At 42.1% G+C, this 143,038-nt stretch overlaps 1 protein-coding gene across 4 annotated transcripts; it reads left to right on the forward strand.

Annotated features, from left to right (window-relative positions):
- The first annotated feature begins 39,922 nt into the window (after positions 1-39,922).
- LOC147604970 (uncharacterized) lies at positions 39,923-100,687 on the forward strand. Of its 4 annotated transcripts, none has more exons than XM_086794038.1 (5): positions 39,923-42,542; positions 42,820-42,874; positions 43,054-43,145; positions 99,722-99,787; positions 99,877-100,687. In XM_086794038.1, the coding sequence occupies exon 1, from the start codon at positions 40,022-40,024 to the stop codon at positions 42,464-42,466; it is 2,445 nt and encodes an 814-aa protein (XP_086650164.1). In that variant the 5' UTR covers positions 39,923-40,021; the 3' UTR covers positions 42,467-42,542; positions 42,820-42,874; positions 43,054-43,145; positions 99,722-99,787; positions 99,877-100,687. The 4 variants fall into 4 exon arrangements, with proteins under 4 accessions (XP_086650164.1, XP_086650162.1, XP_086650163.1 ...); XM_086794037.1 differs by having other exon boundaries at positions 39,932-42,542; positions 43,021-43,145; XM_086794039.1 differs by lacking the exon at positions 43,054-43,145 and having other exon boundaries at positions 39,932-42,542.
- Positions 100,688-143,038: the final 42,351 nt, after the last annotated feature.

Consider the following 143,038-nt stretch of genomic DNA (forward strand, 5'->3'; position numbering starts at 1 on the left):
TCCAGCTTTTGAGGTGTACAGGTGTAAGAACCTCCCCATCTGATCTTGTAATTATTTCCTTCTTTGAAATAAAAGAAAGATTTTGTTTTACCCTACTTTGACCTAGAGAGAGAAAATGTCGAGAGAGAGGTAATCCAAAATTGAGATATTTTTAGATATAAAAAATCCTCCTAGTGTCTAAAATGGTTTTCCCTGAAACAGAAATTAAAAAAGAACTTTCCAATGTGCAATTGGAATTAATAGAAAATAGGTAAAAAGGACCTTAGCCTAAGGGTCGGGATTTTCAAAAAATTTTGAATTATGCTCCAATTAAGGTTCTTATGCGCCAATAAGATTAGTCCAAATGTAGGGAGGAGATAAATTAAAGAATAAAAGAAAAACCCCAAAAATGAGTAAATGCTCACATAAGATGAAGAGTTGACTAAGGACAAGGTTTATTAGTAAAAAACTATGAGTATAACTAAAAAAAATGAGATATTTTAGATATAATGATTCAATTTTGACACCTTGGTAAGGAGAAGGGGGCTCTTCAAGGAGGCACCTATTTCACATGTGTGGTGGAGTTTTAAACTCAAAAATATTGTGATATTTTTATCTCTCCTCTCTCCTAGATCAAACCAAATCAAAAGGGAGCCAAACTAGGTCCAAATCTTATCCAAATTAAGCCAAACTGAACCTGGAAAATTCTAGAAACTAGTTGGATTTGGTTAGAGGCCTCCCTCACCTATAAATAGATCCTTAGTCCTTTGCAAAAAAAATATGAGAACTATACCATGCCAGTATTATACTGAAATAATGATATTTTCTATTATCCTCTAAAAATTGAAGAGATTGGAGCTTCTCTCTCTCTCTTCAATCTTCCTTGGTTACTCCAACAACATACCAAACCAATTGATTGGTTGGGGGCCTCTACTGTGATCAAAGAATCAAGTAATTTAGGAGGTAACGTGTGGATTATTATCTTCTTTTTCTTAAATATCCAAATGTTTCTCTTCTTAACCCTTCTCAAGCTTGAGAAGCATTAATTTGAATGGCTTTTGAATACTATTGAAGTTCTTTATTGTATTTTAATGAAGAAATACATAAATTTCCATTTATACTTAATTTATAATGGTTTTTAAACATTTCTCTCTCTCCCCCAAAGAATGGTCATTCCTATGACCTATTCTCAATTCAAATGAAGCTTCTCATAAAGCATTTCTCTAATCTAAAAGTAATTTCTATGCTTGTCTAATTAGAGGCCAAAATAATGGCTTTTAATAATTTTATGCTATTTAATTTATGGTAAAATTAAGAATCAATCCATAATTGGATAATGATCCAATTAGTGGTTATTCTAGTCACATGAATAATACTAAACTTTATTCTTTCAAATTCATTGAGAATTATCAGTAATAGCAGCGGAGCTCTGGCAAAATTTCTGAAAAAATTAACACATAAATCATTTTCATTTATATTATGAAAAGAGGACTTCCTACCATATTCTAGGATTAATCATCTTAGATTAATTGAATGATTCTCATTATAATCATGGAAAATTTGATTTTCATGTTTATGCATAAATAGTAATTAGCAAAAGAGAAATTTCTAGTAATTCATTTTTAATGTTAAAAGAGGAATTCCTATGACATTTGGAAATTCCATCATTGAGATGGGAAAAGAGAAATTCCTAGCATATTGGAATTAATGAGTATTTTAATTAAATTCAAAGATAAAATTTAGAGAAATTCCTAGCATATTGGAATTAATGAGTATTATAATTAAATTCAAAGATAAAATTTAGATAAATTTATTTTATCTATGAGAAATATTTAAATGTTAAAAGAGGAATTCATATGACATTTGAAATTCCATCGTTTAGATGGGAAAAGAGAAATTCCTAGCATATTGAATTTATGGGTATTTTATTTTAGATGAAATTACTTTATGAATAAAAGAGGAATACCCATGACATTGGAATGCAATTAATTAAATGCAAAAAGAGGAACTCCCATGGTATTTGAGATCCAAGAAATTAAATAGGAAGAAGAGAAAATTTTAGTATAATTCAAATTTTTTTTATTACTTATCAAAAGTGGAAATATGGGTAGAATTGATTTCTATAAATCCCATGAATTCTTCTATTCCAAAATATGAATATTGAATATAATTCATTGTGAAATTGAGAATGAATATGGAACTAATCGTCGAGAAAAAGAACCTTTAATTAGGCCAAGAAATTGGCAGAAATTTAGAAAAAGTCCCATTATCGGGATCAATCTAGAAAAAGCTATTAAATGGGAATAGCATGTGATAGGATATGATAAGATGTGATGTAATGAGAATGGATGTGGATGTGTATGTATAGATGTGGATGTGTATTTGGAAGAATGAATGTGGATGTGTATGTGGAAGTATGAATGGGGATGTGTATGTGGAAGAATGAATGTGGATGTGTATGTGGAAGTATGAATGTGGATGTGTATGTATGGATGTGAATGTGTATGTGGAAGATTGAATGTGGATGTGTATGTGGAAGAATGAATGTGGATGTGTATGTGGAAGGTGTGGATGTGTATGTATGGATGTGGATGTGTACGTGGAAGAGTGAATGTGGATGTGTATGTGGAAGTATGAATGTGGATGTGTATGTATGGATGTGGATGTGTATGTGGAAGAATGAATGTGGATGTGTATGTGGAAGTATGAATGGGGATGTGTATATGGAAGAATGAATGTGGATTTGTATGTGGAAGTATGAATGTAGATGTGTATGTGGAAGAATGGATGTGGATGTGTATGTATGGATGTGGATGTGTATGTGGAGAAGAATGAATGTGGATGTGTATGTGGAAGTATGAATGTGGAAGATTGGATGTGGATGTGTATGTGGAAGAATGGATATGGATTTGTATGTGGAAGAATGGATGTGGATGTGTATGTGTATGTGAAAGAATGGATGTGGATGTGTATGTGAAAGGATGTGATATTGATGTGAGTGAATGAATGAGATGTGATGTGAATCGGGATATGAATGAATGAGATGTGATGTCATGCGAATCGGATGTAAATGTATGATATGGGATGTGAATGGATGAGATGTGATGTGATGTGAATCAAGATAAGAATGAATGAGATGAGATGTGAAATGAATGAGATGAGATGTGATGTAAATTGAGACAGATGTGAAATGAATGAGGTGTGATGGGATGTGAATATGGGTTGATGCAAGTGGATGAGATGGGTTGATGCAAGTGGATGAGATGTGATGGGATGTGAATATGGGTTGATGCAAGTGGATGAGATGTGATGAGAATAAATGAGGAAAGATGTGATGGGATGTGAATATGGGTTGATGCAAGTGGATGAGATGTGAATATGGGTTGATGCAAGTGATGAGAATAAATGAGGAAAGATGTGATGAGATGGAAAATGATGTTATTGGATGAGAATGGGTATACATATGAATTGGATATGGATTAAGTAAAATGTGGACGGGTATGAAACAATGTAGTTCATTATAGGAACTGTATTTATGACGTGTTTTTAAATGACTGTTTTATGTCAAAAATGCTGGGGAAGCATTTTGACCGTCTTGTGAATGAGGTCGTGGGACCTACCTGATAAAGTTACAATAGCTGACGGAGAGTCAACGGAGGACGTCTCGCGTGAGCTTCCGGTACGGTGGATGAGGGACCAAGGAAGCGGCCTATAAGTGAAGCGCTAGATCACCTACGAAGGATCCTACAGGGTGTTGACCATATGGTGCTTGGGCTTCGGGTCGTCGAAGATACCCACACGTGGGTCGTGGAAGATATTGGAACAAGGAGTAAGAGTTGTTTTCTGAAACCGAGGATGGATCTGGTTGATTGACCTTGCTGGTCCTCAACGGATGAGTCCATGGATCTTTTATATATGGAGCTGTTGGTTGATCTTGCTGATCTTCAACGGAGATTCCATCTTGATTTTTATAAGTGATTATATTGTCGGGTACTATGAGCTAGGAACTATCGAAAAGCCCCCTGAGGGACAGGTGGTGAGCGTTCTGGTTGCCAATGATGCCATAGGTACACCGATGAAGGAATGTTTAGAAATTAGGATTCAACCGGATATTTTGGAGGATTACGATCAGTGACACTATGGTTTCATTAAATGATTGTTTTAAAGATAACTGAATCTGTGAAAAAGGCAATTTCATATTGGGTGTGTAAGTGGTGTGACTAGCGTTAAATTTGCATGAATATTTGGCTAGGGAACCTGGGAACTCTTTTCCCTGGTACCCGAGACAAAATCTAACCAAATTCCTAATTGGATCCCATCACTACAGTGGTTGGACGGTTGGCTACTAACCCATGGGACTGTAGGCTGGACTGATGGATCCGTAAAATAAGACTCAATTCTGTTATAGTACGATAGATGAAGTAAATCCCGAATAGTAATTGTTCTATGGAAAAAGAATCAACGGCTATGCCTCTCGATGGGGAAAAAAGCGTTGGTTTCTATGATCCAAGTGAAAGTTTCTTCCTTGATCTCACCAAGTGACTCATAGGTTCGGTCGGATCAGTTTGGTCAGTAATGACCCTGGCTACGTTAGAGTACAAATATCTTGGAGGAATCGCCCATGCTTTCTGGGCGGGGGAAGTTTTTTCGGGTTCGGTTTTTGAAGAACCAAGGGATTGGTCTCTTGTCTGGATATGAGCGAGGCCCCGAGTGAAGGATCCTGCCCCGCACAGGAAGTGCTACTTCCGCTGCTAGCACCCCCCGAATCTGTTGCGATGAGGGGGCAAGGATCTTTCAGCTGGTATCAGAGTGAATTGACTAAAGTGGATCAACTGAAAAGCCGAAAATGACAAAAAATTGTGAAGTAACAGTAAAAGGTTATAATTGTGTGATAAAATTCATACAAATTGATATTCAAAATTAAGATTCATAAAATTGAAAGTGGGTCTTCAGATAAAGTACCGCAATTGTATGAAAATCCCTGACTTGCTTGAGACCTAGTCATGATGGTATTTACCTTATAATCCAAGGACCGTGACTACCCGTATATACCGAGGGTATAACTGCAACTCTTTATTGTCAGTATATACGAGTAAATCTAAGACCTTGAAATTATAAGTAAAAATGCTATCCAGATGATGAATTCGAATGTGGTTGATATGATTTTAAAATTCTGGTTGAGAATTAATGAGTTGATTTGAATTCTGATTGAAAAAAGATTATTCTTGAATTTTGGTTGAAAAGCGATCAGTTGAACAAAGCCATAATGAGGATGAATGGGACGAGTCCCTCTAATGATGTTCATAATTGGAATGACGATAAGGACTTTAGCAAATCACTACGAGATTAGTGGATTGTGCTGACAGATTGCTATTGTTAACACTTGACCTAGTGGATCCAGTTAAGGGATGACAAATTAAAAACCTGCATAACTGAAACTTCCATGGAGGAATGTTCAGATGGAATTTTTGGTATGATGGACCATTATTGTGTTAAGAATATGAATGATATGTTCTGAAAGAATTGTTATCTGATAATGAGTTCTATATAAGGGATCTTTATCCCATGATTCTGGGGAGAGCTGACCAATCTAAAGAACCCCAGAATCAGTTGGATGTAAAGTCAGATTTGAATTCTAAATAAAAGGACTTAACAAGAGTTTTCGTATTGATAGGATCATGGATCGAGGTCGTCGTGGTAGGAATGATGACCCCCAACTCGATGAGGAAGAGCTCGACTTGGATGTTCGTAAAACTCTTCATAGATCGCAGCCTCGACCTTTCAAGGGTGAAGGGGAAAACTTGGGCGAGATTGTGGAGAAGTGGATCGAAGCAATGGAAGAGTACTTCGATGTCACCGGGTACAATGAGAAGAGCAAAATGGCTCTTGCAAGGCTAAAGATAGTAGAAACAGCCAGAGTAGCATGGAGAAACCACTGCGAGACATGTAATGATCTCAAAATTTACCTAAGGAAGAGATTCTGTCCTCCCGGCTTTTTGGAAACAAAGATGAACGAATTCTTAGAGTTAACCCAAGGGAGCAGAACTATTGAAGTATATTACCAAGCGTTTGCTCTCCTCCTCAAATACTCACCACCGCTGGATGAAGAACAGCTGATGGCGAGGTTCATTCGGGGACTGAACGAACCTTTGAATATCCTAGTGAAGAATGCCAAGCCAGTTTCCATGGCCGAAGCAGTGCGCATGGTGAAGGTTTTCGCCGAGGCCTTTGATGTCAAGGTCCGCCAAAGCCAGCACCATCACCTTTCAAAAGGTTTTTAGCTCCAAAAGGTGATTCCAACCTTCCACCGTCTAAGAGATATAAGGGTCAAGCCCAGGATATGGGAAGTTCCAGAATGGAAGAAATATCCTTTTCCCGGAACTCAATCCCTTGGAATTCAACTTCAGAAGTTCCACCCTTGAACAAGGGAGTGAAATGCTATAACTGTTAAGGATTTGGACACCGGAGTATGGATTGCCCAACTTCTTTTGGAACAAGGTTTTCAGGGTGGGAAAATCAGCGCAAGATTCCAGACTCCAGCTCCTTCCTTCTAGAGTAATCAGGTTTCTTTCCGCCAAAATCAGAGAAATCCCAGAAGTAGCCCCTCTAACCATCAATCCAAAGTAATGCAAGACCTCCGCCTCAGAATAGGGGAAGTCAAAGAGTGATGTTCCCAAATCGGCCGTCCACTTCCAAGGCAGTAACGCTGGAAGTGATTGAAGAAGAAGAAGAAGATGAAAGAGATCATACTCCACCTACGAGATGAGGATATCTCGTGTTTTTTAAGTGGGGTAGGATGTAAGATTCCTCCCTCTAGCTATTGAGATGTACAGGTGTAAGAACCTCCCCATCTGATCTTGTAATTATTCCCCTCTTTGAAATAAAAGAAAGATTCTGTTTTACCCTGTTTTGACTTAGAGAGAGAAAATATCTAGAGAGAGATAATCCAAAATTGAGATATTTTTAGAGATAAAAATCCTCCTAGTACCTAAAATGGTTTTCCCTGAAACAGAAATTCAAAAAGAACTTTCCAATGTGCAATTGTAATTAATTGAAAACTTAGCCTAAGGGTCCAGATTTTCAGAAATTTTTGAATTATGCTCTAATTAAGGTTCCTATGGGCCAATAAGATTAATCCAAATGTAGGGAGGAGATAAATTGAAGAATAAAAGAAAAACCCCCCAAAAATGAGTAAATGCTCACATAAGATGAAGAGTTGACTAAGGACAAGGTTTATTAGTAAAAAACTATGAGTATTACTAAAAAAAATGAGATATTTTGGGTATAATGATTCAATTTTGATACCTTGGTAAGGATAAGGGGGCTCTTCAAGGAGGCACCTATTTCACATGTGTGGTGGAGTTTTAAACTCAAAAATATTGTGATATTTTTATCTCTCCTCTCTCCTAGATCAAACCAAATCAAAAGGGAGCCAAACTAGGTCCAAATCTTGTCCAAATTAAGCCAAACAGAACCTGGAAAATTCTAGAAACTAGTTGGACTTGGTTAGAGGCCTCCCTCACCTCTATAAATAGATCCTTAGCCCTTTGTAAAAAAAATGAGAATTATACCATGCTAGTATTATACTGAAATAATGATATTTTCTATGATCCTCTAAAAATCCTCTACAAATTGAAGAGATTGGAGCTTCTCTCTCTCTTCAATCTTCCTTGGTGACTCCAACAACATACCAAACCAATTGATTGGTTGGGGGCCTCTACTGTGATCAAAGAATCAAGTAATTTAGGAGGTAAAGTGTGGATTATTGTCTTCTTTTTCTTAAATATCCAAATGTTTCTCTTCTCAACCCCTCTCAAGCTTGAGAAGCATTAATTTGAATGGCTTTTGAATACTATTGAAGTTCTTTTTTGTATTGTAGTGAAGAAATACATAAATTTCTATTTATGCTTAATTTATAATGGTTTTTAAACATTTCTCTCTCTCCCCCAAAGAATGGTCATTCCTATGACCTATTCTCAATTCAAATGAAGCTTCTCATGAAAAATTTCTCTAATCTAAAAGTAATTTCTATGCTTGTCTAATTGGAGGCCAAAATAATGGCTTTTAATACTTTTATGCTATTTAATTTATGGTAAAATTAAGAATCAATCCATAATTGGATAATGATCCAATTAGTGGTTATTCTAGTCACATGAATAATACTAAACTTTATTCTTTCAAATTTATTGAGAATTATCGGTAATAGCAGCGGAGCTATGGTAAAATTTTTAAAAAAATAAACACATAAAACATTTTCATTTATATTATGAAAAGAGGACTTTCTACCATATTCTAGGATTAATCATCCTAGATTAATTGAATGATTCTCATTATAATCATGAAAATTTTGATTTTTCATGTTTATGCATAAATAGTAATTAGCAAAAGAGAAATTTCTAGTAATTCATTTTTAATATTAAAAGAGGAATTCCTATGACATTTGGAAATTCCGTCATTGAGATGGGAAAAGAGAAATTCCTAGCATATTGGAATTAATGAGTATTTTAATTAAATTCAAAGATAAAATTTAGATAAATTGATTTTATCTATAAGAAATATTTAAATGTTAAAAGAGGAATTCCTATGACATTTGAAAATTCCATCATTGAGATGGGAAAAGAGAAATTCCTAGCATATTGGAATTAATGAGTATTTTAATTAAATTCAAAGATGAAATTTAGATAAATTTATTTTATCTATGAGAAATATTTAAATGTTAAAAGAGAAATTCCTATGACATTTGGAATTCCATCATTTAGATGGGAAAAGAGAAATTCCTAGCATATTGAATTTATGGATATTTTATTTTAGATGAAATTACTTTATGAATAAAAGAGGAATACCCATGACATTGAAATGCAATTAATTAAATGCAAAAAGAGGAACTCCAATGGTATTTGAGATCCAAGAAATTAAATCGAAAGAAGAGGAAATTTTAGTATAATTCAAAAAAAAAATATTACTTATCAAAAGTGGAAATATGGGTAGAATTGATTTCTGTAAATCCCATGAATTCTTCTATTCCAAAAGAGGAATATTGAATATAATTCATTGTGAAATTGAGAATGAATATGGAACTATTCATCGAGAAAAAGAACCGTTAAAAATAATTAGGCCAAGAAATTGGCAGAAATTTAGAAAAAATCCCATTATCGAGATCAACCTAGAAAAAGCTATTAAATGGGAATAGCATGTGATAGGATATGATAAGATGTGATGTAATGAGAATGGATGTGGATGTGTATGTATGGATGTGGATGTGTATGTGGAAGAATGAATGTGGATGTCTATGTGGAAGTATGAATGGGGATGTGTATGTGGAATAATGAATGTGGATGTGTATGTATGGATGTGGATATGTATGTGGAAGATTGAATGTGGATGTGTATGTGGAAGAATGAATGTGGATGTGTATATGGAAGGTGTGGATGTGTATGTATGGATGTGGATATGTACGTGGAAGAATGAATGTGGATGTGTATGTGGTTCCAAGTATGAATGTAGATGTGTATGTGGAAGAATGGATGTGGATGTGTATGTGGAAGAATGAATGTGGATGTGTATGTGGAAGTATGAATGGGGATGTGTATGTGGAAGAATGAATGTGGATGTGTATGTGGAAGTATGAATGTGGATGTGTATGTGGAAGATTGAATGTGGATGTGTATGTATGGATGTGGATGTGTATGTGAAAGAATGAATGTGGATGTGTATGTGGAAGTATGAATGTGGATGTGTATGTGGAAGTATGAATGTGGATATGTATGTGGGAGAATGGATGTGGATGTGTATGTATGGATGTGGATGTGTATGTGTATGTGGAAGAATGGATATGGATGTGCATGTGGAAGAATGGATATGGATGTGTATGTGAAAGAATGAATGTGGATGTGTATGTGAAAGGATGTGATATCGATGTGAGTGAATGAATGAGATGTGATGTGATGTGAGTCGGGATGTGAATGAATGAGATGTGATGTCATGCGAACCGGTATATGATATGGGATGTGAATGGATGAGATGTGATGTGATGTGAATCGGGTCAAGAATGAATGAGATGAGATGTGATGTAAATTGAGACAGATGTGAAATGAATAAGGTGTGATGGGATGTGAATATGGGTTGATGCGAGTGGATGGGATGTGAATATGGGTTGATGCGAGTGGATGAGATGTGATGAGAATAAATGAGGAAAGATGTGATGAGATGGAAAATGATGTGATTGGATGAGAATGGGTATACATATGAATTGGATATGGATTAAGTAATGTGGACGGATATGAAACAATGTGAAAGACAAGAGTTCGTTATAGGAACTGTATTTATTATGACCTGTTTTTAAATGACTGCTTTATGTCAAAAATGTTGGGGAAGCATTTTGACCGTCTTGTGAATGAGGTCGTGGGGTGGTGACCTACCTGATAAAGTTACAATAGCTGACGGAGAGTCAACGGAGGACGTCTCGCGCGCGTAGCAAGGTCGGCCGAGGTCTTGACCAGCCTCGGTTTGATTTAAATGGTGAGCTTCCGGTATGGTGGATGAGGGACCAAGGAAGCAGCCTATGAGTGAAGCGCTAGGTCTGCGAAGGATCCTAGAGGGTATACGGTGCTCGGGCTTTGGGTCACCGAAGATACCCACATGTGCGTCGTGGAAGATATTGGAACAAGGAGTAAGAGTTGTTTTCTGAAACCGGGCATGGATCTAGTTGATTGACCTTGCTGGTCCTCAATGGATGAGTCCATGGCTCTTTTATATATGGTGATGTTGGTTGATCTTGCTGATCTTCAACGGAGATTCCACCATCTTGATTTTTATAAGTGATTATATTGTCGGGTACTATGAGCTAGGAACTATCGAAAAGGCCCCTGAGAGACAGGTGGTGAGCGTTCTGGTTGCCAATGATCCATAGGTACACCGATGAAGGAATGTTTAGAAATTAGGAAGAGAGTTGACCAATCTAAAGAACCCCAGAATGGTTTGCTCAACTGAGGAGCTAGGTGATGATGGAAATCCATGATTTGCTCTTGAGATGATGGTGTTATTGTGAGAGGGGTGGTATAAAGGAATAAAAGTCATCATTCTAGAAAATAAACACACTTAGTTAGTTTGAGCAAGGGAAATAAGAATGATAAAACACATGATAAAAGTAAATTCTTCAAAAGTTTGTGTTGAAATTTATACTAGTTATGCTTGATACTTGGTTACAAGTCTTACAACTTGACCATTAGTAATAAAAGTAAGAGAGGCAAGAGAAGCTTACTCACTTGTTACCTCGGTTACAAGTCTTACAGCTTGATTAGGATTTGGAAGCATGTTTATCCATTGAGAGTTAGACCTAAGGCATCATGGGATGAGTTCAAGGAGAAGGTGAGATAAAAAAGCAAGAAAATATTTATGATTTGGAAGCGTGTTCATCTGTTTGAGAGTTATCCCAATGCATCATGTGATGAGTTTAAGGAGAAGGTGATATTAAAAAAAGACATAAAAACCACTATAAAGTGGTTTGGTGATCGAGTAGATGAATTAGCCAATTAAGGAAGGGAGGCAAACACACCTTTATCACTCAGTTTGTGAGCATACGGATGTCTTGTTCATAATATTATTTTGTTATATGTTTACTATTTTATTATTCCGTTTGCAACTGAATAAATTGAAGATATTTAGGGTAGTTAGGTTGCATGGAAGATATTTTAGGTAGTTAGTAATATTACTTTAAAAATGCACTTTACACTCTTATTTTTAGTCCTTGGAGCCATTAATAGCACTTTTGGGCTTTTGCTTTACATATAAAAAAACTTGTCCCAAGTTTCTAAGGTTTAAACATGATAAAAACTTTTCCCAATAATAAATCAAATGGACTTATACATACACAACTACTTGTGCATGCACACTTATAAAATAACCTTGTGCACATACGCACATAAACTTTAGCCACCTTGTGTACATACACACAATACATAATGTAGATATGCAACAATCCAATCAAATGAACATATGTGAAACGCGTCTAAGTGTCCCATACCATAGAGGCACATTCCACATACACACATAGGATAGAAGACATAGGATGGTAAAAGATAGAAGACATAAATGTGTCTCCTATATTTATATGAAATGAATTTGATGTCCCATACCACCAAATTAAGTCCATATATCACTTCTTCAAAATAGAAATTTGCGACAAAGTGGCTAGTCCCCCTGAAACTTGAAATCTAACATAAAATTTCTTTATCTTAAAAGTAATTAACAAATTTTAGTTTAAATTCTTGCTTGGAAGATCATAAATCAATATCTATGATGTGAAAAGGATTTAGAGAATGTGTGCTAATGGCTACAAGACTTGTCAAATGAAAAGTGAATATCATGTTAGTGAAATATTTCTCAATAATCAGGTTATTCTTCTAATCTTCTTGTAGAGGTTGAGAGTAGAGGTTGAGATAGTCTTGACTTAAATGTAAATTGTGCGGATGTCTTAAGAGTGTTTATAATTCTTAAATTATGAATCTCTTGGCATACTCACCAGAATAAAATCTATATAATCTTACGCTTGAACTTAAAGAAACTTTCACTAGTAATAGTAATTACTTTAGATTCTCTAAATTTAAGGATCATTATTGTTTTCTTTTATAAAGCTAATATTTTTTAAGTAGGTTCATTCCTTGGGAATACTGGTTTCTTAATCAAATATAATAATTAAATGCTTAAATATAGTCTTGAAGATTTTCTTAGGAAACTAAGTGCAGTCTCCATTCATCTTTTGATTATTGAGAATCTATCTAGGTCTATGAAGTTGGTATATGTATATATCTATATATCTATTTATCTTTTGATAATTGAGAATCTATCTAGGTCTATGAAGTTGGTATATATATATAACTAATCTTAAACCGTCAACATTGTTACTTGAATTAGATCTATCTATCTTGGTTTCAAACAATACTTGTCACTTGGTACTGTGATTCTTATTTTTGATGAATTGGACTTGTTTGGATTAACTTGAAATATGATAGTTATATATTCTTGTTGCTAAATTTCTGGTTATAAGAGTTTGAGGATGCTAAATGTTTCTTAACTTACTCAATTTGACTAAGTTTTAACCTTGGACCTATGGTTTGCTAAGGTTGTTTGGATTAACTTAAAGTATGATAGTACGAGCCTTGTATATTCTTGTTGAAAATTTTCTAGTTATAAGAGTTTGAGGATGCTAAATGTTTCTTGGCATACTCAATTCGACTAAGTTTTTACATTGGAACTATGGTTTGTGAAGGTTTACTATCTAGGTCTTTATGATCTAGAAATGATAAAACAAATGTGAACTACTTGCAAAAAAGGAGTGAATAGATACCTCCACTGTTTTGATAGTGTATCGGTGATAATACCCTCTTGCTTGAGATATTTGCCATCAGTTGTGCATGCAAGAAATAACGTGTTCTTCTTTTTTGTCGAACAACCTCTAGCATAATATCCTTCCTGATGATGTCTGTTTTCTTAAATTTGTTAGCTTTTCTTATTTGATTCTCATTGCTTCTTCTCAATCGTCTTAAAACTTTCTTCTAAAACTCCTCTTGAAGTTCTCGTACTTTATATAAGAACATGAAAAGAGAGTCAATTTGTTCTTGAATTGTGGGACGTTGTGATAAATCTTCCATAACTAGAATCTAAAGAAGATAAGAAATATTAAAATCTAAAAAGTGTAAAGTTTTACATATCTTTTACAGAATGTTGACTCATTGAATGAGTACACTTGGTCCAAAATGCATGTCAACTAGATTGGTACGTAAGAAAAAACATAGATTATGAACATAAATCCATTTACTTTTTTTTCTCTGACATAAAATATGTTTCATTAAAATGTTGTAGGAAGCAAGAAAACTTACCTTGAAGTTACCATAATTTAAACAAAATTTTAAATAGAACTTCAAAATTTGTTAAAGCAAACTTTCAAACTAACTAATATCACTTAAAACTTTGCTTGGCAATAAAATTCTAAATTTGGTTAAAAAATTTCTTGTTAATTTTGAAAGTTAACAGAGTCAACCGTACCATAAAAAGACTAGCACAAGAAGTGTGAAAAAAGTATTATATTTCTGACCACAGTTAATATTTGAGTAATGAGAGTCAATAGGGGATTGGACACTCTTTGGTTGGAAATTCAACATGTCTGATGTTGGAGAGTTACGCTAACATGTTTAGGTTTATGTAAATCCTTCTTCTAAGGCTTCTATATTCTTTCTTTAAGAATAGCTTTTGGGTAGTTAACAGGTTTATTAAAGAAAGATTTTATGTTTTTTTATTTTTATTTAGGTGTGAGCTCTTGCTGAATAGGTAGAAGCTCTTGGGTGCTCTTTAGCTTCTTCTTGTCTCCCTCTTGTTTCCTCAATGGCATCATATTTCTCTTGTGCATTAGTTTTTAATTATGTTAACAATGTAGAGTAAATGGCATTAATGATAGTCAAAGCCTTTGTTTTCTCTCTTTTTTTAAAAAAAATTTTGGCGACTACTAGAAGGGAGCAACATACTCCGTGAGGACCCCTCAAGGTAAGAATCGGGTGTCCGGGGATCAAACCTAGTACCTCCAGGTTACAAGCCACCCCCTTTAACCACTAAAACAAGCGCCCGATGTTAAGCCTTTGTTTTCTCTGCTTACATATTTAGCAAGCACAATTATGGCTCTCGTATTTTCTTTGACAAAAGACATTATTATCACCGAAGTCAATATCTCTCTCTCTCTCTCTCTCTCTCTCGGGTCACATTACTTGAGCTTTAGCATAGGTTTTTTTTCTCTTTAATACCTTAGAGGCTTGATATTTAAAGCCTTAATACCCACTAAAAAGAAACAAAAACCAGTGTAATCTAAGAAAAAACAAACTTCGTTTGCCGTTCCATGAGAAGAAAAACAAATCCCTTTTTGCTGAAAGGTTGGCCCATTATTATGGAAAGGCCATAAGCTTTTAAAGCTTTAAATTTTGTGTTATATACCCTTTACCCAAAAGTTTTTTAAAACTTTCCTTTGCCCAATAGAACAAAGAGAATGCTCTCTTCCATAAGATTTGTAAATTGGTTTATACCTTTCATGGTTGGGTTTGTAGACTTTTGCAGGTTTTTCTCAATTTTTACATTCTTATTAAATTAAATCAATAAGAGTCAAAAGCTTTAGGCTTACCTTGTTCTTTTGTTTTAAACTCAGATAAGGCTCTATGCAAAGAGCTTTATGCATAAGTCTCTATGAATAGAGCTTTATGCATAAGGCTCTATGTGTAAGCTTTATGTATAAGGCTTTATGCGTAGGCTTCTATGCATAGGCTCTTGCAAGCTTGTATGCATAAGCTCTTGCAGGATCTTATATGTTTCAGTGGTATTAGTGCTGCTAAGACAAAGGATAAGAGGATACATCACGTAATTACTTAGAGATAAGATCATATGTCTTAGTGGTATTAGAGCTAAGGCCAAGTATAAGAGGACACATCACGTAATTACTTAGAGATAAGATCATATGTCTTAGTGGTATTAGAGCTAAGGCCAAGTATAAGAGGATACATCCTTGAAAGCTTGAATTTAAAATTACTATTGTATACACCTTAAATCAACACACTATAGCATAACATCACGTAATTACTTAGAGATAAGATCATATGTCTTAGTGGTATTAGAGCTAAGGCCAAGTATAAGAGGATACATCCTTGAAAGCTTGAATTTAAAATTACTATTGTATACACCTTAAATCAACACACTATAGCATAACATAAGGGAAAGAAAATACTCAAATACTCAACAACACAAGAACAAGAGCATTGGGTACAATCTCCCCTTTGATGTGTGGCTCCTTTTCTCACATGCGGTATTTATGTCATATTAATATTTTTAGCCCTTGTAGCCATTAATAGCACCTATTCCACTTTTGGACTTTTTATTTCCATATAAATAAACTTGTCCCAAGTTTCTAAGGTTTACACATGATAAAACCTTTGTCCAATAATAAATCAAATGGACTTCTACATACACAACTACTTGTGCACACACACTTATAAAATAATATTGTTCATATATGTATATAAAATAATCTTGTGTACATACGCACATATACTTTAGCCACATGATAAGATACAAATGATCAATTAAATGCTAATACAAAAATAATATGATTAGCATATGATCTTCTTCTTCACACCACCACTCAGTCCACCATCTGTACTACACCTCAATCGGTACCCTCATATAGTGTGACACCTCAATCAGTACTACTCTCACACATATCACTACCTATACTCAAAGATATACTCCACATTAGCAATTAAAACCATATCAATAAATCCTAACATTGTCATGAGTAATAACCATAATAGCAAATCACACATACCCATCACTGGCACAATGCACACACAAGCATCCCCTAAATAAAATAAGAAATATGATTCCTAATAACATAAGAGTAATTCTCATAACATACCACTAAAACACGATCTTGACTCTAAGTAATTACATAAACTTGTAATTCAAATAAAAAGGGTGCACACCTTAAATCAACACATCATAGCATAACATAAGAAGAAGAAAATACTCAAATACTCAACATAAGAAGAAGAGCGTTGGGTGTAATCTTCCCCCCCCCCCCCCCCCGACGTATGTGGCTCCTTTTCCCACACACAATATTTGGTATCCCAAATGCTATGTCAAGTGATTTGTAGTACCTTGAAAGCAAAAATTCTTGATGAATATATAACAAACTATGTTAGGTATTTGATGGTTTTGGGTTTTACATGCATGGTAGTTTTATGATAAATGATAGAGAAAGATTGTCTTGAATTGTTTTTCTTAACACTTGTGATTCAGTATCTCTTTTTTTGCTTATTAAAGAAAGATAGATTGAGAAACAAAAGAAGGAAAGAGGGATAAATTTTTTAAGGCTATAACTTGAAAGAACAAATGGCTTATAGACAGATACTTTTAAGGCTATATCTTGAAAGAGAAAATGGCTTATAGACAGATACTTTTAAGGCTATATCTTGAAAGAGAAAATGGCTCATAGACGGATACAAATCATGAGTATCACGTTGACCAAGGGAAACTTGAAATTTTACGGTTTTATAATTTTGTCGAGATGACAATTTTGGAAAAGCTATGACTAAGGGTATAAGGCCACTAGATGATCAATCATTTACCAAGGGAAACCTGAAAGTTTACACTTTTATAATTTTGTCGAGATGACAATTTTGGAAAAGCTATGACTAAGGGTATAAGACCTTGAAGATGATCAATCGTTGCTTACCCTAGTCCATTAGAAGCAATGTAAGGGGAGTATTATTTCTCCCATAATAGTGGACACTAAACCCTATGAAGAGTTGGCCTAAGGAAATAGATTTACTAGCCGAAATAAATAGGAAGTGCCCTAGTTTAAATTGTTAATAACCATACTTATCATACTAGATATGAGAGGAATTCATGAAGCTACCATAATTTTGATAAATACCTTTTTCTTATCTTAAGAAAAAGGTCTTTATTTAGTAGGAGGGGAATTCTTGAAGCTATTATAATTATGTATAAAAATTGACCTACTAAATAAAGACCTTTTTCTTTTCTTAAGAAAAAGATGGTTGATGTTGTTGAAGACATTGTAGATGCTACTACACACCAAATCTTTACCATTGCACAGCCCAAACACCCAAAATCGAGCAGAACCAATCCACAATGTCACCTCTCTCCTTTTCTTACAACCTTAGGTGATACATAACTCCTAGAAGAATTAACCCTCTCATCTTGTTGAGAAGAGTATTCAAGACATAAAGGGGGTTCAAGGTATCTGTTATTAATTTTTTTTCTTTATAAACTAGTGCGTAGGCTTGGATTTGACTCATAGAGTTTAATCCATCTTTCTAGAAATTCAAGTTCTCAATTAATAAAATTGCCTTATCTTTTCTCAAAAGGTTACCTTAAGTGTACACTCACAAGATAGAAGCACAATTTAGAATAAGTACCTCAATGCATGAGGATACCCAAACAATCTCTATGGCCCATAGAGATGGCAATCACTCATTTAATTTCCCAATAGTTTTAGGTAATGCATTAGAGTAAATATCACTTTGACTAATGGAATATGTAAGATTATCGTGAGTTTATACACAAGTGCACATAAATGTGTGCACTTGTGTTAGAGTAAATATCACTTTGACTAATGGAATATGTAAGATTATCGTGAGTTTATACACAAGTGCACACAAATGTGTGCGTGTGAGCCTCTACCTAGTGTGCAAAAAAGAGACAGATGAAATAAAATCTTAAACAAACTTAGGCCAAACAAGAAAGTATGTATATATTTACCAAAAGTTACCTAAAAAAAGGATTCTCTCATGTCCTATCTAAATACACACCTCTTCTCTAGTCTTTTGCAACAACAAATGCTCTATTAGTTTCATCAAAAGTGAAGGGAAAGTGATTTATTAGGCATAAAAATGGCCTAAATTGATTGAACTTAATTTCATTGATGTTTAGCCAAAAGTTTCCATGCTGTTCTTGCATAAATGACACATTAGTAGTGGTAAAGACTATAGTATCCACAAGACCTAGAGGGTAGTTGTATATTAATATTGTAGATGTTGTCCCAAGGAGGTAATAGTTCACAAATAGTGTTCTATCCTACCTCTCAATTGCAAATGACTCAATGAGTAAATCTATAGTCATGTATTACAAATCTATGGGTAGAATTACAAGTATGATTATAACACATTGAAATTCTGTTAGGAAACCCTAAAACAATAATGTAATTTGCTTCACTTAGGCGACTTAAAAGAAAATTCATGATGCACATAGAAAAATTAAAAGGTAGAAAGATGAGAGAGAATATTTACATGAAAAATTGCTCACACTAAGCATTGGCACTTCCTTTACACTCTTAGCTATGGGTGATAAAAGCTTGAGAAAAGGCTCTTTTTGTAGGCGGTTATGAGCTTCATGCAATCAGTAGTCATCCTAACCCATCTGGGGCATCTTTACTGCTTTACGGAAGGTGAATTATTTTTGCTTTTCTTTTGTACTCGCCTAGTATGGACCATCGTGTGGACACATTTGTAGAGTCTTTACTACTTTACAAGCTTAAGACATGTACATCCATAATGTCTTTACTTCTTGGTAGGATCAAAATAGACATGTCCCTAGACTTGTTATTCATTGGCAAATGGATAAGATAACATAGGGCCTAGACTTGTTATTCATTGGCAAATGGATAAGATAACATAGGGCCAAGAAAAATATTCCCCTGCCTAGGTAAATTTCCCCATGCTTGGCTCTCATTCTACTAGGTGTGCCCCCCTCTTTCTAGTCTTTTACCTTGGGTGCATCCCACACATGCTCCTTTAACTCACTGTAGGGGATTAGGTCCATTGATGACCCTTTGTATATTACAAGCTCCTACCCCTTTCCGTCTATTGGTGTAGATATGTTCTGATCTGTGTTTCTAGACTTCCACCTTCTTTTTTTAGTTGCTCAATATCCTTCTGCACAGCTGTGTTTCCTTGCTGGAACTTCCAAAAATCTCACAGCACTAGTAGTAGGTGTTAAAACCCTAAAGATCTCTCTAGCTAATAACTGTGCATAAACATGCATGAACCAGGCATATACTCATCCACCCAACCACCCTCGAGCCCAAGGGTGCACACATAAATACAATGAAGTATCACATATCTTACCTTAGAGTCCCATACCACCAAGTTATATGACTTCACTCCAGCAGCACTTAGCTCTAGCTTGAAATGGCAAGAGAGTAGACACAAATGCTCTACACAAGAGAACATCCCTTGAGAATGCCCCATGCCCCTATTATATAGGAGAGCCCTCAAGTGACTCTTTACTCTCCATTTCCATATGTGACCCTTGGGTGTCTAACCCTAACCTCAACCCAAGGTTAGACCTAACCCTTGCCCCACTATAGCATGTTCCCATGCTCCCATGTTCATATGCTTAGGGTGGGTTAGCCTCCTAGTATATGCATATATAATGTGCACATAACATACTTCCCCTCTCTCAAAACATTGCACTCTTGCAATGAAAAGAAGGAAAATTGTGCTGAATGTTCTCAACTGACTCCCAAGTCGAATCCTCAATTTTCCTGTCTTTCCACTTAATTTTAACCTCAGGGATTAGGCAACTACGAAGTTTCCTTTCCCTAAATTCAAGTACCTTTTCAGGTTCATGTGGAACATAAGACAAATCTTTGACTTCATGAGGAGTAACTGTGTTATCCTCACCTCCCAGCTTCTCTTTCAGTCTACTAACATGAAAGACTGGATGAACTCTGACATATGGAGGTAGTTTTAATTCATACACAACCGTGCCAATCCGACGTAAAACTCAGAATGGACCACAATATCTAGGAGATAATTTTAAGCACTTTCTTGTTGACAAAGTCTGAGCATCTTTAGGAATTTTCAAATAAACCAACGCTTCTGGCTCAAAAGATCGAGGTGAGCGTCCCCTATCAGCATAAAACCATGCTCTATCCTGATCAGCATAAAACCGTGCTCTATCTTGAGCACTCTTAATAGAATCCTGAGCTTGGGTTAACATTTCCTACATATCTCACAAGAAATCCCATGATGCATCAAGCTCAATATCCTTAAGACCGACATAAGGATTCCACTTGGGAGTCAACTGAATGTTCTCAATTTCAAGTAAAATCCTCAATTTTCCATACATATGCATCAAGCTCAATATCCTTAAGACCAGTAGCCGAATGCTTAGAACTATTATAGGCAAATTTCATCATTGGAAGATATTTGTCCCAATTCGATGGTTTTCCAGAGACATATGCATGAAAGCATATCCTCAATAATTTGATTCACACGCTTTGTTTGCCCATCAAACTGCGGGTGATTAAAGGAACTCATACTCAAGGTAGTTTCCAATTTCTTGAAAACTTCCTGCCAAAAATGAGCCGTGAACTTAAAGTCCCGGTCACTCACAATATCAAAAGGTAGACCATACAGTCTAAACAGTTGCTAGACAAATTGGTAAGCCAATTTCGAAGCTTTAACTATTGTCTTTGTGGATAAAAACCTAGTCATCTTTATCAATCTATCCACAACTACCCAAATGGCATCGTGACCCCTCTGCTGGTACGTGGAAGTCCTGTAATGAAATCTATGGAAATACTTTCCCACTTTGGAGACGAAATATCCAAAGGATGTAATAACCCAGCAGATTTAAGGCACTCTGCCTTATTAATTTGACACTGATGACATTTGACGACATAATTTTGAACAAAATCCTTCATTTTTAGCCAATAAAAAGTCCTTCTAACCAAAGCCAAGGTACACTGTATCCCCGGATGTCCTGCTTTGATGGTGCATCATGACACTCAAATAGGATCCTCAATTTAATTTTTGGCTTATCCGGAACGCAAACCTTATCATTTCGAAATAAAAGACCATTCCGAATAAAAAATTGGTTGGCTTTTCCTTGATTCACCAGGTTTTGATCTACCTCAGAGTTGGACCCCGATTTTGCTAAATTCTAATATTTTCCAAACTGCATTTTCCCTTGAGTATATCAAGCTAAGTTCATTAACTTCACCAATTCAACTCAATGCATCAGCAATGCTATTCAAGCTACCTCATGAAATGAAAGTCATGCATCAATTCAGCCCATCTGGCCTTTCTACCTTTCAAGTTTGGTTGATCATCACAAATGAACTGTAAAGACTAATGATCTGTCAAGACCATAAATTGAGACCCATAGTGATATTATCTCCATGCCTTTAAAGCATAAATAATTTCATACAACCCTTTCTCCTGAATTGGGTACCTAGTCTGTGCATCATTGAGTTTCTTACTCTCGAAGGCCATAGGCTTCCCATCCTAGAACAAAGTTGCGCCTACTACAAAATCACTAGCATCAATCTCTACAATGTAAGGCCTACTAGGATCTGGTAAGGCTAACATAGGAGCTTCTCGAACTTTATATTTTAAAGTATCGAAAGTTTCATGTAGCTTCTCATTCCACTCAATTGGAGAGTTAGACTTATTATTTTTTACCCTTAAGAAGGTTGGTAAAAGGCACTGTCAACTTCAAATAATCCTTGACAGATTTTCACGAAGAAATACCATGAAACCTAAGAAAGATCTTAACTGCTTGACCATACGCGAAACTAGTCATTCCAAAACCTTTTGGATGCAATCCAAATCTATACTTAAGCCATCTTGAGAGATCTTATGACCCAAGTATAACAATTCCTTTTTAAAGAAAACACACTTAGATAATTTACAATACAGTTTCTCCTTTCCTAAGCCTTCCTAGAACCTCTTTAAGATGATTCTCATGCTCAGCCAAAGTTTTACTGTGTATATCAAAATATCATCTAAGAAAACCACCACGCATTTTTCTAATAGATCCCAAAATATATCATTCATCATCTGTTGGAAAGTTGCTGTGCATTAGTGAGACCAAAGGATAACACTAAAAATTCATAATGGCCATAACGTGTCCTAAAAGCTGTTTTAGGAACATCTTCCTCTGCAATACGGATTTGATAACCGGTTTGCAAATCAAGCTTTATGAAATACTTAGCTCCTTGCAACCTATCAATAAGATCGTCTGATCTAGGCAATGGGTATTTGTTTTTAATTGTAACTTTGTTAAGACGTTTGTAATCAATACACATCCGCCAGGTACCTTGATCTTTTTTCTTAACCAGAAAAACTAGTGCACCCCAAGGAGACTTACTTGGTCTAATTTGACCCATTCTCAAGTATTCATCTAGTTGCTTCGCTACCTCATCTTCCTCAGTCTGGCTAAGCCTATATGGAGGAATACCAATAGGTTCTACACCCAGCACTAGCTTAATCTTATGGTCCACCTCTCATTTAGGAGGTAATCCATGGGGTAACTCAAAGATTTTTTTTGAAGGAATTTGACGGGTCACGGGGATCCAAACGGGCACACCACATGCCGGTCCTCACCAAACTCAGATATTTCAAAAATTTGAAATAACCTTTATCTAATTTTCCATGAATTTTCAAAAAAAATATAATGGACCCCGAACACATTAGAATACGAACGGTCAAAAAAATCGAAACCCGAAAGGTCATCCCAACATACGAAAAGTCAAGGGTTGCTGGAAAATGAAAAGACAAAAAATATAAAAATTTGAAAGGCCAAAAAAAAATGGACCCCAAAGGTCAAAAGGGCTCGTCATGAATTTTTTGTTTAAAAAATTCCAATGGAATAAGAAGTTTTGTTTTCTCTCTTTTTTTTGAAGCTTTTAAGCTAATTTTGATTAAGCTTTTATTAAATGTAATAAAGCTTAATTAAAAGCCTTAAATAAGCTTTAACAAAAGCTTTTTTTTTTAATTTATTGAAGATAATAAACGGGGGGGGCTGCTATGCGACGGCGTGTGTATGAGAGAGAGGAGAGAGAACTTTGCTTCTCTCCTCCACTTCATGCTTCTCTCCTCCACTTCATACTAATCTCCACACTCTCTCTTCTTCTTCTCCGTTCACTATTCTGTGAAAATGATTAAGATGTTTAATCATAATTATATTTGATAATTATGATTAAAGCTTAATCATATTTAATAATAATTAAATCTATCCCACCTAAGAGGTATTCACACGAGGAAGCAGAATATGAAGAAAATTTCAGATTTGAGAGATGGAAAAATTACCATGCACACGGGAGAGAACCCGATGTACTGACATGCTATCCCCTACTACATTTTGACAGAAAATCGGCAGAGATTTGATAGCATGCCCGTGGAAAATACATAAAAATGCTTTTTTACCATAAAATGCTCAAACAATGTCCTAAAAATTAGAAAAAAATTCTTAAATTTATTTCAGATGTAGGGGAATCCTTTTCTAGCAAAATACTCACATTATCATACGGTATTTTGATTAAAAAATTCGTAAATGCTTATTTTAACCATAAAAAATAAAGAAAAATAGCATTTCCACTCACGGAATTTCCCCGCAACGTCGATACATCATCCAAGTTGAGAAGAACCACATTCCAACCGCCATATTGACGTTCCAATGCATAGATCACCAAAAAAAAAACCAAAAAATATATATTTTTTGCTTAATAAATGCTTAAAATTTACTCTAAAAATTTTGGAATAATGAGAGAAAAATAAGAGGAGAAAAACATCAAAAAATAACTAGAGATCGCTCTGATACCACTGTTAAAACCCTAAAGATATCTCTAGCTAATAACCATGCATAAACATGCATGAATTAGGCATATACTCATCCACCCAACCACCCCCGAGCCCAAGGGTGTATACATAAATACAATGAAGTATCACATATCGTACCTTAGTGTCCCATACCACCAAGAGATATGACTTCACTCCATAAGCACTTGGCTCTAGCTTGAAATGGCAAGAGAGTAGACACAATGCTCTACACAAGAGAACATCCCTTGAGAATGCCCCATGCCCCTATTATATAGGAGGGCCCTCAAGTGACTCTTGACTCTCCATTTCCATGTGTGACCCTTGGGTGCCCTCAAGTGACTCTTGACTCTCCATTTCCATGTGTGACCCTTGGGTGCCTGACCCTAACCTCAACCCAAGGTTAGACCTAATCCTTGCCCCGCTAGAGCATGTTCCCATGCTCCCATGTTCACATGCTTAGGGTGGGTTAGCCTCCTAGTATATGCACATATAATGTGCACATAACAGTAGGGATATCAGGCTGCGCTTGTTCCAGCTCTGCAAGCTTATGCTTGGTACTGCTTCTTGTTGCTCTAGCGCCAGGACAGACTTGCTAATATCGGCCAAGTCCTCTTTGAGCAGTTTGTCGCTTTTTGTTTTAGCCACCCCACTGCTCCCATCCTTGGTCGTTCTTCCCTTTTTGTTGGACTTCTTTTCATCAAACTCCAAGATTCTCTTCTTCCCCGAGGTTGCATGCTCCTTTCCCTGTCTGGAAGCTTTTCCCTGGGGCTTCTTAGCTTGTTTCTCTCTAGACTTATCAAGACTTGACACTTTGGTGGTCTTGAACCACCTAGCTAGCTCTTCTGATTGAGCTATATGTCTGTACCCAATACCATAAGTGGTGGGTAAAACATGCCTAGCATCATCGGTTTTCATAAACTGCAAACATTCTAAAGATTAGCCTTAGAATGAGTCAGAGAACATATTTGGAACGAGTTCGGACATAAGTCAAGAGTACCTATTATTAGTACTTATAGTGCAAGAAAGACTTGCTAACGTGAACTATAATACTCATCTGCATGGCCACGATAGTGAACTATAGATGTTACTCATATGCATGACCATGATAGTGCATAAATGAAAGCTCACAATATTAAAGTGCATCACGCATGATATATACACAGTTATCCTTTGAACATCACACTGATAGAACTTCATATGTAGATAGTTGAAAACCATTTAGTAAAGATAATAGCCCATTCCAAAACATAGTCTAACTTTTGCTTTCTACTTAGGCTCTACTTAGACAATGATTATATCCATAAATCATGACCTTCTCCTTACAAGACTCATCTCATTGGAAAAATGGTAGCATGCCCTCTCCTCAATATAGTAGTACTCTCTCTCTCCTATGAACCAGAGTAACTAATCTCTCTTTCATATGATCTCCCTTTTTACCCATCTCCACTCATTCGGGTACTACCTGTTTTGTATAAGGTTGTTACAATGAAAGACCATTGGATCATGATGAGTCCATTACAAAAGGGAGGCCATTATGCATCCATTGGGGGTGAATTGTGGAGTTGTTCACCATCCAACAACATTTGTGCTTTCTCTTTGCAATCCACTACATCCATTGGTATGGGGTTGTTCACCTAGCAGCATTTGTACTTTCTCTATGCAATCTCTATGCATTATTTGGTCTGATATTATCCACACCCATAGGGCTACTTAAATGAGGATAAATGGCGACTCTAGATTAGCTATATCATCCAACCAATACTAGCATGCATGCAATTCAAAATTTACCTAAGGAGGATCATAACAAGGAATTAAATCCTTGATTAATGACATGCATAATTATATACTATTATACAAGTATTAATCTGAAAAATATAAACATCTTTTAAAATGAGAGTCCCAAGCATAGCATTATGTGGCTCAATTAGAATCCCAAGCATAGCATTATGTGGCTCAATTAGAATCAATTGCACACATGCACATCCATGAGATGTACACACCCTCTATGTGTTTCTAGCACATTTTGTGTGACCACAACACAAAACATGTGACTAGCCCAATGTGGATTTGTTTATCATTTTCTCTTGAACAAGTATTAATAAACCCCACAAGATTTAAGCCTACTAATATGAGATTAAGCTACTTCAAGCAATTGATTACTTACGATTATGTTATAAACTATAATATAATTTAGTGTAACAAATGATTAGCTTATAGTAAATGGGATGATTTTATCTAGTTTGACCATAATGGTAAGCATGTGTGGTGAGGGCAAGCCCTAAACAAATAACTCTATCTCAAGCTCCATTTTAGTCAATTAAAACCAATTTCTCAAACACTATGGTTGAAAGGATGTGATAAAGGCAAGGCATTGACCAATAGGTTTATCTCTTAATCGGATAGCCAATGAGCTCCAAATTAAGTAATTTTTTTTATGTGAATAGATTAACATGTGCACCATAGAGGATACACCATAAAGGATTCACTCTCCCTCTCCAAAGCATACCCAATCCTATCGTGTGTGTGTGTGTGTGTGTGTGTGTGTGTGTGTGACACACACACACACACACACACACACACACACACAGAGTTTTCCATATAGAGAAGGCAAGAATTTTTAGGAGAGGATGAGGATGAGGATGAGTATTATAAGATTGTTAATTTTTCATTTGGAAAAGGGACAAATAAGGACATAGGAGAAGGAAAACAGATCAGAGAGGAAATGAAGAAGGAGGAGAAAAAGAGGACATCACGTGGTGGAGTAAGTAGATCTATAGATAGATAGAGTTTTTAAAGAGGGGGAATCATATCACCTTGAAAATGATAGGGTAGTTAAAATATGGGCTTTATGTTCTGTCAATAAAGTTATCATTGGCATGAAGCATTATAGTGGTTATTCACTCTCTTAAGGACGTCAATAAAGTTATCATTGGAGTGAAACATTATAGTGGTTATTCACTCTTGAGGGACTTCCTTTGGTAGTCATATTTAGGCCTCAAACTTGAAGGTTGCAATAGGCGATATATCATTCACATTAAAAAGAGGAGATATACCGTTCACCCTCAAAAGGAGATATACCATTCACAAGGAAAAAGTGTAGGGAAAAGAGTTCATCCAAACAATCCTAATGCTCACATGAACGTAATAGCCTAGATAAGAATTGGGATAAATTCAAGTTAGGCCTTCAAATGCAAGATGAGAGTTGCGCTCACATAATTATTTAGACAAATTATTTGATATGTATATTCAGATAAATTATTTGAGATATGTATTAATTATTCACATAAATTATGTATATTCACATAAATTATTTGAGATATGTATATTCACATAAATTATTTGAGATATGTATTAATTAGATGCCACTATGTGGAATTTAATTAATACAACCTTAGAAGATGAGTTCCCCACACCCTCTCCTCCTGCTCTCTCTCTCCCTCCCTCTACTTGTTGAGTGAGCCCTTTGAAGGTTTTTATAGAGAATTGTGGACCTTAAATAAAAAGGGTATAGGTTCATGCATGAAAATAGAAAGCATATGGGTGAATGTATGCAAATAGAAATGATAAATGGGGGTTCATCATTTTATGGCCTTAAATTTCATTGGCTTTTTCGAGCATTAATCATTACATACTCAAATGAAACCTTTAAAAAACACTCTTATTCTTGAAAATCTCACATAATATATTTAACGAAAATGCAAAAAACATAACATTTTGGTGCCATATTTATTTTGATGCGAAGAGGACCACCTCATCATGCATTAAGTTAATATTCCAAGATATTCCAAAGGTTACGACGTTACAGAGAGGAATGCATGCCGGCATACGATAAATCCCTTTCCTCGCATATTCCTGCAGAAACATATCATTTTGCTATATGAAAGCTTGCGCACATACAATACAAATCACCTGAGGGGGTTTTTGCATTCAGCTTTTTGTTGCTTTTAGCTTCTGTGCTTCCCTCTCTCTTCTCTCTCCAATTGTAACTTCTTTGCATTTTGGAGAGGAAAATATGGCAGCATACCGATCATCACCAAGTAATAAGAGGGTGTTTTATGATCCACATTATTACCCAACCCCTTATCATCATCATCAACACCACCATCTTTAGAATCATCACAGTGGTAAGAACCATGGATGGTATGATGATTTCAGTGTGTCTGAGTATTTGTATGTTTTGAAGCCCCAATTAGCTATGTCAATGACTATCCTTCCCAAAACCTCTTGAGGGCTTCATCAGGAGGCCACCCCCTCCTTAATTCCACAATAATGGAGAGCAGCTTCCAAGTGGTTGAAACCCAATGCTTCAATGTCGTCACGAGACACATGGCTTCACCATTTTGGAGACCCATCCTCAACCAAGAGAGTTTTGATGATTAGCATGCACTAATCCTTTTCCTTTCATAATATCACAACCCTTTGTAATTATGTGTGGTAGGTTGCAAAAAAATAGGGTTTATTCCTCTCAATTAAGGGACCTTAGCGTATAAATGAAAAAATAAGTGTCATTGTGTAAAAATACGTAAACGTAGAGGAAATCTCCATTGGTTAGCTAGAAGCTTACACATACCTTTGGTGTCATGAATTGCCAAGATCAGGGCTCAACTTCACCCGACTCCATGATGGGGAGGGGACTTGTGTGTAAAGACCCATGTTGACCCAATAATAATGATGAAAGAAATATGGTAATTATGACTAGAGGTGCCAATTATGTTATGTGTGTTCCCTCCTTTCTTTGCAGTCTTCATTATAAGAGGCACTTTGAGCTCAAGAACCTTGATGTATGCTACTCTATAGGAACGTATGAATGTAAGAGTATGGTGAAGAACCCTATTTCATATAAAGTAGACATCACAACACCCTATATTAGGGCCCAACAAATTGACTTTGGTATTATTTGTCCTTTTAAAAAAGCCCCAAGCCAGCACATGTAGTAACTCGTCTTATCTCTTTCGGCAGTGCCGCCTCCTCTCTCTCTCTCTCTCTCTCTCTCTCTCTCTCTCTCTCTCTCTCTCTCTCTCTCTCTCTCTCTCTCTCTCTCTCTCTCTCTCTCTCTCTCTCTCTCTCTCTCTCTCTCTCTCTCTATGTATGTATTCATCTAGCAGCAAGGCTACCTGAGTGTTCACATGTCGCATGCCATGTAGATTTGCGATTGACTAGATACGAGTTTCATCCCACTGCCTCAGAGTGGAGACAGCTAGAGCAGGCTGGGGAGCTCATACGGGGACCTAGAGAGGAGAGGATCTGCCAATTATGCCACATAGAGGTTGAGATTGAGGAGCATTATATATACCATTTCCCAATATAGTATGAAATCCATGGGAGGTTTCACTATCTATTCCGTGAGGGATTTGGTCACACTCTCTAGGGTCATTGACTCCCTGGACTAGCGTTGCCTAGTTCTCTTCCTGCTTGAGTAGACATAGGGACACCTTCTTTGAGAGAGCCTCAGCCTCAGCCCCAGCCACCCCGACCCCTCCCTCACTAGCCAACCATCACCGGTTTCTAACCTTGTTATTACCAACGCTCTTAAGCGATTTTCCTACAATATTCTAGGTGTGGCATCCACTTTCATTATCTTCACAGTCGAATCATCACCATCTCTTGTGGCATCCACTTTCATCATGTTCACAGTCAAATCATCACCATCTCTTGTGGCATCCACTTTCATCATGTTCACAGTCAAATCATCACCATCCTCTTGTGGAATAACATCTCTTTATTCATTTATGCCTTGCACCATTATTATAGCTCTAAATGACATGCATACCATTGCACCCCAAACACGTTTATAATTAAAAACGAAAGACTCTCAGACCATGTAAAACAAACCTCATTATAGGAGGAGCTTTGAGCTCAAGATCCTTAATGTATGCTACTCTATGGAGATGTATGAATGTAAGAGTATGCTTAAGAACCCTATTTCATATAAAATAGACATCACAACACCCTATATTGGGGCCTAATATATTGACATTGGTACTATTTATCCTTTAACAAAGCCCCAAGCCAGTACATGTAGTAACTTGCCCTATCTCTTTCAATAGTGCCCCCTCCCCCCCCCCCTCTCTCTCTCTCTCTCTCTCTCTCTCTCTCTCTCTCTCTCTCTCTCTAACACACACACACACACACAAATTCATGCATGCATGTGTTTGTGCACGTGCACAAACACATTTTGTAAATTATAATATGGAGATGCCATTCGTTTTTTCCACAAAGCTTTTTTGTGTGTAATATTCTTCTACTTTAATCCTTGAAACCTAGTCTCTCACATGGAAACCACTTTCCAACCCTAATTAAGCCTTGCACATGTGTGCATGTGTGTGTGTGTGTGTACGTATGTGCATGTGTGTGTGCATATGTGCACATGCACGAATGGGTAATGCCTTTTATAGACATCCTTTAGCATAGCCCATGATGTGTGTTATAGACATCCTATGTGTGTCTATGCATATGTGCACATGCACGCATGAATGCTTTTTATAGACATCCTTTGGCATAGACCATGATGGAGGTCTATAAAATTTATTGCCCATGCATGGCTCATGCCCACACATATTCCAAGGACAAACATTTTCTCTTTAAAAGAATGCATGAATATATGTATTCTACTAGAGCATGTAGTTTGTGTTGTTTTAAGAAAGAAACACCTTTAATGAATCTTGTAAATTCTGTGGCATTAGTAAACCAATAGACCTTTCAATACATTGCTATATTTTAAATATATTAAAGTAGTCATCATTGTGCAAAATTATGATTCATCATTTAATATTTTTTTAGGGAACAATAAGTATTTATATTTATATTAACAAGGCAAGAACTACCATTTACAACCAGACCTTTTCAACTCCTACCATTTACAACCAGACCTTTTCAACTCCTACCATATCTATTCTATTCCTAATCTATAGGAAGTAGATCACATATTTGATTCCACCTCTTATACTCCCACACAAAAGAAGACATCTCCCAAGATATGTGATAGCCCAACTACATACAAGCCACAAGTAGAGTGTCAGAAATACATCCCTTGGAAGTCTGCTCTTCAAAGTAGTCACCCTTAGTCCAAACTTTCAAGATTTTCAATTAAATCCAGGAAAGTATACACTAGTTGCTTTTCATTTTGGTACCACCTCCTGGTTTTGTGCCCAAATCTAGGGTGTTTGATCTTCCCATCTTTCCCTGTGTAGACCTGTCACATATCAGCAAATAGTTAGGGTACCCTAGTATGTGTTAATATCCCAACAACTAGGGCTTGCATTAGCTTATCCTTGCTTGTAAAACCTAGACTGACTCAACAAACAAATTATCATTCAGCATATTTATATAATATATAAACCAACAATAGTGCACACATTTGAACATCATCTCTAACACATCCAGCCCCTGACTAGACCCTTTATGAAATACCACAGATTCTTCCTGGAGTTCCAAATCTCCATCTCTTCATCCAAGAACTCAAGCTCCACCTTGAGAGGCTCCATATAAGGAATTTTGGTTTAAAGTTGCAAACTAGCATACCTTGATAAATTATATTTAACAAACCAATTATATATAGTACTATGGGACTAGTGAAGATTGCATGAAAGTAGGCAAAACATAAGAACATTGCGTATTTAAAATGAGAATAGGCCCACCCTACCCTACCCTACCCTACTCCTACCCAAAACTGCAACCCTTAACTCTTCCCAACTAATCCTAACCCTACCCCCATTATATATAGTACTATGGGACTAGTGAAGATTGCATGAAAGTAGGCAAAACATAAGAACATTGCGTATTTAAAATGAGAATAGGCCCACCCTACTCTACCCTACCCTACTCCTACCCAAAACTGCAACCCTTAACTCTTCCCAACTAATCCTAACCCTACCCCCATACCACCACTACCACCAAACACCAACCTCCCCCATATCATCACACCTCCTTTCCTTTATGTTGAGTTACAAAACCTATGCATGGGAAGATCTATGACATTATAGGGAAAAATTCCTTTAAGCTCAAGTGGTGACCTCATATGTGTGGGAACCTCATTGGCGTGAAGCATTATTCATTTCACATTAAAAAGAGGAGATATACCATTAAAAAGAGGAGATATACCATTCACCTTCAAAAGGAGAAATACAATTCACAAGGAAAAAGTGTGGGGAAAAGGGTTCATTAATTCAATCCTAAGGCTCACATCAACGTAATAGCCTAGATAAGAATTGGGATTAGGCTTACATAATAAAGAATTGGGATTAGGCTTACATAGTAAAGAATCGAGGTACAATTATTTTGATGCGAAGAGGACCACCTCATCACATAATAAAGAATCAACGTACAATTATTTTGATGTGAAGAGGACCACCTCATCACGCATTAAGTTAATATTCCAAGATATTCTAAAGGCTACAACGTTACAGAGAGGGGCAAGGCATGAGAGCTTTGAGAGAGGAATGCACGAGCACATGTGGTAAAGCCCTAATCCTTTGCCTTTTGTTCAACTGTAACATATATCACAACCCTTTGTAATTATGTGTGGTAGGTTGGAAAAAAACAAGTTTTATTCCTCTCAATTAAGATAGGGTGGAAAAGGGACCTTAGTGTATTTAAAAAAAATGTCATTGTAAATAAACATAGAGGAAATCTCCATTGGTTAGCCAGAAGCTTACAGATACCTTTGGTTTGGTGGCATGAACGGCAAAGATCAAGGCTCAAGTGTACCCCTCTCCATGATTAGGCAAGGAGCTAGAGTGTAAACACCCACGTTGACCCAATAATATCGATAAAAGAAATATGGTAATTATGATTAGAGGTGTGCAAATTATGCTAGTGTGTTCCCTCTGTTATTTTCAATCTTCATTATAGGAGGCGCTTTGAGCTCCAGATCCTTGATGTATGCTACTCTATGGAGGCGGTGTATGAATGTAAGAGTATGCCTACGAACCCTATTTTATATAAAGTAGACATCACAACACCCTATATTGGGGCCTAATAGATTGACTTTGGTATTATTTGTCCTTTTAAAAAAGCCCCAAGCCAGCACATGTAGTAACTCGCCTGATCTCTTTCGGTAGTGCCCCCTTCCCCTTCTCTCTCTCTCTCTCTCTCTCTCTCTCTCTCTCTCTCTCTCTCTCTCTCTCTCTCTCTCTCTCTCTCTTTGATACACACACGTATGCTTCCATCGCCAAGTGAATGGGAAACTGATACTGAAAGTGGATTTGAAACATCCATGGCTCCATTTGAGAAGCATATCAAAGTTTGGCTAGATTTTCCCATGAGAGAGAACATTGAGAACGAAAACGAGAAATGCTTAGTCCTAAAGCTAGTCACAACATCGTATCTACAGGGAAACTTGGGTGCATCCTTGAGATAAACTACAATCACACCTGGAAACATTGAAGTGATAGATGCTAATGGGGAGAATGCATGGAAATATGGGACTATTTCACTATTCTCCTTGAGGGGGTTGACATAGAATGGGAATTCTATGTTACTCTTGATGACCTTGAAGAATTCACCCTGGCTAGCATCTGGATAAGTGGTTCTTAGTTGACCAATCAATGTAAACTATCACCTTAGAACACTAGTGAGTACATTCACAATGCTCTAACACGCGAGAAGAGAATTTGTTGCTACAAATGAAACCTTCACCACCTAAACCTATGGTGCTTAAAACTCTAACACCTAAACTTGACCCTATTCCAAGTCTTCCAAGATTTGATATAGGATGTAAAGCCTTTGGAACTATTAACATTCTTTATCCATGGTATGAACATAATTTCATAACCCTTGAACTATGGAAATTAGTAGGTCAACCTCCACTACAAGCGCATCCTGAGTGTCTTGTTTGGGATACTTTGAACATACAATCTACATGCAAACTAACCCCCTTAATAGTAAGTTTTTTGTGGTTGAGTTTATGTTATGAGGATACTTAATTCTGGGATAGGAACAGATTATTGTTATCAATGCAAAGCCACACTTTATCAACAATACAATCACCTTAAAGTTCCACAACACGAAGATGATGATACCATTTTGTGATAGAGAGAATCCAACATTGAAGGATCTATATAATGCTACATGTAAAAGGCTACAAGGCTCCTCCCAAAAAGCTCCTCAACCTAAAAACTTGCTTGAATCTCCATTACAGGCCCTTCCTGATAAAACCTCTATTCCTTTAAGTTCATCCTCACCATCAAACAAACATGCTTCTACCTCTCATTTCACAACCTTGCAGTCAACACATCCAATCCAAATTCTTATACCCTATTGACACCACCAACATAGCTTGAACCTTACTTTGGTAAGGGTAACCCTATACAATCTTCAATATTAATAGACCCTTTGCCTAAGCAAATAGCATGTCGAATGACTACTATTGATAATAAAGACTTACCTCTACATTAGTAGGACCTCATAATGAAGATTTTACTATGAGAGCCCCTCTTCAACCAGGAGTCACAAAAACCCTCTTGAAAGCAAGCCTAAGTCATTAAGGAAAGCATTGAAGGTCATCACAATTAATAAACGTAAATCCATCCAAGTGATCTCGCTGTCGGTAGCTCCTATCATGAAGACCCAAGCCTCATTATTAATGATGCCCAAACAAACAATTGTCACTACTCTATGGTAAGAAAATGCCAAAAAAGGTACCAACACTTTAGTTCCATAAAAGAAGTTATATTCACAACAGATTATGATATCTTCATGGTATTAGAAAGTGGGTGGAGAAGTAGTTATTGGTAACTCAAGGCTATTATGAAGGTGGCAATCTAATTTGGTTACCTTGCCAACCAAAGCAACACTCAAGGCAACACGCATAACATAAATCTCAAAATACTGGAAAGCAGAGTTCTTATCAACTTTTTCTATACAGTAGAAACCAAGAAGAGATTGATAAAATCTTCTTTCAAAGCATTAGTTATGGGTTCCCAAAAGACGCTAAATTTAGAAGCACGTAGATTCTATGAAGGTAAAAAATGTGTGGATCCCAAAAGAGATCCAAAATACCCCCTTAACTTGCATAAAAGAAGCAACCTCGACAATGAAGGCACCAATCCATTCTTTGTATGATCCAAAAAAATGGGTGCCTACATGCCTACTCATTGTGCAAGGATATTATGGTGGTAATTCCACCATCTGGGTGCCTAAAGCCATCAAGAAAAGAATAGCCTTGCGACGAGCGACTTTAGTGCCAAGAAGAAGCACACCCATGTTATGAATGGTGTGGTGAACAAAGCAACAACAAGCACACCCACGTCACAAATGGTATGGTGTGAACAAAGCAACAACAAGTAGACCACAAGAACCCTCTCCCAAAAATAGAGAGGCCATAAGAACCTCCTTGCACTATGAGCAACAAGGAGATGCAACCAGTAACATCATTAAATGCATCAACGTCTAAAGAGCTACCAGTCAAAGCTTCAATTTTAACAATTACTCTAGCCACAATAGAATCAATTAAATGCTTAATGGCATAATTTAAACTATTTGCCAACCCACTTTGGGAGTCAGTTGTTGCTAGATGTCCATGAAGCTTAAAAGCAGGCATAAAAAATTTTCCAACACCCATGAAGGCAAAGATGCATAAAATAGGTATACATGTTCATGTGTGAGTTTTATAAGATAATCATGTCGTGATGAGTATCTCAGGTTTTTCATGCCCACCAGAAAATTCACTCTAAAAGGATCATCAATTGTTAGATATTTATGGTAGTACTGCAGTGAGGCCATGTACTGATGCCATGGGGACTTTTGTCCCACTAGGTTTTTTCCCATAGTAGCCATCCAGGTGTGAACGACACCTTAGGTTTAGCTAGTATGTAAGCAACCACATCCATTGTTTAGGGTTATTGATCATTTTATATTTTCACCTTATACTAGATTTAATCTCTTGCTCCGTTGCTATTGAGCTAGCCATTCTCTCTTACACTACTCTACACTAGCCATTCTCTCTTACACTACTCTAACACTAGCCATTCTCTTGCTCCGTTGCTATTGAGCTAGCCATTCTCTCTTACCTTACTCTACACTAGCCATTCTCTCTTACACTACTCTAACACCCTTATGTTCTTCTCATTGAGCATTGTGTGTGTGTAAATTCAACTCCACTGTGAGGCAACAGTGGTATCAGAGTAGGTTTCTCTTTTTCACCATTAAGAGCTCTGATTTTGGCTATGGAGTCTTCTACTTGTTGTAGGCATCAAGTTTTTAGTGTTAAGAAGCGACTTCTCCAACAACCTATAACCTAATAGTGGTCTTCTCTTGTATACTTGGAGCTTCACTCATAGGTGGTAAAAGGCGGCTTCTTCATTGGTCAAAGGTAGCTGTGTGTTTGTTCACTCAGAGCTTGAAGGAGGCAGCTTCTTGGTTTTTCTTCCAATAGTCTAAAACAACTTACTTTGAGTGGCTTTAACTCCTCAATTACGGCCAATAGTGGTATCAGCTTCACTTGTGGTGTAATGTTAACGTCCATCTTCTCTCCATCTCACTATAGTTCTCTGTCCATGTCGCGACCATCAATAGCACCATCAACTCACTACTTCACCTCAAGTTAACACGTGCCTGATAACTTGCCACTACTTCACCTCGATTTAACACATGGCTGATAACTTGCCACGTGGAAGATAAGTCTTTGCAATTGTCAATTCAAGTCCTGTTCGATCGATGATACAACTTCTATAATCGCTCAATTGAGATTCAGCACGATTTAATCATGTGATTCAGGTCTAGTTCAATCGATAATCCAAATTTTATAATCGTCCAATTCTTGCATAAATCATGGTATTTAACAACGATTCAATCATGTGATTCAAGACTAGTTCCAACTTTTACAATTGTCGGATTCCTACATAAAGCATGGGATTCATCACAATTCAATCATGTGATTCAGGACTAGTTCAATTGGTGATCCACCTTATTCAATCACCTGATTCATTTTTTTCAATCGTCTAATTCAATCTTTTGATTGGCAATTTAGCTTCTTTGATTGAGCGATTTGAGTTCTTAAATCGCCCGATTCTACTGTAGTTCAATCAATTCAATCGCTTGATTCTACTTCAACAATCATTTAATCTAGGACTTCAATCATTCAATTACAGTTCAATTGCTTTATTCTACTTCAACATTGGTCGTCAGCATCTGGTGACTTCATTTCAAGCTATTTTTAGCATCTCTCTTTCTTAGATATTCAATAGTAGTCAAGTATGGCCACCAACTCATCCAATGATTTGTTTAGTATTCTTTCAAAAGAAGATAAATTAGATGTGTCAAATTTCTCCCAATGTTTCATGGTCAGAAATGTCCTTAGCCAATGGTTTCTGGGGTCTTGTCAGTATGGTGACAAGCCTTGCCCTGGTACAATTGCTCCTTCCACTCCTCAACAAAGTTAGGGCCAATAGACCCAACCACATGCTCCTTAAATTATTATTAATAAGTTATTGATTAGAGAAGATGGGATTTAAATGATGCACAAGCTTTGGTATTCATTGCTTTGTTTGTTAAAATAGCAATTGTTGCACATATTCATTCTTGCAAAACATCTAAACTTTCTTAGGACACTTTAGAAACTATGTATCAAGCTAAAAATGATGCAGGAGTTGCTTTTCTCAAAAGGCAACTTGATAATGAGAAAATGCAAGAGAAGGGGTCCATGAATGAACACTTAACTAAGTTGCGGGACTTAAGAGAACAACTTCTTAACATTAACGAGAGCATTCCTAACAATGAAATGGTTAACATCACCCTCATATGAATTTTATATGGGTTTCAATACTTCCCCTTTAACTTTGTTTGAGAGGTAATGCAACCCCTCTTACCTACCAAGAGCTTGTTAGCTAATTGTTGTGAAAGAGGAGTAATCCATAAAGAGTGCATCTATTAGTTCTAATAGTATCAAGCTCTTGTCACCCAAAGGATACAGATAAGAAGTTCCACTCTATAGAAGAATAGTTCAAACTATTGATGATAAGGCAGTGAAATGCATTTTTATTAGTTATAGTTAAGAAACCAAAGGCTATCATCTCTACAATCCTCTTATAGCAAGAAAACTATTATTAGTAGGGATGTTCTTTTTTACTGATCCTACGATGGAATTCAACAAACATACCTATGCCAATTTCCCGTACATGTTTAATGGTTTATTTCTAGTGCCAATGTATGTTGATACTCATCATATTTTGCCTAATGATCCTCATTTGTTGCAAGGGGGAATGCTCAAGAAACTAATGCACAAACTTTTGATTAGTTAGAAGATGCAGTAAATTCTAAAAGATTGGCAATCAATAAGTCTAGGCTTATGCCTAAACTTATAGAAATACCTTGTAGGATAACAAATTATATACTCCTTTGCATAGTAGAATCAAATATGGTGCTAAAACCATCTCTACTTCATGAGATTTTTTAAGTTTTCATTTCTTAGTTTTCTACATGATGTAGATGAACTTGAGTCTTTTGAAGAGGCTCAAGAAGATCTAAATTGGGTTAAAGCCATGCAAGATGAAATCCAAGCCATTAAACATACTGTATGTACCTCAAATTAAGAGGAACCTATTATCAATGTTGGGATGGTAAATCGTGGGCTTAAAGTATGCTTCAAGAAGACAAAAGTGGAAATTCTAGATGCTACTAGCAAGTTAGTCAACCAAGAAGTAAGGCGCGACAATTTGTATGAGCTGAGTGTCCTCATAAGCGACCGACTAAGAGCACGAGCACGAGCAACTTGTATGAGCTGAGTGTCCTCATAAGCGACCGACTAAGAGCACGAGCAAGCTTTGGAATAAGCGATTTGGTCACATCAGGAGATGGAGAAAAAGAAAATGGTAGCTAATTTGCCTGCATTTTCAGAATTATAAGAACCATGCAAGGCTTACATGATGGGTAAGCAACAACGCAAGGCATTTCCACAAGAGAGTAGTAATAGGGCAAAGACTCCTCCTAGAGAGCTGGTACATGTTGATCTATATGGTGGTAAGATGTCTACTACTGCATTAGGGGATCTTCTTACTTTATGTTGTCGACGATTACAGTAGAAAGATGTGGGTTTATTTCCTTCGAGATAAGGTTGAAGCTTTTGGCAAATTTAAACAGTGGCATAAGTTTATGGAGAATGAGATAGGAAAGAAGGTGAAAAAGCTTCGTATAGATCGAGGAGAAGAATTCTTTCAACAGAATTCGATAGCTACTACATGAAGAATGGCATCAAGTGCCAACTCATCACTACCGACACCTTAACAAAACAATGTTGTAGAACGCCGTAATTGAATTGTCGTGGAGATGGCTCAGTGCGATGCTGAAAGGGAAAGGGTTACCAAACACTTTCTGGGCTAAAGCAGTGAGCACAGTAGTTTACATCCTTAATTAGAGCTACATAAAGGCACTTAAGGAGGGTATCACATCATTGCAAGAGGCCTACTCTAGTAAGAAACCTTCAGTGGGATACATGCAATTGTATTCTTTGCTACCAAAAGTCGAGGCACTTCACCAACACCATAGGCTGATACCAAGTCTTTGAGAAGAGATCTGGAGATAATTACCGAGTCTTTGTTGCGAAGCGACTTGGAGATAATTATGCTTGCATCAAGGTTTACAAAGGGGGGCAAAGAAAGAGTAAGGTAGGTGCAATAAAGTGTAAGGTGGGGATGGTTAATTGGGCCACCACAAAATTGGTCCGGCTATGCTTGACAGTTGTGGGGACAAGGCTTGGAAGGCTCATTGTGAGTATTTGTTATGAAACTGATTTTCACAGAGCAAGCCATGGCCTTTCTTATAAAAACTAATGTAGGCTCTATAACTAATGTTGAAACTAATTGTTAAAAGAATCGGTAAACCCTTGTGCAAGCCATGCTGATAAACCCTGTAAAAAGCCTGCTCCCTCCCCTTGTTTTGACAATGCGATGCTGCATGCCCGCCCTTCGCTCAACCCTTCATTGTCATTCATTCTCACGTCTAGGCCATGGCTGTATCGCCGGCTCTGCAATATCCATTCACCTTCACCATCACCATCACCATCTTCAGCAATAGCAGAAAGCAAGCTTTTATCAGCTTCAAAGGAGGAGAATCGCCCAAAGGGAGACTTCACAGGGGGGCTTCTTCGCATTTTCGCCTCCAGCTGTCGCATCACACCTAGCAGCAAGAGCTTCAATGGTGGTTGTGCTGCAGCAGACCCCAACCTTGGCAAAATCTCTCATATTCTGAACCAGAAACTGAACGAGGAGGACCTTACGTCAAGCTTAGAGAGTCTCGCCATTGCCCTGAAACCCTACCAGGTGATAAAAGTTCTAGAGTCGCAGCAAGACCCACTTCAAGCTTGGAGTTTCTACAAATGGGTTCGCCAGAAACGCACCATTAAATATCACTCTGGCGCCCATCAGGCCATTGTCCGCATTCTGGGTACCTCACTCCACTTTGACCTAATTTGGCTTTTGCTTGAAAACCTCCGTTCTAGCAGTTGTAAATTTTTAGGTACCCTTTTCAACATTTTAATCAACAGCTATGCTAGGGCTGGCATGGCTGACCAGGCCATTACTGCAATTGAATCAATGGGCCTCTTTGGGTGCCCACCAAATGTGAACTCATACAATCCGGTTCTAGTTTGTCTACATAGCTTAGGAGACTTTGATGCTGTGTCTTCTTTGTTCAAGGAAATGCAGTGCCCTCCAGATGGGACCACCTACAACATCCTTATTGCTAGTAACTGTAAAGCAGACAACTTTGGAGAAGTCGGCGTGCTTGTGGATAGGATGGTAAATGAAGGGTTTAAGCCAGACCCAATTGTCTGCACCACTCTCTTCTACAGCCTGTGCAGTAAAGGTGAGGTTGAAAAGGCTGAAAAGCTTTGGGTCAGATTCATCGGGGATGATGTCTTTCTTGATACTGTGTTCTGGAGTGCATTGATCAGCAGACTGTGTAAAGCAGGAAAACAAGTGGAAGCTTACATGGTGTTTCGCCACATGATCAACCACAAGTTTGATTTGAGCAGTCCAATTTACAATGCAATGATGGATGGCCTCGTAAAGGCAGGCATGGTAGAAGAGTCTTACAAGCTTTGGAATGCTTTGAGGCGTCAGGGTATCAGAGGAGATGTGATCACTTTCAGTACACTGATACTCGGATTTTGTAGAATGGGCAGGCTCAATGATGCAAATGTCCTCCTTCTCAAGATGGCAGAGTGTGGTTGTGCACCCAATGTCATAACATTCAATGCCTTGCTCCAAGGCTTGTGCCATGCAGGGAAAGTGGAAGAAGCATATGACCTCATGAATCAGATGGCTAGCAAGCAGTGTAATCCAGATGTTGTGGCCTTTACCACATTAATCAGTGGTTTTTGCAAGGCAGGCAAGATTGATAAGGCTTCATGCCTTCTAGATGAGATGGCAGAGAGGGGTTGCAAACCTAATGCATTTACATACAACGTCTTACTCACTTCTTTGAGTAGAGTAGGGAAGCTGAAAGAGTCCCGCAAGCTTTTTGGCCGAATGTTGAAGAAAGGATGTGCCCCTGATGAGGTAACTTACAATGTGCTCATAAGTGGGTATGGTAAAATGGGAAGTTTGAAGAAGGCATTCAGGATGTTTAGGAAATTGGAACAGGCAGGCCTTTCTCCCAATGGTTTCACATACAGGGCTTTGGTTATGAGTTTTTGTAAGGTTAATGATTTCGAATCAGCATTAGGAGTTTTTGATGTGATGCTGTCAAAGGGTTTTGATGTCCGAGTGAGAGACTACAATGCCTTACTAGGCTGGCTCTGCAAGGCCCAGAAGCTGGTTGGAGCTTGTAGTATCATAGACTTCATGAAGGAGAAAGGCTGTGTTCTGGATGTTATCACTTACAGTATACTTGTACACGGTTTCTGCAAGGCTGGGCATGTTGATGAAGCTTACAAGTGGGCACAGGAAATGAAAAGGGAGGGTTGTGCTCTCAATGTGTTCACCTACAATGCATTGATTTATGGGCTTTTCAAAGCTGGGAAATTCACTGATGCTGGGAAAATCTTTGATGTCATGGTACGTCAAGGATGTGTTCCTGATGTTGCCACCTACAACATTATGATATCATATTTTGTTAAGGCGGACAGGCTGTGGCAGGCATGTGAAGTTTTTCTCAGGTGTCTGCAAGGGGGTTGCATCCCTGACAAAGGAATGTATAGAACCTTTGTTGTTGGCATGCTAGATGCAGATCGAAAATTTATGGATCCTGAGTCGATAGATGGGTCAGGGCAAAGAAGGACTAGTCCTGTTGAGGTGCTATTGAAATCACATTTGAGAAATCTATGTGAAATGGGTAGAGTTGACATAGCACTTAAGCTACAAAGCTATTTGAGACTGGGTAATATTCCTTAGATGGAGCTCTCAAGTTGATCAGGACAACTCTTTCAAAGAGCAGAAAACAAGGTTCTGAGATGGTGGACCAAAACAGGTAGATGGTAACTCTTACTTCACCTGTTTTTTAGCATAACTTGTGTGTTTCTTCTTTGCTTTGAATCATCAAACTGGAAAGAGGTAGGGTTGAGTTACTAATGTATGCATGCTGAGTGTGCCTTCGTCATTCTCTTTCTTATTTCCCACCGCAAGTCTTTGTCCACTATTCAACTCAGTAAGCCCTCCTCACTTTATTGAGTTTTTCAGATATCTTGCTGCATCAGCCTCCTTAGATCCTAGAGTTACCTATTAATTAGTGACTACTGTCTGTCCAGGCACCATGGGAGGTGTAGTATAGTGCAAGGCCGGTTTTGAAACCCTAAAGAGCAGGTGAGCTGTCAGGTGTATTTGCAATTCCCTTCAGTACAGCTTGCCACTTGTAGTCTGTTCTTGCTGTTGGTACCTAAAACCTTGCAAGTACAGATGTCTTAAAGGTTTGCTGTTACTTTACTTGGTTTGTGCTTGTGCAAGGCCAGTTTTGAAACCCTAAAAAGCTGGTGATCTATCAGGTGTATTTGCAATTCCCTTCAGTACAGCTTGCCAGTTGTAGTCTCTTCTTGCTGTTGGTACCTAAAACCTTGCAATTACAGATGTCTTAAAGGTACTCCACTCTTTGGTATAACTTTACTTGTAAGTAGTGGTCGGTTGGCCACGTTTTGAGAATGGTGTGACTATTTCTATGCCGCGTAACCGTCCACGTTGTATACGTGCCTACCACACCACGTGGAGTATATATGGACATAGTTATCACAAGCTAAGGTATCCAATGCTTGTGAGTATCCACACCCTCTACACTTAGTACATCCTCCATCCAGAGCCTGTCTAGATCTGTAACTATTTGGCCCTCCTAGCTCTATTTCACATGATGAAACCTGTGCCCGGACACCAAACAGGTGGAAGAAGACATGGAGACAGGGTCCATAAGGTTTCATTAAGAAAAAGCACCATTCTTGGTCAAAAAGCAAGAAAAAGCAAAAAGTCAAACAGGATTGACAATGAGCCAAGGGCACCATTGGAAAGAGTAGACTGAGTCGGACCAAAAAGCTAAAAGCCGCTTTTTCAAAAAGCAGCTCCAAGGCCAAAAAGCAAGACCCTGAAGCTAGAAAAGCAAAACAAGAACTTTTGACTAAAGTTGAGTAATACCATCGTTATCTATGAACCAAATCATGGAGTTTTTCATCGATGCCCGTTGATTTAGAGTGCCTCCATCAACTGCAGTGTCATGTCATCATCTATTAGTATGACTGTAAGGACCCGTACAGCCGTACAGAACCATACGGACATAAATTTCATAAATCCTAAAACTGCTTTTTAGAGGTTTTTATCGCCTGAAAACCATTAAAATAGATCTTATATCAGTTTTTCTTGCCAAAAGAGCTTTTCCATGGTTTTCTTCATCAACAAGGCTGTAGGAGTTGTGGAGATTACTCATGGGATAAGCAAGTGATTCTTGGACTTGGACTTGGACTTGGACTTAGATATGAACTTGGACTTGGACTTGGACTTGGACTTGGATATGAACTTGGATTTGGATTTGGATTCATTGGATTTGGTATTAGCTCGGTGAGAGATACTTGTGGATCATCTCCGTGGTGTGCATGGCATCAGAGATGTTGTGCCTCGACATCAACATCGACTTGGATATCCTACATTGGCATATCTGTTTGTTTTGTATTCATTGATTGTATTGATTCTGGCTAGCGTGCTTGTGGATTGTTCCTAAATAAATTCCTGAAAGGGAGTAGGACCTGTTCCTCGCTCAGTGATGTATTGTGCAAGATCCCTATTTCCTTCTCTCTCTCCTCTCTCTCTCTATATCTTTATCTCTTGGACACATGGTTAAGTGTGTCACTGCTCGCCCCGTTGGGCTTACAGTGGTATCAAAGCCGGGTTTCTCTTGAAGAAATTTTCTTGGGGTGACAGAACCATGGTAAGAAGAGAGAGATACCAAGGGCCTAATCAAGGGAACAACTATGAGCTCAATCCAGGACTTCAGGATGGAAACCAGGGTTATCAGAAGAGTACAATGAGCCATGTAGTTTTTTGTTTTTTTTCGAGAAAAAGATCCTTCAATTAGTTAAAGAAAAAATAGCAACAAAGGGCTAAGTACAACCAGGAAGGGCTAAATACAAACTCGCCTCATATAAGGGCGGGAAACAAGTAGACATAAGGGGAAGAGATGCTTCTCCTCCGGCTGGCCGCTCTGTGAGGAGAAGGCTATGTCATATAGGGGGAGGGGAGGGAACCACCACACAGGTGGTCTGTAATTTTAATGGGGTCACCGTCTCTATTTGTGAGGACAGGGTCTGGCCTCCAAAGTCTCAAGAAGGCTTCCTGCCACTTCCGCATGCGGTCAGAACCTCCCTGTAACTTTCCCCACAGACCGCGAGAGTGAATGATATCAAGCCATATGCTCTTGATGGTCTCAGCTGGTGAAGTGTGGGTACCCTCGACGGCCTCGCTGCATCTAGCATGCCAAATGTGCCAGGTTGTGATGCTATTGCATATCTCCCATCTCTGGCATGAGCCTGGCCGCTAGGCACCTGAAGGAGGGGCTGTGATTGGTACTGCTGCAATACAATGGTGAGAGACCTAAAGGGCTAGTCCTTCCCCATCCTTGTAACACGCGGAAGCTCTGGGTAGTCTTCTTTCAGCCCTAAACACTCTTGGAAACCTTCTGATGCAAAAACGCACCATCTGATGCAAAAACGCAGGTAGAGAGAGAGTAGAGAGAGAGAGTGAGAAGTGCTGGAATTTCAGTATATACTATGGTACAAAAAGGGTACATATCTTGTAGCCCTTGGCTGCCTTCATAAAAAGGTGGTTAACCCTAAAATCTGTACCCTATGGGACCTCTAAGGATCCAAACCCCTAGTGGGATTGAATGCCTAGAATGATTGGCACTTGGGCTATTTATAGCCCCTTGATATTCATGGGGAACTGGCCGACTGCTGGTCGGCCAGTCCATATATTCATAAATCCCTTTTTACTTCAACCGACTGGTTATACTGCTTGCTCATGATGCGCCTGATGCTGCCCATGTCCTCTGATTCAGCCGGCTGGTTCTGTGAGCAGCCGACAACATCCCTTTGGTTCTTCTCTAAGCCTTGCTTCAGTCTACACTGCAAAGGTGCTCTGTGCTCTGTGCTCCATCATCTTGGTTCTTCTACTGGGTTCATACTCTTTATCTGGTTGCCTTTTCTGGATCTAGCTCTGAGAATGTCCATGGCATCTATGATGCACATGACATCCCCCTCTGCTAAACTTGATGACGGGAATCCAACCTGCTCTTGGATGACTGTCATCATCCCAATCCTGTCCCGAAGTCCCTCTGTCATCATCCATCCCTGGCAACCCTTTTTCTCTGAAATTCTGGCCTGTTCTCCAAACCACTCTGTCTCTGATGAAGATCTATGCATCTGGTCTTCCTCTGGTCCACAATCCATTCCTGCCCTGACTTTGAACACCGTCTTGGTCTTCATTCCTGGAACTGAGTCTGGCACTCTCACATCACCCTTGGAGGATCAACCTCCCTTGGGACCGTTCCCTTAGAACCTATCTGGCTCACGGAACTGCCATCCCCATCTGGCACTGTGGAACACCACCAACAAACCTCCTGGGAGTTCTTCCCGATATGTGTTGTAAGATTCCTCTCCCAACCCCCTTTTTGATGTCTAGTATCTTCCCCTGTAATCAACCCTCTTCAGAAATATAAAGACCCTGTTGCTAACTATTTTAGCCTAGAGAGAGGAAAATTATTCTAGAGAGAGAATATTCAGATTTTGAATATTTTTGGATAGAAAAATATTTCTTATAATTCAGATGAGTTCCCCTGAAACAGAAATTCAAAAAGAATTTTCCAATGTGCAATTGGAATTAATTGGAAATAGGTATAAAGAACCTTAGTCTAAGGGTCTAGATTTTCAGAAATCTTTAGACTATGGTCCAATTAAGGTTCCTATGGGCCAATAGCATCAATCCATGTGTAGGGAAGAGATAAATCCAAATTTGTAAAAAGAAGATACCCAAAAATGAGTAAATGCTCACATAAGGTGAAGAGTTGAAAATGTACAAGGTTTATTAGTAAAAAAACTATGAGCAATATTAAAATGATTCCATTATGACACATATGTAAGGAAGGGGAATTCTTTAAAGGAGGTGCATATTTCACATAAGATGAAGAGTTGAAAATGTACAAGGTTTATTAGTAAAAAACTATGAGCAATATTAAAAATATGAGATATTTTGGGAATAATGATTTTATTATGACACATATGTAAGGAAGGGGAGTCCCTTAAATGCTCACATAAGATGAAGAGTTGAAAATGTACAAGGTTTATTAGTAAAAAACTATGAGCAATATTAAAATGATTCCATTATGACACATATGTAAGGAAGGGGAGTTCTTTAAAGGATGTGCATATTTCACATAAGATGAAGAGTTGAAAATGTACAAGGTTTATTAGTAAAAAACTATGAGCAATATTAAAATGATTCCATTATGACACATATGTAAGGAAAGAGAGTTCTTTAAAGGAGGTGCATATTTCACATGCTTGAATGAGTTTTAAACTCATAAAAATTGAGATATTTCATCTCTCCTCTCTCCTCATTTAAGTCTAGTTCCAAAAAGTTAGCTTAACTGACCTAAAAATGGTCAAATATTGACCAAACTGATTTAGAAAATTCTAGAATCAGTTTGTTTGGTTAGAAGCTCAATTTTTCCTATAAATAGAAGCCTCCCCCTTGTTGAAAAATGGATAGTGTTTATGCATCGTTACTCTACTCCACCTAAGCCAAGAACTGTGAATTCATTTAATAATTCACTAGTTTTTGGAGCTTCCCTCTTTCTTCAATCCCCATTAGTGGCTCCATCAACATACTTAACCAATTGATTGGTTGGGGGCCTCTACCGTGAACAAAGAATCAAGCAAGTTGTAAGGTAATTAGTGAATATTGATCTTTCTATAATTTCTTAATGTTTCTCTCTTCTCAACCCCTCTCAAGCTTGAGAAGCTTAATTGGTATGTTGTTTTTAAATTCTATTGAAGTTTATTGGTGAATAGTAGTGAAGAGTTATTTAATAAATGCTATTGAGGTTAATTTTCATTTATGTTTAAATTCTAATGATTTTTATGTAAATTCTCTCTCTCACTTAAGAAATGGTCATACTCATGACCCATTCTCAATCCAAATCAAGCTTTTCATAAAGCTTTTCCTTAACCCAAGATTAAGCTATGCTTGAGGCCAAATTAATGGCTTTTTTCTATGCTTTTAGTTTATGTATATTGATGATTCAATCCATTATGGATTAAGGATCCAATTAGAGATTATTTTAATTATTTCCTTAATGATAAGCTTTATCCCTTAGAAAAATTGAGATTTATCAGTCATAGCAGCGGAGCTATGGCAAAATTTTTATAAAAATTATGCATAAAATAATTTCATTCAAAGTATAAAAAGAGGACTTCTTACCATATTCTAGGAATTATCATCCTAGATTAATTGAAAGAATTTCATTATAATCATGGAGAAATTAAAATTTAATATCATGCATAAAGGATAAGTTTTTATATCAAAAGTGTTATTTTTACCATTTTTATTTCATGCATAGAAGTATGCATAAAAGAAAAATTTTTATATCAAAAGTGTTACTTTTATCATTTTTAATTTTCATGCATAGAAGTATGCATAAAAGAAAAATTTTTATATCAAAAGTGTTACTTTTATCATTTTTAATTTTCATGCATAGAAGTATGCATAAAGAAAATTTTTTATATCAAAAGTGTTACTTTTATCATTTTTAATTTTCATGCATAGAAGTATGCATAAAGGAAAATTTTTATATAAAAGTGTGACTTTTATCATAATTGAATTTCATGCATAGAGGTATGCATAAAAGTTGATTATTTTATTATAAAAGTGTTACTTTTATCATAATTGGATTTCATGCATGGAGGTATGCATAAAAGATATTCTTTTTATACTAAAAGTGTGATTTTCATCATAAATGGATTTTATGCATAACTTAGATGCATAAGAGAAATTCTTTATTTCTAAAAGTGTAATTCCTACCAAATTGACTTTATGCATAAGAAGATGCATTTAAAAAAATGATTTTTAATTCAAAAGTGTCATTCTCATCTAAATTGAATTTATGCATAGGAAGATGCATAAAAGATTGAATTTTAATTCAAAAGTGTCATTTTCATGAATTTATGCATAGGAAGATGCATAAAAGATTGATTTTTCTTCGGAAGTATTAATCTCCTTAAATGAAATTTATGCATAAGTAAATGTGTAAAGAGATCTTATATCAAATATAAGAATTCTCTTGTATTCTATAAATAAGATATGAGATGTGATAGGATGTGATAAGAGGTGTATAAGAAGTGATAAGAGGTGATAAGATGAATTAAGATGTGATAAGATGTGTATGGGATGAGGTAAGAAGTGTATGTGATAGAATAGGATGTATATGGGTTGTGATAGGGCGAGAATGGATGTGATGTAAAAGATTAGATGTGAAGACATATGGGGTTACATGAATGGGAATGTGGAAATGGATGTATGTATGTGGATGTGTGGATGTGGAGATGGGAGTATGGATGTATGAATGTGAAAGTGGATGTATGAATGTGGAAATGGATGTATGTATGTGGATGTGTGGATGTGGAGATGGGAGTATGGATGTATGAATGTGAAAGTAGATGTATGAATGTGAAAATGGATGTATGCATGAAGATGTATATGCATAGATGTGAATGTGGATGTAGATGTGGATGTATAGATGTGAATGGGAATGTGGATGTGGATGTATGTATATATGTGGATGTAGATGTGAATGTATAGATGTGAATGGGAATGTGGATGTGGATGTATATGAATGTGGATGTAGATGTGGATGTATAGATGTGAATGGGAATGTGGATGTAGATGTATGTATGTATGTGGATGTGGATGTATGTATGTATGTGGATGTGGATGTATGAATGAGGACGTAATAATGGATGTATGCATGTAGATGTGGATATATGGATGTGAATATGAATGTGGATGTGGATGTGGATGTATATGAATGTGGATGTAGATGTGGATGTATAGATGTGAATGGGAATGTGGATGTAGATGTATGTATGTATGTGGATGTGGATGTATGTATGTATGTGGATGTGGATGTATGAATGAGGACGTGATAATGGATGTATGCATGTAGATGTGGATATATGGATGTGAATATGAATGTGGATGTGGATGTGGATGTATGGATGTGGATATGGATGTGTATGTATGAATGTAGATAAGGGATGTGGATGTATAAATGAGGATGTGAAAATGGAGGTATGCATGTAGATGTGGATGTATGGATGTGAATATGGATGTGGATGTGGATGTATAAATGAGGATGTGAATGTGGATGTGAATGTGAATGTGAATGTGGATGTGAATGTGGATGTATGGATGTGGATATGGATGTGTATGTATGAATGTGGATATGGGATGTGGATGTATAAATGAGGATGCGAAAATGGATGTATCCATGTAAATGTGGATGTATGAATGTGAATGTGAATAAATGTGTCGTCGATATGAGGAAATGGATGAGAATGAGTACACATTGAATGGAATGTGGAATAAGTAATGTGGACTAAGGAGGGATAATGTGGAAAGACAAGAGTTTGATTTAGAAACTGTATTTTGTGACTGTTTGTAAATGACTGTTTTATGTCAAGAATGCTGGGGAAGCATTTTGACCATCTTGTGGATTAAGGTCATGAAGACCTAACTGTTAAAGTTGCAACTGCTGACGGAGAGTCAATGGAGGACGTCTCGCGTAGCAAGGTCGACCGAGGTCTTGACCAGCCTCGGTTCGATTTAAATGGTGAGCTTCCGGTACGGTGGATGAGGGACCAAGGAAGCGGCCTATGAGTGAAGCGCTAGGTCACCTGCGAAGGATCCTAGAGGGTGCTGACCATACGGTGCTCGGGCTCTGGGTCGCCCAGGATACCCACGCGTGCGTCGAGGAAGATATTGGAACATGGAGTTAGAGTTGTTTTGTGAAACCGGGCATGGATCTGGTTGATTGACCTTGCTGGTCTTCAATGGATGAGTCCATGGCTCTTTATATGGATCTGTTGGTTGATCTTGCTGATCTTCAACGAGAGTCCATCTTGATTTTTATAAGTGATTATATTGCCGAGTATTATGGGCTAGGAACTATTGAAAAGGCCCCTGTGTGGACAGGTGGTGAGCGTTCTAGTTGCCAATGATGCCATAGATACTCTGATGAAGGAATGATGGGAAATTATGAATCAACCGGATAAATTGGAAGATTGTGATCAGTGGTATTATGGTTTCATTAAAGGATTGTTTTAAAGTTAGCTGATGCTAAGAAAAAGGCGATTTCATATTGGGTGTGTAAGTGGTGTGGCTAGTTTTATGTTTGCATGAACTTCCGGCTAGGGGGCCTTGGAACTCTTTTCCTTGGTACCCGGGACAAAACCTAACCAAATTCCAAATTGGATCCCATCACTACAGTGGTTGGGCGGTTGGCTAACCCATGGGATCGGATGGGGTTAGGCTGGACTGATGGATCCGTAAATCGAGATTTAATTTCTATTATTACGATAGATGAAGTAAATCCCGGATAGAAATTGTTCTATGGATAGGAATCAACGGCTGTGCCTCTTGATGGGGAAAAAAGCGTTGATCCCAATGATCCAAGTGCAAGTTCTTCCTTGATTTGACCAAGTACCGTTAAAGGTGCAGTCAGATCAGTTTGATCAGTAATGATCTTGACTACGTTAGAGTAAAGAGTTATCCTGGTGGAATCGCCCGTGCTTTCCGGGTAAAGGAAGTTTTTCCGGTTTCGGTTTTGGACAAACCGACGGATTAGTCTCTTGTCCGGATATCCGTGGGCGAGGCCCCGAGTGTTGGACCCCTGTCCCGCGCGAGAAGTGCTACTTCCGCTGCTAGTACCCCGAATCCGTTGCTCGGTGGGAATAGGGATCTCACAGTTGGTATCAGAGCATTTGGTTAATAAAGATCAACTGAGAAACCAATTATGTCAAAAATTTATCAAGAAGCACAAAAAAGGTTGTAATTGTGTGATATAATTCATACAATTTGATATTCAAACTGAAATTCATAATTTGGTAATTGGGTCTTTAGATGGAAGTACCGCAATTATATAGAATCCTTGACTTGCTTGAGGCCTAGACATGATGGTATTTACCTTATAATTCCAAGGGCCGTGACTATCCGTATATACCGAGAGTATAACTGCAGCTCTTTACTGACAGTATATACGAGTAAATCTAAGACTTGAAATTATAAGCGTTAATGCTATCCAGATGATGAATTCGAATGTGGTTGATATGATTTTTAATTCTGTTTGAGAATTGATGAATTGATTTGGATTCTGATTGAAAAATGATGATCCCTCAAAATTGGTTGAAGTGTGATAAGCTGAGCGAAACCTCAATGAGGATGAATGGGACGAGTCCCTGTGATGATATTCATAACTGGAATGATGATAGTGATTTCAGCAAATCACTATGAGATTAGTGGATTGTGCTGTCAAAGTGCTACTGTTAACACTTGACTTGGTATATCAAGTTAAGGGATGACAAATTGAAAACTTGCTTCACTGAAATTCCCGTGGAGGAATGTTCAGAAAGAAAAATTTTCGATCTGATGAACCATTATCGTGTTAAAGATATGAATGATATGATCTGAAATGAATTGTTATTTAATGATGAGTTATATATAAGGGATATTTATCCCCGTATTCTGTTGGGTTGACCAGAATATAAGGAACCCTAGAATAAATTGGATCTTAAGAAAAAGAGTTGTCCTCTACTTGGCGAGATGAGGACATCTCGCACTTTTTTAAGTGGGGTAGAATGTAAGATTCCTCCCCTGCCTTTGAGGTATACAGGAGTAAGAATCTCCCTTTTTGATCTTATAATTATTCCCTCTCTAAAATAAAAGAAAGATTCTGTTTAAAAAAAAAGGAAGACCCTTTTCCTAGAATACTTCTCAGGAGTCACGCTGTTTTAAGGATTCAGAACAATGAGTTCAGAAGTGAAAATCGATGTTTTGGATACCAAGGTTTTGGTTTTCATTCGAGTACGGCCCAAAAGAAGTTCTTTATCTCTTGGGGAGTATAAGAACTTATCCCCCAGATATTGTGAGTCTTATATCTGAATTCAATGAAAGTAGGTGACTTAGCCTACAAGCTTCTTTTACCTCCTCATCTCAAAGTTCTTAATGTATTTCATAGAAATATGTGCCAAACCCAAATCATGGAAAGACGGTAAAACTTCAGTGGCAAGTTACCGTTGGCTTCTAAGTTACGCTAGCTCCTTCCTTTATATAAGTCGTAACTTTTACTTGTCGTTCACAGTAATCTTACTCCCATCGATCTCCTTTCTTTCTTAATCTCCTTCATGGCTTGGCAACAAGAATTAGTTTTATCCATAATGATTTCTCACCTTCAAGACGCAAGTGAGTCTGTGAAGAAGGATTTTATAGAACAGTATGAGCGCTCCCTTTTTCCTCACCTAGGAACTTCTGTAGCGCAGACCAAATGGCGGACCTATTAAGACATAACTAGGGTAACACCCTGGGGTCAGCAGCACTTTCGTAACAATGTCCGCTTGGCCATGGTTATCGAAGCTTTGGGTTTGGGTCCCCGATACTACTGCGTCATGAGATCAAGGCATCCTGGGTTTTCTGAGCGGGTCTTCTTACTGGCGTGTTTTCTTCCTCATGAGAAGATATGCCTTTACCCCGTTTTTGGCTTGCCTCTCAGAGGTCCTTTTGTTAGAACACCTCATACCACTGAGATAGGCGCAGCAATAACCCACAGAATCATTCCCATAGATGAGTTACCTTATACTTGTGCAGCTTGTGAGGACTGCTTTTGTGACCATATGATGGACGGGCTTATGGAAGTGTAAAGAGTTCCTCTATCTTTACTGTATAAGTTCCGAGAATGAATAAAGTTTAAATCTTGTTCGTATTTTGAATCTTGCTCTCTTTAAGACTTATCTTGGTGGTTAATCTTGATTAAAATTTTTCTCTAAGTCTCATATTCGTGAATCTTGCGAAATCACCCCCAGTTTGCGAGATGAGGGCATCTCGCGTTTTTTAAGTGGGGTAGAATGTAAGATTCCTCTCCCAACCCCCTTTTTGATGTCTAGTATCTTCCCCTGTAATCAACCCTCTTCAGAAATATAAAGACCCTGTTGCTAACTATTTTAGCCTAGAGAGAGGAAAATTATTCTAGAGAGAGAATATTCAGATTTTGAATATTTTTGGATAGAAAAATATCTCTTATAATTCAGATGAGTTTCCCTGAAACAGAAATTCAAAAAGAATTTTCCAATGTGCAATTGGAATTAATTGGAAATAGGTATAAAGAACCTTAGTCTAAGGGTCTAGATTTTCAGAAATCTTTAGACTATGGTCCAATTAAGGTTCCTATGGGCCAATAGCATCAATCCATGTGTAGGGAAGAGATAAATCCAAATTTGTAAAAAGAAGATACCCAAAAATGAGTAAATGCTCACATAAGGTGAAGAGTTGAAAATGTACAAGGTTTATTAGTAAAAAAACTATGAGCAATATTAAAATGATTCCATTATGACACATATGTAAGGAAGGGGAATTCTTTAAAGGAGGTGCATATTTCACATAAGATGAAGAGTTGAAAATGTACAAGGTTTATTAGTAAAAAACTATGAGCAATATTAAAAATATGAGATATTTTGGGAATAATGATTTTATTATGACACATATGTAAGGAAGGGGAGTCCCTTAAATGCTCACATAAGATGAAGAGTTGAAAATGTACAAGGTTTATTAGTAAAAAACTATGAGCAATATTAAAATGATTCCATTATGACACATATGTAAGGAAGGGGAGTTCTTTAAAGGATGTGCATATTTCACATAAGATGAAGAGTTGAAAATGTACAAGGTTTATTAGTAAAAAACTATGAGCAATATTAAAATGATTCCATTATGACACATATGTAAGGAAAGAGAGTTCTTTAAAGGAGGTGCATATTTCACATGCTTGAATGAGTTTTAAACTCATAAAAATTGAGATATTTCATCTCTCCTCTCTCCTCATTTAAGTCTAGTTCCAAAAAGTTAGCTTAACTGACCTAAAAATGGTCAAATATTGACCAAACTGATTTAGAAAATTCTAGAATCAGTTTGTTTGGTTAGAAGCTCAATTTTTCCTATAAATAGAAGCCTCCCCCTTGTTGAAAAATGGATAGTGTTTATGCATCGTTACTCTACTCCACCTAAGCCAAGAACTGTGAATTCATTTAATAATTCACTAGTTTTTGGAGCTTCCCTCTTTCTTCAATCCCCATTAGTGGCTCCATCAACATACTTAACCAATTGATTGGTTGGGGGCCTCTACCGTGAACAAAGAATCAAGCAAGTTGTAAGGTAATTAGTGAATATTGATCTTTCTATAATTTCTTAATGTTTCTCTCTTCTCAACCCCTCTCAAGCTTGAGAAGCTTAATTGGTATGTTGTTTTTAAATTCTATTGAAGTTTATTGGTGAATAGTAGTGAAGAGTTATTTAATAAATGCTATTGAGGTTAATTTTCATTTATGTTTAAATTCTAATGATTTTTATGTAAATTCTCTCTCTCACTTAAGAAATGGTCATACTCATGACCCATTCTCAATCCAAATCAAGCTTTTCATAAAGCTTTTCCTTAACCCAAGATTAAGCTATGCTTGAGGCCAAATTAATGGCTTTTTTCTATGCTTTTAGTTTATGTATATTGATGATTCAATCCATTATGGATTAAGGATCCAATTAGAGATTATTTTAATTATTTCCTTAATGATAAGCTTTATCCCTTAGAAAAATTGAGATTTATCAGTCATAGCAGCGGAGCTATGGCAAAATTTTTATAAAAATTATGCATAAAATAATTTCATTCAAAGTATAAAAAGAGGACTTCCTACCATATTCTAGGAATTATCATCCTAGATTAATTGAAAGAATTTCATTATAATCATGGAGAAATTAAAATTTAATATCATGCATAAAGGATAAGTTTTTATATCAAAAGTGTTATTTTTACCATTTTTATTTCATGCATAGAAGTATGCATAAAAGAAAAATTTTTATATCAAAAGTGTTACTTTTATCATTTTTAATTTTCATGCATAGAAGTATGCATAAAAGAAAAATTTTTATATCAAAAGTGTTACTTTTATCATTTTTAATTTTCATGCATAGAAGTATGCATAAAGAAAATTTTTTATATCAAAAGTGTTACTTTTATCATTTTTAATTTTCATGCATAGAAGTATGCATAAAGGAAAATTTTTATATAAAAGTGTGACTTTTATCATAATTGAATTTCATGCATAGAGGTATGCATAAAAGTTGATTATTTTATTATAAAAGTGTTACTTTTATCATAATTGGATTTCATGCATGGAGGTATGCATAAAAGATATTCTTTTTATACTAAAAGTGTGATTTTCATCATAAATGGATTTTATGCATAACTTAGATGCATAAGAGAAATTCTTTATTTCTAAAAGTGTAATTCCTACCAAATTGACTTTATGCATAAGAAGATGCATTTAAAAAAATGATTTTTAATTCAAAAGTGTCATTCTCATCTAAATTGAATTTATGCATAGGAAGATGCATAAAAGATTGAATTTTAATTCAAAAGTGTCATTTTCATGAATTTATGCATAGGAAGATGCATAAAAGATTGATTTTTCTTCGGAAGTATTAATCTCCTTAAATGAAATTTATGCATAAGTAAATGTGTAAAGAGATCTTATATCAAATATAAGAATTCTCTTGTATTCTATAAATAAGATATGAGATGTGATAGGATGTGATAAGAGGTGTATAAGAAGTGATAAGAGGTGATAAGATGAATTAAGATGTGATAAGATGTGTATGGGATGAGGTAAGAAGTGTATGTGATAGAATAGGATGTATATGGGTTGTGATAGGGCGAGAATGGATGTGATGTAAAAGATTAGATGTGAAGACATATGGGGTTACATGAATGGGAATGTGGAAATGGATGTATGTATGTGGATGTGTGGATGTGGAGATGGGAGTATGGATGTATGAATGTGAAAGTGGATGTATGAATGTGGAAATGGATGTATGTATGTGGATGTGTGGATGTGGAGATGGGAGTATGGATGTATGAATGTGAAAGTAGATGTATGAATGTGAAAATGGATGTATGCATGAAGATGTATATGCATAGATGTGAATGTGGATGTAGATGTGGATGTATAGATGTGAATGGGAATGTGGATGTGGATGTATGTATATATGTGGATGTAGATGTGAATGTATAGATGTGAATGGGAATGTGGATGTGGATGTATATGAATGTGGATGTAGATGTGGATGTATAGATGTGAATGGGAATGTGGATGTAGATGTATGTATGTATGTGGATGTGGATGTATGTATGTATGTGGATGTGGATGTATGAATGAGGACGTAATAATGGATGTATGCATGTAGATGTGGATATATGGATGTGAATATGAATGTGGATGTGGATGTGGATGTATATGAATGTGGATGTAGATGTGGATGTATAGATGTGAATGGGAATGTGGATGTAGATGTATGTATGTATGTGGATGTGGATGTATGTATGTATGTGGATGTGGATGTATGAATGAGGACGTGATAATGGATGTATGCATGTAGATGTGGATATATGGATGTGAATATGAATGTGGATGTGGATGTGGATGTATGGATGTGGATATGGATGTGTATGTATGAATGTAGATAAGGGATGTGGATGTATAAATGAGGATGTGAAAATGGAGGTATGCATGTAGATGTGGATGTATGGATGTGAATATGGATGTGGATGTGGATGTATAAATGAGGATGTGAATGTGGATGTGAATGTGAATGTGAATGTGGATGTGAATGTGGATGTATGGATGTGGATATGGATGTGTATGTATGAATGTGGATATGGGATGTGGATGTATAAATGAGGATGCGAAAATGGATGTATCCATGTAAATGTGGATGTATGAATGTGAATGTGAATAAATGTGTCGTCGATATGAGGAAATGGATGAGAATGAGTACACATTGAATGGAATGTGGAATAAGTAATGTGGACTAAGGAGGGATAATGTGGAAAGACAAGAGTTTGATTTAGAAACTGTATTTTGTGACTGTTTGTAAATGACTGTTTTATGTCAAGAATGCTGGGGAAGCATTTTGACCATCTTGTGGATTAAGGTCATGAAGACCTAACTGTTAAAGTTGCAACTGCTGACGGAGAGTCAATGGAGGACGTCTCGCGTAGCAAGGTCGACCGAGGTCTTGACCAGCCTCGGTTCGATTTAAATGGTGAGCTTCCGGTACGGTGGATGAGGGACCAAGGAAGCGGCCTATGAGTGAAGCGCTAGGTCACCTGCGAAGGATCCTAGAGGGTGCTGACCATACGGTGCTCGGGCTCTGGGTCGCCCAGGATACCCACGCGTGCGTCGAGGAAGATATTGGAACATGGAGTTAGAGTTGTTTTGTGAAACCGGGCATGGATCTGGTTGATTGACCTTGCTGGTCTTCAATGGATGAGTCCATGGCTCTTTATATGGATCTGTTGGTTGATCTTGCTGATCTTCAACGAGAGTCCATCTTGATTTTTATAAGTGATTATATTGCCGAGTATTATGGGCTAGGAACTATTGAAAAGGCCCCTGTGTGGACAGGTGGTGAGCGTTCTAGTTGCCAATGATGCCATAGATACTCTGATGAAGGAATGATGGGAAATTATGAATCAACCGGATAAATTGGAAGATTGTGATCAGTGGTATTATGGTTTCATTAAAGGATTGTTTTAAAGTTAGCTGATGCTAAGAAAAAGGCGATTTCATATTGGGTGTGTAAGTGGTGTGGCTAGTTTTATGTTTGCATGAACTTCCGGCTAGGGGGCCTTGGAACTCTTTTCCTTGGTACCCGGGACAAAACCTAACCAAATTCCAAATTGGATCCCATCACTACAGTGGTTGGGCGGTTGGCTAACCCATGGGATCGGATGGGATTAGGCTGGACTGATGGATCCGTAAATCGAGATTTAATTTCTATTATTACGATAGATGAAGTAAATCCCGGATAGAAATTGTTCTATGGATAGGAATCAACGGCTGTGCCTCTTGATGGGGAAAAAAGCGTTGATCCCAATGATCCAAGTGCAAGTTCTTCCTTGATTTGACCAAGTACCGTTAAAGGTGCAGTCAGATCAGTTTGATCAGTAATGATCTTGACTACGTTAGAGTAAAGAGTTATCCTGGTGGAATCGCCCGTGCTTTCCGGGTAAAGGAAGTTTTTCCGGTTTCGGTTTTGGACAAACCGACGGATTAGTCTCTTGTCCGGATATCCGTGGGCGAGGCCCCGAGTGTTGGACCCCTGTCCCGCGCGAGAAGTGCTACTTCCGCTGCTAGTACCCCGAATCCGTTGCTCGGTGGGAATAGGGATCTCACATGTGTTCCCGCCTTGGGCTTCGAATCCGTGTACTTTCCTGTACCTTGGACCTGTACACCATCATCTGGGACTGAATCAGTGTTTAGCTTTGCTGAGCCTGATGCTCTGATACCAATGTAACGTGCGGAAGCTCTGGGTAGTCTTCTTTCAGCCCTAAACACTCTTGAAAACCTTCTGATGCAAAAACGCACCATCTGATGCAAAAACGCAGGTAGAGAGAGAGTAGAGAGAGAGAGAGAGAGAGAAGTGCTGGAAATTTAGTATATACTATGGTACAAAAAGGGTACATATCTTGCAGCCCTTGGCTGCCTTCATAAAAAGGTGGTTAACCCTAAAATCTGTCCCCTATGGGACCTCTAAGGATCCAAACCCCTAGTGGGATTGAATGCCTAGAATGATTGGCACTTGGGCTATTTATAGCCCCTTGATATTCATGGGGAACTGGCCGACTGCTGGTCGGCCAGTCCATATATTCATAAATCCCTTTTTACTTCAACCGACTGGTTATACTGCTTGCTCATGATGCGCTTGATGCTGCCCATGTCCTCTGATTCAGCCGACTGGTTCTGTGAGCAGCCGACAGCATCCCTTTGGTTCTTCTCTAAGCCTTGCTTCAGTCTACACCGCAAAGGTGCTCTGTGCTCTGTGCTCCATCATCCTGGTTCTTCTACTGGGTTCATACTCTTTATCTGGTTGCCTTTTCTGGATCTAGCTCTGAGAATGTCCATGGCATCTATGATGCACATGACAATCCTCCTCATAAGCCCTGATCGCACTAGCCTCTGTGGCTCAAGCAACAGTGCCCCAAGTGATGATCCGGGTCGATGTCCTGTCGATAGTGAAGATGCAGAGAATCCGCTGCCAAATCCAGCGAGTCTTCAGGCAATTCCAAAGGCAATGTCGTTGAGACTCTTGATGGTGGCCACACCGCGGACAAGCTGTTGACCAACCTCCAACTGCCAGCCAAGTACCGACCAACAAACTCTTGTATGCCACCAACCAAAGAAAGAGTGATCTTTCTAGGCCGAAAGCTGTCCCAGAGCCTCTTCCAGAATGCGCTGTGATAGTCTTTGTGATTGCCAATGCGATGCCGCTGCCAGTGTGCCATGTATCTCAGGGATCTGGATCCTGCGGCCTAGCCACGCTATATATGCAAAGAAGGGGGCATCTAGAGTCTCCTCCCGATCCGCAGGATCATGCTAAGTCCACTCTCCTGGGTCCCACTGTAGCCACATGGGAGGTCGGCACTCCCAAATCCAAAGTCCATAGTCTCTCCTTGGCCACCTTGGCCGCTTCTTATGTTCCATCTCAAATCTTGGGCTCTGCTGCCGGAGGGTTTGTCCCTCTCTACCCTTTGTTGAGGGTCAACATGAGAATCGGGGGTGGTCTTCTGGACTGCCACCGAGGGCAAGCTCTAGCTAAGTGGCCCATCTATCTGCAAATGAAGCATTGGTATGGGAGGCCAAAATACTCCACGCGCTGTTGTACGGGGTCCCCTCGGAGGCTAGGAAGAGAAATGCAATGCAGTACTGACTCCGGCAAGGCCACATAGATACGGAGAGATGGAATCCCGACTGCCCTCACTAGGGCTGAGGCAGCGGGGGGGGGGGACTCCGTCACTCCCCCAAGCACCAACAATCACTAGGAGAAGAGGAAGGTACTTCTTAAGGCTTGGGAAGCAAACTGTCATTGGGAAGCCTGAAACACCAGCCAATGCGTCAGACGCAGGATCGAAGCTGTGTTGCCACCAAGCAAAGAAGGCATGCGCCGTACGCAGTGCAAGAGGACTCAGCTGCATGACTCAGTTTGACGTCGATGGCGAGTCGAATTCCACCTGATAGTATCCGCGTCCCAAAGGGTGAATATTGGTGATCTTTGCAGGTTCGCCAATGAGGCTAGCTTGAAAAAGATCCCTGAGCTATCCGCGCGCGGGGTGGCTACCAACAATTTTGTAGACCAAGGTGGAGGCCTCAAGTGAGGCAATAGTCATGGCAAGAACCTGAAGATCCGTTGGAGAGGCAGAAGAGAGGGGGAGGAGGATAACATTGGGGGTTAGGGGGGAATCTCAACGAGGGATCGGTCGCCATACTGGTGGGGCCGTAGGGGCCCGCTCCGGGGCTGGAGAGGGCGCATCACCAACCGGAAAGTGCTAGGATAAATGTTCGTAACGGTTCACTGACAGAACCGAATCCTCCTGAGATCTGCCAGCCTAGCGCGCTCGACGGCGGCGCTCGGCTCTGGTGGTTGCTTGGCGGCCCGGGCACAGTCCAACCATCTGCCACTCACCATCCGCTAGGTCACCCGAAATCGGGGCTTGGGGCTCTCCTACCTGAGGGCCTGCCCCTCTCTCTACCCCCTATTGAGGGTCAGCATGAGAACTGGGGAGAGGAACCACCGGGGGCGGCCTCCTGGACTGCCGCTATTGCTGTATGGGGTCCCCTCGCAGGCTAGAAAGAGAAATGCAATGCGGTACTGACTCTGGCGAGGCCACACAGATACGGAGGGATAGGATCCCGGTTGCCCTCGCTAGGGTCAAGGCAGCGGTTGGGGGGGGGGGGACTCCGTCACTTTCCTGATGACACCACCAATCATCGGGAGAAGAGGAAGGTACTCCTTCCTAAGGCTTGGAAAGCAAACTGTCAATGGGAAGCCCGAAACGCCAGCCAATGGGTGAGACGCAGGATCAAAGCCGTGCTACCATCAAGCAAAGAAGGCCTGCGCTGTACAGAGTGCAAGAGGACATAGCTGCATGACTCGGTCTGACGTTGATGGCGAGTCGAACTCCACCTGGTAGTATCCGCGCTCCGCACCCCTAGAGGGCGAATATCAGTGATCTTTGCAAGTTCGCCAATGAGGCTAGCGTGAAAAAGATCCCTGTGCTGTCCGTGCGCGGGGTAGCTACCAACAATTTTGCAGACTAGGGTGGAGGCCTCAAGTGAGGCAACAGTCATGGCAGGAACCTCAAGATCCGCTTCACAGAAGGAAATGCAAGCAACGATGGCTTTGGTCGGGGATGACGGAGTGGCTGCCATGGAGTCCTCTTGAGGGTGAAGACCAGAATGAACCAAAGCTTGCTGAATAAAACTATGACCCCTAGAAGCCTGGAAGCAACAACCTGCATGGGAGGGGAGGGAGGAGAGGTGTCACCATTGGTCCACCCAATTGGTCCACCCGTGCTTTCTCATCATGTATGTACATTGGAGTGGTGTCCATGGCAGTTGTTTATGCCGGGGATTGATGCCACTCATGTGATACTGTAGACTTGGCTTTCCGTTGGGACTTGTGCCTTCGTGTACATGCTCGGAAATGCTTGGTGGATTGGTGTTCCATTGGGTCTGGTACCTCGTGTACCTGCCTGGAGCACGTCTATTTTGGTATAGTCTCATGAACGGGGATTGTCCATACCAATGCTGCATTGCATAGCATCTTTATTGCTTGCAATTGCATGCTGTTTTCATGCTTGCTTGACCAATGTGTAGTTTCGAGTAAGGGGACGCCCGACCGTGAACCGTGCGTGTGAAACTGTCTGCTGACATAGTTGTGGCGCATGTGAACAGGTGGTAAGTATTACCCAATCTAGGCTCAAATAGCCCTTAGGACTTAGCCAATATTTATAAGTGAGTGCGTTCCCACTTCATTAAAGTTTGGGCGCCCAAAAGTCACCTATAAATTATGACCGCTTCCAAGTTCACACTCACTGAAGTCCGGAGGCGGACAAGACTCAATGTCCAGGACCTAGGACCTGATCCTCCCCTTTTACTCATAAATGGGCATCTCCCCATGTCCCTTCACCTGATTGGACCCCAATTCACTTACTTATTAAGAGAAAATTCGTGTTTTCTCTTCATGAAGATTTTTGGAGGCTGAAAACTCTGTTTTTCCACCATTTCTCTCCATTTCCAAGCTCTCCATAGCCATACCCAACTTGCTAGGGTGTTTTCCAAGCTTCCAAGAGTGTTTCCAAGTGCTAATCACTCTCCTACTCACTCCCAATGACTAAAATTCAGCAAAACAGTTCTCATTTTTGCTGTAATTTCTGGTCTTTTTGCTGAAAATCCTAATTTCAGCCTTCCTTTCTCAAGTTGAACCATAGGGGAAGCTTTCCCAGGGTTCCCTTCATCCTCTTGAAGACTTTTGTTGCGAAGGATTGCGGCAAATCGAAGATATCAACACTCCAAAAGCTTCCAACGCGAAGGCTTCTGCTTGCAATAACTCCTATGAAAACTGGTAAGCTAATTGGACAATGTGTTGTCATTACTTATTCAGTAGAAGGGCAGGACTCCTTGTTTAGCCGCCTTGTGTAGTATTTCTCTTGTCCTATGTGCTCTTGAAGATGTTGCTATCTTGCTTGGTAGAACATAGAGTCAATGGTAGAGAATATGGACACTGAAGTCGGGCCGGGCATCAAGGCAGCTCCTTGGTGATCTACGTCGACATACCATTGTTTTCTAAATGCTGAATTTCATATGCATTGGCATGGAGGATTTGGCAATGGATGCCCGTGAAGCTATGTATTGAATTTCTCCCAATAGAAATACAATTTACTCAAGGGAGGGGTCGGCCGTTCCAGCTCATTGTGTGTCTCTTGTCAATTCATCAATTTACTTCTTATATTTGAGCAAGTGTCCTTCAAATCTTAGTGTATTTAAGTGTATTGATTGTGTTCAACCAAGTTACAAGAGGGGCGAGGCAACAAAAGGAAAAAGAAAGAGAAGGGGGGAACGAAAGGGGGGGGGGGGGGGGGGGCAGAAGAAACTACTACAAGGGGAGAGGATTGAGCGAGGGCGTGTCACCAATTGGCCGACCATTTGGTCCATCTCCAGTTTTTTGTGTCTCGTTCACTTGAGGCCAGGCCGGTGTCTCATGTGAAGAGGCCAGTATTTTGCTGACGTGGACGGGGAGCCAGACTAGTGCCACCCGTGTGTTAGCAGGATGGTGTCGTATGGACGGGAGCCAGACTAGTGCCACCCGTGTGTTAGCAGGATGGTGTCGTATGGACGGGAGCCATACTGGTGCCACCCGTGTATGACCTGGACTGTGTTCGACCCATGGGATTGTCACGCCATGGAAGAACCAGTATTCAGTATTCGTGCCGTGTCTTGCCTATGGGACTGTCACTCCATAGGGAGGCTCGTGCCTGGAACTGTGTCTTACCTATGGGACTGTCACTCCATAGGAAGACCAAGTTTTTATGTTTTACGTCGTGCCATTTTTGTGCCGACAGATATTTTGTACTTGTTCCATGAACGGGAGATATGTCCATGATACTATTTGCACATGCACTCATGTTCTGCATGTTTGAAACTGTTTTCGCATGACATGTATTTTTGTGTTTGCCTGCTTGACGTGTTAGTTACTGAGCGGGGACGCTTGCCAGTGAGTCGTGAAGTCTGCTCTGTCTTCTGACGAGTTTTGGTATATGTGAACAGGTGGTAAGTATAATGCACATGTTGTTTTAATATTTCATATTTTAACCCTTTGTATTATAAGGTCATTTGTTCACACTCACTTAAAGTGGGCACCCACTTAGGGGCCAAGGTGGGGAGCCCCACTTAAGTGAGTGTGTGGGGGTGGGTGCATGGTCATCTACCCACACCCCATAGAATTGGCCGCCCACATGCAAGCGTGGGGAGCCAGCCAAACCAATTTGTTAACTCCTCCTCCAATATTCATAAAAATAGAGGCGACCACCCTTCGTAACAAGCAAGACAGCTGGCGATTTCTTGGTGCGCATATTCTTCCACAGTTGGAGCCTTCGCCTACTGCTCTTCAGGTTGCAATCTGGCGACTTTCCCTGGCAAGGGGCTCACGGCTGCTCACAATCAGGCGGTTAAGGCCTATGTAAGCGGCTGTGCTGACTCTCCAGTGGGCTGCTCCTACAGCAACCAGGCGGCTACCTCTGCTTCTCTACCTGGCAGGGCTGTTTACCCACAGGCACAATGGACAGCCAAGGCAACCCTTTGGAAGTGCCAAATTCGAGGGGTCCATCTAGTGCCTCTCGTGGTTCTGATGCCATGCGAGGAAGACACAAGCCCCTTGAAAGGGTTAATGATAGTGAATCAAAGGGTCAACTGTCTCCAGGAAAGACAGTCATGCTTGAACAAGAGCCTGATGCAATGAGGGCTGAAATGGAACATATGAGAAAACTTCTGCAGGCTCAAGAGCAAGAGTTAAAATTTTTGCATGAAGATCCCCATGTGCAAAGTGCTATTGAAGCCAGGAAGGTTGATGCGATGGTTGATGTAACTTTTGAGTCTATGGCACGGGAAGTGGGTAAGAAACCAAGGGAGTTGGCACTTGCCTACCTCCTCCACAAAGGTGATATCAAAGAGGGGGACGACGGAGAGCTGAAATTCAGAAATCCACCCCGCTTGAAGCATGGAGATCCCGCATCTCAAAGGCTGAAATCTTTTATGCAAAAGGAAGAGGTGACAGTCACCTCTCAACATGCATCTTCTCCACAAGGCACAAAGCCTGACAGATATATGTTCATGGAGAGCATAAAAGTCACATGCATGCAAGATATGTATCCCATGGTAAGGGTCACAGGTCTGCTTCTAGAAAAATTTTGTCTTCTGAGTTGTCTCATGACGAGACAATGCCTTATGCAGGTAAGTCACATGCATCTGAGTTTCAAGTTCGTGGAGCACATGCCACCGTGCCTCATGAAACTTCTATGATGGCCCATGGAGCCCATGCAGATAGGGCTGCCCCCTTGGATAAGGGGAAAAGAAAAAGAGAAGACCATGAGTCTCATGCCAAGAAGCTCAAGGAATTCAAAGCAGGTGACAAATCTGTTAAATTTGATGTTTTTCATGGTGAACATGATGCTTCTAAAGTGTTAGCATTTGTGGCACAGTTTGACATTGCTTTTAGCGATGAGGACTTTACTGAAAAGTCTAAAGTACGCCATGCTAGCATGTTTTTGAAAGGGACTGCTGCTCATTGGTGGATCATTGAAAAGATCCCCAAGGATCCCATTTGCACCTGGAAGGAATTTAAGGATAGATTCTATGCTCAGTTTTTGCCACCAAATGCGGAGCAAACTCTCACTCAAAAGTGGGACAGGCTGGAGCAAAGAGATAATGAAAGCGTGCAACAGTATGTTAACAAGTTCTAGAAAGTATTGCTGGAAGTGACTCCCTTTATGCAAATCACTGAGGATGAAAGAAAGAGGAAGTTTCGCTCTGGATTGCAACCAGCATATCGTTCGGGCATTGAATTGCACCCGAAACATACTTTGCAACAGCTCACAGCTTCTGCTCTTGCTACGGAGCAATTGGTGTTCAAGATTAAACAGGATCAAGGAGGTTCAAAGGGGAAAGACAAGGCTGTCCCAAATCAGCAAAAGGGTGGACAGCCACCTAAAAAGAACTTCCGGGAGACCTACAAGGGTGGTAAAGCTGAAAATAACACATCTAAAGATCAGGGTCCAAGGAAGAACAAATTCGGCTTAACCCCGGAGCAAAGAGAGCAATATGCCAAGGATGGATAATGCTTTTCTTGTGGTAGCAAAGACCACATGTTTCGACAATGCCCAGATCGCAAACCAAAGCACGAGGACAAGCAGACCAAGGCTAATGTACATGCAGTTCCTGATGTGCAAGGAAATACAAGTCATGATGCAAAAGAGCGAATGGTTTGCAAGGCTTGGGAGCAAATCAAGGATCAGCCCGCACTATTCATGTTTGATGACTGTGCAACTGATAACTTCATCTCTATGCAAATGGCAGCTGCATTGGGTATTGAGGTTGAGAATATGGGACCTCAGATTGAAGCCGAAGCTGCATTTATTGGTAAAGAGGTGCAGGTTACCCCATTGATAGGGAAGTTACGCATCCATATCCAGGGCTACCTTGATAATGAACATTTCCTAGTTGCTCCACTAAATGGATGTGATGTATTGTTGGGCAAGCCGTGGCACCATAGGCTTGAGCCTCGCAAAGACTACAAGTCCAATATGATTTCTTTCATGCATAAAGGCCGCATGCATTTTATTGATGCTGGCAAAGAAGGAGATTCCATCCCACTTGTATCACACATCCAAATTAATAAAGCAATCAAAAAGAGTCTTTCTGCGTACTTGGTTTTTGTGCGAGATAGCCTTGTGTCAAATCATCAAAATGTGGATGCTATGTCTAATGATAGGCTGAATTTTCTTTATGCATTCAATGACTGTTTTACTGATACTTTGCCAGGAGAATTACCTCCCCAAAGGCCCGAAGATCACCGCATAGATCTTGTTCCAAGTAGTTCTCCACCCAACAAACCCGCATACCGCGTGAGTGCTGCACAACAAGAAGAAATCATGAAGCAGGTAAACGAGCTTTTAGAGAAAGGTTTGGTTCAGCCCAGTTCCTTACCTTACTGCTCTCCTGTGCTTTTTGTTCAAAAGAAGGACGGTTCATTCCACATGTGCGTGGACTATAGAGCTTTGAACAAGCTTACCATCAAGAACAGATTCCCAATCCCGCGAATTGATGATATTTTGGATAAGCTTGATGGTTCGGCTTGTTTTAGCCGACTTGATTTGAAGAGTGGTTATCACCAGATACGAGTGGTGCCACAAGATGTCCATAAAACTGCATTCAGGACAGCCTTTGGATTATATGAATTTTTGGTAATGCCTTTTGGTCTCACCAATGCTCCTGCTACGTTTAATCGTATGATGGATAGGAGATTTTGACCCCATCGTAAGTTCACAGGAGTCTTCTTTGATGATATCTTGGTTTTCTCCAAGAATGAGCAGGAACACAGAACTCATTTGGTCACATTGTTCGAAGAGTTGCGGAAGCATAAACTTTTCATCAATGCCAAGAAAAGTGAGTTTTTCCTTTCAGAGATTCATTATTAGGGACACATTGTATCCAAGAATGGAGTTACAATGGATCCTGCAAAGATAGAGACCATTCAGAATTGGCCCGAATTGCAAAACGTACATCAAGTACGTAGTTTTCTGGGATTATGTTCGTATTACAGGCGTTTCATAAGGCATTTCGCCATGATTGCCACTCCTCTACATGATCTCACAAAGAAGAAAATCACTTTCAAATGGACATCAAAGGAATAGGATGCTTTCTTGCAGCTCAAGCATGCTATTATATGTGGTCCAGTATTGATTGTTCCTGACTTGCACAAGTCATTCGTAGTTGAATGTGATGCTTGTGGTGATTGCATAGGAGCTGTCCTAAATCAAGAAGGGCATGCAGTTGCATACGAAAGCCGTCGTTTGCATGATGCTGAGCTTCATATGGACATCTATGAGAAAGAGCTCTTGGCTGTAATTCATGCCTTAAAGATGTGGAAACATTATCTTCTTGGGGCTGAATTTGTAGTCAAGACAGATAATCAAAGCTTGAGATACTTTCTATCTCAAACAAAGCTTTCAGAGAAGCAGATGAGAATGGCAAACTTTCTTTCCATGTTTTATTTTCAGATTGTGCATACTCCAGGAAAGAAAAATGTGGTGGCCGATGCACTATCCAGGAGGCCTTATGTAGCTGCAGTCTCAGTGGCCTCTCATGGAGACTTATCTGCTATGCGAGATTTGTATCATATGGATGCTGATTTTTGCCATATATGGACTGATTTGATGGCTGGTCATTCACATGCCTCTTATGTTATCAACGAGGGTTATCTTATGAAGGATAATTGCCTATGTGTGGTGTAGGATTTACGTCCAAAGTTTAAGGAGGAATGTCACGCTCCACCTTATGCTGGTCATAGAGGTATTATGCCCACTACACGCATGATTCAGAGGTATTTCTTTTGGCCAACCATGCGTAAAGACATTGAGGTATTATGCCCACTACACGCATGATTCAGAGGTATTTCTTTTGGCCAACCATGCGTAAAGACATTGAGGCTTATGTACGTGCTTGTATTACTTGCCAAAAGGTGAAATTTGATAGGCAAAAACCTCCAAGTTTGCTTCAGTCATTGCCTATTCCCTCGCAACCTTGGGAAAGTATTACTATGGATTTTATTATGGACTTGCCTAGATCCCAGCATGGGAATGATGCTATTTGGACCATTGTGGACAGGTTTAGCAAGCAAGCTCATTTCTTGCCTGTCACGAAAACCATTAAAGCTGATCATATGGTAAAGCTTTTTCTTGCTAATATTTTCAAGCATCATGGTATGTCTAAGTCCATTGTTGGGGATAGAGATCCCAGGACTACAAGCCTCTTTTGGAGGGCTTTATTTGATAATATGGGTACTAAACTTGAGTTTTCGTCAGCTTATCATCCCCAAACGGATGGCCAAAGTGAAGCTGCAAATTCCGATGTGTTGGATTTGTTGAAATGTTATGTGGCAGATCAAAAGAGTGCATGGGAGAAGTATCTTCCACTTGTTGAGTTTGCCTACAACAATACGATCCATGCTTCCACGGGAAAGGCCTTGTTTGAGATTATTTATGGCAGAGTGGTATTGCCACCCATCCTTCGAACAAAGGATGAGATTTTTGCAGCTGATGAATATGTTCATGACTTGGATGTAGCCTTTGGTCAGGTATGGACAGCCATTGCAAGATCTCAGGATAAGCATAAAATGGCTGTTGACAAGCACAGAAGGGACATGGAAGTCAAAGAAGGTGATTGGGTTTTGCTGAAATTTGAGAAGGCTAGGCTTCGGAAGAGGCAAGGACGAGAAGGATCATATCCTAAGCTTTCTCCTCGCTATTATGGACCCTTCAAGGTGATTCATAAGATCAATGAAGTGTCCTACAGGCTTGCTTTACCTAGTCATTGGAAGATTCACAATGCTTTTCATGTGAGTCTATTTCAGAAATATGTGGGGCCAGATCCCGATGAGCCTGTCATAGAAGATCCGCCAGAGATTGAAGAGCTTGAGGAGATCCTCCTGCCAGAACAGATTGTTTTTCACAAGGAGCGAAAGCTACCTGCAGGAAAGCTTTCCAGGAGATACCTTGTGAAGTTTAAAAATTATTTACCTATTGATGCAAAATGGGTAAATGAGGACTATTTTGTTGATTACCCACAGTTGTTGCAGGCATATCTTGAGGCTTTTCAATTGAGGACAACTCTTTAGAAGCCCGGGGGGATGTCACCAATTGGCCGACCATTTGGTCCATCTCCAGTTTTTTGTGCCTCGTTCACTTGAGGCCAAGCCGGTGTCTCATGTGAAGAGGCCAGTATTTTGCTGACATGGACGGGAGCTAGACTAGTGCCACCCGTGTGTTAGCAGGATGGTGTCGTATGGACGGGAGCCAGACTGGTGTCACCCGTGTATGACCTGGATTGTGTTCGACCCATGGGATTGTCACGCCATGGAAGAACCAGTATTCGTGCCATGTCTTGCCTATGGGACTGTCACTCCATAGGGAGGCTCGTGCCTGGAACTGTCTTACCTATGGGACTGTCACTCCATAGGAAGACCAGGTTTTTATGTTTTACGTCGTGCCATTTTTGTGCCGACGGATATTTTGTACTTGTTCCATGAACGGGAGATATGTCCTATTTGCACATGCACTCATGTTCTGTATGTTTGAAACTGTTTTCGCATGACATGTATTTTTGTGTTTGCCTGCTTGACGTGTTACTTACTGAGCGGGGACGCCTGCCAGTGAGTCGTGAAGTCTGCTCTGTCTTCTGACGAGTTTTGGTGCATGTGAACAGGTGGTAAGTATATTGCACATGTTGTTTTAATATTTCATATTTTAACCCTTTGTATTATAAGGTCATTTGTTCACACTCACTTAAAAGTGGGCACCCCCATTGGGCACCCACTTAGGGGCCAAGGTGGGGAGCCCCACTTAAGTGAGTGTGTGGGGGTGGGTGCATGGTCACCTACCCACACCCCATAGAACTGGCCGCCCACATGCAAGCGTGGGGAGCCAGCCAAACCAATTTGTTAACTCCTCCTCCAATATTCATAAAAAGAGAGGCGACCACCCTTCGTAACAAGCAAGACAGCCGGCGATTTCTTGGTGCGCATATTCTTCCACAGTCGGAACCTTCGCCTACTGCTCTTCAGGTTGCAATCTGGCGACTTTCCCTGGCAAGGGGCTCACGGCTGCACACAATCAGGCGGTTAAGGCCTATGTAAGCGGCTGTGCTGACTCTCCAGCGGGCTGCTCCTACAGCAACCAGGCGGCTACCTCTGCTTCTCTATCTGGCGGCTGTTTACCCACAGGCTGTGCTGCCTAGTTCTTTTTCAGGCAGACGTGGGCCCTCTTCAACAGGTGTTGCTTCCCATCTACAGCAAGATGCACCTGTTTTCCAGCCAGCAACACTTTTCCCTCATGCGGATGCACTCCTGGTAGCTGCGCAGCATATTACAGCAACCAGCTGTGTGACCATCACCAGCCGACCGTGAGCATACTTCTCCAACACGCTGCACTCTGCAGCTGGGCTGTTGTTCCACCACCAGCAGGTCACGCTCCAGCTACTTAGGTGGCTGTATCTTTCATTCGTAGCTGCTTCTGTCGGTAGCTGTGTTCCTACAAGAGGACTTTACCTCTCCTAAGGCGGCAGCTCCATCTTCTTTTTGGCAAAAGGTTGCACTTCCTTTCCATAGGCGGCATCTTCCGTCCTCAAGTGGCTACAACTGGTGTTTCTCTCAAGTAACTGCACACATGGGTATTGGATTTCCTTCTGCCATCCACAAGTAAGTGAATTTTCAGATTTAAATAAAGTACTTTGTGTAAAATCTGATAAGGGGTTCATCCCCCACGGTAACACCCGTTCGGTGCCGGCTAGTCCAAGCTCTATTGGCGAACCTCGGTCCAAAGGTGCTGAGATCAGGAGAGCCAGGCGTTAGTACGAGAGCGCCTGTTTGTGCGTGGTCTCGGAACACCAGTGAGGCGCTCTCCGCGGAGTCCAGTGAAAGCACAGGACCGTAGAGACTGGACCACGCTAGTGGTCGTTCTGCTTCGAGCATCTACATCGAATTTCGACTCCGAGCCTATTTGTTTGGTACTGTATTCATATGTACATGGACATGATCTGGTTCTTGGAACCCATGGAGCATTGTATTTGTTAAATACTCCCAATAAATATATCATATATTGAGGGGGGGTCGGCCCGTTCCGGCCCCAGTGCTGGTGTCCATGTTTTCATTTCATTTCATTTCAATTTCAAGTTGAATTAAGTTGTCCATTTTAAATTGTGGTTTTAAAGTTGTGCTATTACGCGTGTGGGTGTCCAACGGAGTCTTCCCACTTGACGGGATCGGTTTCAGGGCGCACGTGCACAGGCGACGCCAACGAATGGGGGTGGGAACCCAAGTGTGCACACAACGTTCAATTTTTCACTCTCTATATTAAGAGAGCCTCACGAGCCATGTAGTTTCTATTGGTTATCATATGGATTTCACTTTGATGAAGAATCCGTATGCCACCAAGGAGGATTTCAAAGATGTTGTGGAACAGATTGTAGATTAGAGATTCGGTAACTTTTTATGTCATCAAGTAGGGTTTTCTTATGATGCAAACCTAGGTTATGTGTGACACAAGGAATTGAGGCCAAGGTAATGAAAGAGTGCCATGTTCCTTCCCAAGGTTGGATCAAAACGTACGTACGGATCCAATCCGTACCGTACATCCGTACCGTACGGGGATCCGTACGCGGGGTTTTTTTTTTGGGTGCTTTGCTTTGCCTGCAATAAACGTTTCGCCTGCGATAAACGTTTTGGGTTTCGCCTGCGATAGCGTCTAGACTCCGTACGGCGCACACCTTCCGGTAAGGGCATCTACAGTCGCACTCTCTCTCTCTCTCTCTTCGCTACTGTCGCCGCCGCCGTCTTCCTTTCGCCTCCCGGCGCCTCGCCACCCTTGCTCATCTTCTGTGTTCGCCTGGTCCCCGTCCCCTTTTCCCCACCCACCCTTGCTCAGGCCCCCAAGGCAGCAACATAACTCTCTCTCTCTCTCTCTCTCTCTCAGAGCCTTAGCCCACCCTTTGTGGATCGTGCATAGAGCTCTCAGCCTCTCTCTCCTTCAAGTCTCTCTCTCTCTCTCCTTCAAGTCTCTCTCCTTGTTGTGTCTCTATTTCGAAAGTTTTATATGTCAATGTGGACATGGACTGAAATTTTATGTAGGTGGCTGAAATTTCTGAGATTTTATGTATTTTTACCAATGGTACGTATTTTTATGTACCTTAAAATTTTTTTCCATACCAAACAACGTACAGTACGTACGGATCCGTACAGTACATAACGTTTGGAACCACCTTGTTCCTTCCTACATGGGGCTTAGAGGCACCTTGACTACACTTCAAGCTTTGGAGAGCTTTTTATTGGCCTTGTATGAGAAAGAACATTGAGTTATATGTTCGAGAATGTTTGGTTCGTCAGAAGATTAAATTTGATTGACAAAAGCTAGCAAGATTATTACACCCATGGAATGTTCTATGGGAGAGTATTGTTATGGATTTTATCTTTGGATTGCCAAATTCAGGAAATGATGGTATATGGACCTCTTCAGGAAACCAAGAAGATTAACCGTGTATGCTATTGGTTAGACCTTTCAGATCACGGAGGATATATAATGCCTTCCATGACGGTTTATGGAAACCATGTACAGGGTTACCCCCTGAGGAGCCTATATTGAAGGATCCATAAGGGATGGAAGAGATAGAATAGATTGTGTTTCATTCTGTAAGAAAAAAAGGAAAGACATGGCCAGAAAGTCTCTTGGAAATGGATGCCCAAGAAGTATTTCAAGAACTATTCAAATATACTTCGAGTTTATGAGGAAGTGGCTGGTTCAAATATATTTGAAGTACAGGTATATCGACATCTTGCGATCAAGATAGATTCAAGAGGGAGGGATTGTACCTCTAGCCCTCTTCATTGTATATATATTTTGGACTAGAATTGATCATTATTATGCTTATAATGATTACTTGGACATGCTCTAGTTTGGGTAACGATGCTCGATAGCCCAAGGAGCAAGATTTGTATTTGGGTGGCAACGATGCCAGATGACCCATTGGACGGCAACGATGCCAGAATGAGATTTGTATATGGGAGGCAACGATGCCAGATAACCCATTGACGGCAATGATGCCAAATATCTTGGACTTCGTAGTCGGGCGGTCATTGCGACCAAATGGCCTAGATGACTGTATTGGACTTGTAATCGGGTGGTCATTGCGACCAGATGGCCCAGATGATTGTATTGGATTTCATAGCCGAGCGGTCAATTCGACCAGATGGCCCATATGACTATGGAAGACCGCTCGAGCGATCCTAGTGACTAGATGGCCTTGAGGATAGTCTGAGTGGTCCTAGTGGCCATATGGCTCAATACGGTTTCGATGAAACCAGTTAGGACAATCCATGAATAGGAGAATCATTACTTGTGCATTGCATACTTATGTATGTTTGAATTCTTTGACTTTGTGTGCTGTTTTTGATGTGTGGACAATGCTTATGTGATAGTCCACTGGGCTCTAGATTACCTGGCCAGTACCTGGAGTACCCAATAGACATGAATGATGCATACTTATTTGTTGACTAGCTTTTGTCTAGTTTTTGCAGAAGGTAAGTATACATTTATTATATCTAACACATGTGACAGGTCCTGAAGAAGTACCATGAAGAATAAAGCTATTGGTCAAAGAAAAGGCATTGAGATGTTGCCAGATGAGCAAATGACACCACAGATATGGGGAAAGACCAGATGCACAAGCTCGCCAGATGGGACTAGTACCTTGAAACATGTAACATGCGGAAGCTTCGGAGAAGATCGGTAACTTCAATGCTCAGAAATTAGCACTCTTTTTGCGACGGAATTAACGCACAAAAACTGAATGAAGAGGTGCAAAAAATAGTGAGAGAGAGGGAGAGATGGAGAGGACACAGTATTGGGTCCCAAATGCCCTATGTAGGGCCCCCACCACGGATGGTGTATTTGCTTTATTAGAATGATGTGAATCTGAAAAGAAAATACTGAAATCTTGACCTTTCTTGGCTGAGAAAACTCTGCCCTTGACCTGCAGTCCTTCACCGCTTTGCTTAGCACCTTCTTGGCTTGTCTAACCCTTGTATGCTTGAGCTCTTGATGAAAAATGAGATGAAACAATGGGATTGTGGGCTTCTCTATTTATACTACTCCAGGATGAGCAGTCGGCCAGCTTAAGTCCAGTCGGCCAGCCCTGTTTTGTCCCACGACTGATAATCAGCATTAAATGCTGGAAAAATCACATAAAATGCTGCGCATGATTCCCTACATGGCTGGGCATCATGCGCCTGATTCTTGATGGGATGGGCACTGTTTTTGCAAGTACCCTGAGGCTGGGCAGTCTGTATGGGCTGCCCCATACCTGCCCTACAGCCCAATAATTGCTTCATGGACTGTCGGCTGCCCCTGGCATGCCCTGGGGCTGTCCTATAGCCCCTCCATGGCTGGTGGGTTCAGCCAGGGCCTTCCTGGCCCTCATGGGGGTGGATTCACACCATCCCCATGCCCACACTAAGACTTGGGGTAGCCCTATGGGCTGCCCCTTGTTCTAAAAGCAAACCCTAACTAACTACTCAGTGATCTGGCATCCGGTACCATACCAGATACACAGAATCACTAACATCATTCTAGAGGGAGACTTACAGCGCGGATTGGCACTGTTTCATGTGCAGGACAGTGCACACCTGACCTTGGACTCTTGTGCAGGACAATGCACACCTGACCTCGGACAACTGAGATTGATCCTTTACTCGTCCCAGACTGGGCTCACATGGGACCAGTTCACCATCCCAGGTCCTGCACCTTCTGTACAGATATTTCTATGTGGCATCCAAGTGCGGGATGCATGTGACATCCCCTTCTGCTTAACTTGACGGAAGTTGCATAGCCTCCAAATAATCCGTCAATAACACCGGATAGTCTTCAAAAAACACTTTGTCAAGCCATACCGCTTCATGGGTCCCTCGGTCCTGAAACTTCGTGAGGAACTATCGTAGTCTTCGGCCTGAGCCATGCTTGAAACGGTGCAGAAGGATCTGTTCTGGAACCATAACTTCTGCTTCATCAACAATATCTGGTTCCGCTCGTCTTTGACTTCTAAAGGGATAGGACCTGCATATGGCTTTAACCAACTGACGTGAAACACATCGTGCATAGTCCAGCTCGGAGGTAGCTTTAACTGCATAGACACCTCATTAATCTTTTTCCTGATGGAAAAAGGTCCGAAGCTCCTGAAAGACAACTTTGGGCATCGCTTGCCCACCTATTTCAACCTTTGCTTCATAATCCAAAGATAAACCCAATCCCCTTCCGAGAACTTCATATTCCTTTGGTCTTTATTGGCCTGTCGAGTGTAGGCCTCTTGTGCTTTAGCCGACTTGTCTTTAACTGACTCTAAAATCTCCTGGTAAGACTCTGTCACTCTGTTCGCTTCAGGTAGTACTGAAGACGAGGTCCTGGTCAACAATGACTGGAAAGATCTTCCAAATGCTGCTTCATATGGAGTCCTGCCAATAGCTGAAGAAAAAGAATCATTCAAAACAGCTTGAACTAAAGGCCAATAAGATTCCCACTTACCTTGTTGATTGTGGACATAACACTTCAGCACATCAAAGGCCAACTGGTTGTATATCTCTGTCTTGCCATCCGTCTGTGGGTGGAATGCAATGGAAAAATTCAATTTAGTACCAAAGTTATCAAACAATGCCCTCCAAAAATGACTGGTAGACGTGGCATCTCGGTCTGATACTATGGTCCTAGAAATCCCGCCAATCGGGTACCAATGCCGAATGAACAACTGGGCAACATCCTCGGCGGTCACATTGGCCATGCAAGGGATAAGCATAACAAATTTGCTAAATCTATCAACGATAGTTAAGCACTGCGTATTACGCTTACTCGGACTGGGAGGCAGATTCGTGACAAAGTCCATCAAAATATCTTGGAAAGGATCCTCATGAATTGGCAAGGGCTGTAATAACCCTATCTTTTTTCCGCAAGGAGCTTTCACCTTTTGACAAATATCACAGTGTTGTACATATGTAAACACATCTCGCCTCATCTTTGGCCAGCCATTCCAATTTCTCTAGAGTCAAATTCATGCCCCTATGACCACCTGTAATGATGTCATGAGCATCATGGAGAAGAGCTGCCGTGAATGACTTCATGACACACAGTCGGCCTTTGTAGAAAAGCCAACCATCGCGTATTAGAAGAGGATGTCAATCTTGTGGTCCTCCGGTTTGGACGGGGGGAGCTGGGGAGGGAGGCGGTCCCGAAGAAAAATCTTTTGGAACTTTTCATGGAGAGCCGAGTACTTCTCGGAAGCACTGGCCACTGTCTGGGCTGTCTGGATGTAAATCATCACACACTGTGCGCCTTTTCTGACTGCTCGCTTAGCCCGTAAGTGGCTTATGAGTGGAAAGTTTAGAATTCCTGGCTCACACTTAATGGTCACTAGGGCGTTTGACACATTCCGATTGATCTGGAACGTGTGCTTGTCCCACTTGACATCTTTGAGCTCCCAGCTAATAATTGCTCCAATAAGCACCGGGGTTTGAAGAACCAAGGGTAGCTGTTGGGGTCTGTGTGGGAGCTGAACTCACCACGGAAGCTGTGGAGGCTTCTTAGAACAATCCCGAGAAGTATGTCCTTTTGTATGACAAAAGAAACATCTACCCTCCTCCTTGTACTGAGAAAGCTCCTCAGCACTTAACTTGCCACCTGTCTTGCTTGCCTCCGCTTTCTGGTCTGGAGTAAGCTTAGATGCATTGTTCGAGTTCTTGGAGCAAGAGGCTCCAGGGCTCTGTCTTGGGGAAGACCCCGTCTGGTTCTGGCCTTTGCCCCCCAAGGCGGTAGTCCTGGGAGAAGCCGGCTGGGAAGTCTTGGGCTTGCCACCATTATGTTTCATTTATGCACTCTGCACAAGCGAGAGTGCGTCTTCAAAGGTGGCTGGCCTAAACATACACACCTCCCATTGGATTTGCGTGTCAAGGCCATACACAAATTGCCCTTTCTTGTCCGAATCAGATAAGCCTAATTGCAAACATAAGGTCGATGTAAACCGGCCTTCACAACGCAAAGGGCGGTGAAACAAACATTTGCACATAAAACACTTCAACGCCATTGAGGACCTAGAAAAGGAAAACAAACAGGGGGAGCTAGAGTGCTCCTGCAAACAGTACACGGACAGCGATTGGCTCCAAAACGCAGTGGCGCCCCTTGCGGTATTTCTTTAATTGATTATTAGAGCTTTGATTACAATAAGGCTGGAAACTCAGCCGTCACAGTAGAACCCTTGAAGCCTGCAAAGAGCCTGCATCTGGCTTCTTGTCCACTCGGCATCCACAAACAAATCCAGCCATTGTTCGCATCGAAAGACTCTTCTCACATTGAGTCTGCATACAGAAGCTTTCTCCCATGATCAAGGCTGCCACAACCATCCATAGCCTCTCACACTATGAACAGCATCACACCCTGACACATTCAGTGCTTCTGCATCACAACACAGACTCCCAAACTGTCTCTCAAAAGAGAACTCGCATCACAGCACAGCATGCCATACAGTTGACACACCTGTACAAACCCTCTCTACCATCCAAGGGTACTATCCATCTCTGTCATGGATTCCCTGTCCCCTGTCTTGTCAGTAGCAAGGCTGTACCAAACATGTGTCTACTCCTGTACCTTCTGCCTGCATGTGACCTATCTCCTGGAGAAACCCAAAACATGTTTCCTCGAGAAAACCTACGACCTGTTTCCACATGAAACCCTTAGGCCTATTTCCCTTTGAAAACTTTTGTCCTGTTTCCATGCATCTAGTTACATGTTCCCTCATGAAACATCTGGCAACATAGAGATGCCCATAACTGTAGGTCCCACTGTTCCTTTCTAGCAGGAAGAAAACAATCTGCTCCATGAGCACGCAGCCATGCGAGCTTGCATCATTCCCATGCCAAGAAACATAACCACAAGACCTGTACTTGCAGTCAAAAACCCAAGCACATAGCTGAATTTGCTACCAAACAAAAACAGCCCATAAACTGTCCCAAAACAGTCCCGAATCAAAGCATAGAAAGGCTGAAAGTTCCATCAGTTGAACGCCATCGATATGATGTCTATGTTCATGAATATCCAGCCCTCCTTTCTGTATCAGCTGTCGTACAGCAATCGCCTATATCGGCTGTACCTGTCCGTACAAATATGCCTGCAGCAACTCTGTTCAAGGCAACTTCTGTCAGCCCTGTCCGTACACTGTACGGCTGTCGTACAGCAATCGCCTATATCGGCTGTACCTGAACCTGCAGCCATCTGTTGACAGTCGCCTGCTATGGCTGCCTCTGTCCCACAGCTCTGCGCCACCTGTACTCAGCAGTACCTGCAGTCGTACAGCACTGTACGGCTGCTGTACGGCCTGTTACAGCACTCAGCTTACAGAAAACAGCCACAACTAGTCTTCAGCAGCAGCCGCCAATAGCCTCTGTATCTCCTGCCCCGCCCTTCACACGAGCATGAGAGAGGATGTTCAGCGTGCAGCTTTGTGCGCCCAGCCAAGCAGCCCGCTTTCCAACGAAAAAGCCAGCCCATGGGTCTTCAGGCGACCAGCCCTTCTCAGCGAAGAAGCACACCATCCAACAAGAGTTAGGCGCCTCTCCTCCTGGCAGCCCCTTCTTTTTTCCTAAAAAGCACACGTGGCCCCAAATAGCATAAGGGCCACGATTATCTTTAATGAAGGGCTTTTTAATAATTTTTAAAGGTTTTTAAACCTTTTAAGCTAAAATCTCTTTGCCCCCTTTCACACATGGGGTTATCCACACATAGGCTTCCATCTTCACTCCCACCTGATGCCATTCACACTGTCCACCATGTCCCCGTGCACATCTATCTTGTCCAGAGAAAAACACAGGGTCATGACAGTCGAAATTCTATTGGCAAATTGAAGGACTGGTTGCGCGTTCTGACGCGCTCCCCTGAACTCGTCTTCGAGTCGCTCAAGGTAGTGGGGCGGTAGAAACCGCTGCTTAAGGTCGCGGACAAACTCGTCCCACACATAAGTTGCCATACCTAATCTGGTGTGGGCATGAGCCCACTGAGTCCACCAAGGAATGGCCTCACCTTCCAAGTACCAACTGGCTAAGATCACTCTGTCAGTATCTGTTTTTCTAACTGCGGCAAAGTAAGCTTCAAACTGATGCAACCATGAATAGAGAGTTGTGGGATCGAGTTTACCATTATACTTACTGAAGTTCATTTTCTCGAGAAAATGATTTGAGGGCGCCGCCGGTGTCAATTTGGCGTCCAAAGCTGCTAGGTAACGCTCGTGCTCCATGCGTCGCATGGCCTCGTCTTCACGTTGTCGGATCTCCAATGCACGCATCTGCAACTCAAGCAAAGAGCTTGGCTACGAGGGTCCCTGTGTCGAGGATCTGGAATCTGGGATACGGAAGGAGAGGGAGGAGGAGATGGAAAACGCAAGGCTGGAGAACGGGTACGCTCTTCCAGAGCCAAGATCTGCGCCTTCTGCTCGTCCAACTTGGTTGTCTGGTCTGCGATTGCTCGCATCATTTGCTGGAACATATCTGTAACACTCAAGCCTGGTGCCCTAGCTGGGCTGCCTGGTGCACTCTGGTCCCATGGTTCTTGGTCTCTCTCGTCGTCGAAGCTCGCCATAGCAGAAAAATGCACTTCCTTTCCGGAACGCAATCTGACCATCCACTATTTGTGTGGGAGATGTCCGGAGGCTGAAAACCAACCGTCCTTCGAGGGACAGGAGTCACTCCGAAAAGGGTAGTCCACTGGTGTCTAAAAACCAACCACACAAGCGAGAAAAAATTCTGGTTTCTTTGCTGAATCTTTGCACTTGAAGTAGGCTATGATATACCACTGTAACATGCAGAAGCTTCGGAGAAGATGGGTAACTTCAATGCTCAAAAATCAGCACTCTTTTCGCGACGGAATTAACGCACAAAAATTGAATGAAGAGGTGTAGAAAATAGAGAGAGAGAGGGAGAGATGGAGAGGACAGAGTATTGGGTCCCAAATACCCTCTGTAGGGCCCCCACCACTGATGGTGTATTTGCTTTATTAGAATGATGTGAATCTGAAAAGAAAATACTGAAATCTTGACCTTTCTTGGCTGAGAAAACTGTGCCCTTGACCTGCAGTCCTTCACCCCTTTGCTTAGCACCTTCTTGGCTTGTCTAGCCCTTGCATAGTTACCGCGGAATGGGAACGTTCCGGGAACGTCGGATGCTCTAACAGGAGCGGGAACAGGAACGGGAGCGGAACGGGAACGTCGGGGAACGCCACGTCATATGACATGTCAGCATATGACATAGAAGGGGCCAAGGCCCAAGAGGAGGGGCCAAGAGGAGGTAGGGAGAGTGTGGGGCAGCCAAGCCTCAAGGTGGAACAAAGAGTGTAGGGCAGCCAAGAGGAAGGGTGGAGTGGTAGGGGAGAGCAAGTTGCAACTCAGCAAAGGGGAGAGCACTCAGGCTTCAGCAAATGGCAAAAAAACAGCCGCAGCAGCAACAAAACACGTTGTCGCCGCCGCCGTGCAGAGACAGTCAGGCCAGAACGCCCGGAACGCGCGTTCCGCCCTACGTTCCGGCGTTCTGGGAAATGTTCCGCCACGTTCCGAGTTTCCTGGGCGTTCCGCACTCCGATTGCGCGTTCTGGGCACGCGACATCTTCTAGACTGGCGTTCCGGCGTTCCAGGAAGGCGGAACGCCGTTCCGCGGTAACTATGAGCCCTTGTATGCTTGAGCTCTTGGTGAAAAATGAGATGAAACAATGGGATTGTGGGCTCCTCTATTTATACTACTCCAGGCCAACTTAAGTCCAGTCGGCCAGCCCTGTTTTGTCCCACGACTAATAATCAGCATTAAATGCTGAAAAAATCACATAAAATGCTGCGCATGATTCCCTGCATGGCTGGGCATCATGTGTTTGATTCTGGATGGGCTGGGCACTGTTTTTGCGAGTACCTTGAGGCTGGGCAGCCTGTATGGGCTGCCCCATACCTGCCCTACAGCCCAATAATTGCTTCATGGACTGTCGGTTGTCCTTGGCAGGCCCTGGGACTGTCCTACAGCCCCTCCATGGCTGGTGGGTTCAGCCGTATTGGGAACGTATGGATATATTTGAAACATATGGAAGTACTTGATGTACTTGGAACACATGGATATACACGGAACAAATGGATGTGCTTGGAACACTTGCACTCCGCAGTTGAGGACAACTGCGAAATAAGAGGGAGGGAATGTAACTATTTGGCACTCCTAGCTCTATTTCACATGATGAAACCCATGCTCGGACACCAGACAAGTGGAAGAAGACACGGGGATAGAGTCCATAAGGTTTGATTAAGAAAAAGCACTATTCTTGGTCAAACAGTAGAAAAAAGCAACAAGTCAAACAAGGTTGACCGCGAGCCAAGGGCATCATTGGCAAGGGGAGATTGAGCCGGACCAAAAAGCTAAAAGCCGCTTTTTCAAAAAGCAGCTTCAGGGCCAAAAAGCAAGGCCCTGAAGCTAGAAAAGCAAAACAAGAACTTTTGACTAAAGTTGAGTAATATTTTACTCGTAAAAAGACCAGAGCCAAAGTAAAAGGCAAAAGCAAAGCAAAAGCATCACTTTTTGGTAAAAAGCAAGGCTTCCCCAAGTATAAAAGAAGCATGAGCCTTTCTTGAGCATCAAGCTGAAGAAGAACCTCTTCACCCCGTTGCCATCTTCGTTGAAGCGTGGAGACCATCTTCTCCATCATCATCTTCTTCTCCATGAACCAAATCATGGAGTTTTTCATCGCTGCTTGCTGATTGAGAGTGTCTGCATAACTGCAGTGCCACATCATCATCTGTTCGTACGACTGTACGGATCCGTATAGCCGTATGGGACTGTACGGTCCACGGACATGTACAAAACCGTACAGACAAAAAATTCAGAAACCCTAAAACCCTAAAAATTGTTTTTTGGAGGTTTTTATGGCCTGAAAACCATTGAAATAGGTTTTATATCATTTCGTGCCAGAAAGAGCTTTTTCATGGTTTTCTTCATTGACAAGGCTGTAGGAGTTGTGGAGATTACTCATGGGATGAGCGAGTGATTCTTGGACTTGGATTTGGACTTGGACTTGGACTTGGACTTCGACTTGGATATGAACTTGAACTTGGACTTGGATTTGGATTTGGATTCATTGGATTTGGTATTAGCCTGGTGAGAGATACTTGTGGGTCATCTCCGTGATGTGCTCGACATCAAAGATCTTGTGCCTCGACATCAACATCGACTTTTTTTTTTCTTCGAGAAAAGATCCTTTCATTAGTTATATAAAAACGCCCGTAGGGCTACAAAAGATCCTCTCCTACTCATAAGAAAACTGAGCAGAGATCCAAGCAAGGCAGCTAGGGAGACTCTCCCTAGGTGCAGAAAAGTACAAATATCAGTACAAAGAACTGAGGGGCTATATCATACAATAGGAGGGGGGAAAAGCCAAACAGGTGGCTTGTAGTGCCAGCGGGGGGAACCCGCGTGTAGGGTATAGAAGGGGCCGCTGCGCCAAGTGGTGTGAAAGGCCTGGCGCCGCAAGATCGCCTCGTCCGAGTCGCCCCGGATGCGGTCATACTGTCCTCGCAGGGTGTGGATCAACTCCTGCCGAATCCCCCGAACAATCTCTGCTGGTGGCTCCAATCTCCCCTAAGGCCCTGAAACACCGGGCTCTCCAAGTGAACCAGATGGTGAGGCTGCCGAGGAGCCCATCGTAGATCCCTCTCCGGTGTCCAGCCGGCGGACGAGAAATCCGGTGAAGGAACCAGGTGAGGCTGGCCCCTAATGAATCTGATGGCCTGGCTGTCCTGCTCCGTCTCATAGCCCATAGCAGGCCCTGACGAAGTTGACCAAGCAGCGGCACCCCACGTATACATACTCTCTGGAGAGAGGGGGGCCAGAATGCGCAGCATCTGCAGCCAAATCTGCTACGCCTGAGGACAGTCCCATAGGCAATGTCTCTGTGTCTCCATAGGGTGGCCGCATCGGACGCAGGCCGTCGGAAGACCACTGTAGACAAGCCAGGTGCCAACTGCAGAGCTCCTGTGGGCGACCAGCCACTGGAAAGTCGAGATCCTATGCGCCTGTCAACTAGCCCAGAGCCTGGTCCAAAAATCCTCCAGGAACTCCTGTGAGAGTCCCTGTAGCCGCCAATGCTCCGATGCAGCTGGAGAGACCATCCTCCTCGCCGTCAAAATATGTCGCCCCAACCGAACAGTATACTGGAAAAAGGTGATCTCTGTGGCCTCGGGGGATGCATAAGGATCATGCCACTCGTACTCGCCAGGGTCCCACTGGAGCCGGGCCAAGGGGCGCGCTGCATATGCCCATATGCGCCAATCAGAGTCCACATCTGCAGGGTTTGGGTCAATATGCCACTTCTGAGAAGCAGCGGCCACTACCCGTATCCTGTGAAAAATGCACTCTGCAACCAAAGGCGACTCCACCTCCACTCTCTGAAGTCTGCCCTCATCCTTGATCTCATAGTAGAGGCATCTACCATCCTCAGTGCAAGCTCTGACAGCAATCAGGATCTCCAACTGCGTAAAGGCTCCCATCCACCGTGGGGCCACTGGCTCGAGAGGCGTGAACCACTCCTCTGTGAGTGCCTCCTGAATGTCATCCCTCATAATCAGCCCCCCTCTGAAGTGACTCAGCCTCTCCACCTGGATCTCCTCTGGGAGGCTACAGAAGGCCTGCCAGTCTCCAAAACTACGTGCTGGGCCTGCCGCCAATGGTCCCCAGGCTAGACAAGGCCGAGAACCCAGCATATGACCCTGCTCTGTGCGAACCACTGGGCTCCAGATGAGCGGCTGTCTAGCCCGCTCCTCATCACAAGAAGGTCTCTGAGAGAGTCCCGGTCTCAGCAACTCCCAAGCTCGCAGGATGCTCAAGGCAAATCTGTCCTCCCATCCTCTATTGAGGCCTGTCCTCCTCATCTCTACGAAGATCCATTGTATCTCTGGTGCCCAAGTGCCCCCTACTGGGGGAGCCTGAGCCTGCAGCCGCTGTAAAAGAAACTCTTTCCAAGGCTCAGCGCCTGGAAGCAGCTCGCGAACAATAAGCTTCCCCAATAAGGCTCTACTCTGATCAACTGGATCTATAATGCCCAAGCCCCCTGGGCCAGCGGAAGTGTAATAACTGCCCAAGCGACCTTAGCTCGGGCCGGCTGACCATCCCGCCCAGACCAAAGAAAGTTCCTGATCAGCCTCTGTACGTGGCTGATGCAAGAGCTCGAGAAGATCCAGCAAGATGTGATGTACCACATGGTCACTAAAAGCACCTGATTTGCCACCACCACCCTCCCAGCCAAGGATAGCCGAGCTGTACTCCAATACAAAAGCTTCTTCCGAATGCTCAGAAGAAGTGGGGCAATCTGCTGCTCAGGTGACAAATCTAGTCCAATTTGGCATCCCAAATACCGCACTGCTGTGACAGGAGGAATCCATCTAAAACCCGGGTCTGGGCTCCATGCCGGAGTGGGAGCGCTACTGATCCAAAAGGCCACTGTCTTGCGCCAATTGATCAATGCTCCCAAAGTTGCACTAAAAACCTGAAGTGACTGCTCTGCCCTCTGAAGATTGGCCTCCTGGCCATGCAAAAATAAACCCGTGTCATCAGCAAACTCAGCATCGAGCAGGTCCTCCCCTCGGACTTGGAGCTGGAGTCCTCTCAAACCAACCTCCTCTGCCGTCAGATACATGCTCATAGCCTCAGCAAAGAAGAGAAAAAGAAGCGGGACACCCCTGATGGACTGATCTGGTCAACTCAAAACTCGGCCCCCGTCCTCTTGCCCCCATCAGCACCTGGCTACAAGCTGTGGAATATAGAGCCGCCACTCCTCGAATCCAAACTGACTCAAAGCCAAGGCGAAGCATAGTGCCCTCTAAGAAACTCCAATCGACTCAATCGTATGCCTTCTCAAAATCGAGAAGCATCACGACCAGGTCCTCACCGAGAAATCTAGCTCAGGCCATCGCCTCCCAGAAGGTGAAAATGTTGTCAAGGATACTACGCTCCTTGACGAATCCTGTCTGGGTAGCATGAATAAACTCCCCCAGGAAGGGCTGGATCCTCAAACTCAAGGCCTTTGCTAAGACCTTGTAGACAGTATTGAGGATCGTAATAGGTCCAATCACTCTATCACCAAGCTGCGTCCACTGAGAGGCCTGGCGACGATAGTAGAACTCACGACTCTGCTCCTCTGCCTCTCTAACCTCCTGGCGTGCCTGGCTCAACTGGGACGCCACCCACTCACATGTAGGCTGCTGCTCCTGAAGGTGCTGAAGCGAAGCAAGGCTACGTCTCAACCGACGCTCCCGCTCACGTCTCTCCCAGCCATGTCAAGGTTGCAGCATGCAAAAAAGAGTTGAGCTCGATGAGTCCTTGGGCACACTGGCCTGTTGCATCCTGGTCAGAGCTCTGGCTATCATGCCATATCCTCTCAATGTCCTCAGCGAGACTAGGATCTGTAAGTACCCTCTCTGGGATCCTCAACTGCAAGCTGGTCTCCCGTGTCCTCTCCTCAAGTGTCAAAATAACTGGCGCATGGTCTGAAAAAGAGGTGCCAGCGAGAATGCCAACGGAGCCCCCTCGCTCCCCTAACCTGTTGCCCACATAGAAGCGATCAATCCGTGATAGATTAGTCCCTCCCTACCAGCGATCCGATCAAGAGAAACTAAGACTGTCCTGAGAGCGGGAGAAAGCCTCATGCTGCCATGCATCAGTGATCCTCAGTGTCATGCAAAATCGCTCCCAAGCTGCAAGCTCCGTGCCGTGCACTGTAACATGACTGCCTCCCACCCTATCGGCCGGGTCCTCAAGCATGTTGAAGTCTCCCCCGACACACCAATGTGCGGCCTTTGGCAATGCATCCGTAACCTGGGTCCAGAACTCTACTCTGGCACTAGCATGGTTGGGCGCATAGACATTGAGCACGCCGAAGAGCTCATCATGCATCCTCAGAATGACATACTGTGCTCTACCAGGCACAATGACCCCGCGATCCACAATGGCCTTCCGCCATACATCCGCAATGACCATACATACTCCTCCCTGCCCACCCAAGGGGCCATACCCTGCAGACCAAAAGGTTTCCCATCTACCAGGCATCACCGAACCGTGTCTCCGGATCCTGCTCTCACCCAAATGGTGCTCCTGCATCGTCAAAATATCAATACTGCCCCCAACCAGGCATCTCTGAAGCTCCTGCCTCAAGCAACCACGATAACGTATATAGTGTGCGCCGCCAAGGCCCTATACATTCCATGAGATGATCCTCATGGATGGCCTGCTGAGGTGGAGGCTGTCTCAGCCGTACGGCGGGCCTTCGCAAGCGGCTTGGATGGAGAATAGTCCCCATCCGAGCGGTTGCGAATCTGCCCACCCGGTGTGCTGCAAGAATCTCGGACCAGGCGCCAGTGGCTGTGTCCCATGGCGACTGCCTCCCGCTCAGACAAAGCAACCTCGTGTATGCATACATATCTAGGGTCGCGTGCTAAGTCTGCCACTATGCGAACCACCAAATGTCGAATCCCGGAGGCATCCACACTCCCGGGATCAAAGAAAAAATGAGCCAACTCCCATAGTCGACCTATCACGTCTGTCACCTCCAAATCGCTCACATGGTGAGAAAACTCAACTGCCTGAGTCTTCAAAGTGCTAAGAGCGAGATCCATAGTCCACTCTCGGTCGCTAGGGCCACAAGAAGGCCACCGCTGAATCAAGTGCCTCCTCGGGCCGGAGGTATCACTACATGAACTCTGATGGGTGCTGGCTCATGGGGGCCCTCCGCTCCAAAAAGCCGTGTGAAGGAATAATGAAAAGCCTCCGAGCGCTGTCTAGTGTGGAGACGACTCAACCGACTGCGGATAGAGGATATCCGTGAAGCCCGAATCGACATGGTAAGTCTCCTCTGCGGTGCTTGAGCAAGGTCGGTGCTGCAGGTGAGCGCCAGGAAACTGCTTGGGCCTCCCGGGGAGCCGGGGGGGGGGGGGGGGGGGGGGGGAGAAGGGGGTGGAGAAGGGGGTGGAGAAGGAGCCGCTGCCAAAACCGGAGCGGGGACGGGAGGAGGCGAAGGTGGAAGCGAGGCAGGAGGGGGGGATGGGGGAGGGGGGGTGGGGGCAAAGGAGGGGGTGCTGGCATCTCCTAGTCCTCAGTCGGCGCTGGGGTCTCCTCGTGTAGGGGAGCAAAGCTGTTCCTCACGGGAACCCAGTGATGCTGAGACTGTGTCTACTGCTGCATCGGTCTCTGGGCGTGCTGCTGGGGCTGTCTCCCTCGACGGCGCCCCTGTCCAGGTTGCCACTTCGAGGTCTCTGTGGGCTGAGCAGGTGTCCCGGAGGCTGCTTGCGGAGCCGCATCTGTGGGCAGGCCATCGGGGGACCTGCTGCTGCGGTGAAGGTCGGGGTCTCCTGCGAGGGTAGGACTTGGCTAGGTGGCCGACCTGCCTGCAGATAAAGCACTGGTTCGGGAGCCCCGAAAACTCCACTCTCTGATCAATCCATCCCCCCCCATCCTAGGTAGCTGAATGACCTTCGGAAGGGAGGAGATGTCCGGAGCCAAAACTCTGACCGAAGGTAGCCCAGCTGCTCTGGCCACCACTGAATCTGTTGTGGGGCCAGTCTCAAGCACCGAACCTACCAATGCTCCTAGCCTAGAAAGGAGCGGAAGGTACTCACGGCGAAGTCGAAGGAAGCAAACTGTAACATGGAAAAGGTGCTCTCCCTGCTCGGCCGCATCATCATATTGTACCTATCTCAGAATTTTAAATTCTCTCCATTCTCTGTCTATTGCAGTTTGTTTTGCTATCTATCATTCCGTTGTGCTATATTATTATATGGTATCAGAGCTTAGGTGCCTTTAGCAGAAACAGTACATAAAGTCTAGTCTTTCTTTGCATAGAATACTAGGAGTGATGGCTTTTATCTTTGCTGCTGCCACTACACCAGTCTTGTGCATTCTTCCACCAGCCGTCACAGAAGGCAAGCTTGATGGGGCAAACTACACTCTCTGGAAATTCAAAACCAACGCCATTCTAAACTCTTATGAGCTTCTAGAAACTGTTTTGGAAACAGATGCAGAACCATTTGAACCCCCCAATTCCAACATCAACACGAATACACTTCCACAAGATGCCATTCTTCTTCGGTCATGAAAGAGGTGTAATGCTGATGCACTTTGTGCCATCATCGCTAGCGTAAGTGATTCTGTTCTTACTCTGATTCAACACACAACTAAGGTATCGGAGGCTTGGACTATACTGAGGAATCAACATGAGATCTTGATCAAACCAGGATTCAGAACAAGGAGAATTAGCTTGTTGCTGAGAAGTATGCTGAAAGAGAAGCTGCTAAAGCATTTATCATGTGGATCAAAAATCTATGGGATCAAATGGTTGCTATGGAGATTACAAAGACCAATGAGAAACTAGCTCGGAGGTGCATCCAAATTCTTCGAAAAAAGTACGATGACTTGGTTATGTCACTAAACGCTCAAATTAGAGTACCACCTCTATTATTTGAAGAATTTAATGCTATGTTACTTGAGGAGGAGATGCAGCTCAAGACCCGCGATGAGCGGTGATGCTACATTTTTTGCCAATGCTATAAAGACAAAAGTGCGGCATCTTCTGATGATAAGAAGAAGAAGCCTAAGAAGAAGAAGTTTCAAGGGAGCTGCTATTACTGTGATAAATAAAGTCACACTACAAAGACTGCAAAAAGAAGCAGGTTGATGAGAAGAACACCACCCTGAAATATTCATGGAGGAAGGTAAAGGAGTCAACTAACAATGCTGAGACCAAGGCTGAACTTTGGGTCTCCATTGAAGAGGTATGCTTATCTACTCAGACTCCAGTTGTTGATAATTCATGGATTTTGGATAGTGGAGTATCCCGACACGACCAGTAAGAAGGGATGGTATAGTTTGTGGAAGTCTATATAGGAACCCATCAATGTTGTTGTTGGAAATAATGCTAAATGTCTAGCAGAAGGGTTTGGAACCATCTTTTTTGTGGCAACTACTCTCAACCAATTTGGTACCTTGTGCTCAGCCAACAAGATTCCATATGAGGAGTGAAAAAGATGCTATGCCATAAACCCACTCTCTCATAAATTGGCCGCGCTCTCTCCACAACATAGTCACAAGGGACAGGGGACGGGGACGGGGACGGGGACGGGACGTTGACGGCCATATGTAGGGAACGGGGACGGGGGTAGGAACGGCACTTAAAAATTACTTTGTCAGTACCACCCACTCGCCTATACGGGCAAAGCTTGCATGTCCATGGCTGTGCACCACCTCCATGAGGGGATGGGGTGTGATTGACCTCATCCCACCATGTCCATCCCGTCGTTCTTCTACGGGTAGTTGGAACTTGAAGAGCTACTGCCACGAGGAGGATGCCATGGATGATGGATGCCTCCTTGTCACTTGATAGCTTGAGAGAGAGAGAGAGAGAGAGTGAGTGAGGCTTGAGCCTTGAAAGTTGAGGGAGAACTTGAGTGTGAGGATGGGTGGGGGTGTGTGTGTGAAGCTTGAGAGAGAGTGTGTGTGAGGGAGAGTAACTTTGAGACTATCTACTTTGGATAGTCATCTTGTAAATCTAATATACTTATGATTCCACAAAAAAAAAAGTGTGTGAGGGAGAGTGTGTGTCTTGAGAGGCTACAGCTTGCTTGTGTGAGAGCTTGAAACTTGAGACCTTGGCCCTTGAGGCTTGCCGCTTGAGGGAGAGAGAGTGTGTGTGTGTGAAGCTAAAGCTTGAAGTGTGAGGGAGTGTGTGTGTGTCTTCTTATAGGGAGGGAGGCAAGAGAGAGGCCAAGGCCCAAAGCCTCAAAGGCTCAAGGCCTATGGGCCAAGGCTAAAGGCCCATGAAAAGCCCCTCCCAAACAGCCAAAAGAAAAGGTAAAAAATGTGACCATCGCCCAAACAGTAACCTGCAGGCGTTCCCATGCAACCGTCCCCCACAACCGTCCCCTCTTGGATCCGTCCCCGGAACGCCGTCCCTTGTGAGGGACGCCCAGTTGGGGACGTCCGTCCGTCCCCGTCCCAGTGTGTTCCCGGGACGGCGTCCCCCCGTTCCAAGGGTCCGTCCCCTCCGTCCCCTGTGACTACCTCCACAGCCCTTGAACATCCCTGGATTCTGGCCCAAGTGGCCATGAGGGTGTGGATGATATCATTCCAAATCCTGCAAATGCACTGTGACTCATGAACCAAATTGCCCTCAATGCATCTGGCCTTCCAAATGTGCCAAGCTGCAGTACTAGCAATAATCTCCCATGCATTGTCCGATCTCTGTGCTGAGGGGACGTATCCTAACTCCAGTACCGCCAAGCAACTCTCTGATTGATCGTTATGACCAGATCCATGACGTTTCCCTCATACTTGAGATGTGGCCCATGGGCCCAACTGTGTCAGCCAAGTGATAACAGCAAAAGAAATGTAGGCATCCTTTCTCATCCTTCCGAGGAGATGTGCTATCACAATCCAAATCCTATGCGCTTCCTTGCACTCCCATAAGCGATGGTAAACAGTCTCCGAAGCTCTTGTACATCTCGGGCATGCTGGGCTAACACCGACAACCGATCTCCACTGGTTGGTGGCAAGGCGACCAAGAAGAGAAAGCCAAATAAGGGAGGATATATGTGTTCGCACTGTAAGAGTGCCACAACCTTGTCCACAAAGTCCTTCCAATGAGGTCTAAGAGTAGGGACTCTCTGAATGTGTCCTAGAACAAGATGCATGGCGTTCCACACAGTATAACTGAGAAGAAAGGCATGCTTTTCATCCGTTTGGTAGCATCCCTCCACACTCACTCACCGGGGTCCCATTGCAAGTTCCTGATACGGCAACCACCATACAACCAAAGGCTCCACGCATCTGCGATTATCCTAGGGGCGGGATCAATATAAAAGAATTTCCTTGCTCTGCCAATAACTCTCACAGGACGCACCACGGGGCCCACTCGTAACATTTAATCCTTTTCGCATGAGCTCCCCTTTGTCATGTGTCGGCACCAATTTCCATTGTCACTTGCTTTTGCAATGAGAAAACGTCACAAGGTCAAAGTCTTGACATTTTGGGCATTTACTTGAAAAAGCCATGTTTTTCTATGATCATCTTTATGCTGCTCTTTCACTTTTGTCACCTCTCCTTACAAAATTAAAGTTTTGCTTCTCTAGACTTCAAATAATACAGTAGATGCGCACCTTATATAAAGTACACTGGATTGCAATCGAAATCGACTGACGACTTCGCCTGCGAGCTCCGCCCCCCCCCCCCCCCCCCCCCTGCTTCTTGCTGTCGCGCCCCCCTCCCCCCCGCCAGTCCCCCGCTTTCTCCTCCGTCCTCTCCCCCGCCTCCTTCATTGCGCCCTTACTCGCCATCTCTCCCCCGCCTTCTGCCTCGCATCCTCCCCCGCCATCGCTCCCCCGCCTCCTTCCTCGTTTCCTCCCCCGCCTTCTTTCCCCCCCGCTTTCTCCTCCTCCGCCTCCTTCCATGCTGCCTCCCCCGCCATTCCCCCCCCTCCGCTTGCTTCCTTCCCCCGACATCTCTTTCCCCCGCCTCTCTACCCCCCTCGCCTCCTTCTCCTCCGCCTCTCTTCTCTCCCCCGCCACCTCTCCCCTCTCCGCCTTCTCCTCCGCAGCGCATCTCTTCCCCTCCGCCTTCTCCCTCTCCTCCTCTTCCGTCTCGCCCCTCCCCCCACCGCTAGCTCCCCCCCACCTCAGCTCCCCCCTCCCCCCCCCCCCCCCCCCCCCCCCCCCCCCCGCCCCCGCTATCCTGTAGCCCTCCGCCTCTCCTTTTCCTCGCAGGGCTGTGTCCCTCCCGTTGGTGACCCCGGTTTCTGGCCTTTTCCCTCTGGAGGACTCCATGGAAGCCGCTCCGACTACCCCTGTCGATTCCGATCTCCGTCTGGAGTTCACAGCTGAAGATCTTCAGTTGTTTGTTTCCACAGTATCCGCTCTTGAGGCCTCCTCCTTGGTCTGCAAGATAGTGGGTAGCCGTCCGATGCGGAGAGAGCTTCGCGACCTTCTGCAAGGCAGCCTCGTTGGCGTGCCTGCCAAGATCGTCAGCGTCGATTTTTTGGGACGTGGCTACTACCAGGTGGATTTCGAGTCCCCCCAGGCAGCTCAGACGGTGCTGGCTCGGAGCCCCATTGCCCTCCGCTCATCCCGGGCGTTCCTGGCGCGATGGACTCATGGTTTCGACCCCGCTTCTGACCCGCTAGCAGGCGCGACAGGTTTCCCCGTCACTATATGCTTTCCTGGACTCCGTAGGGAGTACTTGCCCCTCTTGTCATCCATTGGCAAGGCGTTCGGGCAGGTGGTGGAGACGCCTCAGACAACGGCTTCAGTGATTGCTCGGGCAGCAGGACTCCCGGCCATTCGTGTTGTGGTTCCGTCACCGGAGTCCCTCCCGAAGACGATCCTCCTCCCTTGTCTTTCTGGAGGACATCTGATACAGCGCGTGGAGTATTCGGGCCTCCCCGGCCAGTGTTACACATGTCGGGAGATGGGCCATCTCGCACGCGCCTGTCCCCGCAAGGGGGCTCATCCTTCACGCTATGCCGCCTCTGGACCCCCTGCAGGAGACCCGAGGGGTGGCCATCCACCTCAGAGACCGGACATCCCTGGCTCGCCACAGCAGGCGCCATCATCTGACGAGCAGGCCCCGGCGGAGGATGCCGCGCAGACCCAGGAGGCTGGCGGATGGCAGGAGGTTCACCGGCGGAAACGCCCGGCCCGCAGGGACCGTCGCAGACGCCAGTAGGTAGCACAGGCTGGCGGACAGGCGACTCTGGCTGGCGTACAGGCACCTACCCGCACTTATGCTCCAGTCAGGGATAGGCGGCCAGCAGGTCCCACCCCGATGGACGAGGATTCAGACTCAGTGCCCGTTGAGGCCGCTGGTGGAGCCTCCCACGTGGAGACCCCGCTCCCGGCTCCCCCCGCGGGGGGCCCCACCCCCTCCTTGGAGCAGATTCCTGAGGATCCTGGGCCGCACTCTGCGACCCCCGGCTCCCCTTCCCCTCACCCGGAGAGCACTCCTTCCACCCCCCCTCTCCCCCCCCCAGCCCCCCCCCTCCCGCCTCCCCCGGCGGCCCCCCCTGACACCTATCCTCTGGCAGATGCCTCTCCATCCTCTCCTCGCTCTCCCCCCTCCTCGCTGCGAGCCCCCATCCCTCCCTCGGCTCTCCAGGATACTTCGCCAGACCACCCACTGCCCCGGGGCAGCATAGCTGGGTAGGCCAGAGTTCAGTCCAGCGGCTGTTCCACCGCCACTCCGGGCCGGTGGAGATGGCGATCCTAGCTTCGCCCGCCACAGAGTTCTCTCCAGCCTCCCCTGGGGGACCCTCGCGAGTGATGGGGCTACCAGTGGATTACGGTTTTTTCAGGTGCCTCCAGCTGGATGCTGGCCCGTTCGAGACACTGGTCGCGCCCTTGCGAGTTTGCGTGGTGTGCCATCCCTCTCGTTCTCCTTCAGTGGTGAGCAGCATGGTGGCCTTCTCCTTTCCTCTCTGTGTTGCCCCAGACACAGCATGGGATTGCAACTCTGTAGAGGAAGTTTTGCATGATCAGATACTGGAGTTTTCTCACCACTTCAGTGACTTGGGGCTCACGGACCTATTGCAGACCCGATTACACTCAGCCCGCATGAGCTTGTTTGGTATAGGAGACTGGCGGGCGGATCCGGTCCACACCTCAGTTGAGGCGGTGCTACTGATTCTCCTCCATGCCGCCCCGAGGGTGCAGCCTACCTTTAGATACATATATGCAGAGGATTGGTCTCACGCCTATGCCCTAGACAAGGCGAAGGCGGAGTGGGGCTGGACACAGAGACAGGTCACCCTCTTTTTGGAGAGACTCCGCACTTGGACAGACAATGACTATTCTCCCTCCAAGCCGGCGCCCAAGACTCACAGAGTGGAGGGCAGATCATCCGGGCCGGCTGAGAGGGGTGAGCCAGTGGCGGCTGCTTCACTTGCCATAGCTCATCCATGAGGATCCTCTCATGGAACATCCAGGGTCTCGGTGGACATCGCTACTACATTGGTCGGGGCAGACTTCGCCAGGAGATCCAGAGGGCTCTCGTTGGAGGACCCATAGATATCCTTTTCATCCAGGAGCACCACCTTTCTACCGGGCGTACCCGCACCTGCGGGAAGATCTTGCCAGGCAGGAGTCACACTTTTTGGTCACCGGCATATGGCTCCCAGGGGAACCAGGGTGGAGTATGCATCTCAGTCAGCGAGCAGCTTCTATCCGAGGTTGTGGACTCTGGCACTCTGGTCCAGGGTCGAGCGCAGTGGATCATCCTTCGGGTTGGGGAAGACCGCATTGGCTTCCTCAACTTCTACGCCCCTAATGGGGCGACCGGGAGAGCCGAGTTCTGGAGCACCATTAGGCAGTCCCTCCCCTTGGCAGACCACTGGTGCCTAGGAGGGGATTGCAACATGTGGAGGATGCAGAGGACAGGATGGGGGGCAGCCAGGAGACCATTCATGGGCCGGAGCTCGCTGCCTGGGAGAAACTAGTGCTGCAGGTGAGAGGCCAGGATCCGTGGACTCTCCCGGAGTTTGGCAGGTTGCAGGGGAGTCTATCTTTCTCGCGCTCGGATAGACAGGCCACAGGAGTTAACCTTTCCCGCATCGACAGGTTTTACATTGATGAGTGGGCTTGTGATAGAGGTGGCACTGTGGGCATACTTGCAGGCTCCTCGTTTTCAGACCACTTTCCAGTGCTTCTCCAGATCGAGGACCCTACGAGAGGAGAGCGGGGCCAGAGCGTCCGGATTCCAGATTGTCTCATAGAGGAGCCCGAGATTGCGATCAGAGTTGAGCAGGTCTAGCAGGAGCCGCAGTTCAGGAGAGGATCGACAGCCAGCGATCTTGCCAGTGGCTTGCAAGAGATCAGTCGAATGCTCAGACAGGCTGCCTTGGACCGTCTGGAGGCCTTCAGAGAGCAGGAGAGGAGCCTACGGAGGAGTCTAGCGTCCCTCCAGAGACTCCAGGAGAGGGATCCTACGAGCCCTTGGATCTCAGAGCAGATGGAGTCAGCTCGCACTGAGATCAGATCCATCGAGGAGAGGAGGGTGGAGTTCCGATTCCATGCTCGGGCTTCTTTTTGGACACAGGCTGGAGACAGAGTGACTCGAGATTTCTTTGAGGCGACAGGGCCTCGCTTCAGACGAGAGGGTCTCAGGCGTCTTCGCAGGCTGATGGCCAGGTTGTGGTGGATCCCCCCAAGGTTCGGGCGATAGCCACAGATTTTTACAGGGATCTTCTCTCTGCTGAGCCAACAGATGACAGGGTGAGAGGGGCTCGGGAGGCAGTCTGGAGCTTCACGAGACCGATTGTGCCGGCCCATTTGCAACACTCCCTTCTCTCCCCCTTCTCGGATACGGAACTGGAGGAGGCTCTTCAGGCATTACCTCGGGGCAAATGCCCAAGAGAGGACGGTCTCTCAGTGGCTTTCTTCTAGAGGTACTGGGGCCTCTTACATAGGGGCTTTAGATTGGCATTCTAGGAGATTATGGAGTCGGGAGTCATGCCGGACAGCATGGCAGAGGGGTTGATTCACTTGATCCCCAAAGAGGGAGGAGACAGACTGGAGATTTTAGACAGTGGAGACCGATCACCTTGCTAGGCACGGCCTACAAGGTCCTAGCTAAGGCGATCAGCAAGCGGCTTCAGCCTCACCTTCCGGACATCATCCACTCCACGCAGACAGGCTTCATCCAGGATAGGAGCATTCTGGATAACATCTTCTCTTTCTGGGAGGCTACGGCTTTGGCTAGATTTCGGCAGGAGGATCTGGCAGTGCTCCTTCTCGACTTCGAGAAGGCATATGATCGGGTGGACTGGGCCTTCTTGGAAGGCACTATGGAGAGGATGGGCTTCCCCCTTCAGTGGATCCGTGGGGTCTCTGCACTCTACACATCGGCTCATAGTCAGGTGCTGATACAGGGCGTGCGCGGAGAGAGGTTCCAGCTCTCGCGCTCGGTGCGGCAGGGGTGCCCCTTGGTGCCCTTTCTTTTTCTTTTTGTGGCGGAGGCCATGAGCACTTTTTTGACGGCACAGGATATAGGTTTGCGGGGCCTCCAGCTTCCCATCCGCACCTCGGAGGAGCTCCTAGACTCGGAGTTTGCGGATGACACTGCTGTCTATCTTCAGGGAGGTGAGGAGAACCTCCGCTGCTTCGCCTCAGCCATGGACAGGTTTTGCAGAGCTTCGGGCGCTTTGATCAACTTGCACAAGTCGTGTGGGTTGTGGGTCAGTTCTATGCCCCCCCCCCGACTTGGAGGCCAGTTGATGGTTTTCAGTGGCTGCCCCCCGGCACTACAGTGCGTTATTTGGGATGCTATGTGGGCATTGACATATCTCCGGAGCAGCAGATAGCCCCCCTTCTTCTGAGCATTCGGAAGAAGCTTCTGTATTGGAGTACCGCTCGTTTATCTCTGGCTGGCCGAGTAGTTGTGGCCAACCAGGTTTTGCTTGCTACCATGTGGTACATCACTTGTTGCTGGGCCTTCTCTCGGGCGTGCATTGGCCAGGTGCAGAGGCTCATCAGGAACTTTCTTTGGTCCGGTGGCGACGGGCGGCCCGCCAGGGCCAAGGTGGCATGGGCTGTGATCACTCAGCCGAGGGAGAGAGGCGGCCTGGGCATTGTTGATCCTATTTTCCAAAGCCGAGCTTTGCTTGGCAAGTTGGTAGTTCGTGGCCTCTCAGCCGCACTCCTTCTCTTAGCGGCCCCTGGACCCCCCCAGCATCAGGTGGATCTTTACAGAGCAGCGATCCAGAGGAGTGGGCCTTGGCTTCGAGGAGCGTTTTGCAGCTAGCCTTCTGAGGGCCTGGGCGCATCTGAGGCCGTCACTCTTCCAGACTCCCCCGGGCACCGATGAGGAGCGCCTGAGGCAGCCATTGATCTGGAACCCCTTGATTCGACTTCCCAGTGGCCATATGGTTGGATCGCGGTCTCACGTGTCGTGGGGCCCGTTGAGCTCCGGCCCAGCCCAGTCCCTAGACGACTGGATATGTTTTCAGCAGCTGCCTCTAGAGGCTCAGGAGAGGAGACTCAGTGGGATGAGGGGCAGAGAGTTGATGAGACAGGACATTGAGGCGGCCATCCCCCGGGAGTGGCGGACCCCAGTACAGGACCCTCCACCTCCACAGTGGATGGGTGTCTTTACTCGGCATGAGATCCTTCTAGCGGTCTGCGGCACAGCGGAGAGAGTCGCCCCACTCACTTTCGAGGTGGGAGAGGGTGGCCAGCTTCAGAGGACACGACTAGATTTGGATGGGCAACAGGGTTGTATTCTTCAGAGGGTGCAGGTGGTCGGCTTTCATCAGAGACAGTGGCATGTAGACCCCTCACCGGCCTCGATAGGGGAGGACTGTTCTTGGAGATTATGGGCTTGGGACAGCAGGCCTCTTATTCGCCTTCAGTGGGATCCAGGTGAGTGGTTTTGGCGAGATCCCTACTCGGCCCCTACCAGCCAAGGCATCCCCTTTTTTCAGTACACAGCGAGGCTGGGGCGGCGGATTCAGAGGCACAAGATAGTGAGCACCCCGGCGGCGGCCGAGCATTGGCGGCGACAGGGGCTCTCCCCTGCCTTTCTTAGGGACTTCTGGCAGCGCCTTTGGGCCAGCTTCCAGCCCCGGAAGGTGACGCTTTTTCTCTGGCTCACAGCACATAGAGGACTTGCTATGGGGGCTTGGCTAGCTTTTGGCAGACACCCAGCGTCCTGCCCTCGGTGAGGCCATGCACAGGAGTCGCAGTGGCACTGCTTATGGGATTGCCCACAGGCACAGCAGGTCTGGCAGCGCGCTCTCAGGATGGTTTTTGCAGGCTCACCAGGTGAGATGCTGGTGACGTGGGGTGCGGTGGCTTGGGCCACGGACAGCGGCCCGGCCCTTGGATATGAGGACGTCCCTGGCAGTGCGACCATCCAGGTCTCTGACAGGGCGATGGCGGTGGTTCCGACGCCAGACTTCTCTTCGGCAGCCCCTCAGGAGGGGGTCGGGCACAGATGGGAGATGATCAACAGCATGACGGCTTGGCACATATGGAGAGCCCGATGCAGGGAGGCCATTGACCGCCAGGCGACTCCACCGGCGGAGGTCATACAGGCCCTCTGGGTGGACATCATTCACACCTTGAGAGGACACTGGGGGAAACTCCAGGGCGACTCAGATCGCATGAGAGGGCGCCGCAAGGCTTTCCTCCGCACTTGGCAGCCTGGCCCTTACCTCACCGCGAGGGGCGAGGATGTCACTTGGCACTATAGGCCTCCAGTTTGGCTTTTCTCACCTCCCACATGTACTTCTAGGTAGCCCCCCCCAGAGAGCGGCCAGCCACGGGGGCGGAGCTCAGGTGTTCACTGTGTTTTTTATCCCTCCTTGCGAGGTGAGCTTTGTAGCCTTATGGCGTTTTCTCATTAACTAATAGAAGGATCGTTTTTCCGGAAATATATATATATATATATATAAAGTACACTGAAGTGCTGCAACATACATGCGAATAGGGATTCCTCCCAATGTGCTATCATGGTTGTTCATAAAGATTTACTTTTGTTCTTCACATTGTAATGTTTCATGTATATGATCTGAGTTTTAGTTTGTTGTGGTTTTTTTTGGGGGGGTTTTGTGTATGTCTCTTTCCACCCAAGCAATTTGATCAACATCTTCTAGTCCCGCTTCTCAAGGTGCACTTGGTGTTTCACACCCTCCATCTGGTAAATCTCGTAACATTGTACTTCATTAAATAACATATGCTTTAATTAACTTTGCATTAACTCAATCAATATTTATTTATGAACACCAGTTCCAAGATACCATTCCCGTGCAGCTAGGAAAGAAAGAGGAGAGAGTGCTCCCACAAAAGGTACCTCGACAAAGAAACACGCTTATAGAAGAGCTTGTGCAAGAGCTGCGTTGATAAAGGGAGGTGGACCAATATGAGCATGGCCATAGGTGTGTCTGACAAAGAGACGTGCAAGTGGAGCAGCACATACAAGAGGTTGACAGAGCAAGGTGCAACTAAAGCAGCATGCTTTAGAGATGCATCAGCAAAGGGAGGTACAACGAGCAGATGAGACTAAAACCATACCTTCGTCCAGCAAAACCCTGTGACTTATGGCCTTCAACAGGAGCTGCCGTTGCACCAGCTCTTTTTGTGGGTTTACTACTAGAGGCTGCAACATGCATGACAGGATTATTGACGCAGCAGTATTGCTACAACCAATTTGTCAGGCATTGCGCATTGGTCACCATCATTTGCAGGAGATTTTCAGCGTGCCTCTTCATTCTGAGTGTTGCAGGGCTACATGGTGCTACCCATATTGTTCTGTTTTGTATCTGCCATGGTGTTTTGCTAATGGTGAAAAAATCTACAGTTTGAATGCATGCATGGATTTTTTCCCTTGTTCCATCCAGGGTAGGAATACCCATGTTGTTTTGACTTTTCCTATGGTGAGAATATCAACTATTTGAACAGCAAGCATGGATTTGTTCGCAAGTTTTGACCATGGTATGCATATACAGTCCCAAGCTTTGATGATGTCTCCAATGCCTGCCCATACACAAATTTTCACTTCACGAAATTTTCCTTAATGACTTTGATTTGGGCAATAAAATTGCATGGTCATGTGGGTCAAACTAATCGTATACTATGCACGAATGGTTGCAGCTTCTGTCACATTTCCCTTATACATATGAAGCTTTCTTATGCTCCATTAAAGTGCACGCTTCACCACCTTCCCATGGATGCCTCTTTGCTTATGTGCATGCACTGCTACTGCTAGTGACCATCTGTGAGAGAAGCATTGAAAGCCTATGTCAATTTACCTGCTATTTGCTACTTATCCTATGCTTACCTCGGAAATCCATGTGTAAGTCTGGGGCTTGTACTGAACTCGAGCTGCCACCTTGAGTCCATCTTGTGTGTCATTCCGAGATGTCAAGGCATTTTGATGCATAAGTTGAGCCAAGGCACTATTCACTTTGATATTACAGGTTAATTTTTCAGAAGGATCAATGGGTTTTTTTTACATGTGAGTGAGTTGTATACGAGTAAAAGAGCTACAAGGTTTCATATTTGTGTGTGCATTAAATTTGCGGAACAAATAAGGACGGAAAAGGCAGAACTCATAAAGCTGCCAGTATCTTGTTTATGTTGCACATGGGCTTATTTTCTGGCTGCAAGAATGAACGATATTATTTCTCTTTTCCTGGTCCTAGACTTAAAGAGCAATTTTCTTTCCAGGATTGCAGAGGAAAGTGATAAATAGATCTTTCTTTTCTTGAACTCTTACTATGGCCATAACATATTGATAAAGATGATTGCTTGGGCCCTTATATGAAGCTAGATAGAAAATAATATCCTCTAATCCTTGGTACATGCTAGCTCATAAAACATGCATCAACCATGTATTGTTGCAATGAACTTCTCCCAAGAAGGTGATACTTTTAAGTGTAATCTCGCATTTGCACGTCACAAATAAAGCAACGATGCTGCATTTGTCCCTCAACAACTAAGCATTGTGATGGCATTGCGAAATGCCAACCATAATCTGAAGAGGCATGTCTATATATATATGTCCATTAGTATATTCTTCTCCACTTCCTAGAATATTTGCAACAACCTTTAAGCCAATAGAGCACCATATTATCAATCATGGGGTCAATCAGCATGTACGGGCATGGACATGAAGAGGAGGTGTTGTCTTTAGTAATGCCCCCATGGCTTGGAAGCACGCATCATATCTTGCAAATCTAGGGCTTTGAGCTCTGGCTTCATTAATGACAATGGACCAATCTTGTGATATGTGCTTCCATGAACTTGAAATGCATAAACAGAAAGTTCACCGAGTAATTCATCAACATTGTTGCGCAATTAAAAAAAGAAAAAAGAAAAACAAGGTACCATTGTAGGCCCTTGTTATCATGCAAAAATGTTGCCCATCAACATTGTCTTGAGTAAGCAATTGATACAAACAAAGAGGTGGAGAGATCATTTTAAAGAGATTGCTTACAACAATGCACCCCAAAAACCATGCCCTTGTATGTTTTTGCCACTGCTTCAAACAACCTGGCCACACAATGATCATTGGTAACATGGGCATCTCCCATATTACTCATCTGTACCGGAGCGCTTCCATGTCAAAAGAACAAGATGGATCGTTAGCTAGTGGCAAGGTGCATCACATTGGGCTCATCATCAAAGACATGCGAATGTATCCACCACCCTTGTGTAAATCTGCAATGCAATCTACCAAAGGAAGCCAAGGCCTTGCATAAACGGATTAAGACCTAAAGTTGCCTCTCTCGAGTTAGTTCTCATCATCATGCTTTATGCCTTCCTCATTTCCTCTCTATGAGCAAACTGGTTTTTCCTGGCTTCAGAACCCTCCCACACCACACCTAGAAATGCCCCACAACATAGTCATGTACATCTAAAATGATAAACTCTGCTAAATGCCTGCATCAAATGCAGTCTCTCTCATTGCTCATAATCAATATGCTGCACCCATCATTAGCTCAATTCCATAGTGAGTGGAATAAACACGGCAGGATATCCAAATTGCACAACTGCACCAACCTTCACAATCACGACAAATTACCTCAAACGATTGGTGTTGCTACCAATAGCCGAAGAAATCAACACCATTCTCCCCTCTTGTATTCATGTGTGAGGCAACATCGCTAAGATCGTTAGCAAGAGTGACACGTTTCTGTGTATCCCTTTCCCAAACCCTCAAAACATACTTGCCCGAGTGGCTCAGCCCATCACGACCCACCTAACCAAGAGGTCATGGGTTCCAATCCTTATATTGTAGGGGTAGTCAAATAGTCATGGGTTAGAGTCGTGACCCACCCTAACCAAGAGGTCATGGGTTCGAGTCCTGACATTGTAGGGTTCCAAGAGGTGATAGGTTCGAGTCCTGACATTGTAGGGTTGCCAAGAGTCATGGGTTAGAGTCTTGACCTTGTAGGGTTGCATCCTCTCGAAAAAAGACATTGTAGGGTTGCTAAGAGTCATGGGTTAGAGTCATGACCTTGTAGAGTTGCATCCTCTCGAAAAAAGACATTGTTGGGTTGCCAAGAGTCATGGGTTAGAGTCCTTGGGTACATCCTCTCGAAAGGGGGTTTTCAACACACACCCCCCCTCCCTCAAAACATCATCCCAACTCTTGACCACAATTCCTACAATCAATCCACTACCACATGAGGCATGACAATCCATCTTTTCACAAAGCCCCCCTCCCTCAAAACATCATCCCAACTCTTGACCGCAATTCCTACAATCAATCCACTACCACATTAGGCATGACAATCCATCTATTCACAAAGCCCCCCTCCCTTAAAACATCATCCCAACTCTTGACCGCAATTCCTACAATCAATCCACTACCACATGAGGCATGACAATCCATATATTCACAAAGCCCACACAAAGAATGTTGCAAACTGCAAGATGTGCATTCATCCTAAGAAGCACATCAAGCATTCACATGTGATGATGCAAAATTTCATCTTTCAACTATCTGACTTATTCATGAGATGACATTGGAAAAATCATGATCACACAATCACCACCCCCCTCATGCATTCTTCAACCTTTTTGTACATTTGGGATGCTTGCATACAACACCAATGAGCAAATTTTATAATTCCTATATATTATTGAGGCGCACAACATTTTCAATCGCCCCACCACATCTCTCTCTCTCTCTCTCTCTCTCTCTCTCTCTCTCTCTCTCTCTCTCTTTCACACACACACACACACACACACACACGTGCGTGCATGCACGTACGCCTTTTCTTCTGCTCTTTAACATCCACGCTCCCCCTCCCCCCCACCAACACACCTTTTATTCTCCTCTTCAACAACATCCCCCCATGCACCTTTTCTTCTCCTCTTCAACATCTAGACCCCATAGACATTAACGTGCCCATTTTAAAACTTCCAATCGATGCCTTTTCACTAACAACCAAGGCTACCTTCATTATGTGTTCTAGATTGCTTGTTTTCATTTGCTGAGTTAACTCAATTATATTACCTTAAAATATGCTCCCTCGGTGGCATCGCCTATGTGCAGATAAAAAGCGTGGAAAATGGTAACTATGGGAGGATATTGGGCCTAAGGCTAGTTGGAATACACACACACACACACACACACACACACACACACACACACACACGCACGCACGCACGCACTAAGGGCCTCTTCCAAACCAAGGTAAAAGGAATTAAGAATCCTTACGTAAAAAGACTTGATGATGTGAACGGCTAAAAGTCACATGAAGCAAATATCACCTCAGATATACCATGTAAAAAGCATCTCCATGGACTTCTTCTATTGCACCACCCATTGGTTTTTTCCATTTTTTCAGCTCTCATCTAATATTTGCACGCACAAACTTAGTCAAATACTCTCCACACATCAATAAATATTATTTCATGTATTGAAGACAATTATGCATCCAAAATCTAAGAGCTCACACCTAACATATCATCTTTTTCCACTTCATGGTCATTATCCAAAAGAGAAAATCTCCATGGACCAGTAGAAAGGCAACTTGAAACGTAGGCCATCTTGTCCAAAACAACACCATTCTTGTTACGTTTGTTTACTGACTCACACTTAACCTTTGAAAATTACCTCACTTAAATCAAATTGACATGCTTATCATTTTTATATTTTTTAAAAGCCACACACATTGGATGGAATCATAGATGTAAATATATTTAAAACCTTGGATATTATGCCTACGACATGTTTGTGGTAAAAATGTAGGACTAGCAACATCAATGTCATGATTTTGCTAGCATCATACAAGATTAGATTAAAAAAGTCTTTTTTCAAAAGCTCTTTAAAAAATAAAAAGGCCTTGGCTAAAGAAATAGGTTCTTTCCTTCCTCTATCAATACACATATATTAAGTAGAGAAAATTAGATGTGCTTTATTTTAATGGCATGAGATAATAAAAAATGAATGGCCAAGATAATTGGGAAACTAAAGATAGTCAATAAAGGTTCAAGCAATGGTATTTAATGGATATACAACCTAAATCCTAAAATCTTGAATGTGTATTTCATACTTTGTATACATGTATGAAGATTGTGATGGTTTTGAAGTGGACAAAAGTAGTGGTAACTCAAATAGGTACAGGTTATATATCATGCGGTCCAGTTGTTTTTAGTGAAAGTGCCTACAACATCTTGTCCTACCACGACGAAAGGCCGAAACCCATGTGCACGAGAGTCTGGCTATAACAAAGGGGGATTTTAGGATGCACTTGCACCTGGGGGCTTGGGGGCATTTACATATATGGTGTTAGGGCATGTGGGCCTTGGGACTATAAAAGGCACCAGTTGTAAGACTATTGTACTCTTTTGTGACCTTTTGACCACTTTATGACTATTATGTCCTTTCTTGGAGCTCATGCTTCTATGGTTGAGTCATGGCAATCTTTCCATACTTAGGTGGCTACTCTCTATGATGGTTCATCAGAGGCAACCAAAGTCAAGCAATGTGATGAGAAATGTGGAGAGATGTGTGATAATGCAAGAATATACATTTCAGGGCTTCCATTAGATGTCACAATAGGGAAATTAAGAGATGTGTTTGGGGGCATTGGTCAGGTTGCAAAGATCAATACAAAGATCAGTGGCCATGGAAGGTTGCAAGGATCAAGCAGAAACGTGGATACAAAGATCAATGGCCATGGAACATCAAAACCTATACTCATATTGCAGGGCAAAACAAAGGAGATGCAGTACTGGTATATACGAAGATCCCTCTACTGCACAGTCTACCGAAGGATTTTATTATGATCAGTTGAGGCGCCTACCATCACAACACTCTGAAGTCCATGTTGCTGAATCAATACTACCAGATATTGCTGTTTGTAGAGAAAAAGGTTGAAGTTGTGGAGGGCTTGAAGGCAAAGCAGGTATCTCTTGGAAAGCTATATTCCAACTGTTCTAGTGGAGATGCTAGAGAAGGCTCTGTGAAGGTGGATGCTGCCTGGTAAATCAGACAGTTGTTATTAACAGCATGGCGAGCCGATCGTCCCATACTGTAAATGCACGCACACTTTTAAGCACAGTTACTACATGCACACAAAGGCACGAGGCAACCAGAGCATGTTGTGTTGCTGCCTACCTTTTACAACCCTCTGGAGCTCCTAACATGTTCCCAAGTCACACTATTCAGTAATTTGCAGGAGAAAGTCTCATCTTTCATCCTCCCACACAAAAGAGGATTGACTCCAAGATACATGGTAGCCTAACTGCATACAAGTTATCATCAAAGGCTCAGAAGTGGGAGCTTTTCCAAGACACACTTACCTACCCAAACCTTCACCATAGGTCTTGTGCCCACTAGATTTTCTACAAATGCCACAAAAGTATAAACAAGATGTTTCTCCTTGAGATACCACCTCTCGGGCCTGGGTCCACACTTGGGCAGCCTAGTCTTCACTTACTTGATAATGAACTCATGCATACAATCTTCTGTTAGGACTTCTTTTCTCTAAAGGACAGGCTGTCTCTGATATATTTTCCAAAGCTCCTCTATTTATGGGCCCCAAGTTGGTGCATGCAATCCCATTTGACCCTCTTTTTGATGTAAACCATAGCCCGAAAAAATTTTGTCTTGTTTGGGTGGAGTTGGTAGGACTCCCTCCTTGGCTCCGTCTAGCTCTGGGGGAGTTGGTGAAATCATAGGGTCCACCGCTGTTTATCCCTAAGGTGGAGGATTTTGGCCGCTAGAGACAAACAATGTCTAGATATCTTGGAACACTAACTTCAAAACTCTAAAGACCTTGGGGATCTTGGCAAAATCGAATTAGCTCTTAAGTTTGGTCCTTTTCCAGGAGCCTATTTTAAATGTGGGGATCTCAAGCATATAGCGAGATTCTGTGATGCTCAATCTAAAAATAAAGAAGAGAGGGAAGATAGTAAGGAGGACATGGACCTAAAGAAAGAGAAGGAACTCAATAATACAGAAAAGGAAGTTAACAAGCCAAAGATGTCAAGGGGAAAGGGGTACAGGATCCACAAGGGAGTAGGAGTATAGAAGAGGGTTGGACTAAAGTGACTGAAAAACCCAAAGATAAAACCAACCTTAGAACAGCCCAAGAAGAAGCTAGAAGACCACGAAATAAATCTCCTGAGAAGGGGAAGGGTATAGGTAGCTCTCCTAAGATTCCCAACCCCTTAATATATTCTAATCCGTTCAGTCCTCTGGGGGAAATGGATAGGGAGACTTTTTCCATGCAAAAAAATTAATTGGCAAGTAGAAACAGCCTAGAAGATGGTCCAAAACCTTGATCATCCCTGAGGAGGATAGTCAAGAGGTGGAGATGGTCCCTAATACAACTCTTCAATGAACAACAAGGTTGAGATAAGGGGATGTACATGGAATGTAAAAGGTATTAAGGATAAAAAGAAAAATGCAACTTTTTGGAGTCTGGTCAAAGAATGGAAGTTGTCCCTGTTGGCCATTCAAGAGCATAATCTTTTTGGTGGGAAATGGATTGTAAGGGAGAGATACAAGGATTAGGCAGTTTATTATGGGGGAACTGATAAAGGATATAGCGGGGTTATGACCATCATAAAGGAGTCCATGAAGCCCTGCCTTATTGCTAACCGTCCCAACGGTATCTTGGTTGTAGAATTTTAGGTTGAGGGCAAGAGATTTTGGGTTATTAATATCTATAGATAACTACAAAGAAAGGGGAAGGATATGGGACTGGCTTTGTGGTCTTAACATGCAATGCCCCTGGATTCTTATGGGGGATTTTAATATGGTGGAGACACTAGCTCATAGATGTGGAGGAAGCACCATTTTTAATGGGGCAGGAGAAAAATAAATTGGGGAAACTTAGAGGAAAGTTAGGTTTGGTATAGTTGGAGTCTTGGGGAATGGAGATCTGATCCGAGACACACATACTTTAGCCTACAATATTTCAGGATGATATAGAGGAAGTTGCTAGGAAATGGGTAGAATATCTAGGTGCCACTTTGAGTCTCAAGGAAGATGATTCCCGATCAAGATACATTGCAGAAAAAGCAACATGCTTAGATTGGTTAAACAAAGTATAGATGCAGGAGAGGCCAATTGGTTGGAAAGGAATATAGAACAGGATGAATGTTGGGTGGCTATTACCAAACTGGACAAGGAAAAATCTCCAGGGGGTGGGATGGTCTTTCTATAGAAATTTTCATCTCATTTTGGCCCTCTATAAAGGACATAATTTGGAAAATGTGTAGTGATGCCTTTAGTTATGGGATTTTGGGCAAATACTAGAAAGAGGGGGTGGTGAAACTCATTCCTAAACAAATTACCTGTGCTGCATGTTCAATCATTGGAGGCCCATTACCCTCTTAACAGTGGTATATAAAATATTGGCTAAAGTCATAGCCTTAAGGATTACCCCAATGATTCAGAAGGTGATATCTAGGAAACAACATGGGTTTATAAAGGGCAGATCCATTTATGATAACATTCTGGCTACTATGGTTGGGAGAGATGTAGCTATAAGAACTAATCAGAAATGCTTCATGCTTTGGCTAGACTTAGAAAAAGCTTATGATAGGATTCACTGGTTGTATGTGGCAAGAGTCATGGAGAAATTGGGATTTGGTCTCAGGATTGCTTCATGCATATTTACTCTATCTTTGGGGGGCTTCTCTAGTCTTCTCCTAAATGGTAGGATAGTTGGGGGATTTGAAATCAGAAGATGTGTTAGACAAGGATGGCCCTTAGCCCCCCTTCTCTTTGCCATTGCCTCTCATCCCCTTATTGTTGCCCTAGAAGAGGCCAGTGAGAAAGGATGGGTCACTAGTGTTAAGTTGAAAACGGGGAGCAACTCATTATCCAATACTTTGCTGATGATTCTCTGCATTTCCTTAGAGCTGATGGGGATAACATGAGACAAGCCTTATCTAATGTACAAGAGTTCTATGATGCCTCTGGATCCAAGTGCAATAACCAGAAAACTAAGATGATCAATCTAATAGAAGATAATGACTTTGATCCACATAGATGGGGGTGTGAGGTGATCAAGAGGGGCAGATTGTCAGACATCTCGGAGCACCCTTTGGCATGGATGTCACTAATAAACAACTATCTGAGAGTGGGCCATTGAAAGGTTTCTTATGAAACTCAAGAAGTGGGAAGGAGTGAGAGTTCCATTTCATGATAGACTTGCTATCTGCAACATAGTGTTGAATGCTTACATCATATTCTTGGCTCTAGTGGTTAACTTTGAAAAGCTCAGTGGAAGAGGATTAAGAGTCTTATTAGGGACTTCCTTTGGAGAAATAAAGCCAATGGTAAGAAGGTACCTGCTTGGTTCGCTTAGGATAAAATAAGTTTACCTAAAGGCAGATGGGGGTTTGGGGATTCTGTATCTTCCCAATCACACTTCTACCACGGTTGCTTTATTCTTACCCAAATGCTTATCTCAAGAAGAAGTCTGAGCCAAAATGTTTAGAGAGGTTGTTGAAGAATCTCCTGCATATCAGAGGGATGTGGATGGGACTCAACTGGAGAAACAAGCTGTTTTCCTTTGCTCCCCTTAAGATCACAAACTCTTCACTTTGTAGGTTTTTATGTGGAAAATGGAAAGAGATGTTATACCTATTACAGTGGGATGGCTGTGCAAGATTCACAGGCAACTTCTTCTTCAACCTTGGAATTTGGTGGTCTCACAACTTCAACCCACCTTTAGCCTTGATAGACATCAATGTGGCAAACAATTTGAACAACAAAGGGCTAAGAACTCTGGCAGATTGTTGGGATTGGACCCAAGCTGGCTAGAAAGAACTTGATCAGCTAGTCACTGAATTTGGATTAAAGCCTAGAGAAAGAATTCTCGTTAATCAGATTCTGGGGGAGCTTCAGAAAGGTGGGTTTCCACCCACTACATTGGATGACTCTTGCTGGCTCAAAGACTGGATGTAGTTCAATGGGGTGAAGCTACATAAAGGTTCAGCCAAAGCATTATACATAGAACTAAGAAAAACAGATTTGAATGTGGTATATTGCAACAAAACTTGGAAGGTAAAATGGAAAGCTGGAACTTGGAGAAAGAGATGGAAACTCATTAGGGAATCCAACATGCCCTTGAAGATTCTGGCCTTTCTGTAGAGAGTATGCTTAGTGGCTTTACCATTTGGATCCAAGCTTATACAAAGGAACTTCACATCAGGCTGTTATCCAAGGTGCAGGACAATCTTGGTGGTGGGAAACATTTATTTTGGCGGTGCCCTACCATCAAGGAATTTTGGGTCAACATAGAGAAATGGGTGGCTAGAGGTTTGGGAGTACAGGGATTGTGGGGGGATTGAGTCTTGGTAAAGGGGATAGAATCTGAAGAGGTTACTAACTAGTTATTTAATATTATCAGATATGGCTGTCTTTGGGAGATCTGGATATCTTGAAATAATTTAGTATTCCATAATGGTGGGGAATCTGGCTTGAATGTTACTGAAATAATGTATAAATGTGTTTATCTATGCAGATTTGTATATCATGCTAACAAGCTAAATGATGTTAATACACTTCAAGCAATACAATCTCTCTGCAATGGTATCAGATGATCTGCATTACAGCAGGACTTTAAAGAATCCTTTCCCCAGGTAAAATGTCTGAAGCACCACCTTTTCATGATGCTGAACATCATCTAGCCATTTGCCGAGTTCAGCTTTGGAAGGGGGCCTACCAGAACAGAATAATATAATGCTGCAAAAGGAAAACATATTCACTTGCTTCTTTACCAAGTCTACAGAGACCTTGGTACATACCTTAGGGTCTAGCGACTGTACTAGTAGAGCGAGGGGTGTGGTCTATTTGTTACCCAATCTGAGTGTATTCTTTTCTTCTCCTGAGTCTCCTCTACTACCTCACCTCTTCATTTCGTCCGGGTCTTTAGCACCCCAGTCGCCCCAGCTTTGGACTTCTTGCTCCCCTCTTTCCCCACCAATAACCTGCATCCATTCTGCCATGCGTGCCTTCAAACCCCCTGCATGTGTGACATACGTCGTCCACGCACACCACTACACCAACTCAAGTGTCTCCGACCACATACACACAACCCCTTACCAGGAAATGATGCTCGTGCTTACGTCAAACTCCACTCACCTGGAATGTGAAATCGCTTTGGCCACTTCACACTATTTTGACCATTCACATGCTACTTTGAGTTTTCACATGCATTGTGATATGGGTGTATGTGTGGTGATTGTGAGGTGTTCACACATAGCATAGTTTTGTGTATTGTTTTTATTCTCACTTGGGGTGTTTGTGAGGAACGATCACTTGTGGTGTGAAATTTTATTGCATTGTGGGAGTTGCTCACATGCTTTAGTTTTTTCTTGGTGATTGTTCACACACTTTGAGCATTGTTTGGTGGTGTTCACGTGCAGCCATGATTTACTACTACTATCCTTCATTGGAACGACATGTTGCACACAACATCATCATCACCATAATCAACATCACTATATTACCATCTCAGATCCTAATCTTAGTAGGGTCACTCATGAGGCGATTGATATTGAGTTGCCATTTTGTATCATGGTTCACATATCTTTCGCTAAGTTTACACATTCTTTTGGTACTTCGAGGCTTAGACCTCTATACCCTCATTTGCAGACTTCATACTATGATGAGGTGGCATGCTCATGCCATTGTTGGATGTTTGAGCTTGCGGGTTTGTTGCCTAGTCACTTGAGGCATTATTTTGATGAGGATATATGTGCTAGATGGTCCAAACACGATGACTTCATTGACTCGTTGCTTGGTTACCTCGACACAAATGGTTCGGCATGATGGGACAAGTCTGACGTGTATTAGTGTCCTACACTTTTGAGCTACCATGATTATGTTCTTGATGGTGTAGATTACATTGACAGAAATCTAGATGATGATGATGATATATCTTATACTCACACATGATGATGTATCACACACACACACACACACACACACACACACATATGATGATATTGATGTATAACACACACGTGCACATGATGATAGTGAATACATGTGCACATAATGGCATGGACACATATGCACATGATGTTGGTGTATGCGATAGTGATGTGTGTAAGCTAGATCATGTGGGCATGATCTCGAGGGTAGGGATGGCATCGAGCATTATGAGTGTTAATACACCTACGCCTACCTGCCCTCCAGTTTGGCATTAGATGATCTCGTGGGTGCATTAACACACATGAGGTTAGTGATACTTTTCATGTGGAGTCATGGGATACACATGAGCACATGCTTGAGTTTCTTGTGCTAGATATATTAAGCTATTCTTCTAGGGCTTTCACATGTGGAGACATTCATGATACCACTACTTGTAGTTCTCATAGTTTACACGGCATCATTTGTGGGTATGATGCATATATTTGAGTAGTCAAGAATTGAGCATGAGGGTAGTGATGACTTTACTGAGGTGAAATCTCATAGGAGACACATGATTTTACATGTGGAGACATTCATAATACCACTACTTGTAGTTCTCATAGTTTACATGCCGACATTTATGTGGGTATACTGCATATATTTGAGCAGTTAGGCATTGAGCCTTGTTAAGAATGTGGATCTAAGGTGGCTCATAGCAAGTGATCAAAGACATTATGAAGGAGAATAAAAAGGTGACTAAGAAAGTAAACAAGATGATAACAAAAATGGTATGTTCACAAAATGTCACATAATCTCCTTATAATAATCAAGGTTCATACACCCATATTTATAGCCTTGGGAAGGGCTTCAGCCCATGCTTTGTATGCACCCTAGTGCCAACCATGTGTCCATAAATTCTCACACTACATGTCCTCCCTTACACTTTCCATGTGCTACCTTTTTGACCTTTGACTTCACCTTTTACAAATGACCATACGAATCAACCTTTGCCATTGTACCCTTAGTCTAGTCCTTTTCTAAAGTGCATACTTCTTGTTTTTCTCATGTGACTCACTCCCTACCTTCCTTATGCTCCATGGCACCACATTTCTCAACACCCCCCCTTGGTGCCAAATCTTTGACTACTTAAGGTAGTCAAATGCGAGTTTTTACAACATATTTTCACCCCCCTGATGGTGACTTGACCTATCTTTGAGGCCTAGAGGTCATCTCTAAGAGTGAGGTCCCCCCCTTGATAGAGACTTGACCTATCTTTGTCTAGAGGTCTCTTCTAAGAGTAGGGTTACAACAATAATTATCCCCCTAGGTGCTCAACTGGCTACTCAGTAGATACACATACCAAATTATTTTTGGCCTACTCATTTGGTGGCCATTACAATGTTAGCTTGGGTAGTGAGGGAATTTTTACACACTCATTTGGCCACGTTTCATCAAGGGTTACATTATTTTTCAATTCTTGGGGTCAATGAAATTTCCTACTTATATTGGCAGCGCGTGTATAAAGGTTACTAATTTTTTATGAAGGCATTTTGTCAATGATGATGACTTTGTTGATGGTGGCCCTCGTGCTTGGTTTTTCACTTTTTCTTCTACAAAAAGACTTTTTCTTGATGGAAAATTTTTAATCAAAACTCCTTTTGATGATGCATGAATGCATGAATGCTATATGTTTTACAATCATCAAAACTCCTTTTGATGATGCATGAATGCTATATGTTTTACAATCATGAGTTTTTAATGTAATGCTCAACATCGTACCATGTGAACAATGCATTTGGAATGCATGTGAGTAAGGTCTTAGTTTTCCTTTTTCTGGCCACACGAAAACAAAGGGTCTCTGATCTTTTCATCACTAGAGTGCTGATGTCGATTTTTGCAACTGTTAATATTGTCGTGCTGTTGTAGAAGCAGTAGAGCGATCAGCTTTCTATTTGACCCTGACATCCAAAGCCTTTTCTCTGGTTAGGGTTTTCTCTGTGTCATAGCCAAACTTCTTGGTCTCCACAGGGAAGAGCTCTTTGTACTATTATTGTGACCTGCTTCTTTTATTGTGGTGGTGTTGCCCTCCTTCATCTTCCATCTTCTTTCAACGCCCACTACCCTCAGCAGAGAGCAGCTGTGCGACCTGCTTCTTCTAGGCTTTGATGCCCTGTGCGCACCTCTTTGCTATGCATGCATCTTTTCTACTTTATCTCGCACAATTGTTGTCCATTTTTTGTTGTTACTTCATAAGATACTCGATAATTACTATACCAACGATGATTGGCAAGTGTTGCTGACTACACGCTCTTTCCTCTATCTATCTCTTGTGCATTGGTGCGTTGTTGATGAGACAGATGCTTGAATTTCTCCTTTGCTCACTTCATGGCTTTACAATATTATATTTCTCCTTCCAGGCCAACTCTTGGGTTGCTCGATGCTTACAACTTGTTGCTTTTCTCTTGCTTTCTCTGACGTGCAGAGCTAATGCAAGCAAGGCCTTTTCACCACAGTAGTATACTATGTGTTGCTGCAAGTTGAGCTATCTCTTTTAATCCCCGTTGTGTTCTAGGTGATGATGAGGCTCTGCTTCTACTGCTTGAGGCTCACAATAGCAATCTATGAAGCAAGCTTACTTCCCTCTAATGTCTTACCAAGCAAAACTTGTTGGAAGCTTATAAGAGAGAGAAAAAAAAACAATCCTAATCAATCAACCTAATTTCTTGCTAAGAGCCAAGGCTCTGATACCATGTTAAGAATGTGGATCTAAGGTGGCTCATAGCAAGTGATCAAAGACATGATCAAGGAGAATAATAACGTGACTAAGAAAGTAAACATGATGATAACAAAAATGATATGCTCACAAAATGTCACATAATCACCTTACAATAATCAAGGTTCATACACCCATGTTTATAGCCTTGGGAGGAAGGGCTTCAACCCATGCTTTATGTGCACCCTAGTGCCAACCATGTGTCCATAAATGCTGTTATGGCTCACCCTAACCCTCCTTGAAACACATCCAAAAACAGATTACCTGGTGAACCGCAACTATCGTGTGAGGATCTTTCCAATGGCCGAGCTCATAACCCTTGAGGTCTCCAAGCTCTACATCTCCTTGAGAAGTAATTCCACCGCGTCTCTCTCGGCGAGCGTTGTCACACCGCAGCATTGCACTATGGGTCCTCGTCCCTCCTCTCACCTCACTTCACTCACACACACTCACTAGCATGCATTAGGGAGAGAGATTAGCAAGAGCAATACTCAATTGCACAATGGGAGAGTATGTTGTATTATGAGAGAAATTCACTTATATACATGGCCATAAGTGTTCACACTCACTTAAACTATGGTCGACCGGGCACTTTAGGCTCATAAGAGGCCTAATGCTATTACAATGACTACTCTCATAATATATCCATGAAGTACATCACTTAGGACTTCATCCTAACTTGCTACCATATGCTCTTGAAGCTTTTGAAGCGGGAATGGCCATAAATACTCCGTCACACCATTACGGGCACCCGTCCAAGTTGTAGCTTTGGACACTATTGCTTTATATCTTGAATGTATGACCCTTTGGTGTATCTACCATGACTCCTTGATGTAAGATAATGGCGGTAGCTCTCTTGTTAATCCTAGAATTAGATTAACATTCCCCCCTTACTGGCGATAGCGTCCGCGTGATCATGTTAAAGACCTTTGTGTGGGGATAATGAACAAGCTTGTCGATGGCTTTGATGTTGAATGACGTTCAATGGTCTTTGTTCCTCTGAAGGAAATAATAAAAGCTAGTTAATAAATGAAGAGGTTAGTTGTGTATTGGGAATTCCTAATAATGGGGTGGGGGGTTTTGTGAATGATTGCATTTTTATGTCTCATCGCATTCAGTGGGTGCTATACTCTTGCAAAAGGGAGAGCAAGGGCATATGCAACCAGTGTATTATGCAAGCCGACAACTCACTGATGCTACCGAGGAGAGGTATGGTGAAATGAAGAAAGGTGGTTTGTCTCTTGTTTTTGCAGTAAAGAAGTTTAGGCCATACTTGTTATCTTGCCCTTTTTTCTTCCTCACATCTCAACCTTCTTTACAATTCTTGGTCTGCAAACCCAAGTGTCTCATCGCATTCATTCAGTGGGTGCTATACTCTTGCAAAAGGGAGAGCAAGGGCGTATGCGACCAGTGTATTCTGCAAGCCGACAACTCACTGATGCTGCCGAGGAGAGGTATGGTGAAATGGAGAAAGGTGGTTTGTCTCTTGTTTTTGCAGTAAAGAAGTTTAGGTTTATACTTGTTACCTTGGCCTTTTTTCTTTCTCACATCTCAACCTTCTTTACAATTCTTGGTCTGCAAACCCAATCCTGGAGGAGGGAAGTTTGCAAAGTGGATTTGTGAGCTTCAAGAATTCTCTTTCACTTTTATTATAGAAAACACCACTAGGTCCTCTCTTGCAGATTTGCTTACAAGGAAGGAAAAGGAAGAAGGAACAGGAACAAAGGAAGAAGTATATGAAGATTTGGAGACACCACCACCAACTGCTTTCACTATGCATTTTGATGGAGTCCTTCCAGGCAATGTGGGGCTGGGAGGATAGTTTTATTTGATCCAGAAGAAAAAGAGGTATGGGCCAAGGGTAGGGAATTTCCAAAGGCTATATCAAATAATGTGGCTGAGTACAATGCATTAATTTGGGGATTAGAAGATTGCATAAAAGATGGAATTATAGAGGTAGAGGTTAAAGGGGATTTGCAATTGGTCATCCATCGACGACAAATGAAAGGAGAATATAAGGCAAGGAGTCCTAATCTCCAAGAATTGTATAAAAGGGCAATGGAGTTAAAAGAAGCTTTTGAGTTTTGTAAATTTGTGCATGTTAACAGGAAGGATAATCAAAAGACTGATGAATTGGCTACTAAAACTTTGGCTTCTTTCAAAGTAGCTATTCTGGCATTAATGGATACAGGTTGGCCTGAGCTCCAAGATGTTCAACACTATTTAGATACAGGATACTTCCCTCCTGGATTGAATCCTCAACAAAAGCAAAGGCTTATAAGGAAAGCTCATCCTTACACAATTCTAGGGGATGTTCTTTACAAGCAAGGTAAGGATAAGATTCTTAGGAGGGTAGTGAGCCTAGAAGAATCTAAAAGGATTATGGAATTATGTCAAGAATGTTCAAGTCACTTTGCCTCAGCCAACACAACTCGGAGGATCCTTAACATAGGTTATTATTGGCCTCGACTCAGCAAGGATGTCTATGAGTGGTGCAAAAGCTATGAAGTATGCCAGGCATATGGGCATAAGCAATTGGTTCCCGGACCCTTAAACCCTATCCCAGCATATGGTCCATTTGAAAGGTGGGGATTAGATTTTATGGACCCACTTCCTCGTTCCTCACATGGGAAGTATTACATATTGGTGGCCCCACAGATTATGCAACAAGGTGGGCAGAAGCAAAGGCCATGGTCAATAATAAAGCAGTGGCTATGGCATCATTTCTCAGGGAATACATATGTGCCCAATTTGGGTGCCCATTAGAAATCCTTATGGATGGGGGAGGTCTTTCAAGAATGACTTGATTGAAGCTTTAGTGCAGAAATTAAAAATAAAGCATGCTATGTTAACTCCCTATTATCCCCAATGTAATGGTTTAGTAGAAAAAACTAATGGACTGCTTTGTGGATCTTTGTCTAAGCTAGTGGATACTATGAAGAGAAAGTGGGATGTGCATTTGCCAAAGGTCCTATGGGCCTATAGGACAACTCACAAACTCTCTCTTGGTTTCACACCTTTTCAATTAGTTTATGGAATGGAGGCTATTTTGCCAATATAATTGGAAATCACAAGCCTTCGCATCTTTTGCACTCTTGAATAATGAAGAAGAAACACATGCCCAATGCCTAGTACAACTGGAGACCTTGGAGGAGAGGCGACTTCAAGCACTTCAAAATTTAGAGGCTGCACAACAACGACGCAAGGCAAGGCATGACACTCTCACGAAGAAGAAGAAGAAAAAGCCAGAACTCAAGCAAGGAAGCTTAGTCATGAGGTAATGATGGCCGTGTGGAGAAACGGCTAGATAAGAAGCTTCTTCGATGCTGGGAAGGCCCCTTCAGGATAAAGCAAAAGTTCAAAAATAACACCTATCTTCTAGAGGATGCAAGTGGCCAGGAGGTTCCGGATGTGCCAATGAGTACCGGCTAAAGATATTTTACCCTTGAGCACCATGGCCAGCAGACCCCCAAGACAAGCATGGAGGATCTGCTGGGGGGGAAAGATGTGACATGAAAAATTGATATCTTTTATTTTTAATTTTGTACATATTTTTGATGGTTTCTCAATGGTAATAAGGTGGAAACTTGTCCAAGAAGATTACGGCGCCCACAATGGAATAACGGTGTGGTGATGCGAGGCTTGGCGGCTCCCTTAATAACAGCATATATAATGGTTTTACTTGATTTAGGGTGCACACATTGTAAATGCCACAAGTATGCTTGATAAATACTTTGGTATGGTAGATAGGCTAGTGATGTGGAAAATAAAAGTGGGCCTTCATGCTCACATGGATTTTAATTGTATTATTAATATAGTATTCATCATAAGGCTACAAGTTGGGGAGTGTGGAAGGCATGTGGAGGAGTATGTGTAGGTGCATAATTGGGAAAGATTCTTCTAGAATGCTTACATGGAAGAGGAGAATTCCGCCCTACATGCCACTTAGACTTGGCTATTATCTCATCACACTTTCAAAGTCAAAAAGTCTTTAATTTAATAATCAATAGAAGACTTAGCCGCCTAAGAGGACAATTAATGATGACATCTACTCTTATGTTACTAAAGGGTTGAAGATTTTTATGTTGTAATTTGTAACAATGGAAGAGAGGGTGATTCTCCACCTATAAAAGGAGCCCTCCTCTCCCTTTCAAAAGGAATGAATGAAGCCTCCTCAATTAAGCATTTTGTGTCATTGCCATTCTCTTATCTTCAAACCCTTATTCAAACACTCCCTTTACATGTGAATGTTTCATTTAGCATTAGCTCCTCATGCTTAACCCAACTTTGGACCTCTTTGATGATTCATGATAAGTGGGATAAGGAGTTATTATCTTGGTGGGCCTATGACTTCTCAAGGTAGCCCTTGCCTTATTGCCACCCTCCTTTGGAGGTACCAATGGTTTTAGCGGTAATGAGCATGTGGAAAGACTTTGGGGACCATAGGTAAATCTTTACGATTGTCCGCGCTGAGCAATGTTAACCCTTACCCTCTAGCTTGAATCATGAAGGAGATGAAAGGCAAGAGGCTATGTGAAAATTAAGGTTTCATGCAAAGAGAGAGAAGTGCAGTTTTTGTGGTCTAATACCCAAATTTCAACCGGTAATTACTTATCACTCGGGTATTGGTTTCTAAAATTGATCATATGGCTATAGGAATCTCTTTATATGCTCTTTTCGCTCATGTAACTAATTTCTTAATCCTTTACTTCATTAATGATCATAATTTCTCCCAAGTTGCTAACTTTTAGGCGAATTTTGGCAGTTTTATAGTCTTGTAGTAAAATGCTTATAACTTTTCGCTCGGTTGCCCGTTTTCGAAAGTTTTTATATAGGCACGAAGCTCTCTTCAAGCTCTATGTACTATGTATTCCTCTTTTATACAATCTATATGGATTTAAAATTGCAATTCTCTGTGTATCTCTGTTTTTATAGACTTTTGGCCATTATTTCTTCTTAATAATGATTAATTCCTCTTTACCTCTTATCAAAAAGCAAATCCCATGTATCTTATCCTCTTGTAAGTGATTGCTATATTCTTTTACTTTAAGATGTTTCATCCAAATCGCCCAATTCGAACGTATGAGCCTTACCAACATTCCCCGTATGTTTCTGTTCACATAATCCTGAGTCGGAAGATTTTCTTCCAACAAAGAATTGCCCTCTTGTTTGGAGCTGCGAGACTGGTAGAAATTCTTGCTTCTCCTGAGCCTTTCATCTTTCCTTCCATGAATTATGATCTCACCTTTGATGTGTTTATCTTTATCTTAACCTAAGGAGAGAAAGGGAGGTGAGGAGGCTGTGAGGTTTCATACAAGTGTGTTTTGATTCTAAGAAGTGATCGAAGTCAAAACCCCAACTTCTATTAATAAGTGTATGTGCTAATATATTAATACGTGTGTGTGCTACTCTACAATAACGTGTTTCTTCTCATAAGTTAGGGCCTTACAATGTAGAGCTAGTTAGTACACCCATGCAATCAATCACATGAGGGCGGAACATTGATTTCCAACCTTTGCCCCACCCCACCTACTACCTCTTCAATCCGATGTCGAATTGATGAAGATGTCGCTCTAAAACATCTCTCATAATATCCTTTGTGAATATGTCTACATAATTCTCTATTATTGGATAGTAGATCATCATGTCGACCTCTCCATCCATGATGAGCTCAAGTACAAAGTGAATTTGAGTCTTGACAAACATGGAACACTAATCTCTTTGCAATCACCATGAAGCTGTGGCACTATAGCTCCATGGACTACTCTTGGAATTGCACCCGTGTTTCTTGAAATCCTTCTTTGCTAAACTTCTACACATGGCACTTTAGCTCCATTGAATGCTTTTGAATGGCACTTTAGCTCCATTGAATGCTTTTGAATTGCACCCTTGTTTCTTAGAATCCTATGCCAGGCTACATTGACTACTTTTGATGAACTACTCCTGAATTGCACCCTTGTTTCCTAAAATCCTTCTTAACCAGACTACTTCACACTTCACATTAAGCAAAGCATGATGCTTTCTACTTAGCCTCTTTAGAGGATAGAGAAGTAATAACATGTCACTAATCTCCTAATGTATCACAATTTCCTACCCAATTTAAGCTACAACATCTAGCTAAGGTCTTATCCAAAGTGTAGGTAATGTCGTACTCCTATATGTACCTACTTTGACACTCATATCCCTACCTTTCAATGGTTCTCCTAAGGCTTATTTGTTGAGAACTTGTTTAATACACCAACAATTGCATAGCTGATGTTAAGTCATGTATTACGTAAGAAGATTAGACTACAACAAGTGAACCTAGTTATTGTGGGTGCATAAATATCTTTCCCAAGGTTTACGATCACTAGCCCACGGAGCAATTAAAGTATTGTGGTGTGACTGGAAAAAGCTTAAGGTTTCCCATTGGATATTGGGAAGATATACCCTCTCCCCCCTTTCTCTAGCTATCACCTAAAGGAGTTAGTGCTAAGTTATTAGGGGTGGTGACAACACTTATGATAATTCCTACTCCTATTTATTTTCCTACTACTTTATGCCCTTCTTTCACTTGAAAGTCTAGGTCCCAAGGTGGCTCATAGAAACCATTAAATTTCATGGCCAAAGATAATGAAAAGAGACTAATAAGGATGAGGCTTAATCAACAAAGAGGTAAACATGAAATATAATCTAAAATATCATTACAAGGATAATGAAAAGAGACTAAAAAGGATGAGGCTTAATCAACATAGAGGTAGACACAAAGCATAAGCTAAAATATCATTACAAATTGCTCTCTCTGAGAACCCAAGATACATCAATAAGATCCAATAAACCTTTGTAGACTCACAGAAGATCCTTCCACCAAGTGTAATACACACTATTCATGTCCCATCATGCACACAAACCATATGTGAATACACATTATTCATGTCCCATCATGCACACAAAGCATATGTGAGCATCATACAAAACATGTGAGCCCACTTAAACCTTGTGCCTAGCACCATCACACGTAAAACGACACCTTCACCTTCACCAACTTTCATTCACGTAACCTTTAAGCTAATAAATCATACATAATACCACAATTTGGGACAACCCTGGCCTCCCCTCAAAATGAAAATATCGGATAAACCCTTGCCACCCATCTTGATGCATACCATGATTTCAACACCTCCTTGTAGGGATGTATCCCTAAACTCCAATAACATGCATCTTTGAGATGACATGGGTCAAGATGGTTTCGTGGGCACCATTTAGACCTTTGTTGATACTGGACCTGTTATGACTGCTTATAATGGCTAAAGGCAATGTTATGCTCTAGGTGAAGGCACTTCACATAAGTCACTCTAGCATGGTGAGTTTGAGATCACATGCTCGCTCTCCACATTCATCACACAAAAAAAATCAATTTTCACACCGTGAACCGGTCCCCAGAGTACTTCACGCCGTGGAAATGCGTAAAATGGTTCACACCTTAGCCTTTCTGTTAAAACCCTAAGATCTCTTTAGATAACTGTTATGCATAAACATGCATTAATCAGGCATAATCTCATCCACCCGACCACCCCCGATGAGCCCAAGGGATGCACACATGAGTTATAATGAAGTACATCATACCTTTACCTTGATGTCCCATACCATCAATACCATCAAGAGGTATAACTCCAATCCAGCAGCATGTAGCTATAGTGTGAAATGGTAGATAAGTAGATATAATCCTCTATATAAGAGAACATCATATCATAACCTAGCCTCAAGATAACATAGCCTTAGCCTCCCTTGAGTGTGCCCCATGCCCCTATAATATAGGAGGGTCCTCAAGTGACTCTTGACTCTCCATTTCCCATGTGTGACCCTTGGATACCTGACCCTAACCTTAACCCTTAAGGTTAGTCCTAACCCATGCTCCATTAGAGCTTGTTTCCATGATGCTCCCATGCTCACAAGCCTAATGTGGGTTAGCCTCCTAGTATATACACACATAATGTGCATATAATATACTTTCCCTCTCTCAAATCATTGCACTCTTGCAATGAAAAGAAGGAGAACTGCGCTGAACAATCTCAACGGACTCCCAAGTCGAATCCTCTATTTCCCTATCTTTCCACCTAAATTTAATCTCAGGGATTAGTCAACTACAAAGTTTCCTTTCCTTGAATTCAAGTACCTTATCAAGTTCATGTGGAACATAAGATAATTCTTCGAGTTCAACGAGTTCTTAAGGAGTAACTCTTTTATCCTCACCTCCGAGTTTCCCTTTCAATCTATTGATATGAAAGACTGGATGAACTCTAACATGTGGAGGTAGTTTTAATTTAAACACAACCATGCCAATCCGATGTATAACTCAAAATGGACCACAATATCTAAGAGATAAATTTGAGCATTTTCCTATTGACAAAGTCTGAGAATCTTTAGGAACTTTTAAATAAACCAACGCTCCTGGTTCAAAAGACCGAGGTGAGCATCCTCTATCAGTATAAAACCGTACCCTAACAACTAATAGAATCCCGAGCTTCAGTCAACATTTCCTACATATTACGCAGGAAATCCCTCGATGCATCAAGCTCAATGTCCTTGAGACCAACATCAATAGGTGCCCTGGGTTAATACCCATACATAAGCATGAACGAACTAAAACCAATAGCCGTATGTTTAGAACTGTTATAGGCAAATTCCATCATTGGAAGATATTTTTTTCAATTTGATGCATTTCCAGAGACATATGCACAAAGCATATCCTCTACAATCTGATTCATACGCTCTGTTTGCCCATCAGACTATGGATGATCAGAGGAATTCATACTCAAAGTAGTTTTCTCGTTGTAAACCATTCGGAATAAAGTAGGAAAACATGGCATTATAACAGCAAGAACCAGGTATCCATCGGCGGCCCGATGTACCCCACATATGCTCATGGAATTATTGGCATCCCAAGTTACCCATATCAACATAGAGAGTCATCAACGTCTTTGATGAGTAGCATATGTCCATCTGTAAACCATCAGGTTGATTGTATAAATCACCTAAAGTACGAAACTAGAGAAAGAAATGCTAACAAAGAAAAAATCCAAATTTCCTTAATCCGAACACAACAAGATAATCTCGTTGAACTCTAAAGAAAGAGATTTCAACAAATGAATATGCCAACGAGATTACACTCATCAATACATGCAGGCTATAGATAAAAGAACTTTATTTAGAGAGAATGCCTACCTTTAACTTCTAGTGAATTCAAAAAATGAGATTGTCTTTGAATGTTGAGGTCAACATGCTAAGTGATGTAAGCAAAGCAACAATCCTGAGTCCAAATTATCCCATAAGATAATATATGTGAGGGATCGCTAGCGTCCCATACCACCATGATACCACCCATACATACCTTACCAATTGAAACTCCCTAGTATGCCGTCCAAGAAATATGAATAAAATGTTGTATAAAAGGAATAAGATGGCCTTATCCTAGACTTTCACATACTAAAACCTGTCTCTATATACCTGAGACTACATCAAGGAATAACTCTTTTCGAGTACATCATTAGAAAAGAATTTGAGTTATTAGCACCTTTCTAATGATAACTACCCAAAACACAATAAAGTTAAGGTAGAAAAATAACTCACCTAGATATATAAGCAACTAGGTATCCAAGTTGGAATATGTACAAAAGTACAAGGAACATAGTCCAAAATTATGTGTGAAAAACGAAGGCAAATGCTACCCCTCAAAGCACATGAAATTATCCAAAAGATCAAAAGATCCTTATAAAACCATGGATAAAAGCATAGAAGCTCCTCGAATCCATGAAAACCATAGTTGATCATAAAAATCAATGCATGCCACCTAATGGTCATTAATCATGCCAAAAGAAGCATTAAAATTGGTGGCCAACTCATCAATCCGGAGTATATAAACATAGTGTCGTTCAAACAAAACTCCAAAGTAAGCAAGTGAAACACGTGTGTAGCACTCAATAAAAAACCCCTAGACACAAGTGATCTAGGCAGAACTTGATGAGTCCAAATAAAACTTGGAAAACATCCACAAACAGATCAACTAACCCATGATAGAATTTATCTTAGGCTTTAAGAAATTAAGCACAAACCACACTTAAACAAGTGCAAAATAAATTATCATGGAAAAATGTCAAAGCTGAAACACACTTTGAACGCAGATTATAGCCATCAAAAGAAATTAAGGAACATGTCCAAAAAGAATGGCTAAACAATGGTAAAAAATCATGAAAACATCGTTTCGAATTAATCCAAACAGAAATAACTACTAATACGAGGTACAATCGTATTAATAATATGTGAATAACCCGCATCAATCTAATGTCACTACGAAAAAATATACTTCAACATTAAATAACCCTCAAAAATATTAAATTCTCGAGAAAAAGAATTATCATGATTTTTTTCAAATTTTTTTTTATAGGGCCTCAAAATATGATAATTTTGAATTCCACTAAACCTGTCTTATGGCATTCCAAACCTATATTTTTTCAAAAAAAATTTAGCATTTAGATTTGCCAAAATACCATTGATATTTTAAAAATACCAATTTTTTATATTTTTAAAAATAAATTCTAGAATATTCCTAATTTTTCTTGAGAATCCCATCGTTCACGAAATTTCCAATTCCAACCGACAATTCTCAAATCCAATCAAAATTTATAATTTTAATGGATTTTTTAAATTTTTGGGTCAAAAAAATATATTTTAAAAGGAATTTGAATGGTCACAATTGCTCAAATGGACACACCACATGCCAAACACCAACCCCATATTTTTCAAAAATTTAAAATAACCTTTGTCTAATTTTTCACTGATTTTCAAGAATTTTTAAAAAAAATTACCCCTGAACGCATAAGAATACGAACGGTCAAAAAATTTCGGAATCCCAACGGTCTTCCCGAAATACGAAAAGCTACCAGTTTCGGGAAAATGAAAAGACAAAAAAAATCAGAATGTGAAAGGTCAAAAGTTTCCGGAATCCTAAAGGTCAAAAGATTTTCCGAAATTTGGAAAGCCAAAAGGTTTCCCGGGAATGCGGAAAGTCAAAAGACTCCAAGAGAAAATTTTAGAAAAATCCAGAGAAATTTTTCCCAAATTTTGTATTTTCTCGAGCTTTTTTTCAAGCTTTGAAAAGTTTTTTTTATAAATTAAAAAACTCTTTTTTTTATAATATCAAAATTTTTTATTAAAAGCTTTTTAAAGCTTAACCTTAAAAAGATTTTTAAAAAAACGAATTTCAGGGGGGGGCTTTTTTTTCCACCTGCCATCCTGCAGCGTCCCCCCCTCCCGCACGCGGGCAGGCTTTTCGAAAATAAGAGATGGAGGAACCCTCTCCTCTCTCCTCTCTTCCATTCCCCTCATACTCCATTCTTCTCACTCCCTCATACTCCTCCTCTGTTAACAGAGAGATTAATATTTTATTAATCATAATTAAAAGATAATTATGATTAAAAATTAATCAACTTGTGCCTATTAAGAGACATTCACACGCGGGAGAGGAAAAAGAAGGAAAATTCAGAATTGAGAGGCAAAGAGGAATCCACGCACACGGGAGAGCATTCCATGCATCAATTGACTACCCCACTCTGCATTTTAGTAGAAATTTGGTATAAAATCGAACGAATATCCGCAAAAAACTTGCAAAAATACATTAAAAATACCTTTTAAACCATAAAAATACTCTAAAATTTTCTTAAAAATTAGAAAAAAATCCTAAAAATTATAGAAATTTAGGGAATTCATTCTACCAAAAATATCCACACTAAAATATGTGGTATTTTGGTAAAAATTTCCATTAATGCTTATTTTAAACCATAAAAATAGAGAAAAATAGCATTAAACTCATGAAATTTTCTCGCAACATCGATTCGTCCATTGAATACAAGAAACATGCGTTCTAACTGCCATATCGACGCTCATAATCATTAATATAAATCAACAAAATAATATTTTTATTTAGTAAATATTAAAATTTACTTTAAAAAATACCAAAAATTACAATAAGAGAAAAAATAACAACACAATTAACTAGAGATTGCTCTGATTCCACGGTTAAAACCCTAAGATCTCTCTAGATAATTGTTATGCATAAACATACATTAATCAGGCATAATCTCATCCACCCGACCACCCTCGAGCCCAAGGGATGCACACATGAATTATAATGAAGTACATCATACCTTTACCTTGATGTCCCATACCATCAAGAGATATAACTCCAATCCAGCAGCATGTAGCTATAGTGTGAAATGGTAGGTGAGTAGATATAATCCTCTATACAAGAGAACATCATATCATAACCTAGCCTCAAGATAACATAGCCTTATCCTCCCTTGAGTGTGCCCCATGTCCCTATTGTATAGGAGGGTCCTCAAGTGACTCTTGACTCTCCATTTCCCATGTGTGACCCTTGGATGCCTGACCCTAACCTTAACCCTTAAGGTTAGTCCTAACCCATGCTCCACTAGAACTTGTTCCCATGCTCCCATGCTCACAAGCCTAATGTGGGTTAGCCCCCTAGTATATACACACATAATGTGCATATAACACTTTCACTCCATGAAACATTTCAAAATGGTTCACGTCGTGAACCACCTCACCACTTCACGTCGTGAAACGGTCACAAGCCTTGGACCAATCATGCGCTGACACGTGGTATGCCCATTTAAGTTAGCCAGGACGGGATCGGTGCAATGCAAACATAAAAGCTTCTTTTTTCTTTTTTTTTCTCCTTTTTTGTGCATTTCTTTTTATCGTGCTTGCTTGCCTTTGTTTCTTCATCACTTTGCATTCGTGTTTATCGCCTCCGGGATTACATTCAGTGGTTCTTCCATTTATCATGGCTTGTGACCTTTGATCACAGCTAGGAGCTTGTCCTCCAACTTTGATTGTTTCTTTTTTTTTGAAAAAAAGCATTTGAAAAAAGAATTATAGAATATGAAAACCATCAAATGCATTCTTATTCCATTCGTCTGCATATGTTCATCATTCTATTTTTAAGTTGCCAGGACTAGTCTGCTATGTCACGAAGCTCATGCCAACACTTCAGTGTAGGACTAAACACTGCTTTTAATTGCATTCTAATGTTTGGGACATGCTATAGACACACACTCTTACTTATTTTCACTCAAAAACATCACATACAAAACTCGCTTATTTCACGGATTTACAACCTGTACTTTCACGGGCTAAGTCTTTCACGTGCTAACTCTTCACGGCCTAAGCCCCACGCTTGCACTTTCACGACTTAAACTCTCACGTATGCAACTTCACTTCTTAGCACTGTTTTCCGACCAACACTCATACATCAGTTATTTCTCACCCCACTAACATACTTCTCATCAAGCACGTGCACATACACACACATCACCTAAAAAAAAGAGAAGGGGAGGACCATGAGCTCCTACCAGTCATTATGACTGACGCTCTTTCCAATAATACACATGGCCTCTTCCGTTACACTAGAACTGAAAGTCGAAGTGACTCTGGCCCCGTGACCCAAACCAGTACCACAAGGTCACCCATGGAACAAAGGAAGAGAGCACCTCGTGGCACCAAGCTCAGTTATCTGGGGCCATATGTACAGAGTTTCCAGGGATCTGTGATCAACAAAGACATTCAGACACCATGAGAAAATCATGCTCCAGTACCACAGTCCCAAATGTTTATAAATATTAGAGGATACAGAGGTTAAAGGTAAGCTGGAGAAAGTGGGTCTTGGTGGCAGAATGGCCGAAAGCCTTCCCCGCAGTATCAACACGGATTTATGTGTAGAGTACCTCAAATCATATAACAAAGCCACCAAGAGGGGAACAGTAAAACAAAGGTAGATGACACCACAAAACAAGTCCTCCCCTCTCTCTCAGAGGAACTAATATTAGAGGATACAGAGGTTAAAGGTAAGCTGGAGAATGTGGGTCTTGGCAGAATGGCCAAAAGCCTTCCCCGCAGTATCAACACGGATTTATGTGCAGAGTACCTCAAATCATATAACAAAGCCACCAAGAGGGGAACAGTTAACAAAGGCAGATGACACCACAGAACAAGTCCTCCCCTCTCTCTCAGAATAACTAATGCACGATGCTCTACAACTGCCCCCACCAATCCAAACACATATTCACAATATTGAGAAGCTGCCCATGGATGATATGCTCAAAAGGATTTCCTACAAGTCCAATCGGGTAAAGTATGATAATATCCGTGATGAAGTTAATGAGAAGGCTTATGTCTATGATGATGCAGATAAAGCCAGTTGACAGGTATAACAGGGTACCACTAAACCGTATAGCCAAGGTACATGAAGAAAAAGAAGAAGACTGGGCTTAGTACATCCATAGAGAGATGGAGAACTACCTAAAGTCACACCAATCAAAGGTGTGTAATCCCTATCTACTTACCAAAGTTCTCAGTCATGTAGCTAATCTTGTGATTCCCAAAAGCATGTCGGAAGCACAAGTACAACAAGCTGAAGTGCCTCTAGAACCACCAACCATCACTCTTGAAGAGCTACAGGAAGGACAAGCCCTCTTAGAGGAGACAAAGGAGATAATGCAGGAGCTAAAGAAGGGGAAACCAAAAAAAGAACGACAAAAGATGAGGGGCATAATCCTAGAAGTTGTTGAGGAATCCCAACGCCTGGAATCTGAAATAGCCCACGATATTGCATCATATCAGCAGTGCTAGAGAAGCAAGAGGGAAGGGGAATAAACCTTTCTGATATACCCGTAAGCCCGGCTTTGAAGTTACCTCTTCACACACCCCCTCCCAAGCCGGCACAAATGGAATTCAAGAACCTCTCACCACTCCGCGACTCTGTTCTCTCAGATCAGCCAACTTCAAGGGAGATTGGTGCAGAGAAGGCCCTAGGGGACGAAGTTCCACATAAAGATGTTGGCAAAAGGAATGAAAAAGCTACATCAACACATCCAGAGGCCACAACGAAAGGCCAAGAAGCTGAGAAAAGAAAGAGAGCAAAGGTACCTACAAGCCCAAGCAAGCAACAACAACTAGAAGATGAAGGCCAAATTGGTGAAACTTTTTTGCATAACTTAGAGACGAATCGCTTCTTGCAGGAGACAATGGAGGGCCTAGATAGCTTGCTGCAATTACCATTCCTCCACGAAACAGACGGTGTGGCCTCCACAAGCGCTTCTATCTGGGAACAAGAGTAGAGGGTTTGGCATTGTCACTTACTTACTACTCACATGCTCCAGGACAAGAATGTCACCTTATGGAAGCAAGGACAAGAAGCCACAGACCAAGTGCAACAATTGAAGGAGCAAATGGTTATAGCCGATGCTACACACAAAGAAGTCATCCTCAAAAGCTTGAAGGCCACGAAAGAACAAGAGGCAAGATACCAAGTGTTAGAAGGGCACAACCAAATGCTAAGCAAAACTGTACTTCAAAGGATCAAAGAGAACATGGAGCTCAAGGCACAAGTCGAACAAGCCAAGGAGCAGCTCTAAAAAGAGGTGGCAAATGCTAGAGAAATAGAAGGGCAACATACACAGGAGCTTAAAGAAGCTCATGCGACGTTCCAAGTCAAAGAAGAAGGGTTTACAAAGCAAATCGCTACCCTAACTAAAGCCTACATTGCAGCTGAACAAAAAGTGATTAACCTTCAAGCTAAAAGGGAACAATTAAAACAAAGCCCATGCAAAGAAGATTAAAGCTTTAAATGAGGTAATCACTACAAGATCTTTGGAAATGGACCATATCAATCAATAGTTCAGAAGTAGCTAGATATTGGCACAAGAGCAGCTATAATAAAGATTGAAGATGCTAATGCACTCGAAGCATTTGCAAGAAGAGCACAAGAAGTGGCTCTACCAAAGATATGACGAGCTAGATGCTGCTGCTAGAATGGTACATGAGGCTGCCATCTCTGATCTTTTGTTAGCCAGAGACTCAAGGATTCAAGAATTGGAGCACTAGTTGGCCATCAAGGAAAGGACAGAGAGAACGGAGCCAACCGATGAATTACAACTACTCATCGAACTGGCCTCGACGGACATAGGTTCGTTTTGCTAGTAATTCCTTTGTTTTTTATCCACACTAACCCTCTCTCTTCTTCAATATGAGATTAACTTAAAAGAAGACCTCAGTTTAGGAGACTTAACACGAATTCGCCAGAATACAAAAAGAGATGTCAATCCCACTATTATTATGGGTATCTTTTGGGGGGATTTAGTACTAAAACAGATCCAGCTAATATCTTTTTCTAGCCCTTGCATCCCATCATGCTTAACCTCCGTAGTTGGTATCGGGTACTACAAAATTCTAACATCTTGGTAAACAATGTCAACAAACTCGAATTGTTTATGCTAGATGATATACCCACAACACCGGCCAACTACGAGGTGGTTACACGCATCTATTAGTGGATCATCAACCAATGGATGGTTAGAAGTTTATAATATGCACCAACATCTAAATATTTCAAAGTCTTCTCTTTATCATCCGTTTGGTATTATTAAACTTTACCGCAATATCCATAAATATTTGGAGGCTATGATGACTAATGTAATTTATAACTTTGATAAAATACATATCGAATATCCTAACATTACTACAAAAGATCTCACTGACCTCCAAGAGCTCATGAAAATTAACAAGCCCACCCACCCACCCCCAAGTTCCAGTGAGGTTCAAAAAGAAACACAAAGCTCATCCATTCCAACTACATATCCAATGTTCTCTTCTACTGCAAGCAAATTACTAAACCCCTTTCTGAGTGTGACTCCTACTAACAAGATTGTGGCAGATTGTATATTCTCTCACATAAATTCTATCCCTCTCGATTTTTCCACTAACACTCTCGCCCCCAGGGAGATACCGGCAACAAATCCATCTCCACCACAACCGTCATGAGGTATGTCCTATTCAGCCACAAGATGACATTGAACCTTTCATTGACAATAATATCCTTAAGTCCTTGTCATGTGCAGAATATGAAGGTTTTATCAAGGCAAGCAACCCATTATTGAAGCCAAAGCTCATGTTCAAGGTGTTGATGCAAATCACACCGTTTGAACCAAACCGAAGGATCTTGCTAGATGCTTATTTTGCAGTGACATGAACATGGCAACCTTATGTTCCTTATCCTCTCCGTGCACCAATGCCAGATTTGGAGGAGCTCTTACCAATTACAAGAGAATGTACCTTATGGGAAAATGTGGCAAAGCATACAAAGCTGGCAAACCCCCACTTAGCGAACCTGCTCAAGATCAAAATTGTTACATTCATGATTAGTTAGTGTTTCCCATAGGTGGTGCAAAGCAAATCCCATTCATACAAGGGGGGGTTACACGACCATCATTACATATGACACCAATCCTCGCATTGAGGATTTCAGTCTACAACTAGAGTGGCATAAGGAGTATTTGACAATTCTTAAATATAGTCAGCAGTACCAATGATCCCTGCTGCCAACCCAAATGATTGATCCACTATACATGCCTATCAAGCGGAGGCTAACACCATTACAATTCCATAGTGCCAAACGCTGGGATTCTCATGTCTGCTATAATTTTCCATAGTTTACACCATCATCATTTCCAGATATTACAAGTCAAAGGCAACAAATTCTCACCTGATTACGAGTTTGGAACCATATTCCAGATTCAGATATCATGGTAACAGTCAGATTTCTAAAGCTGATAATAATGATCTTGATAGATTAACCTAAAGAAAGATATGATGGATTTGCAGCTAAACAACTCTACCTCGACATGAACATAGGTCCTAATGACAAAGGCATGATGTTATACTATCATCGCCTAAGGTGTCTTCTCTAGGCTCCATGCATATTACATTTGAAGATATGGTCGACACTGGGTTTTGGATGCCACACGCAGCTTTTAGAAGAACCCGAAAAAAGCTTCAGTCATGCCGCAACTTCTACAAGCATGAGTTCGGCGACCAAGTCTTTAGACCTCAATAACAGGTTCTAAAGGATAGAACCTACATCAGGTAGGGGGGGTGTTAATCCCATTTTAGATTAACAAATATGATCCTCCATTTGAGGACATTAATAAGTGTTATGCAAAGGCACTATAAAAGTTGTACAATATGAGATACTAGCCACCCAAGGCCTTAGTTATTACTAAGTTTTGGGCACCTAAGTGTGAATAAGGGCCAGTTGTATATAAGGTAATTTCTCATAATGGAAAGACACAATCCCCCTTTATGCTATGAGAGCTCTTTTACTTTGTCTTGATAGAACCTACATCAGGTAGAGGGGATGTTAATCCCATTTTAGATTGACAAATATGATCCTCCATTTGAGGACATTAATAAGTGTTATGCAAAGGCACTATAAAAGTTGTATATTATGAGATACTAGCCACCCAAGGCTCTTTTACTTTGTCTTGATAGAACCTACATCAGGTAGAGGGGATGTTAATCCCATTTTAGATTGACAAATATGATCCTCCATTTGAGGACATTAATAAGTGTTATGCAAAGGCACTATAAAAGTTGTATATTATGAGATACTAGCCACCCAAGGCCTTAGTTACTAAGTTTTGGGCACCCAAGTGTGAATAAGGGCCAGTTGTATATAAGGTAATTTCTCATAATGGAAAGACACAATCCCCCTTTGTGCTATGAGAGCTCTTTTACTTTGTCTTGAGAGAGAGAGTGAGAGTGTTCTCTAGTACATGTGCCTCTTTCATGCATGCATGTGTATGAGGGAGTGAGAGGTTGATTGCCTTGCATACGTGGTGTGAGCGACTTTGTGGTGATAGCATGGAGGTGGTGTTCGGAGGAGTGGATCTTTCAAAGTGAGCTTGGGGAGCCTCAAGGGACATGAGCTCGAAGCATTGGTAAGTACCGAACGATTGTTGTGTCTATTGCTTCTTCCATTGGTGTTTGTGTGGAGTTCCTTCTTGGGAGGTGCGGTAGCCCATAACGACCTCATAGAAAAGTCTATAGTTTATTGTGGACTTTATGTAAGGATGCAATTTCTTTCTTAGCAACCTTTGAGCATTTTGGTAATATCTCATAGGTTTGTCCCACATCCTTTCTATAGATAAGAGTCTCCTTGGTCATCCTTTCCTTGGTGCTTACTGTTGTTAACTATTTATCCACAATCTTGATTTTTGGTTTGGGTCAATCCATCATCTCAATAATAACTAGAGTTGTTGCTAGATTTATCACCTTCCCATTCCTTCTCTTCCCATGCCATGCATTGAAGAGAACTTGCTGCTGTCAATCTCTTTAACATTGCTAGGGCTATAGTGGTTAGATTTATTAATGACACATGTACAATTCATGATCGAAGTTATAGAGACATCATTGTGGTATCTAGTACTCTAAGCCATGGGCTTTATTAGTTGGAAAGATATGCGAGATTTCTCCACCTGTTTTATGCTCATTTCTCTGATGTCCTACTCTCACTCTTCTCCTCTACAATGCCTCTCTCGCCTACTCTCATGTCTCTATCTTTCCTATCCCTCTCTCTTTACACTCTCCCTCTCCCTCTACACACACTCTCTCTCTCTACCTCCTTCTACACTCTCATGCATGCTCTCTTCCCCTTTGTCTATCCTTCTCCCTCTCTCCCCCTCATTACTATCATAAACTCTCCCTTTGCTGTCTGTCCCTCTCCCTCTCTCTGTTCATATCCCCCCTCCCTCTGTCCCTTCAACTCTTCTTCGCCCCCCCCCTTCTCATTCTCCCCTACGCTCTCTCTCTCTCTCTCTCTCTCTCTCTCTCTCTCTCTCTCTTTTCAAATAGTAATGAACATGTCTCAACGCTATGGAACATGTCATCCACCTGATATTTTTCAAATACATGAGATCAAAATGAACAATGATGAACAGTCTCTCTGCTCTCTCCTTCTTAGCTTTGAAAATCAATCTCATTTTTTCATAAGCTTTGTTTCCTCCCAAGCTCTTTAACACCCTTTCTATGCTTCCCTCACACTCGATATGCAAGTTTCTCTTGATGGCATTGACGAATGGGTTATAGCATAAGAAGAAAACAGAGAGATGTCTCTCTCTTTCCCACACACACACACACACACCCTCTAGCTCTCTTCTAAGTTTCTACCGAGCCTCTGTTGTCCCTACCTAGAATAACTCTCGTCCTTGAAGTTAGTTAAAACCTCTTCTACTTTGTAACACTTGGGATGGTTTCTTCAAATAAATCCCCAAATTTGAGATATGTAGTACCTCTAGCCTACATCCTACCCCCCATCCGTTTGAAATGATTGCATTTATGACTAGAGGTCAAAGTAGGGTATGAGCACAATGGTGGTGGTTGTGAATGGGTGAGGGCTAGAAGCCATGGGGTAAATGCAAGGATGCAAAGCGAGCTCTCACCCAGTGATGATGATGATGTTGTTTGGATTGAGTAACTAACCTAATATGTGATTGCAGGGGTTATCCTCGGCTTGGAAACAACTACCTAATAGAGAATGCTATACACAGTGAGAAAGAACGATAAGAGCTATATGCACTAGTAGCTCGGTGTGCGTAGCATGCCCATGTTTCCCAGATTCATTAATTACCACATTACAAATAGGAAGATGACACGTTTAACCCCACCCAACATTGTAAAGCTACCCCCATCTCTGTAGAGCTTGAAGGGTGCCACAAGCATTTGGGCTAAAAACAAATGCAACAGCAACTCCATGAGTTGTCAAGCTACAAACTAACTATGAATAAATGTAGGGCTCAAGTCCCTTGGATTGCATGTCTACAATAATACCATGGCAGTAGGGTGAGTGATGATCTCAACCATGGCAAGGCATGAGGGCGAGGATGTTACAGGCATAAGGGCGAGGATGTTACTGAGAAAAAGATTTAGAGGCGTAGGCACATGGGAGCCAAGGCAGTGGAGAGGCATGTAGTGGTGGTGGTGGTGGACACAGGCATGGCCAAGGCAGAGAGCATGGTACAGGTAGCACAAGGCATGAGGGCATGGCAAGGGCATCAGCATAGGCAATACATGAGAGGAGATGGGGGTAGGCGAGGGGGTAGAGGTCACTGTCGACGACTACAGAGCAAGGGCATCAGCATAGGCAATACAGGAGAGGAGATGGGGGGAGGGGTATAGGTCAGTGTCGACGACTGCAGAGCAAGGGCATCAGCATGGGAAATGCAGGAGGAAACGCCCCCTGCCATTGCAGAACAAGAGTCTCTCCTTGGGACGACTTCTTAGGCCACACCTCGCGTACTACTCTTGGACAGGTCTAGCTGCAAGCTGCCGCCAATGGGGATTTCATAGGGTCTGCAGCTTTCTCTCTGTCTTTAAAGGCATCGCACTCCAGCTCTCGCGCCTGTGCACACTCTCTCCTTCAATTGGCATCTGGACACCCTTGCACCGTGGCCATGCCGGAAATTGACATGGCAAGCATTTCCACACGGAATTGAGGTTTCTCTGTTACCATGGCTAGCCGCCCCCGTTGGTACTAGGGTTTCTTCCCATCTGTATCAATCTCTGCTACCTTCTTTTTATCTTTCTCTTTATCCCTGGACAATTCCCTTTTAACATGAATAACTTCAATGTTCTCAAACACCATAACTATAACTTCAATGTTCTCAAACACCATAACTATCAGTTCTACTAAGAAGTCTCAACCAGCTCACGTGGGCAGCATTGTATGTTTGCAAGGCCACATTTCTTGCAAGCTCCATACACATTTTAGAGAATGGTAGGATTTCCCTAACACACCTTCCCATATTGCTATAAGATAGAGCTTTGCATGCTCAATGGCTAAGCAACCAAGATGTCCATTTTGTGACTTCCACATGTCTGACAATTGCAAATCCAATTTTCCCGTGAAACCATGAGCCAGCATGCCTTATTTGATTAATTGCATCCCTCAGAAACAACATCTGAATGTCTAACATAGCAACATGTATATATGTCGTATCTGAACGTCAAGGTTCACTTTTCAAAAATTAAGGAATAAGTGAACCTACAAGAAAGTAAAATTGAATTATTAGAAATTTGTGATGCCAAACTTCCACATGTCTGACAATTGCAAATCCAATTTTCCCATGAAACCATGAGCCAGCATGCCTCATTTGATTAATTGCATCCCTCAGAAACAACATCTGAATGTCTAACATAGCAACATGTATATATGTCGTATCTGAACGTCAAGGTTCACTTTTCAAAAATTAAGGAATAAGTGAACCTACAAGAAAGTAAAATTGAATTATTAGAAATTTGTGATGCCAAACTTGCTAGTGGCATATAGAGTGCTAAATAGTGATGCCATACTTGGTAGTGGCATATAGAGTGCTAACTAGTGAATTTCATAGTTATCCCATACTAGTTAGCACTGTAGATGCCACTAGGTAGTATATCACTATCCCCATACTAGTTAGTACTAGTTAGTGATAGTAATAACATACTAGCTAGTGGCATATAGAGTGCTAACTAGTGATTGTCACTATCCCCATAATAGTTCGTGTATAGCATTGACATACTAGCTAGTGGCATATAGAGTGCTAACTAGTAAGTGTCATAGTGGTCCCAAACTAGCTAGTATGAGTTAGCCAATTATGCTATACTAGCTAGTGGCATATACAATGTTAACTAGTGACTGTCACAATGGTCCCATATACTAGCTAGTACAAGTTAAGCAGTTGTGTCATACTAGCTAGTGACATGGTTTAGTGCTAAACGAGTGACTGTCTCACAGTGGCCCCTTTCTAGTTAGTACTAGTTACGTAGTAATGACACCTTGTCTAGTGGCATAAAGAGTGCTAACTAGTGACTATCAAGTGGTCCCTTACTAGTTACATAGTAATGTTACACTAACTAGCGGCATAGATAGTGCTAATTAGTGGTATAGTAATCATACACTAACTAACTATAGTGGCATATATAGTGCTAACTAGTGACTAGCTATGTGATCCCATGCTAGTAAGTGTGTCAAAGTCAATGATCCCATACTAGTTAAAGCCAAACACAGTATTAACTCGTGATATAGAGATAGTAATGACATATAAGCTACTAGCATATAGAGTGTTAACTAGTCACACAGACACAGTGATCCCATACTAGTTAGTATTAAACACATACAGACACAGTGATCCCATACTAGTTATAGTATTAAACACAATGCTAACTAGTGGGGTCAGGATTGGAATGACAAACTATTTAGTGCCATACACATTGCTAACTGGTGACAATCATAGTAAAGCCATATTACTTAGTGCCATACATAGTGTTAAATAGTGACCACCATAGTGATCACTTACTAGTTAGTGTCATACATAGTGGTCCTACTACCAATGGACACAATGTTAAATTAGGTTCTCACTTGGGAAAGATTGAGAAGATACAAGGGGTGTTCCATCCATGTTTTCCTACCCAACCGCTTTGTGAAAAAATCTTTCTTGTTTGGTGACATAAGTTTCTATAGACCAAAAGTCAAAACCTAGTTCCTTCGCTTTATTTGTTAATTAGACCATGTTGAAGGACGAAGAGAAATAGAGAGAGAGAGAGAGAGAGAGAGAGAGAGAGAGAGAGAGAGAGAGAGAGAAAGGTAGAACGAGTGTGTGTGTAGAGAGAGAGGGACAGAGAGTGTGTGTGTAGAGGGAGAGTGTGTGTGTGTGAGCGAGAGAGAGAGAGAGAGAGAGAGAGAGAGAGAGAGAGAGGGATAGACAGAGCTGGAGAGAGCATGAGGGTGCATGTTCAAGGAGGAAGAGAAAGAGAGGGAGAGAGATAGAGTGTGTAGAGGGAGAGGGATAGAGAGAGGTGGAGAGAGCATGAGGGTGTGTGTTGAAGGAGCATGAGAAAGAGAGGGAGAGAGATAGTGTGTGTAGATGGAGAAAGAGAGAGAGGCAGGGAGGGAGGGAGGGCATGGCAATAGAGAGGGAGAGGGATAGATAGGGGGGAGAGAGTGTATGGTGGCAATAAAAGAGAGAGGGAGAGGGAAAGAGAGGGAGAGAGAGAGAGATAGAATGTGTAGAGGGAGAAAGAGAGAGAGGGATAGAGGGAGAGTGGGCATGGGGAGAGAGAGAGAGGGAGATAGGGGGAGAGAGCATATGGTGGCAACAATGAGAGACAAAGGGAGAGGGATAGACAGAGGTGGAGAGAGCATGAGGGTGCATGTTGAAGGAGGAAGAGAAAGAGAGGGAAAGTGTACTGGTTGCAGTGGGTTGGAGGGGGAGAGAGAGCATGAGGGTGTGTGTTGGAGGAAGAGAAAGACAAGGAGAGAGATAGAGTGTGTAGAGGGAGAGCATGTTGGTTGTAGTGGGTTGGAGGGGGAGAGAGAGTATGAGGGAGGGGGGAGGAACTGGGCTGGGGAGATGGGGGGGATGTGAGTTGGGTTAGGCTGGGCTGGGGGCTAGGAGTAGGGAGGAGGGGAGAAGAAAGAGAAGACATGGGTATAGAGAGAGAGTGGTTGTCAAAAAAATCCACTCCAAAGGTGAAACCCGCTCCATGTCCATCCCCAGTCATATGTTTATGGAACACTTGGTTTCAAGCCTTCAAATTACAACTAGACATAACCTCAAGGGAAACTCTCTCATAGAGAGATTCGTTACCTTAGAAAAACCAAGCAAACAAAGATTACAATCCACATATGGGTTAATGATTATGACAAAACTATAGTGCAAGTAGCTTGTCGTCGACAGCACATGGCTTGACATAGTCATATGCTGATGGAGCACTTGGTTCCAAGCCTTCGAATTGCAACAAGATATAACCTCAAAGGAAACTCTCTCACAGAGAGATTAGTTACCATAGAGAAACTAAGCAAACAAAGATTGTGATCCACATATGGGTTAATGGTTGAAAAACTACAATGCAAGAAATGGTTTGATGTGACCAACTCAAGGATAAGTGCATGAAAGTAGGAGACATGGTCCTTATGTATAGTGTCAAGAACACCAAACAAAAACCCAAGTATAGAGGCCAAGGTCCCTACCAATTCACCAAAATTGCTCCTCAAGTTTAGGAAAGAGAGAAACACTAGATGGGACTGAGACAAAAGGATATTTCAATAAGATGAAAACGCTACTATGGACCTCTCATCCTCCAGGACATGATCTACAAAATCCACAAGAAAACAAAGGAAAAACAAGAGGTTGATAACCAAAAAGGCATGGCATATCTTGAGAACACCTAGCAAAAAAAGAACCAAAGAGGCCCTAGGCCCCTAAGCCTACAGATACTTCATGATGCAGTTGAGACAAAAACAATGGTAAAATGAGCTTGCCTGGAGCTGGAATTCCCTTCAGAACGGCCACCTAGTTGCATGGCAAGCCTTAAGCTAGAGTTCCTCTAGAATGACCACCTAGCTATGTGGCGAGCCTCGGCTGATAGTGCGGGGCTAGTCACAATGTCTTGTCTTGGAAGATGTGGACCTTGGTAGGCCACACACCCCTTGTGCCATCCCTACAACAACCATCACTATGGCAAACGATTCCCAAATCTGATTCCCAATCCATGACCGTTAGGTGTTTTGACTCCCACACGTATAATTAGAGAATGCATCGCTATGTGAAGAATAAACGTGACACTTAAGCTCTTCCACGGAATGGTTATTGTACCCTTGATGAGAACGAGGTCACCTTGAACCCTACTTCAACATCCCAAACCTCATCCTCGGAATGGCCATTCATTGAGTCTTTTTTTTGGCTACGTCACCCTCTTCCTGACACTTCACACCACTGAACAAGTGTGCACATACTAAAACTAAGGACTTAATCCCTACCCAAGGGACATCTCAGTAGAGGTAGCACCGGTTGACAAAGCCACGCCCACCTCATTCTTCCTAATGCGTAGGGAACCTAGAAAGTGTTAAATTTGCAGCAATGTGATGAGCTATGGTGGATCAAATGCTAGAATCAACATCATAAACAAAGAGATTAGATGATGATTAAGATGTGATTAGTGAGAGCAATTAATTGATAGCTTAATGTAGGCATGGATAATCAAAAACCAACAAATTCTCATTAGGCCAATGCCTCAATTTATAGAGTTTACATCCAAGCATCCAAGCCTCAATTTATAGAGTTTACATCCAAGCATCTAATCCCACTGATCTCTCCTTGATTCACTCCACCTCTTTTGCTTGATTCTCTCCACCTCTTCCCAAAATATCTCCACACCTCCTAAATCTTCTCATGCTACCCTTTATTCTCTCCCAGTAGATACTTCTCACCTTTTCACACCTTCTCACTCATTTACAGATTCTCTTTTACAGCCTCTTGCTAAGGACTTGTTCCCGCACACACCCTATTCACTTGTATATTTCAACACCTCCCCTCAAGTGAATAATCCTATCACACCTGGACCCTATACCAAGTTTCCCTCTTACTTGGTAGTCCACGACCAGTGCCTCAAGTCTCTAAACTCATAGTCCTTGACACTCTCTCTCTCTATGTGTCCAAGGCTACTACAAGTGCCCGTGACCTTAACTAAAGTGCTCACACATACATTGAAAACGGAATCGTTCTCTAGGATAGCTTGTGGAATACTTGAGAAATTCAACACATAAATTCAACCATGAAAACACATGCTTTGCAGGTTTCAACAAAATCAAATAAATTGAACAAAAGCATAGCAAACATAATACTTAGCTCCAAGACAAACATGCTGGGGGTGCAATCTTCCCTCCCCTTGTGTGTGGCCTTCCCCCACACGAGTATTTTTATTAGCTTTCAACCAAAAATAGACCATAGCCCCCAAAAATATACAAAGTGTGCTTTTAGAGAGCACGACACTCTTTCACAACAAAAATAGAGTGTCCCAAAAATTGGGGCTAGGGTAAAGCCTTTAGGCTTTAATAAATTCAACATTATAAATGTATTTTTTTCAATGTATCAAAATGGAAAAATCAACTACTAAGGTTACAAGCTACGCTTGTAAAAATAAATATGATGCGCATAAGAAACATTCTCCTCGACATTATTTATCAATCCTCGTAATCTTCATCACCTGAAAATATAAGCTCAATTAATAATTAAATTAATCCCACAAATATTAAACAGGCACAAACCATCACTAACTCACGACTACCAGGCGTAAGTACCCCACGAATCACCTTGCCATACAAACCTAACTGAAATAATCATAAACGGCCCCAAGCATACGTCATATACCGCACGTATTAATATTTATAGTGGTGTCACCCACGATATTAACCTAGCCGGCATGACGCAAGAGTAACCTAGGCGTCCCCAAATTACTCAAGAGGGAAAAATAATATTCTTAAAGAGGACTTAAAATATATTCTCATGACATACATCTACCACATGGCCTACATCATCGGCGGTGGCTCAGAGGTGGTTTTACTATGTTGGGGCAGGCTACATTGGTTTGTGGGGTTTCTCTCTCTCTCTCTCTCTCTCTCTCTCTCTCTCTCTCTCTCTCTCTCTCTCTCAAAAAAGATGATCTGACTCCACTTCCTTAGGAGCCTCCATGAAGTTTGCCGATGTTCCTTCTCCACTAGGTTTGCTGTAGCAGTCTCTTGCCATGTGTCCTGGCTTTCCACAATTGTGGCAAGTGAAGGTCCTTCCTCCTACTCTGCCTCTTCCTCTTCCTCATCCTCGAGAGAATCCTCCTCGGGTGAAGAATGCTTTTTCTTCTCCAGTTGTTGAGTCCAACCATTTCTTCTCTTTGACCCTGGTCTCTTGCTCTAGTAGAGCTCCTTCTATCTCGTGCAACTTCAATTCAGGTACATTCTTTAATGTTGCTACAATGTTTTCATATTCACCTTTGTCCACACTCTTCAGAAGCACTGCTAGTGCCTCAGCATCTTCTACCTTTTTGCCAATGGCTGCTAGTTTGTTGCTTAATGCTTTTATATTTGTTCGTGTGTGATTAAAGGTTCACTTTCCTTCATATCCAGTTTGTAGAATTGCATTAACATATTTATCTTTGAATTTTTTGCTTGAGTGCCAAATAATTTATTTTCATCCCATGCATCTTTTGCCCATTGTATCCCTATGATGTGATGAATGATTTCATCATTAAAACTGAGTGTGATAAGTCCTAATGCTTTCTCATTCCTACTCTTTCACTCATTTTCCCCACTCGCCTCTGGGCATTCATCTCTTCCCTCAACTAGCCCCCACATATTTTTCCTCATGAGCATATGCATGGTTTTTCTTTGCCATGTATAAAATTGCTCCCCATTAAATTTGGCTATCTCTTGTGCCGTACTCATGATGATGTGAAGGGGGTCTTACCTCTTGATCCAAGATTACAAACAGATTTATCAGCATAAATTCACCAGAAGTTATATAAAACCAACGGTGTAACAAATCTGTACTGAATGGTTGGAGTATCAAACTATCTCCGAATTG

Source organism: Cibotium barometz, chromosome 60 (genome assembly GCF_041138505.1).
Source record: "Cibotium barometz isolate CiBa-2024 chromosome 60, ASM4113850v1, whole genome shotgun sequence".
Lineage (NCBI taxonomy): Eukaryota > Viridiplantae > Streptophyta > Polypodiopsida > Cyatheales > Cibotiaceae > Cibotium > Cibotium barometz.

Coding starts and splice junctions, on each gene's coding strand:
- LOC147604970 (XM_086794038.1), top strand. CDS start 40,022: ATGCTGCATGCCCGCCCTTCGCTCAACCCTTCATTGTCATTCATTCTC.